The following is a 107,902-nucleotide window of genomic DNA, read 5'->3' on the forward strand; positions in this document are numbered from 1 at the left end:
TTCATGAATTGCAGGGCACTCAGGTAAAGATTGATATCTGAATCTGAAAGAAATTTCACGGTGCTTTGCCAGACATCGAGTTCCTCCTGAGATGTGTTACTTGCAGGATGCTTTGTTTCTTGATGGGGATGGAGGTGGATATTTCAATAATACTTGCAGGTGGATATTTCAGTTCTTCTCCGTGTGAAAGAAGACCATGATGGGGCAGAACCCTCTGGGAACTCGATGTCAGCTATAAATCTTTTTAAATATCAATTACCCGAACTGTTGGAAATTGAAAGCTTCTTCAAATGCCCGGTTTCAGGGACCCTGATCCAACTATAGCCTTGTACCTCAAGGGATTCAATTTTCAGAGAGATAAGAGAAAGTGAACAGTTTCCTAGACCATAAAAATCGTCCTCATGAAGCTGTTTGAGATTGAGTCATACAAGGCATGGGCAGCTGCAGAACTTGAGCAACAGAAAGAGGTTGAAGAGGCTGAGGTTTCCATGCAGGAAGCTCAGGACTACCTTGATTCTGTCACGGAAAGTGCCATGGACGAGTTCCGGCGCTTCGAAGAGGAGCTTGAGATGTCAAGCTGAATGAAGCTATTAACATGCTGATGCAAGAAATGGAATTGATGAGAAAGCTCCATGAAAATATGAGCTGACTCAATCAGCACTTCATGAAATCTGGAAAATCTTTAAGTACCTTAAAAAAAAAAAAAAAACCTATAAATGTATTAGTTAAATTTATAATATTCTTTTTTTTTTTTTATTTCTTTCTTATTTGTTATAGAATTGGATCAGAATTGATGTACCAAATTTGATAGGCTGAGAATTCATGATTCAGCCACCAGTGAGAATGCAAACAGATTTAATGTTCATGACACATTGAAAATCCAATACTTTCATGGATGAATCTGATATAACAGTTAGTAGTTAGGTTTATGAAGCTTAATATCCAAGATTTGTCAGTAATGTATTTATCCCTCGATTCTTCTTAAGAGATATATTATTACTTCTTTGGTTTAATTGAATTTAGTGTCATCGAGGGGCATATGCATATCAAAAGAAATAACCATTCAATTAAAAATAACAAACATAAGAATAACAAACATAATTATCTGCATATTTATTAAATTAAACATATAATATATTCATTATTCACATTGTTTAGTATTCTCATTGTCTATTTATACTTTTCTTATAAAAAAAAATTCATGAAGCGGCATCTCTGATCTGAGGAGACAAGAAAGCGATAATGAATTCCAACAGATATGTATTGTTGTGGATCTAGTATAGATTCAACAAAACGTAACTTGTCAAAATGAGTATGAATCCACTTGTCGAATGTAAGAGTAGAGTCACACAAAAGTTGCATACTCTTCAATTGCTACACATACACCAGCCTTCATATATAAATTGTAACAACTCTTTCGACTTGGAATTGTCTTCTTATTCAGAGCATTTGGTCTTATATCATCTCTTGCTAGTACATTAATTTAATATAAAGTTTTAATTCTCTGTTGATTTACTAGAATATACAACATAAAGAATATACAACATAAAAAATATATACTGCACTTCCGTTTGGACTATGAATTTTCTTCGGCTGCTTCATATCATATCAAATATCATACCTACAAAAAAAATAACGACTCTCAACTATCTATTTTACGAGGTTCAACTCTATATATATAGTAAGATATTTAATTTTCTTAGCAGCAAGGAAGTTGAATATATGCTACTTTTTCCGCAATTTGCATGTATTCCTTTGGCTGGAATTTGCAAAACAAAAAGGAGAAAGTTGAATATATTAGCAATTACTCAAAACTGAAAAAAAGAAGAGGATCTAATTGTCTCCAGGTGTTCCTTTAACAAGCTTCATCCACAATTCCCTTATAACTGCCAATGCCAACTAACTCATAAACTGCCAATTCCCATTTTGATCAACACAACAATATAAAATTTATCCATAATAGGATAATTTACAGATATCCATGATATAAAAGCAGTGTGTCTTCTATCTTTTTAAATGCCAAAAGTCATTCAGCAAAAGGGCAAAACTAAAATATCAAAGCCTCTCTAATTACATATATGGACACATCTTTATAAGGGGAAACTTACTTCAGTGCCAACAACAGGAAAATAGAATTTAGTACCCTCAGCTTCACCCAGGAGAATCTTGTAGGCCCTGGAAAAAGATGAGATAGCCAGTCCATTCCAAGATACAATAACCTAGAAGCATAGGATCTCTTGAGACTCATACTAAAAAGTTGAAACCAGTATCATAATAGAAGATTCTTAAATAAATTAGTAACCATATTTACGGGGATACTTTATCATCCAAATGTGGCCTTGCCCGCCTTGACCTTACTTCGAACAGCTTACGCCTACATTCTCCAAGAATATCTTTATATGTTTCGATTGACATGCTGTACTTTGATGTGATCTCTGAAGGATCTTTTGATTTTTTTCTCTCAATCAGGACATTCTTTCCCTTGAATTCATCGTGAGGATCGCTCATGCTAGATAGGTCACAGTTACCAGACTGCTTTATGTAATAGTGCTCAATAAAAATATCAGCATGCTCTCCAAGTATGTCTTCAACCTAAACCGAAAATTAAAATTAACAAAATGGTTGAAACCAAATATTCAAAGGGGGAAAAAAAGTTGAAAGCCAACTGCAAATATAGCAAAACAACAAATGATAAATTACAATACATCTATTACATGTGGAGAAAAGCGTCTTGCGCGGCGGGGGCAGCGTCGTGGGCGGCGGCGGCAGGTTGCGCGCGGAGGCGTGTTGCGGCAGCGAGGATAATGCTAATGAGACTTGCAGCAGAGGAAGAGGAAGAAGAAGCGAGAAATGCAGGAATTGAAATTGTATAAAACCCTAGCAGACCTTTTCTTCTCTTCTCTGAATGCTTGAATGCTTCTAATGTGAGAATGAAAGGAAAAAGAATAAAGTTAAAAAACTAATAATTAGAGGGATCAAAATGCAATTAGTAATTTTTACAAAAAAAAAAACGGGGTATATTTTATAATTATTTTGATGCAGGTTAATGATACTCCTACAAAAATGTAGGAGTAAGGAATCCATGGCCCAAAAGATATATTAGATTTAACAAAAAAAAAAAAAGAGACTAAACTTCATTTGCACTTTTCAAATGTTCTTCCCGGTGTGTCAAGCTGTTCACTTGTATGTTGGCTCCTAATTCTCTTTGTTTGAATCCTTCGTGATGCTAACCTTTAACAACATTCATGGTGAACTTGATGGACTGCAAAATCATATAAACAAAAAAAGCTCAACAGATAAAACTCAAAGCTTTGGACATGAAAAAGATCTAAACTTTGAAACTTACCACAAGACCGGACTATAGGAAGTAAGACATTGATTAATGATTCCCTCGGCATTGATAAATTCGAATTCACCATCCATAGACAAAAGTGACATTTGATTGGAACTTGATGCATAATGCATATTACTCATTACTTTTTCATTAATTACAATGCAATGAAAACTAACATGAATGGCTGTGTGCTAGTGCGCACTGATTGGCTTCTCTTTCAATATATATAAAAACAATTTTCCAAGGTTTTCGAAAGATTTCGTAAATCTCTCTCTGAGCACTTTGTTGTGGCATAATTTTCATTAATTACAATGCAATGAAAACTAACATGAATGGCTGTGTGCTAGTCAGTGTGCACACTGATTGGCTTCTCTTTCAATATATATAAAAACAATTTCCCAAGGTTTTCGAAGGATTTTGTAAATCTCTCTCTGAGCACTTTGTTGTTGCATAATTTTTCTGTCGGAAAAGTCTAGGAGGCTAGCAACTTTGTTAAATTCTGGCTAGCATGTGACTAGCAAAGAAAAGTAAGCAATTAGATGAAATCTCACACCAATCTCACATTATTAAAATCATCATTGATGGCTATTTGATGGCTACAAATCACAAAATTGCTGACCCGCTAGCATTACTTTTTTCCTGTCTTGTACTTTTCAAAATCTCATAGACCTCCTTTGCATTTACTTTCACTTCCACTCTTCTCATTTCCAGGTCTGCTGCCATGTGAAGTCCATAAAGGACGCCCCACAACTCAGCTTATACTGGTCGGCATCTTTCCAGATTCATCTATGGGTTCCAAGAAGACCTCCGCACCCGGCCTTCATTGTTTCTCACGTACCAAATTTTTTAAGCCTTAGAGTTTCTATTTTTAAGCCTTAGAGTTTCTCACGTATCAAATTTTTTGAACTCCCATTTGAACCTAAAATTTAGTCTCTCAAAATATTGAAATATAATATTTAATAAGAACAGTTTTAATAGATCCTTAAAAAAAAGGATTATTTTAGTTTGAATTTTAAGTTAATTTTTAACATTCTAAATTCATGATGTGTAATAAATTCATGTGTTTTTGGCGCTATTGAAACCCCATCTTCCTCATAACTGGAATACTTTTGAATTGGAAATATTGTTCAATATGATTAGAAAGATAGAAACTCAGGACAGTGAATATGCACTATCTTCTTCCTCCTCTGTTTATTTTCTAAGTATTTTTTTCTTCTAAACCTAAATAATGAATTTAAAAAGCGTTAAATTTTTTTGTGAAAAATCAAAATGAGGAATTTTGTAAACAAGTGATATTTATAAAATAAAAATTGAAACTTTCATCAATTTTAATAATTAATAACAGTATAATGTTGTTTGGATTGGATTATATGAATTTAAAAATCAAATTCAAAATTAATTTAATTCAATTAATACCTTTTTTTTGGTTAAAAATTAGGTTTGAATCCACTTTAAAATTATGCGAATCCAGTCACTTGAATTGGATTAGAGGATTTCGTTTAAGATTGAATTTAATTTAAACATTCGTCATATTTCATGTATATGAAACAGTATCTTCATCAAACGATGAATGATTATTCCAATAACAATAACAACACACAAAATTCAAACTTTAAAGCAAAATAGAATAAAACTAAAGTTTCTTGAAGCTTTCAACTCAATTGCCAACCCTACGATCTATCTAAAATAGAACAACATGCATGCATGCTTAAGTTGGATTGCTCCCTTATTCACGTTCCTTGTTTGAGCTCTTTGTGATTCCAACCATCCTTGATGTCTTCTGAGAATAATTATTCATAAATAATATTCAAAACTCACGTACATTAATTATTAAGCAATTAAATTAACATGAATATATAATAAGGTGCAAATAAAGCTCATTAATGATTACATACCATTTTTCCGTTTCTTCTTGTCACAGCTGGGGAGTGTGGCGAGACTCGGTGTATACACAGTACTAGTGTACTCTAAAGGTAAGAAACCATAGTCCAAGTATTTAAAACACTGAAGCCTCTCTCCTTCAAGATTATACTTGGCAAAATTGTTATTGGCACGATCTAACACAATAAAATCACTGTAATTAGATAAGAATAAAGAATGAACGCAGTGGTGAGGAATCTCGTAGAGAAGAGTCCAAGATGATGGCACTTTATATTCCTTCAACACCCATATCTGAGTTCTTTTATCATCACCGTAGTTGAAGACATTCAAAGCTAAGAACCCTCCTAATATCACGAGTTCGGAGGACCACCACCTTAGTCTTTGTTCAGGTAAAGGTATCTTTGAGAATCTCCTTTTCGTCACATCAAAAATTAGAATATCTTGATTGTTACGTCGATAAGACAACCAATGTATAGCTCCGTTAAAGAACAACCCCTCATGTTTAAACTCCTGGGTTATCAAAGGTGTGCGGGGTGCAACATCAATCTTGGTCCATGAATTAGTCCTCAATGAAAAACAATGAGGCTGGTTTCTCTTGAAGGCTATAACTATTAAGTAATCATCATTTGATGCATCATAACCAATGCCTTGAAGAAAAGAATTATTGGTATAACCCATAATGTGTGCATTTAGATTATACCAATAATTCTTTTCTCCAATAACATTATAGTAAGATATATTTTTGTGGGATTGGGTCACTGGATTCCATAGAATAATATAATATGGTTCATAGTGGTGTAACAATACAAATCCTCTGCATGATCCAAGAACAAGTAAATTAGAAAGTGTGTTTTTCTTCCGTCGGAAAGGGAGAGAGAATTTTTCTATTGAGGTGCCAAGGGTGGCACCACCAAGAAAGAGTGCGTGTAGGTCAACGGAGCCAACCGGTTGATCCTTCTGGGTGAAGAAGTATGAAGGGGCAGTGAATGCTGAAGTGTGGTGAATATGAAATTCCACAAAGGTTGGATCGGAAATGAGAGAGAGCCATAGCTTAGAAACGAACCTGAGAGGCAAGAGATGCTTGGCTGGTACCCTTAGTAAGATTGCTTGGAGCAACTCCGGAGGGAGAAGCTCGTTGATGCTCTTCTGGTTGTTATCCATAGAAGCAAGCTCTGTTTTGTTCTGCTTGGTTCTGATGTAATTGATGAAGGCTTGGTTTGGTAAAGCTTGTTCAAGAGGTGTTTGTGTTTTTTAAAAGCTCAAACTCCTTATTTTGTGTTTGGTAAATAAGAAAGATTATGTGTTTGTACTTGCAGTTTTTAAAAGATTAGGATACATTTAAGATAAAATTTTTCAAAGTTGACTTGTGCTTTTTAAAATTTAAAAGTTTATGTTAACTAATTTTCAAATTTAATACTTGTATTTATGTCTATTATAATATTTTTAAATTTTAAAAATTATTTTTTTAAAAATAATTGTTGCTTGTATTTATTGAAAACAATTTTTAATTTAATTTTACTAAATATAAATGTTACAATTTTTAATAAGTAAAAATTTTATTAAACTAAGTCGAAGAGTGTCTTGGGAATTAAGGGCGGTTGGTTAAAGATTCTATCCTTTTTGAATTCTTGTTAGTTAGTTCGTTCTATCTTTGAGCCCAGGATTCCTCTTGCCTTTTTAAAAACTGTTGTGAAATCGAACAATTCACTGACATCCTTGGTTGCTAGTTTGCTACAGTAAGATATTAGGTTAAAGCTTATGACTCTAATTTAATTGGATGTACCGCACGTAGAGAAAATAAAAAATTTAACGGGAAATCAAAAAAGTTAATTAAGTATGTAATGCGTAAAATTTTAATAAAATTGAAATCGTAAAATTGTCATACTTAATAAAAATTTTGTAAAATTAATTAACTCATTTAAAATTGTAATATTTGGTAGGGGTGAGTTCGGATTGCGGGTCCTCGATTACCCGTTTGAATTCGAGTGAAACCAATTAACTTGGTTCTGAAATTAATGGATAATCGGATCCAACTCGAATCAAATAATGATATGTTTTTCTAATAATTAGTTCGGATAACAGTTTTGAGGATACGAACCCAAACCAACTCGTAGATCCGACCATATATTAATTAAATAAAAAAATAAAAATTTAAAATATATATACCTTTTAATATATTTGGATTTTAATGTATTTAGTATTTAACATGTTTAGATTATTTCTATTAATATTACATGTTTATTGTACTTTCAAAATTTTTAAGATAAAAATTTCATTTTTTATGAATTTTTATTATATCGGGTACCCAATTATCCGAATACAACTAATTCGTTTTTAATCGGTTTAGTTTGGTTCAGATACACAAAAAAAAAGCAAATGTGAACCAAATCGAACAAATTGAATTGCAATTGGTTCGATTCTAATTTCACCTTAAACCCAAACCAACTCGACCCGTGCTCACTCCTAAATATCGAAAGATTTTAAGAGTTAAATCAAGATTCTAGCTACTATACATATACCTAATCTTATATGGATGTACCTAATCTTATAAGGATAGACCATCCACTAGAAATTATTTATAAAATGTATATTTATCCATAGTAATTCGCAGTTCAGCACAATAAAGTAGATACAAGATTACTGGTACTAATTCTCCGTCTCTTTAAAAGCTATTCACTATGTATTTTACTCCCAATAATTTAAAACTAAATTAGATACAAGATTAATAAAATAAGCAACACATTGCTCGATAACACAGACAAACAAGATCATTGTGTCCGCTTTGATTATTAACAATGATCATAATGCTAGAACTAAGAAGTTTGAAATGTCACGAGGGTTATGCAGTCTATATAGTACTATGGTGTGTGTTGTTTCAAGGCTTGGCACAAGTAACTCGATTATGTCGTTTGGGTGGGTAAAGGTGGCTTCTCATGAGTTCAACAACAATGTGACCTTTCTTTGTAGTTCAAACCAAAACAATAAGTTTTGCTTCACAGCATGCAGGACTGATTTGTGTTCTTACTACATAATGAAAAGGACACGATAGAAATCACGAGGCTTCTGTCCAGATTAATACCCCTTTACGTACCAAAAGAAAAAAAATAAAGAAATCACGAGGCTGTGAAAGCAGCGTTCGTTATGTAACTCTATTGTCAAGTACAATGAACTGGGATCGTTGAATTTTGTTTAAACTGTGAAACCGCATAACATTAAGTTAAAGCTGATGTCTCTAATTTCATTGGGATGTACCTAATATTATAAGGATACACATTTTACCTTAAGGTAAAAACTATTTAGGGGGCACTTGTGCATGCTGCTAAACCTAATCATTAACTGAAAGTAGTCATCAATGAGAAAAGTATATTTATATAAAAGTAATCTAAGTGCATGTTGTTCTCCCCAAACGCTATTCTCTATGTATTAAAATTAGATACAAGATTAATAAAATAAGCACACATTGCTCAATAAAACAAAGACAAATTCATTGGACTTCACAAACCTTCCTTTTTAAGTCTGCAGAATAAAAGTAATATCCCAAAAAGAATCTACATTTAAAATTTTTTGGATTGAGTTAACAAAATTTTGACATGATAAAAATTGAAGTTTAATTAACATAAGACATCAAAAAGAATAAATAAAGAAAAAAGTACTTAATCTTTATAGCAAAAGAGAGAGAGAGTGTAAGCGAAACTATTATAGGAGCGTTCAAGTAAGCCCCTCTGCCACCAATGCCGTTGATTACTGGTTTGACATACAAGTTGCATCAAGTTTGTATACTCTAAATAAAACAATTCTCATATACTTTATTTCTGGGTTTGCCGTCATTTGCTAGTGGACTTCTAAAAACAACCAGGCTAAAGGTAAGATTAACAGAAAAGTATATTATGTAATCAGCAAAATAAAAATTTGAAGTTTTGCATAACCAACTAAGAAATATTACTACTAGATTTCATGCAAAAGATATATTGGATTTTAAAAGGAGACTAAACTTCATTCACACTTTTCAAATGTTCTTCTCTCCATGTGTCGAGCTATTCACTTGTATGTTAGCTCCTAATTCTCTTTCTTTGTTTGAATCCTTTGTGATGCTAACTTTTAGCGACATCAAGTTGTTCAAAACATTCTTGGTAAACTTGATGGCCTGCAAAAAAGCTCAACTGGTAAGAGTCAAAGCTTTAGACATGAAAACGATCTAAACTTGGAAACCTATCCACAAGACCGGTCTATAGGAAGCAAGACAGTGATTAATGATTTCCTAAGCATTGATAAATTCAAATTTCATCATCCATAGACAAAAGTCACAGTTGATTGGAACTTGATGCATAACGCATATTACTCATTACTTGTTCATTCATCAGAATGCAATAACTAACAGGAATAGCTTGGGACAAAGCATAGGAGAATAGTTACATACCGTTTTCCTTCCTCTTCTACTTCTTGTTATCCTTATCCTTAATGTCACTAGGGAGTGGCAAGAGACTCTCTGTATACATAGCATCGGTTGCACTGATGTTATGCACAGAACAACGATATTTAACACGTGGGAGCAGCTCTCCCACATTATATATGAGATACTTTCTCTTTTGTACTTTATCCGAAAAAAATTGTTCTCCAATAATATCACCATTATTGGATAAGCACAGAGGCCGAAAGTAAAGGCAAGGAATCTGATATAGTCCAAGATGAGTGCACTTTATATTCTTTCATCACCCATATGTGAGTGTTATAGCTAACATCATTGGGATAATACAAGGCTAGGCAGCCTCCCAGTAGGGCGAGACTTGGATGAGAGAATGGCAGTTGTTCCGGCGCATATATGGTTGAAAAAGCCCTTTCCTTCATATCAAATATAAAGATAGCATCACTGTAAGCTTTAACAGGGAAAACCAGCCAATGAATAGCACCATTCAAGAACAACCCACAAGGCGGGTGAGCAGAAACACGCAAGGGTTTGGGGAGTGCAGCATCAAGATAAATCCAGGAATTGGTTCTCAAGGACAAGCAATCGAAGTGATCTTGCCTTTTCCACCCTCTCCAAGCTACAACAACTAAGTAATCATCCCGGGATGCATCATAACCAAATCCATACAGATGGGGATTGTAGGGAATCCTATTGTACTTACTACGAGAATCAATATCAGAGTAAGATATTCTTCTGCTGGATCCAGTCAGTGGGTTCCATACCACTAAAACTTTAGGGTATCGATGTAAGAGAACAAAGCCTCTGCAGGATCCCAGGACCTCAAAATGAGAAGGTGGTTTCGTCTTGTAAGGGAGACACACCTCTTTTACGTGTGATGATGCATCATTGTCGTCACTAAATAGTGCGTCTAAGTAAACGAAGCATGCCACACTGCCTTTTGGTATGAAGATGAGTGCGTTGGAGGAAGCCGGAGAGTGGTGAAAATGCAGTTCCGCAAACTGTGGATCGGAAATGAGAGAGTACCAGAGCTTCCAAACGCACCTGAGGGGAGCGAGATGTTTGGCCGGCACTCTCAGTAAGATTCTGTGAATCAACTCAACAGGGAGGATGTCGTGAATGCTCTTCTGCTTCTGCTGCTGCTTCATCTTCTCCCCTATAATCGATTGCCCTTTTGCTTTGTTCCCTGTGTACTTCAGCCTCTTCTTCTTATTTGGATTGAACGTTGTGCTTTTCTTAGGGTCAGTTTTGGATTGGCTATTCCAAAAGAAAATACTTATTTGTTTAGAAAAAGTTATCGGACTTTGTGCATGTTTGGGCGCCATTATTTTGTTAAAAAAAGATCTTTTTTCAATGAAAAAAGATCTTTTTTTATTTTTTAACGTGTTTGGCAAATTTCTAGTAGTAAAAGTAAAAGCACTAGTAAAATAAAAAAAGGATCTTTTTTGAGAAGCTGTAATTTACATCTTTTTTTAAAAGATCTTTTTTCCTAAAAAAAAAGATGTTTTTCATGTAATAAATAAACAAAAAAGTACTTTTATATTGTTATACCCAAACATAATTGATTGATAAAAAGACCTTTTTACATGAGATATCCAAACATAAAATTACTTTTACTTCTCTATAAGATCTTTTAAAAAAGATAACTCGAAAAAAGATCTTTTCTTAGAAGCTCACCCAAACAAGCCCTTTGATAGTTAGACCATCGCTTTTGCGAAAGCAGTGAATAATGGGTTCTAAAATTGGTCCAATAAAATAAAAATACATTACATTTTTATTAGAATAATTATCTAATATATCTATTATTTATATTATTTAGTATTTTTATTGTCTACCTGTACTTTTTTTTATTTATTTCATCAAGTTAAAGAGTCTATAACTATATATCCAAATAGGTATGTAAATAATTTTGCATTGAATATTTTTATCTTTAAACTTTTTTTATTATATCAAAATCTTTAAATTTGATAAAAATAAAATATATAAATTTTTTGTTATATTTTTAAGAATTTATTTATTCAAATAAAAATAATAAATTTAACTAAAGTAAAAATTTATATTTTATTTTTGTAAAATTAAAAAATTTTAATGTAATAAAAAAATTTTAAGACATAAAATTTTAATTTTGACCCGATGATTAAAATAAAACAAAATAAAACGTTGGAATAAAAATAAGACATTTTAAATTTTAAAGATGAAATTAAAACTTAGTGTAACTGTTAAAAATTTAAATAATATTTTAGTCTAATAAAAAATAAATTTTAGAATTAAAATCGAATAAAAAAATCCATAAAAGATGTACTACTAAAAAAAATTTAGCCTTAGAATTTTATTTTCTAAAATTAAAATAACGATGAGTGTAAATAATTTTGATTGAATAAAAAAATAAAATGTGGATAGAAATTAAAATTTGGAAGAATTTTTTTCTAAAATACCCATTAAAAATAAGTATAATTTATATATTTATACATATAAAAATATTATTTGTACATTAAAATTAATAATCAAAATCAATCACCAAATATTCATTCGTGTCCCCTTTTAATCAAAATATATCAAAAAAACAAAAAATCAATCGTTCTTCATCTTCTCTAAAGGCAGTGAAAATTCCAAACCAAAACCCTAGCCAGAAGTTTGCATTGTCTTGGGGGTATTTTGGCTTATGATCAGGTCATCTTTTATGTATCTAGTCAATGGCCCTCGATGTTTTACATCTTATTGCTTTTAATTGAACACCAAATCCTTGTTCTAATAGGGCCTTGGCAAGACAGTTTCAATGATTGCCCTCATCCTAATGCAGGAGGTTACTGCTCTCAAAATCTAAAACAGACGATGCATCCAATCATAAAACTGAAGCTTTGAATTTGGATGATGAAGATGATCGTGTTACTGTTGATGTGGAAAAGCTTGAAAATAAAGAAGAGTCTGATGATGTAAAACCTATTGCAGAACCTAGGAACGGCCAGCTGCTGGTACACTTGTTGTTTGCCCGGCAAGTGTTCTTCGACAATGGGCGGCGGCAAAGAAATTAGGATTTTGGTTTCGGATTTTTACTGCTTTGATTTAGAAGGGTAATTGGTGAAGATGAAGAACGATCGATTTTTTGTTTTTTTGATATGTTTTACTTAGAGGGTGTGCACGAATTATTAGGGAAATTGGAGAAGATGAAGACATTTTAATTTTTTGTTTTTTAATATGTTTTTGTTTTGTTGTTTAAATTATTTGAAACTATAAAATTAGGATTAATTGAATTCTAACATTTCATTAATTTAAAAGGATATTTTTGTCTAATCAAATAAAAGAAGGATATTTAAGACTTTTTATAAAATTAAATAAAAAATATTTTTTTATTTTTATTTAATTAAATAGGTGTATTAATAAAAGTGGTGATATAATATATATTTAAAAAAACAAAAATTAAATGTTGATGTGAAAAATAAATTCCACGTGACTTATTATTATTTGTCCATATTTTAAACGTATCGGTACGTATGAATTTATCATCGTAGCAAACACCTCCATATTTTTATTGTATTATCTTTTTGTATGCCAAATCTCCAAACCCTCCAAATGGTAGCTATTAATGAAACGAAAACGTTCCCATTTGAGAATGGAAGATTCTCCGAGCTGCGAACATTGGTTTTGTGGACCGATCAAAAATTCGATTCGTATTCATTGCAAAGTTGGCACGGTCTAAACAATCTGGAAAGCATAGAATTTCTAGACTTCTCTTCTTTTTACATTTCATCCAGCCAACTCTAACGTGTGGTCAATGAATAATTCATAGAATCTAGTTGTATTCAATCCTAGTAGATTTTTAACATAATTGATTCCTATACCATTTTGTCATCATCAACATCAAGTCATAAGCATAAGCAGTGTTTGTTATGTAACTTCATCGCCATGTACAAAACTGGGAAATCGCATAATTTACTGATACTCTTGGTTATTACTTATTACTAGTATGACATTAAGTTAAAGCTTATGACTCTAATTTCATTGGGATGTACCTAATCTTATAAGGCTATATATTATTTATAAAATGTATATTTATCTATAGCAATAGATAAATTAGATACAAAATTAATAAATTTAGCATACATTGCTCGTAAAGACTCAAACTGGAATTTTACAAGAGATTCATTTGACAAATTCACTGGACTCCACCACCTTGAGTACTTATCCTTTTAAAACATGTTCAATTAAGCCCCTCTGCCACCAATACCGTTGATTACTGGTTTGATATATACACAAAATAGAACAATTCTCATCTACTGTAAATGTTTTTTTCTCTGGGTTTACCATCACTTGCTAGTTAACTTCTAAAAACAACCATGCTAAAGGTAACATTAAAGAAAAAGTATATTATGTAACCAGCAAAATAAAACATCTAAAGTTCTGCATAACCAACTAAGAAATATTACTATCAGATTTTATTCAAAAGATATATTGGATTTAAAAAGAGACTAAACTTAATCTGCACTTTTCAAATGGTTTTCACAACGTGTCAAGCTGTTCACTTGTATTCTTTCTTTGTTTGAATCCTCCTTGATGCTAACCTTTAGCAACATCAAGTTGTTCAAAAAAATCGTGGAGAAATTGATGGCCTGAAAAAAAGTTCAACTGGTATCAGTAAAAAAATGATCTAAACTTTGGAAATCTCACCACAAGACCTGTCTATAAGAAGCAACACAGTGATTAATGATTCCATAAGCAATTGACAAAGTCAAATTTCATCATCCATATACAAAAGTCACGATTGATTACAGCTTGATGCATAATGCATATCACACATTACATTCTCATTAATCACAATGCAATGCAATGAAAACTAACGGGAATAAGTTAGTACAAAGCATAGGATAATAGTTACATACCCTTTTCCCCCTCCTCATCTTTATCCTTAATGTCACTAGGGAGCGGCAAGAGACTCTCTGTATACACAGCATCTGCTTCAAAGGCGGCACCCGGAAAACTTGGATATTTAAAATGTTGGAGCCTCTCTTCTCTGAGATTGTATATGTAGAACTCCGATTTATCGGGGGTATAACGTTTTCCAATAAGATCCATAGCACTGGATAAGTACAGAGGCCGAAAGTCAAAGGTAGGAATCTGATAGAGAGTCCAAGATGAGTGCACTTTATATTCTTTCATCACCCATATCTCAGTTTTAACTCTACCAATATTGCGATTATACAAGGCTAGGCAGCCTCCTAATAGGGCAAGACCTGAATAGATCCATGACCTCGTTTCCAGTTGCTCTGGGACAGATATCATTGAGAAAGTCCTTTCCTTTAGATCAAAGATAAGAATAGCATCCCTGTAATCGTTAAGAATGGAAGGCACCCAATGAATAGCACCATTAAAGAACAACCCAGGAGAATGCCAGTGAAGAAAACCCAAGGGTTTGGGGAGTGCAGCATTAAAATCAATCCATGAATTGGTTCTCAAGGAAAAGCAATCAAAGTGATCTTGGCCATGCTTATCGTGCCAAGGTACAACAACTAAGTAGTCATCCTGTGAAGCATCATAACCAAATCCATACGGATGGTCCTCCCAGGGAAGCCAGCCCTTGTGCTTAAAACGAGAAGCAATATGAGAGTGGGATATCAATTTGCTGGATCCAGTCAGTGGGTTCCATACCACAAGAAAACTTTCGTGTTGATGTAAGAGAACAAAGCCTCTGCAGGATCCCAGGACCTCAAAATGAGGTGGTGATTCCATCTTGAACCGGGGAGACACCTTTCTTACTTGTAATGCATCATTGTTGTCACTAAATAGTGCGTCTAAGTCAACGAAGTAAGCCACGGTGCCTTTTTCTATGACGAAGCATGCGTTGGTGGAAGCGGGAGAGTGGTGAAAATGCAATTCAGCAAAGTGTGGATCGGAGATGAGAGAGTACCAGAGCTTCGAAACGTACCTGAGGCCAGCGAGATGTTTGGCCGGCACTCTCAGGAAGATTCTGTGAATCAACTCAACAGGGAGGATGTTCATGCTCGGATGTTCATGCTCAATTGCTCTTTTGGTTTGTTCAGGGTGTGCTTCTGCAACTTCTTCTTCTTATAATTTTATTATCCCTGCTTCCAATGTTGTGCTTTTGGCTTTCCCAATTCATATAGCGATTCACGAAACCATGACTTGAAAATTTTCGTTTGGTATTTGTAGGGGTGGATATGCGCCGGGTCACATTGGGTTTGACTTAACTTAGACCCAATTTGAAATATAGATTGGACTTAATTTTTAGACTCTAACTCAATTGATGAAACCTACGTACCTTCGAGTTGGATAAAAATTGGGTCTTTAGTATATAAAAATCATCTAATTTTCAATCATTATTTTACAATTCACATAATAAAATTTACTTAAAAAAGTATAACAAGAATCAACCCTTTTTTAAATTAAAGTATAACTATAATCAATACTAATATTGTCTAATAACACCAAATATTTAAATCAATACAAATAACACAATACTATACATTAGTATAAAGTCTTATGCATTTTAAACATAAAATATTAACTTATAATCTTATAATGACTAATAACACGAAATATTAAAGTTTACAATATTTAAATTTCACATAAGAATAGCTATCATCCATCATTAATAATACAAAATATTAATTGTGTATAATGACCGGACCATCGGGCCGAATTCAGGTGACCCGAGCTATGGCCTGGACCAAACCAGAAATAATAACCGAATCTATTTTTGAAACCCTTACCCAACCCTAAACCCAATAAAATCATACTAAATTAGTCCATAAAGTGTTCAGGACCAGATCGAATCTTCGAACTGGGTCGGGCCATGTACACCCCTAGGTATTTGGATTGACTATTCGAGGAAAAAAAGAAAATACTTATTTGTTTTATCTTTTTTAAAACAAAACAAATAAAAAAAAGTTATTTCATGAATAAACTTATATAACAAAAATTTTTAAATATTAACAATATTTAATTTTATTTAGTTAGAGAAAAGAAAGTACTTTATAAATTAAATTATAAAAAACGACAAGTTGAAAAATACAGTTTATATCATTTTAATTTTTTGAAAAGCTTTTAAATTATATCCATAATTTTACAAAAATACGATATTCTTTTCACTACTATACATGACTAAAAAAATCTTGTTACAATTGTAAAGTAAACAAAGAAAAAGAAGTTTTAGAATTAGAGTAAAGCTCATAATTCATCATAAATAATAAAAAAATAAAATTTTAGAAATTTAATAAAAAGGTTCCTAAAAAAAGTGTGTTATTAGTGGAATTTTTTTTCCTAAATCAAAATAATGACAAACGTAAAAATCTTTGAGAAGATATAAAAATATAAATACAGAGAAAAATTAGAATTTAGAGTAAAAAATAAATTTTGAAGGAAAAATTAGAATTAAACATATATAAATTATAATATAATTATGTTATGTGTGAAAAAAATCAATTATCAAATTAATTATTCATAAATAGTATATATTAAAATATAAAATATACATTAAAAATAAATTAAATAATTTATATATATAAATATAATAATTTTAGTATGTACGTAATATTTTTATTATAATTATTGATTATAATTATAACTTCTCCAAATGCACGTACAAAAGACAAGATGAAATGTAAGATAAACTTTTAAGACATTATTATTATTTGCACTACTTTTATAAGAATGATTAGTTATATAGGTCTTTTTTAAGTTATTTTTTATTTGATTTTTTTGAAAAAAAATAATTGAGTGTTTTTTAATGGCTAGTTTTTTTTTAATATAAGGTTGACATATGAGTTACGTTGAGTTATAAAGTATTAGGGGGATATATACTGTTGTGACGGTGTTTAATTTTTTGTTTTAGTAGGAAAAAATTGGACCGTCCAATTTTATTGCAGAGAGAAAAATACAAATCGGACGGTCTGATTTGTATGAAGCAGAATTTTGTGGGTACTGAAATCGGACCCAAAGAATTTTCTAGACAGCTGGTGATGGTTGTGGGGTTGGAGAGCAAACATATAGAGATTTGTGTGAGGGTGAAAATGATGCTGCTGGGGTAACATTCCAAAGGTTTTTGGAAGCATCGAAGCCAACTAGAATTCAGCTGCATGCGTGCCACAGGATTTTCTGTACCGTCCAATCGGACGGTCCAATTTGTCTTGCGCAGTCTTCATACCCTACCCTGGTGAAACATCATATACCTCCATAATCTTACTATACACCAATCCTCTCTCCATATTAAAATTAAAATGTACTTTTTTAATATGTGAATGTGAATGTAAATTTAAATAGTTATTCACATATTTAAATTATTCACATAATTTTGAGGAGATTTTTTTGTAAATTGAGTGAGCATAGCTGAATCAGAATATACAACTGAATTACTTCTCTTCCTCTTTTCTGATTTTGATATGAATCAGAGAATATACAGCTGAATTACTTCTCTTTCTCTTTTCTGATTTTGATATTATACTCTAGAAGACAAAACAAAATAATCTCCTACTTATTCTATCCAGCTTAACTTCACACAGCTTTATTTTTGCATACATTTCTGTTTGGTTAAAAGACAAAATTAAAGTATCTTTATACACGAAGTCACTTAGCAGATTCTATAAGATCCACCTAATTTTAATAATTAAAAAAGCAAGTAGAATTAAAATAGTCCTAAATTCAGTCTGCTTTTCTAAGCTACTGATATATCACAATGAAGCTAGTTTTCCTTGAAGACTATTAACTATCAAGTAATCATCATTTGATGCATCATAACCAATGCCTTGAAGAACCGCATTTTGATTATACCAATAATTCTTTTCTTTAACAACATTATAGTAAGATATTTTTTTGCGGGATTGATCAATGGATTCCATAGAATAATATAATATGGTTCATCGTGGTGTAACAATACAAACCCTCTGCATGATCCAAGAACAAGTGAACGGGAATGCTCATTCTTCTTCTTCCTTGGGTAAGGGAGAGAGAATTCTTCTATTGAGGCGCCAAGGGTGGCACCACCATGAAAGAGTGCGTGTAGCCGTGTAGCCAACCAGTTCAAATTTCTTGGTGAAGAAGTATGAAGGGGTGGTGAATGCTGAAGAGTGGTGAATATGAAATTCCACAAAGGTTGGATCGGAGATGAGAGAGCGCCATAGCTTAGAAACTAACCTGAGAGGAAAGAGATACTTGGCACCCCGAACAACTCCAGAGGGAGAAGGTCATTGATGCTCTTCTGGTTGTTATCCATGCATGAAGCAAGCTCTGTTTTGTTCTGCTCGGTTCTTATGTAATTCATGAAGAGTGTCTGGTAATTAAGGGTTGTGAAACCCCATAATTTCTCTTTACTGATATCCTTGGTTACTACTAATTACTAGTATGACATTAAGTTAAAGCCTATCACTCTAATTTCATTGGATGTACCTAATCTTGTAAGGATAGGCCATCCACTAAAAATTATTTATAAAATGATTATTTATCTATGGTAATTGACTACACTTTTTATTTTTAATATTGGTTTAACAATAGTAAATACACAATATTGAATCCCTGGTTGCGCACTCTTAGCACCATGTAATTCAATAATAAAAACTGAAGTGAATATCAATGAAAGAATACTGTAGCGTGTCGAGAATACATACAAATTGAAAAATTTTCAAAGTGTTCACATGTCAAATCTACTTTGAAATGTGATATTCTGATTTAGACAATACACCAAGTATTACATTATTTCTACCAACCACAGCATAGAACAAAAGACAATTAATTATGCTTCTCTTTATAATCATCTAAACAGAGGGGTTAGTGCTGAGAAAACAAAAACCAACAACTTACGATAGATCAACAAAAGATAATGCAGCAAAAGGAAAAAAAGTGTACATAGCATATAAAAAGCAAAAAGAAAATTTTCAAAATATAAAGAAATATGATATGAAGAATAAAACAGATCATCTAAAGATTGTTACTATCAGACAAAACCAAAAGATATATTGGAATAACATGTTAAGCCCCATTTTCAGTTTTCGGACGTACGAGTTTTTTCCCGTTCATATTCAGAAAGAAAATTCTAATCCAAAGAAAATAAAACTGAAGTGTCTTCAAGCTTCTTCCCGCTCAACTTTGAGAACCCAGCCCACATGCAGAAGTTGTTCACTTGTATGTTGGCTCCCGATTCCCTTTCTCTGTTTGACCCCTTTGTGATTCTAATCTTTAGCAACATTTTGTTCAAAACAATCACGGAGAGATTCATGGCCTGCAAAAAAGCTCAACTGGTAAAAGCCAAAGCTTTAGACATGAAAAGATCTAAACTTCTAAACATCTCCACAAGACCAGACTATAGGAAGCAAGACAGTGATTAGGGATACCCTAAACAGTGATAAATTCAAATCTCACCATCCATAAACAAAAGTCACAGTTGATTAGAACCTGGTGCATACTGTATATTACTCGTTAGTTTTTCATTAATCACAATGCAATCAAAACTAACATTAATAGTTTAGTGCAAAGCATAGGAGAATATACATACCGTTTCCCTTCCTCTTCCTGTTCTTATTATCCTTATCCTTAATGTCTCTAGGGAGTGGCAAGAGACTCTCTGTATACATAGTATCGGTTCCACTGATGTTATGCGCAGAACAAAGATATTTAACACGTGGGAGCAGCTCTCCTCCCACATTATACATGAGAAACTTTTTCTTTTCTATTTTATCCGAAAGAATTATTTCTCCAATAATATCACCATTATTGGACAAGTGCAGAGGCTGAAAGAAAAGGCAAGGAATCTGATAAAGAGTCCAAGATGAGTGCACTTTATATTCTTTCATCAACCATATGTCAGTGCTACAGCTATCACGACTGTGATAATACAAGGCTAGGCATCCCCCTAGTAGGGCAAGACCTGGATAGGACTCATAGGAGCATGCCAGTTCAGGCTCAGACATGGTTGAAAAAGTCCTTTCCTTCAAATAAAAGATAAGAATAGCATCCCTGGGATCTTTAATAGGCAAAGGTACCCAATGAATAGCACCATTCAAGAACAACCCAGCAGACGTGTCGTTAAAAACATGCAAGGGTTTGGGGAGTGCAGCATCAAGATGAATCCAGGAATTGGTTTTCAAGGACAAGCAATCCAAGTGATCTTGTCCTTGCCGCTGGCTCAAAGCTACAACAACTAAGTAATCATCCCGGGATGCATCATATCCAAATCCATACAGACGGGCACTCTCGGGAAGCCTAAAGTCATTGTAGATAGGAGAATCAATACCAGAGTAAGATATTCTTCTGCTGGATCCAGTCAGTGGGTTCCATACCACTAAACATTGAGGGTGACGATACAAGAGAACAAAGCCTCTGCAGGATCCCAGGACCTCAAAATGAGAAGGTGGTTTCGTCGTGTAAGGGGTACACACCTCTTTCACGTGTGATGCATCATTGTCGTCACTAAATACCAGTGCTCTAATTAAACGAAGTAGGCCACAGTGCCGCTTTTTATGCAGAACAATGCATTGGTGGAAGCGGGAGAGTGGTGAAAATGCAATTCAGCAAAGTGTGGATCGGAAATCAGAGAGTGCCACAGCTTCAAAACGGATCTGAGGCGAAAGAGATGGCTGGCCGGCACTCTCAGTAAGATACTGCGAATCAAATTAAGAGGGAGGATGTCATGAATGCTCTTCTTCTCCATGCTCGATTGCTCTTTTGGTTTGTGCAGTGTGTGCTTCTGCCACTTCTTCTTCTTATAAAGTTATAATCTTATCCGTGCTTGAAATGTTGTGCTTTGGCCAATTCATATGGTAATTCACGAAACCCCGGGACTTGAAAATTTCCTTGAAACCAGAATACTTTGGAAGGGAAGGGTCAGTTTTGGATTGGCTATTCGGAAAAAAAAAAAGGAAAATAGTTCATTGTTTTATTTTTTTTTAAACAAATAAATAAAAAAAGTTATTTCATGAATAAACTTTTCAAGAAAAAAATTTTAAATTTTCAAAATATCTATTTTTATTTAGTTAGAGAAAAGAAAATACTTTATAAATTAAATCACAGTTTATATCATTTTAATTTTTGAAAAGCTTTTAAATTATATTCATAATTTTACAAAAATACCATATTCTTTTTACATTATACATGACTGAAAAAATCTTGTTACAATTAGTCAATTACAAAGTAAACAAAAGAATAAGAAGTTTTGGAATTAGAGTAAAGCTCATAATTACTCACAAATAATAAGAAAATAAAATTTTAGAATTAAATTTAAAAAAAAAAGGGTTCCTAGAAAGATGTGCTACTAGTAGAATTCAGCTTTTGAATTTTTATTTTTCTAAATCAAAATAATGACAAGCGTAAAAGACTTCCATTTTAGAAATAAAATTAGGATTAAGAATATATAAATTGTAATATAAGTGTGTTATGCATACATAAAAATTAGTTATTTATACAAAATATATATAAAAATATAAAATATACATTAAAAATAAATTAAACAACTTATATATTATACAAAAATATATAGTGATAATTAAATTTAATAATTGATATTTAATATCCACATAATATTTTTATTTAATTATTAATTATAATAAATTATATTTTTGGTAAAAAAAATTATAAATTTCTTTTACTTCTACTTTCTTTTACTCATACTCGGGATTTGAAATTGCTTTGGAAACAAAAGACTATAAGAGAAGGGAAGGGTCAGTTTATTTTGCATTAACAATTCAAAAATAAAATAAAATAAAAATTATTTTATATTTTGGATAATTTTAAAAAATAAATATAGAAAGTATTTTTAGATTTATTCAAATAAAAAAAATTATTTTTTAGTTAAGTTGTCTAAAATAATAAAGTTAAATTTGACAACTACGAATGATAAAATAATATTTAGGAATGTTAACTTTACTCAACAATTTTACTTGTTAGATTTGATATACAGTTATGGGAATTTAACTAAAGATCTCAATAAAATTAATTCAATAAGCCTGTTACATATCAATCTAAATAAACTTTTTTATTCAATATATTTTTCACTCTCACATTCTAATTATTTATTCAATATTTTCTACTTTTATCTTCCACAAAAATTTGTGCAATTAACATCAAAATATTTATGCTATAATAAATTTGTCAAATAAAATAATTCAATAAATAATTTTATAAATTGTAAGCAATTCCTGAATCCTAAACAACGTTAGTTTTATTTTCCATTTTATTAAATTGTCTTCTGTTCCACTATATTTTGTGTGCAAAAAATCTGCTTTTGAAGCTTTAGACCATCTCCAGTAGGAAACTCATCTCAGTCTCTATTTATGGCCCACCTGTCATAAAAAGTAACTCCACATCAGCTTTTGCGTTATAAACGGTAAATAAGAACTCAAAGCATCTCTCTCTTCTCCATTAGGAGGAACTAACTTTAGTTCCTGTTGTGGTCCCACTTAATTAATTAATTAAAATACTTAAAATTAATGTAATTAATTTTTTAATAATATTATTTAAATTTATAAATTTAAAAATAATTCACTATTAAAATATATTAATATTAAATAAATTCATATATAATAATAATACACAATATATAATTTGGGATTACACTAATTTATAGTTTTGTGTTTACAATTGCTAATTTTAATAATATCGTTAGCATTTTAAATTTTAAAAATAAAAATAACTAACTCAACTAAGAATTATTTTGTAAGGTGTAAAAATTAAATTTATTTTTTAATGTAAGTAAATTTAATTAATTATAATTTAATATAATAATATAAATAATATTCAATATTAATTATGATATAAATAATTAATATAAATCATTAATTAAATAAAAATTTAATTATTTAATCTAATTAATTATTTTTTAAATAATTAATATAAATTATTAATTAAATAAAAATATAATTATTTAATATAATTTTTATTATAATTATTACTAATTTAATTATTATTTCATTATTTAATATAATTATTTAATTATTTCAGATTTTATATTATTATTTTTTAAAAATAACTTGTCAAATGACAAGTTATTATTTGTTAACTTGAGTCCCTGTTTAGAGGGACTTTTTCACCTTGAGACCCGTGCGGGAACTCATTTCTTCTCTCCTCCAATGGTTAGAGTTCCTATGTGTCAGAAAAAAGTGAAAGAGAAACTCACCATTGTAGGTGCTCTTATTACATTCTTCATAATAAATGTTTGTAGTTTAGCATACAAGGTAATTAAGCATTATTTTTGTGTGATATAGCGTCTGGAATCTTTTTTTTTTCTTTTTGGATTTGCCATAATTCGCTTGTAAATACTTAAAATCAATCGTGTTAACAATGAGCAAGATTAAAAAGAAAGTGTATATTTTGTCTATATAATTGATAAAATAAAACATCTTAAATTTTGTATAACTTAATGCTTAAGCTATTATAAATCCCAAAAAATAATGCCCATTACATCGAACAATATAAAATTGACTTAAATCTTTCTTATAACAGTTAACAGCATAGGAGTAGTTTTTATGATATAAAATTAAAATAATTCTATAAAAAGGATACGAGGTAGATATGATTATTCTAACATTACAATATTCTTTACCTAATATTTAGCTATTAAACAACTAATTTTTTTTGGTGTCTATTAAACAATCAAATAAAAGAAAAATAGAGACAAGTTAAGTAGTTTTTTTTGTTATGATTCTTGGATAGAGCCGCCTAGAGAAACAGGGGAAAAAAATAGTGATACAAGATTGTTATAGTGTCCACAACATAGTTTAGAATTAAAAATTGCAAAAGCTTATACACCAGGATATGAGTATGTGCATCCATTTAAGATACTTGAGACTCAATCGGGGTGTAGACTGTCCAAAAGAGGATCATCCTGGTCCAATCTGCACCCTTCCGAATCTAGAGACTTTAATTGTTGAGCTTGCTTCCCATTATAACCTCCAGCATGGAATATGGAGGCTCAAGAAATTGAGACATCTTGAAAGGATGTTATGCGTGGCTAGTAAAAAACCATTCCACCTGACACATCAGGAAAAGATTATTTGCCGAGTCTCCAAACCCTCCAACTTGTCACTCTTGAAGAAGGAGTGACAATGTCCTCCATTGTTAATGGAAGAGAAAATTGGGATTAGAGTGGAATGCCAAAAGTAAGTGTACCGAGCATGAACTATTACAAAGGTTGCATCGCCTTAAAAATCAAGAAAAACTAAAACTAATGGACTTTAAGGAATTGACATTAAAGGCACGTGAATTTCCTTCAAAGATTCCCCAGATAAATATAACGATGCAGTATGATTCTGATGAGCTTAACTTTAGCTACAGTTTCTTGAACACTCTAGGAGAACTTACCAGCCTCTGTGTTCTCAAAGTAACCTCTCGAGGGAATGAGGGATGTTCAGTGAAAGATAATGCAGCAAAAGGAAAAGAAATGTACACAGATAAAGAATAGGAGATGAAGAACAAAACACATCATCTAAGAATGTTACTATCAGAGTAAACCAAAAGATATATTGGATTAACAAGATGTTAAGCTCCCTTTTCACTCTTCAGACGTAAGAGTTTTATCCCGTTCAAATTTAGAAAGAAAATTCTAATCCAGAGAAAATAAAACTGAAGTTTCTTGAAGCTTCTTCTCGCTCAACTTGAGAACCCTGCTCTTTATTTACAACAAAATCACATGTCTAAGTTGTTCACTTGTATGTTGGCTCCCGATTCCCTTTCTCTGTTTGACCCCTTTGTGATTCTAATCTTTAGCAACATCAAGTTGTTCAAAACATTCATGGTGAACTTCATGGCCTGCAAAAAAGCTCAATTGGTAAAAGTCAAAGCTTTAGACATGAATCTAAACTTCGAAACATCTCTACAAGACCGGACAATAGGAAGCAAGACAGTGATTAGTGATTCCCTAAACATTGATAAATTCAAATCTCACCATCCATAGACAAAAGTCACAGTTGATTAGAATCTGATGCATAATGCATATTACTTGTTAGTTTTTCATTAATCACAATGCAATCAAAACTAACAGGAATAGCTTCGTGCAAAGCATAGGAGAATAGTTACATACCGTTTTCCTTCCTCTTCCTGTTTTTCATCATGTTCTTATCATCCTTATCCTTAATGTCTCTAGGGAGTGGCAAGAGATTCTCTGTATACATAGTATTGGTTGCACTGATGTTATGTGCAGAACAAAGATATTTAACACGTGGGAGCAGCTCTCCTCCCACATTATATATGTGAAACTTTATCTTTTCTACTTTATCCGAAAGAAATTGTTCTCCAATAATATCACCATTATTGGATAACCACAGAGGCCGAAAGAAAAGGCAAGGAATCTGATAGAGAGTCCAAGATGAGTGCACTTTATGGCTATACATTATGTGATATTCTGTTTAGACAATACACCAAGTCACCAATTATTACATTGTTCTACAACCACAAGAAGTCAACAAAGAACAAAGGGCAATTAATTATGTAAGCGCTTTTGTATTATAAAAAGAGGGGTTAGTACTAAAAAACAAAAACCAGTAATTTAAAAATAGATCACTCAAAGATAATGCAGCAAAAGGGAGAAAAAGAATGTACACAGATAAAAAATAAATATAAAAAGCAAATGAAAATTTTGAAAAGATATATTGGATTCAACAAGATGCTAAACTCCATTTTGCACTTTTCGAATGTTCTTTCCCATACATATTTGGATAGAAAATCATAATTCAAAGCAAAATAAAACTTAAATTTCTTGAAGTTTCTTCCCACTCAACTTGTGAATCCTGTGCTTTATTTGCAACGAAATTAGTCACTCATATATACATTGGAACACAAAATATAAAGTTAGTTTTTACACGGATTATTTTCTCAAAGCTAACCAACCATGACTTTGGCTATTATCTCAGACTTTTGATTTCTATTCTCTCTTTTACAAGCAAGAGCTGGAGAAAAGGAAGAAACTTCCTCAGGATGTAGATGTAGCTCTAAACTGTAGTATAAGTAGAATAAGTATTTTGTCAATCACAATAATGCAACCTTTGCATAAATAATACATAAAACTATGTACACACATGAATCAGGATGTGCAACTTTAGGATAAAGCAAGGTAATGGAGAATGACTAAAATATTTAATAAGACTAACGGCTTGTGAATGACTTACAGCTCAAATCTCCATTTATGTGACTTTAGAATTTTAACATTGGCAAAAGCTTTTCTATCAAGCATCGTTTTTTGGTTCACTGTTTGAATAAAACTGCCATCACAATTGTAAGATCCACTAAAAATTGGTCTCACGGCAGATCATGATGCAGAATCTTCCTCCTCACATTTCATATATGATGTTTTTCTGAGCTTTAGAGGCTTCACCAGGTACGGATTCACGGATCGTCTCTATCATTCTTTGTGTGAGAGAGGAATCACCACCTTCAGAGATGATGAGAACCTCAGAGTTGGTGATAGAATTAGAGATACTCTTCTTGAGGCCATTGAGAGATCCAGGATGTCCATTGTTGTGCTGTGCCAGAATTATGCTTCCTCCTCATGGTGCTTAGATGAACTTGTCCAGATTATGAAGTGCTCTGACAAAGGAACAAAACGACCAGTTTTGCCAGTTTTTTATCAAGTGGAACCATCAGATGTGCGGCATCAAAGGAATCAATATGAAAAAGACATGATGAGCCATGAAAACAGATACTGCAATGATTTAAACAAAGTAAAAGAATGGAGGTTAGCTTTGTATGAAGTATGCGGTCTAAGTGGAAAACATTGTGCAGAAAATAGGTGAATTACCTTTACTTAATAATGGAGTTTACATAAATCTTCCATTGATAACTCCTCTTTTCATAGATTGATAAATGATAACAAGATTCTGAACTTTTTTTAACCGTTTCTTCTATTTACCATTATTGCATTTTTTTAAAATAAAAATAAAAATGAGCTTTTAAAGAGACATGTGTTCTTGCAGCTATGAAAGTGATGTTATCATGAATATTGTTGAAGAAGTCTCAGCAAAAGTTCCTCCTGAACCACTTTACATTAAGCATCCAATTGATTTTGGTTCTCAATTTGAAGTGGTGGAATCACTTTTGGACACTAAATCTCATGATACTCTCTGCATGCTGATTCTTTATGGAGATGTTGAAACAAAAAAAAGCACATTTGCAGGGGAGCTGTACAACAAGATAAAGCATCAATTTCAAGCTGCAAGTTTTCTTGATAAAGTACGTATAAAATCAAGGGGGATCCCCAATAGCCTAGAAAATCTCCAAGAGACACTTTTATCAGGTATGTGTGTGCATAAGAAACCAAGAATAGGCAGCACATTAAAAGGATCTTCTGACATAAAACAAAGTCTGCACAATAAAAGAGTTCTGCTGGTTCTAGATGACGTTGATAGTATAGAACAATTGGACTCACTTGCAGGAGGAAGTGATTGGTTTGGTCTTGGTAGTAGAATCATTATAACAACAAGAGATGTGAATGTGCTAGATAAGTATGAGTTGAATGGTGTTAAGGTTATGAAATATTGCATTGATGAAGGTGAATTTAAAAGCATGGAAGGTGCAAAATCAAATCACGAACAAGATAAGGACCTCCAGGAAGATATAGTGGGCTTTGTAGAGATCTTCAATGAAATAGTTGAGAAATTGAAGGAAAATGAGTCATGCACTGAAGTTGTCTCCATAATCGGCATGGGTGGGTTGGGTAAGACTACCCTTGCTCGAAAAATTTATAACAATAATAAGGTGAAAAAGTTATTCTCTTGTTGTGGATGGGTTACTATTTCTAAAGACTACAAAGCTAAGGACGTTCTCACAAGCCTTGTCAATGGTTGGGGATTGTCCAAGTCTACTACTGAATACAAAGTCTTAAGTGAGAAGGAACAAAAGAGCAAGGTCCAAGAACACTTGGACAGGAACAAGTATCTGATAGTGCTTGATGACTTATGGGAACCTGAAGTCTGGGATGAGGTAGAAAGTTTATTTCCAAATAACAAAAGTGGCAATACAATACTGATAACTAGTCGTAATGACGAGGTGGCAAATTATACAAGGTCAAAGTCCTACTACCCTCCATTCCTAGACAAAAATGAAAGCTGGAAACTTTTCTGCAAGGTGTTTGGGACACAACAGTGTCCTCCTGTTCTCGAACCCATCGGAAGAGAAATGGTGGAAAAATGTGGGTTTTTACCTTTAGCAATTGTGACCTTAGCTGGGATTGTCGTCAAGAAGAAGAGACTAACAGTTGAGTGGATGAGAATCATGCGCAATGTCATTTGGTATCTTGCTAAGGATAATAATGGAGTCATGAATGTGCTAAAGCTAAGCTATGATAACTTGCTTCAAAGATTGAAACCTTGTTTTCTATATTTTGCAGTGTTTCCAGAAGATTATAGAATTCCTGTGAAACAGTTGATTCAACTATGGATAGCCAAAGGATTAATCCAACCACCAAAATCTGGAACATCATCTGCAGGAAAACTAGAAGATATGGCTAAAGAATACCTGAATGAGCTGGTGGATCGTAGCTTCGTGTTGGTAGCGAGAAAAAGGAGTAATGGAAGTCTGTCAGTTTGCCGGATCCACGACCTTCTCCGTGATCTCTGCATATCGGAGAGTAAAGCTGATAACGAGTTTGAGATTTGCACAGAGAAAGACATACATTCCATGGACATGAAGAAATTTTGTAGATTGTCCCTTCGAAGCCCTGAGTTTGATGATTGGCGTTCTTTCACAAACCAATAATGGAGATATCAAACAAATTTTGTTGAGTTTCCAGCAAGATATCAAACAAAGATATCTCTCGGATAGCAAACAAAGATATCAAACAAAGCTAGATAGCAAGACAAATCAAACAAAGATATCAAACATCTACTACAAATTCAAACCACACTATCCAAAAGACGAGTTTATATCTCTCGGATTTTCAGCAAAATTTCAAATAAAATCAACAGTCTAACTGACCTCCATAGCTGGCACAAAACAAAACAAACTATTTAACTAAGCAAATCAAACTCGTACAACTTCATCACCCTGCTGCTGCGCAGCATTTTCATCTACTGCCTCCTCCAACACTTCACCATCTACCAATTCACCGTTCAAGGCAACCTTCGTCACATCCATTGCACTCACATCGGCCTCTGGCAACAAAGTCTTAATCTGCAGAACTGCACGGTCAAAACCTTGTATAAACACTTCACACACATCTGCCTCCTTGGCAGATAACAAAGACTCCAACTCCTTCACCTGAGCCACCAACTTTTCCTTCTCCAGGTTAGTTTTCTCAACATCCTTCTCCAGCGCTGCAACCTTTTCTGCTAAAACCTTTCCTTCTTTATCTGCGTTTGTTGAAGAGCCTTGGTTCTCGGCTCTCTTCCTCTTGTTAAAATAACCCTTCAAACCGGCGGTAGTCAAGCTCGGCGCCCTATCACCTACGCAAAACACAAGTTCATCTTAGTATCTATAACAAGGATCACACCAGCATTATCTACCAAAAAGTTATTACCTATATAGTCCAACACGGCATCTCTATCTATTTCATATTTTAACCATTCAGACACCAATAACAGCTCTCCATCCTCAAACACACAAATTAAAAGCTCCAGAAACAAATTATCTCTCTTACTCATTTCCTCTACATCTAATATTTCTCTGTTTGCACTTGTTCAGTCATTCTCTCCTAATTCTCCTGATGGTCTACAGAAAAGATCACCATTGCATTACTCATGAAAAAAGCAATAACTTAAAAAGTTAAAACCCCTCACTGCAAGACTAGGCTTTAGGAAGCGAGACAGTGATCAATGATTCCATAAGTATTGATAAATTCAAATTTCACCATCCATACACAAAAGAGGCATTTGATTGGAACTTGATGTCTAATGCATATTACTCATTACTTATTCATTAGTCACAATGCAATGAAAACAAACAGGAATAGCTTGGTGCAAAGCATAGGAGAATAGTTTAATACCGCTTTTTTTCATATTCTTCTTCTTATCCTTTTCCTTAATGTCATCAGGGAGTGGCAAGAGACTCTCTGTATACACAGGATCTATTGTTCGGAGTGGAAGCCAACAATAACGATCATTAAAATGCTTGAGCAGGTCTTCTCTGACATTATATATGAAGTACCCTACTGTACCACACAAAGTATAACCTCTTCCAATAATATCCATATTACTAGATAAGCACAGAGGCCGGAAGTCCTTGCAAGGAATCTGATAGAGCGTCCAAGACGACAGCACTTTATATTCTTTCATCACCCATATGTGAGTGTTACAGCTATCATTATTGCAATAATACAAGGCTAGGCAGCCTCCTAGTAAGGCAAGAGTTGGAAAGGTGCATGCACTCATTACAGGTTGTTCCGGCCCAGATATCCTTGAGAAAGTCCTCTCCTTCATATCAAAGATAATAATAGCATCCCTGTAAGTTGTAAGAGAGTAAGGCACCCAATGAATAGCACCATTCAAGAACAACCCACAAGAATTGCGGTGACAAACATCCAAGGGCTTGGAGAGTGCAGCATCAAGATTAATCCATGAATTGGTTCTCAAGGAAAAGCAATCAAAGTGATAATGGTCATCCTTATCCTGCCAAGCTACAAAAACTAAGTAGTCATCCTGGGAAGCATCATAACCAAATCCATAGAGATGGAACTTGCAAGGAAGCCTAAAGCCCTTGTGCTTAAAACGAGAAACAATATGAGAGTAGGATATTCTTTTGCCGGATCCAGTCAGTGGGTTCCATACTACAAGAAAATGTGGGTCTCGATGTAAGAGAACAAAGCCTCTGCAGGATCCCAGGAACTCAAAATCAGAAGGTAGTTTTTTCATCTTGAAAGGGAGAGACACCTTTTTTACTTGTAATGCATCATTGTTGTCAGTAAATAGCGAGTCTAAGTAAACGAAGTAAGCCAGACTGCCTCCTCCCATGAAGACGGATGCTTTGGTGGCAGCGGGAGAGTGGTGAAAATGCAATTCAGCAAAGAGTGGATCGGAAATTAGAGAGTACCACCGCTTCGAAACGCACTTGAGGCTAGCGAGATGTCTGACCGGCACCCGCAGTAGGATTCTGTGAATCAGGTCAAGAGGAAGTATGTCTTGAATACTCTTGCTCTTATGATTCATCTTCTTCTCCATGGTGGATTCCTCTTTTGCTTTGATCCCTGTGTGCTTCAGCTTCTTCTTCTTATCTATGCTTGGATTGAAATCGTTGTGTTTTTCGCAATTCACTCAATCCCTGGCCCCGGACTTGAATTTGCTTTGGAAACAGAAAACTAAGGGAAAGGAAGGGTCAGGTCAAAGAAAACGGAATTTCTATGGTGCTGATACCAAAAATCAACATGTCATAATGTCTTTGTGTGTTATTGTGGGAGCGCAACAAGTAGCCTCTGCTATCAGGATAAGTTTTATTATTGACGGTTAGGAATAACTTCAGCAAATTTAATTAGCTACAATTATTTTGTTAACTAAATAAAATCATTGAGCTGGTTACACGGTTTTAGGCGCTGGGTAATGGGCTGTAGACGTAGTAGTTGGATCATTTCATTTTTCTTTTTGTGTCTAGTTGGTCATGATTATTATTTATTAATTTAGTTATTAGTAATTAGATTAAGTGTTAATTTTTATTATATTTTTATTATAAATATTTTATTTCGTCCTCAAGTTAATATAATATTTTTTTCAAAAATATTTTTTTATTATTTTATTATTTTTCTCTCAAATCACTATAACATCCACTATAATTATTACAATTATAATTTTTGCTTTTATGCATAAGAAAATCATGATAGAAAAAATTTAATTTTTCAAAAAAAAAATTAATTTTGATCACATGACTAAAATAAAACGAAATAAAATATTTAGAATAAAAATAAGATATTTTAAATTTTAAAGATGAAATTAAGACTTAGTCCAAACGATAAAGACTAATAAAAAATTAAAATTTTAAAACTAACTCCGAATAAAAAAAAGTCCATGAAAGATATATTACTAAAAAAAATTAACCTTGGAATTTTTTTTAAGATTAAAATAATGTTGAGTGTAAATAATTTTGACTGAATAAAAAAATATAATGTGAATAGAAATTAAAATTTGGAAGAATTTTTTTTTAAAATACGCATTAAAATAAATTAAATAATTTATATATTTATATATATATAAATATTATTTATATACTAAAATTAACAATCAAAATTAGTTATTATATATTTGTGTATAAATATATGTTATTTAACTTATTTTTAATATATATTTTATATTCATAATTAATTTTAATAACTAATTTTAGTGTATAATATAATCATTGATCTTTTGTGTGTATATAATATTTTTATTGTAATATTTTTTGTATGAGGAATCTCCAAACCCTTCAAATGGTAGCTGTTAAAACGAAAACGTTTCTACTTGAGAATGGAAGATTCGTGTTCATTGCAAGATGCAAACATATTTAGACATATTTAAAATACATACATATATAAATATAATGTAGATAAATAGTTTAGTACACTTTGGGTTATAGTTTTTTAGGCACAAATATAGCTATCTATATAATGAGAATATAAGAGATATTTAGTGTAAAAAATATTATTTGAAAGACTTTAATCATATATTATTATTATTATTATTATTATTATTATTATTATTATTATTATTATTATTATTATTATTATTATTATTACACATATTTAATATGAGTAGGGGTAGGGCTCCCTATATAGCACTAGAAGTCTAGAAGAACGATTGTCAATGAGTTAGTTGTACCTAGATAATTCCATACCTTATTTTGTACTATACTTAGATAATTTTTAAAATTAACATATTTTGTCATCAATCTTATCGTCAATTTTTAATATTATCTACTGTTGATTTGGCCATCAATTTTAACAATATTTTTTATAATATATTTATACTAATTAATTATAAGTCATTAGGATAGAATTATGCTTCCAAATTAAAATTATTTATTTCAAGTGTATATATAAATTCAACAACCATGCTTATGATGACATGTTTCCTTCTTTAATTTATTTTCCCCTAAAGATGTATAACTGCGCTCATTGCTCAATAGTCAATAGAAACACGTTGTTTAATGCATGGAATTGAATGGAATTGGTTTCGGTATCAAATGAATGTTAAGACGGAGTTTTTAAGGCTATTAATGAATAATCCTATTGCAAAGTGGTATTTTACAACTAAGGTAGTTGGATTGTTAACTGACTTCCGCGCCTATTTGATTTGATTAATCTTTTGATAGTCATCACTTATAAATGAAAAATCAAATATTTTTAATATAAGTTTTGTTTCATTCTCTCTTTATTTTAGCTCTTCACAGCAAAAATTACACCGTGCTCGTACAACCATCTAAGGCTCACCTATAACAAATTCAAAAGAATTACATTGGTTAACTAAGTTCTTTAATAAAATAATTAATGGAGCGTTATATGTAGAATTGATTCATAGCTTCGATTTTTTATTCTACCTGAGCAATAGTTTTTCCATGAGCTTGTGCCACCTCTTTGAGCACTTCACTATCCATAACATCGTTACTGTCCCAAGAGGTTCCTTTGGCTCCCAAAAGAGAATATGCAGTTACAATTATACTCTTGGCTTTGCAATATTCTGTTTAGATTCTTTTGTTGCCAAGAAGCATTCATCTCAACCTGTTGTGTATGTGTTTGTAGTATTTCCATTTATTAGTAGTGATCCAACACATGTTAATCTAAATACATGTAAATTAAAAATTTTATGGAGAATATATATAATTGGTTAATCGCAGGAGGAATTGTAGCGAAAGAAAGGAGATGTTTAAGTTTGTTGATAGAAAAATTGCTGACTTCAATTGATTTTGGAAGGCCCAATTTGTGACATTGTTCGAGTGAACTCCAAACCCCTTTTAAGTCAATTGGCAGCAAGTCATTTTCATCGTGATAAGAGGCTTTAAATAATTCGGACTTGGCACTCATTGGCCAATGAATCAAGTAGAGATCTAAGTATTGTAATCCAAGATTCCTGCCTATGCATTATCACAAGTCCATAAGTTATTCATTCGCATTTAGACATATTTTTTATTTGAGAATGGAAGATTCGTGTTCATTGCAAGGTTGCAAGGTCACCAATATGTCAAGTATTGAGTTGCAAATATTGGTTTTATGGACCGATCAAAATTCGATTCGTATTCATTGCAAGGTTGGCACAATCTAAACAATCTGAAAAGCATCATAGAATTACTAAACTTTCCTTCTTTTTGCATTTCATCCAGCCAACTCTATCGCGTGGTCAATGAATAATTCATAGAATCTAGTTGTATTTAATCCTGGTAGAATTTTAACATAATTGATTCTTATACGATTTTGTCATCATCAACATCAAGTCATAAGCATAAGCAGTGTTTGTTATGTAACTTCATCGCCATGTATAAAACCCATGTACAGGCTATATATTATTTATAAAATGTATATTTATCTATAGCAATAGATAAATTAGATACAAGATTGATAAAATAAACATACATTGCTCATAAAGCATTGCCAAACGGAATTTTACAAGAGATTCATTTGATAAATTCATTGGACTACTCCACACTTTGCATCCCTATTCATAAGAGTACTTATCCTTTTAAAACATGTTCAAGTAAGCCCTTCTGCAACCAATACCGTTGATTACTGGTTTGATATAAATGGTGCAGAGAATTTTATACACTCAAAATAGAACAATTCTCATCTTCTGTAATTTTTTTTTTTGGGGGTTTACCATCACTTGCTAGTGAACTAAAAACAACCATGCTAAAAGTAAGATTAAGAGAAAAAGTATATTATGTAACCAGCAAAATAAAATATCTAAAGTTTTGCATAACCAACTAAGAAATATTACTATTAGATTTTATTCAAAAGATATATTGGATTTAAAAAGAGACTAAACTTCATCTGCACTTTTCAAATGGCTTTCTCAATGTGTCAAGCTGTTCACTTGTATTCTTTCTTTGTTTGAATCCTCCGTGATGCTAACCTTTAGCAACATCAAGCTATAGACATGAAAAAGATCTAAACTTTGGAAACCTCACCACAAGACCGGTCTATAGGAAGCAACACAGTGATTAATGATTCCATAAGCATTGGCAAATTCAAATTTCATCATCCATATTCAAAAGTCAATGCAATGAAAACTAACGGGAATGATTTGGTGTAGAGCATAGGAGAATCGTTACATACCCTTTTCCTCCTTCTTCTCATCCTTATCCAATGTCACTAGGGAGTGGCAAGAGACTCTCTGTATACACAGCATCGGCTTCAAAGACGGGACCCAGAAAACATGGATATTTAAAATGTTGGAACCTCTCTTCTCTGAGATTATATATATAGACCTCCAATTTATGACAAGTATAACGTTGTCCAACAAGATTCATATCACTGGATAAGCACAGAGGCCGAAAGCCTGGGCAAGGAATCTGAAAGAGAGTCCAAGATGAGTGCACTTTATATGCTTTCATCACCCATATCTCAGTTTTATGGCTTCCCATAATTGTGACAATACAAAGATAGGCAGTCTCCTAGTAGGGCGAGACCTGGAAAGGGGCAAGCACTGATTCGCAGTTGTTCCCGCCCAGATATCCTTGAAAAAGTCCTCTCCTTGAGATCAAAGATAAAAATAGCATTCGTGTAATCTTCAAGATAGGAAGGAATAAGGGCCATTCAAGAACAACCCATGAGAACGCCAGGCATAAGAACGCAAGGGTTTTTTTTTTTTTGTTGGGGGGGGGGGGGGGAGGTGCAGCATCGGAATAAATAAATGAATTAAAGGACAAGCAATTAAAGTGAGCTTTGCCATGCATATCATGGCAAGCTACAACAAGTAAGTAGTCATCCTTTGATGCATAATAACCAAATCCATACACATGGAATCCTATAGCCCTTGTCCTTACAACGAGAAACAATACGGGGCTAGGATATTTCTTTGCTGGATCCAGTCAGTGGATTCCATAGCATAAGAAAATTTTCCCATCGACGTAAGAGAACAAAGCCTCTGCACGATCTCAGGACCTCAAAATGAGGTGGTGATTTCATCTTGAAAGGGGGAAGACACCTTTCTTACTTGTAATGCATCATTGTTGTCACGAAATAGTGCGTCTAAGTCAACGAAGTAAACCACAGTGACTTTTTCTATGAAGACGTATGCGTTGGTGGAAGCGGGAGAGTGGTGAAAATGCATTTCAGCAAACTGTGGATCGGAAATGAAAGAGTACCAGAGCTTCGAAACGCACCTAAGGCGAGCGAGTTGTTTGGCCGGCACTCTCAGTAAGACTCTGTGAATCAACTCAACAGGGAGGATGTCGTATTGTCGTCCATGATCTCGTGCCGCTTCTCCATGCTAGATCCCTCTTTGGCTTTGTTCTTTTAGGGTTAAAACAAAACTTAAAACACAAGGAATTATGGCATTGGATTCCATGCTTCCAGAACGTCATTAAATGGTCTATAACAAAATATGTTTTAAGTTTTTTTAATAATTGTTAAATAATTCTTATTTAATTTTAATTACAAATTAATTTTTTATATATTATTTAATTATAAAATCTATTTTTTATTTTATAAATTATTTTTTTATCATTCATCTATTATATTTATTGAGAATCAAAAACTAAAACAATAATAAATTAGATCTTCCATTAATCGTAATAAATATTTTACAATCTTAATCGATCATAATGTTATTATTGATCCAATTACATACGTATTGGGTTGGAAAAATCATGTTTGTTAGAAATACAATCGATTGGATGCACAAACTAATCGATTGAAATTCAGACTTTCCAAAATTCAATTGATTGGAATTGATACACAATCGATTGAATTTTGCAAGGCATATTGGTTTTTCTTATTCAATCGATTATCAAAGCAACCTGGTTTAGTTAATTCAAACAATTGGTTATGTTACCCTCAGTAAATTATTATTTTCGAAAACTCCATTTTTCAACTTTTAATTCTCTACATACGAGTTTTTTTATGCAAAACAAGTTCGCCGCACTATGATTTTTGGCGTGACATATTTTTGAGAATGTTTTTTATTTATCTCTTTTAATTTGTTAAATCCAATCAATTTTAATAAAATAATTATATTAACTAATTAATTTAATTAAATATTTAAATATTATAGAATTTAAAATTATGTATATCAATTAATTAATTTAATTTTTATGATATGAATATCTATCTATTATGTTATAATAAATCGAATTTAGGAAAAAAATCATCAATTTTATGTAATGAGTCAAAATCAAATCTTATAAATTTAATGACTAAATTAAAACAAGATAATTTATTAAAATTAAATATAATAAATACAATTTAATTTAATTAGTTAAAAATTAATTATTTTTCTGTCTTTAAATATAATAAAGATAAAAAAATAAACTTGTAAAATCATCCTTTATCAGTTTTGTTATTTTAACTCTTTTTTTTCTCCTCTTTATATGTAATTTTATTTTACTTTAATTCTGTTTATTTTAGTCTTTTTTAAATATATTTTTATTTATATAGTTATTATCGATATGTCTGTTTTTATTTTTTGAATTAATTTTTAATTTTTTTATGCTTTAACAATTAGGAAAAAAAGAAAGCAATGAAGGAAAAAAAAAAGAGTAAACACTATAATAGGAGGTAGAGGCTAAAAGGCTAAACTAGCAACGTTATTTATCATCATTATTATTATTAAGATGAATTTTATAATTTTTTTTCTAGTATTTTTTAATATAAACTTTTATTATTATTTTTTTTTCAATTATAATTTTTTATAATAATTTTTTAATAGAATATTTTTTAATTTGTCTGATAAGTTTTTATTTTTCCATTATTTTGCCAAAAAATATATATTAAAAGAAAAAAAAGATACAAATTAAATTTTAAAATTCAAATTCAAACAAGATGCATAAAAGGTAACTATTGAAGATTTGAAGTCACCAAAATAAAATGCAATTATTGAATTGAGATTTAGAATTTATTTTAATAGATTTAAATTCTTTGTATTATTATTATTAAAAATTTTAAATACTATTATAAAATTTTAGATATTTTTTAACTTATAATTCTTAAATTAAACATTATACATTATATAGTATATTTAAAGGGTCCTATTTTCTTTAAAATAGATATAATATTATATACTTTTTTTAATATAAAGAATCTATAAAATTAACGCTTAAGTTACTATTAGTTACTAACAGTACATTAAGTTAACGCTTATAACTCTAATTTCGTTGGGATATATCTAATCTTATAAGAATAAGCATCACCTAAAAATTATTTATAAAATGTATATTTATCTATAGCAATTGGCAGTTCAGCACAATAAAACTTTTTTTTTTTTCCAGTAGTTTAAAACAAACTAGATACAAGATTAATAAAATAAGCACACATTACACGATTAAACAGAGGCAAAAAGAAATTTTTAAAGACTCCACACTTTGCATCTTAAGTTTGCAGGAGAAACGTATTATCTAAAAAAGGACCTACAATTAAAAATTTTTGGATTGGGTTCATAAGATTATGACATAATAAAATTTGATGTTAAATTAACATAAGACAACAAAATGAATAAATGGGGAAAAAACATTTCATTCTTATAGCAAAAAGAGAGAGAGAGACAGAGTGCAAGCGAAACAATTTATAGGAGTAAATATCCTTTTAAAACATGTTCAAGTAAGCCCCTCTGCCACCAATACGGTTGATTACTGGTTTGATATAAAGGGTGCAGAAAATTTAAATACTCAACATATCTCATCTACTGTAAATTCTTTTTTTCTAGGTTTACCATAACTTCTAAAAACAACCATGCTAAAGGGTAAGATTAAAAGAAAAAGTTATGTAATCAACAAAATAAAACAACTAAAGTTCTGCATAACCAACTAAGAAATATTACTATTAGATTTGATTCAAAAGATATATTGGATTTTAAAGTTCATCTGCACTTTTCATGTTCTTCTCCACATGTCAAGCTGTTCAATTGTATTCTTTCTTCATTTGAATCCTTCTTGATGCTAGCCTTTAGCAACATCAAGCTGTTCAAACCATTCCTGAAGGCCTGCAAAAAAGCTCAACTGGTAAGAGTCAAAGCTTTAGACATGAAAACGATCTAAACTTGGAAACCTCATCACCACAAGACCGGTCTATAGGAAGCAAGACAGTTATTGTTAATGATTCCACCAGAATTGACAAATTCAAATTTCATCATCCATATACAAAAGTCATGTTTCATTGCAACTTGATGCATAATGCATATCACACATTATTTTCTCATTAATCACAATGCAATTAAAACTAACGGGAATAAATTGGTGCAAAGCATAGGAGAATAGTTACATACCGATTATCCTTATCCTTAATGTCACTAGGGAGCGGTAAGAGACTCTCTGTATAGACAGTGGCGGCTTCAAAACTAAGATTTTTAAAATGCTTGAGCAGGTCTCCTCTGACATTGTATATGAAAAACCCTATATTATCAATATCATAATCTTTTCCAATAATATCACCATTACTGGATAAGCACAATGGCTGAGAGTCTTGGCAAGGAATCTGATAGAGAGTCCAAGATGAGTGCACTTTATATTCTTTCATTACCCATATGTCAGTGTTACAGTAATCATCATTCCGATAATAAAAGGCTAGGCAACCTCCTAGTAAGGCGAGACCTGGATCGGAGTATGAAATCGATACCAGTTGTTCCGGGACAGACAACATTGAGAAAGTCCTTTCCTTGAGATCAAAGATAATAATAGCATACCTGTAATCTTTAAGATTGAAAGACACCCAATGAATAGCGCCATTCAAAAACAACCGACAAGAAAGCCGGGAATCAAAACGCAAGTGTTTGAGGGATCCAGCATCATGATAAATAAATGAATTGGTTCTCAAGGACAAGCAATTAAAGTGAATTTCGTCGTGCTTATCATGGCAAGCTACAACAATCAAGTAGTCATCCTGCATCATAACCAAATCCATGCACACACAACTTGTAGGGAAGCCAGTTCTTGTTCTTGTGCATACAAGAATCAATATGAGAGTAAGTTATCAATTTGCTGGATCCGGTCAGTGGGTTCCATACCACAAGAAATCTTGGGTGTTGATGTAAGAGAACAAAGCCTCTGCAGGATCCCAGGACCTCAAAATGAGGTGGTGATTTCATCTTCAAAGGGGGAGACACCTTTCTTACTTGTAATGCATCATTGTTGTCACTAAATAGTGCCTCTAAGTCAACCAAGTAAGTCACAATGCCTTTTTCTATGAAGAAGTATGCGTTGGTGGAAGCCGGAGAGTGGTGAAAATGCATTTCAGCAAAGTGTGGATCGGAAATGAGAGAGTACCATAGTTTCGAAACGCACCTGAGGCGGGTGAGATGTTTAGCCGGTACCCTCAGGAAAATTCTGTGAATGAACTCAACAGGGAGGATGTCATGAATGCTCTTCTTCTCCATGCCCTATTGCTCTTTTCGTTTGTGCAGTGTGTGCCACTTCTTATAATCTTATTATCCATGCTTTTGGCAATTTATATAGCAATTCACGAAACCCCGGGACTTGAAATTTTTACCTCGAAAACAAGAGACTTTGGAAGGGAAGGGTCAGTTTTGGACTTTTGATTTTTGAATTGACTATTCGAGGAAAAAAAGAAAATAGTTATTTGTTTTATCTTTTTTAAAACAAACAAGTGAAAAAAAAAAGTTATTTCATGAATAAACTTATAAACAAAAATTTTTAAATATTTAATTTTATTTAGTTAGGGAAAAGAAATTACTTTATACATTAAATTATAAAAAACGACAAGTTGAAAATACAGTTTCTATCATTTCAATTTTTTTAAAAACTTTTAAACTATATTCGTAATTTTACAAAATTACGATATTCTTTTTACAATTATACATGACTAAAAAAAATCTTGTTATTGCAAAGTAAACAAAGAAAAAGAAGTTTTAGAATTAGAGTAATAAAAAGATTCCTAGAAAGGTGTGTTATTAGTGGAATTTTTTTCCCTAAATCAAAATAATGACAAGCGTAAACAGCTTTGAGAGAATATAAAAATATAAATGAGGAGGAAAATTAGAATTTAGAGTAAAAGTTAAATTTTGGAAGAAAAATTAGGATTAAGCATATATAAATTATAATTATAATTATGTTATATGTAGAAAAACTGAAAAACATCACTTATCAAATTAATTAACCGTAAAAAATATACGTTAGAATGTAAAATAAATATTAAAAATAAATTAAATAATTTATGTATTTATATATAAATATATAATAATTAATTTAGTAGTTAATTTTATGGGTAACACCTAAATAAATCAGAGAGCCGCTGGTATTAAATCGAATCAATTTGAGTCGAATTAGTAGAGTTATTGATAAATCGAAGTTATTTTATTCGAATTACCAATGATTGATATTTGAAATATAGCCTATAAGTAGTAAATCGAATCAATTAGATTCGATTTACTGCTAATACAACATTTATATGTAAATTCGATTTACTATTGAACAACCTATATATAGTAAATCGAATCATCTTAATTTGATTTAGTACTGATAGAGATTATTGACATTTACTATTGTTGTTTATTATTTATTCTATATTAATTTTAAAACATAAATGTTAATAAAAAAATACTTCCATTTAAATTCAAATAAAATATCAAAAAATTAAAACGAATAAGAATAGAAATTCAATTTTTGTTTTTTAGTTTAAATTCCATAAAATCTATATTTTTATTAATTTATGAATTTAAAATGGAACAATAAACGATTTCTAAAAATTTACTAAAAGTCATTCTTTGACTTATTAGCTTCTAAAGAATCATTACCGAAACTTTTGATACTGAAAAAGTTAATATAAAGTATAACCCTCTAAAGTGACATGGGTTAAAATTTGAATTTTTTTAAGAATCAAAAGTAACAGATAATTATATAAATTAGCGAATTAGTTTTTTTATTAGTGCCAATTTATTTATTCAGTCTATAACAAAAAAAAATAATAATAATAAATAAATTTAATTTATCTGATCACTTTTAATAGTAAGTTAACTTTTAAAAAGTATTACACTTCCTACTTTACTTTAAATGCACCAGCTTTTTGACTTATTTGTGATCAACGATGAGTTATTCTAATTCTAAAACTTCTCTTTCTTTGTTTCGTTCCCGATTGTCATAAGATTTTTTTAGCTAGGTATAATTGCAATAAAAATATCATATCTCTATAAAATTATGAATATAACTTAAAATTAAAGCTCTAAAAGAATTGAAATGATACAAGTTTTCTTTTTACACATGTAGTTTTATATAATTTAATTTAAAAAGTTCTTTTTTCTCAATCTAAATAAAACTAAATATTTTTAATATTTAAAAAGGTTTCTTGAAAAGTTCATCGATGAAATAACTTTTACTATTTAATTTAAAAAAAAATAAAATAAATAAGATAAGATATGTTTTCGAATAGCCAATCCAAAAACCCTTCCCTTCCCTTTCCTTCACTAGTTTTATATTTTCAAAGCAATTTGAAGTTCGGGTTGAGTGAATTGATATATGAATTCAGCAATCCAAGCATAGATAAGAGGAAGAGGCTGAAGCACACAGTGAACAAAACAAAAGAGGAATCTACCATAGAGAAAAAGATGAATCACAAGAGCAAGAGCATTCACGACATCCTCCCTCTTGACCTGATTCACATAATCCTACTGCGGGTGCCGATCAGACATCTCGCTTGCTTCAGGTGCGTTTCCAAGCTCTGGTGCTCTTTAATTTCTGATCCAAACTTTGCGGAATTGCATCTTCACCTCTCTCTGGCACCCACCCATGGATGCCTGGTTCGGCTAAATGACTCCGTAGAAGCTTACCTTATTCACCTAGAAGAAGTATTTAATGGCGACAATTACCAACTGATGAAAGAGGTATCTTTCCCTTTCAAGAAGCAGCCACCTTCTGGGTTCTGTGTAATGGGATCCTGCAGAGGGTTTGTTCTCTTAAGCCGAGAGCCATATTTTTTTGTAGTATGGAACCCAGTCACCGGATTCAGAAAAAGAATATCTTACTCTTGCATGTTTCATCGTAGTAAGCTCAGGTGCTTAAAGTTTCCCCGTGATGCGCATCTGTATGGATTTGGTTATGATGCGTCACGCGATGACTATTTATTTGTTGTCGCTTCGGAGGATGGTGGCTGCCAACACTTAGATTGTTTGTGCTTGAGAACCAATTCATGGATTAGTCTTGATGCTGCACTCCCCAAACCATTGGATTTTATGAAGCGGCGACCTCCTGGGTTGTTCTTGAATGACTCTATTCATTGGTTGTGTTACTCCCATAAAGAACAATACAGTGAAAGTATTCTTACATTTGATTTGAAGGAAAGAAGTTTCTCAAATATATCTTTGCCCGAGCAACTCAGAATGCATGGTCGTACCACTGCCACAATTGTCACACTAGGAGGGTACCTAGCCTTGAATTATCAGGACTATGTTGAACGTAAAACACACATATGGGTGATGAAAGAATACAAAGTGCACTCATCTTGGACTTTGTATGAGATTCCTTGTTTAGAGTTTGAGCCTCTATGCTTATCCAATGGTAGTGCCATTATCGCACTAGATCCTACTACTCCGGTATGTGAACCATTAAAGTTTGCCAAATATAATATTAGAGAAGAGCTGCTCCAATATTTTACATGTCCTCCTCATCTTGGACAAGAAAGATACTTCTTTCCAAGTTATACTGTATATACAGAGAGTCTCTTGCTATTCCCTAATGATAATAATAAGCATAAGAATGAGAACAAGACCAATAATTTTATTTAACTCTTCTACTATGCTTTGCAACACATTATTCCTGCTAGTTTTTATTACTATTTTGTAATTAATGTAAAGTACTGAGCAAGATGCATTATGCTTCTTGTTGCATTTAGATGTGACTTTTGACTATCCATGTTGAAACTTGATTTATCAAATACTCCGGGGATTATTAGTCGCTATCTTGCTTTCTAAAGATATTTTTGGTAAAAAAAGTTAATAATTTCTTTTGCTTCTACTTTCTTTTACTTAAGCTTGGAATTTGAAATTGCTTTGAAAACAAAAAGACTAAAAGAAGGGAAGGATCCGTTTGGGATTGGCAATTCCTAAGAGAGACAGATTTTATTCTATATATTTAGATTTTTTTTAAAAAAAATATTGAAAGTATTTTTAGACTTGTTCAAATAAAAAAGAAAATTATTTTTTTAAATTTGGATCCTTTAAATTTTAAATTTTTATTTTATAGGGTAAAGTGTAATCTTTCAATTTTGAATAGTTTTTTTTATATATTTTTTTAATCCTATCTATGAAATAAATGGTGAGAGGTTACATTTACTTTTTAAAATAAAATTCAAAATTAAAAAAATCCAAATCCAATACAATAATACTAAAAAAATTAGGTATGAAAAATGTTGTTACTTGTTATCATGTGATTGTGAAAAAAAATACACTTACAAATTCAAACATTTACTAAAACAAATACTTCAATTTTTATAAAATATAGATTGCTAAATTAGTTTTTATTATAATTATTGTCATAGAATTTAATATGATATAATTCTTTGTTATAAGAGTTAATTATAAAATAAAAACATATTTATTATTTTTAATTATATTAAAAATTATAAACAAAAAAATTATAATATTATTTTTCACACACTACGCAAGTCTAAATCTAGTCAGTGATATCGAGTCTAAAAGTTTTTTTTTTCTTGATTTGCCATGATTTGCTTGTAAATGCCTAAAATTAATCGTGTTTAACAATGAATAAGATTAAAAAGAAAAATGTATATAATTGGCAAAATGAAACATTTTAAATTTTACATAACTTGATGCTCATTCTACTATATATCCCAAAAAGTAATGCCTATTACACCAAATAGCTAGTATAAAATTAACTTAGATCCTTTTTATAACAATTTAGGAGTAGTTCTTATGATACAGAATTAAAAATAGTTCTATAAAAACCCTTAGATACAAGGGATAGTAACAATGCTGAAACAGATATGATTGTTCTGTAACTTTATAATATTCATTACCTAATTTTAAGCTATTAAACAACCACATGAAGGAAAAATAGGAATAAGCAAGTTAAGTAGTCTTTTTTCTTGTGATACTTAGATAGAGACATCTAGAAAAACAGAGGAAAAAAAAAGATACAAAACTGTTATTAGTGTCCACAACATAGTTTACAATGCACACAATCCTAAAAATTATAAAAGCCTATACACAATTTTTGAATTTACCTGATATTCTGTTTAGACGATATACCAATTATTAAATTGATTCTACCAACCACAGCAAAGAACAAAATGCAATTAATTATGTAAGCCCTTTTATATTATAAGAAGAGGGGTTAGTACTTAGTACTAAAAAAACACAAACCAGTAACTTAATGATAGATCACTCAAAGATAATGCAACACAAGGGAGAAAAAGAATGTAAATACATAGATAATATAAAAAAAACAAATGAAATTTTTCAAAAGATATATTGGGTTTTTCCTATTCATATTTAGATAGAAAATCTTAATTCAAAGCAAAATAAACTTAAATTTCTTGAAGCTTCATCCCACTCTACTTGCGAATAATGTGCTGAATTTACAACAAAATCAATCACCCTTGTATAATATATATTAGAAAACAAAATATACATTGAAAATATGTGAAATTACACGGGTATTTAATAAATGCAGAATTAGTATGCAGAAAATTTAGTTATGCAGAATTAGTCTAAAAAATTCAATGTCACTTTTGTTTCATTATGTTGTTTCATAAATTGCTAGCCATTTAGCTATCTCCCTTTTGAATAATTTTTGCAGTGTGAATATTTGGTTTCTTCTCAAATTGCAGAATACTCATAAGCTGTTGGGAAAGAATGCTTATGTTCTTAGTCTTTAGATCTTGTATCATGTGTGCGTGACCGTTTAGTCAATGCTTATGCTCTTTCAATTTGTTTTGACTCATCTCTTCTGTCATGATATAGGGGAAATGCTCTACTGGGTTTGTCTGAAACTGGACTAACTATGATTCTTGGGTATGTTGTATGCTACATGACTTTTCTTATTAGTTAACTCAGCTTTTAAAGTCAGGACTATGGATTTCATTCTATAGGGAAACAGTTTTGTAACATTCTCTCCAAACAAGAAATCTGTTAGGTGCTATGCTTAAACCTTGTCCTATTTGCTCTTGCTGACAATTACATTAGCTAATAGATTAAGTCATTGCTTGCTAATTCAATTTCTATTTTTAATTTGTTACCTATGTGTAAAATTCAGTTCACGTTCTTGGTTGGTTTTTGCTATTTTTAAATTAATGAATTATAGAGTATCCTATTAACTATAGTGTATTGTTGTATTGCATTGTCGCTTGTTAGACTTTTTTTGTTTGTTTGATACAGCTGAAGTTTAAATCTGGGACATGGGGATGGAGGAAAACTAGCTTAAATATATCGAGTGTTGTTACTTATTAAATTTGTTGTCTTCTTATAGTTTGATATTTGTCTAATTAAATTAGAAAAAAAAAAGAGTTGACACTGGAAAAAAGAAACAAGTTGGCTTTATTAATAATTTTTTTTTTTTTTGTGTTTATATTTATCAAGGTTAACAATGTACCCACATGAATCATGATGTGCAACTTTAAGATAAGCAAGGTAACGGAGATTGGAGAATGACTAAATTATTTAATAGGACTAACGACTTGTGAATGATTTTGAGCTCAAAGCTCCATTTATGTGACTTTAGAATTTTAACTATCAAGCATCGTGTTTTATTATCTATCCTTTAGAATTTTATTATCTATCATTTATGTGATCGTCTCTATCATGCTTTGCCGTGAGGAAAAAGTCTAGGGGCCAGCAACTTTTGTATTTTCTGGCCAGCACTTAACCATCAAAACAAAAGTGAGTGATTTCCCACCATTAGATGTAATTTTACACCATTAAAAATACTAATGATGGCCAATTGATGGTTATAAAACACCAAAATTGCTGGCCCCTAGCATTTCTCTCGTGTGAGAGAGGAATAACCAACTTCAGAGATGATGAGAACCTCAGAGTTGGTGATAGAATTAGAGATAGTCTTCTTGAAGCCATTGAAAGATCCAGGATGTCCATTGCTGTGCTGTGTCAGAACTATGCTTCCTCCTCATGGTGCTTAGATGAACTTGTGCAGATCATGAAATGCTCTGACAAAGGAACAACACGACCAGTTTTGCCAACTTTTTATCAAGTGCATCCATCAGATGTGCGGCATCAAAGGAATCAATATGAAAAAGACATGATAAGCCATGAAAACAGATACATCAATGATTTAAACAAAGTAAAAGAATGGAGGTTAGCTTTGTATGAAGTATGCAGTCTAAGTGGAAAACATTGTGGCATGAATAGGTGAGTTACCATTACTTAACGATGTTTTAGATAAACTAGGTGTATCCCTCATACAGAATACATTATTAGGTACCAACACTCAAAATTAAACAACAGATACCAAAATACAAGGGTGCCTAATAGTACAAGTCATGACTTGATTAAACAACCTTCCAAGAAGAAAGTGGTGGGGTATCAGAGATCTTCCATGTACCGATATCATTACCATATCTATCACCTTTGACAGCATCCGCAGCAGCGAAGGACTCGAGCTCTGCCATTTCTTGTGGTGTAAGTTTCACAGACAAAGCACCAATGTTTTGATTAAAGTTCTCAACTTTAGTGGTTCCAGGAATGGGGCATACATCATTTCCTTGGTGGTGAACCCATGCCAATGCCAGCTGCGACGGGGTGCATCCCTTCTTTGCAGCCATTTCATTGACCCTCTCGAATATAGCCTTGTTTGCCTCCAAGTTCTCAGGTTGGAATCTAGGCATATTCTGCAACACAAGGCACAAGACATAAGAATATATTATTGTATCATTGATGAACATTGAAATAATATATATACAAGGAAGGTTGAATATGAAAATGCATTAGTGATTGCCATGAATTTCTGAAATAATTAAGCCGTCAGACAAACCTTCCGGTAGTCACCCTCAGACAAATTCTCAATCAATTTTGTTCCTGATGAAAGGAATCCTCTCCCAAGAGGACTATATGCAACAATTCCAATACCAAGTTCCCTGCCAGCAACAAATTTAGAAGCCATGAGTATAGACATTGTATCATGTTGTCTAATCAGAAGTACTAAACAGAAAATAAGGTAACATGACATGTTTCGTATTTCGTGGACAGAGCTATAATGCACTGAGGAAAAAATTGGTGCAATGATCTTAGCATAATTTTGCACAAATAACTTCTATTGATTCTATATTACTGGATCATCTTAGTCTATCAAACACCAAGTCATTCCCTTAAAACGCACCTGCAAGTTGGAATTATGTCTTCCTCGACATCTCTTGACCACAGCGACCACTCCAACTGCACGGCTGTTATGGGATGAACAGCATGTGCTCTTCTGATTGTTGAAGCTGAGGCCTCAGATAGACCAATGTACTTTATTTTTCCCTCCTCAACAAGCTTCTTAAGCTCACCAATCTTAATTAAAATTAAAAAGGAAACGGGGTTAGGCCACCATAAACAATTAGTATATTTTCATGATCTAATGTTGAAACTTGGAAATAGAAGCATTATAGATTTATAGGATTCTAAAAGCCAATTGGGCTTTCATATAGTTAAGAAAATAAGATAAAGATGATGTTCATTGAATTGGTCAAATTCAAATTCTAGCACACTCCATGCTCTGGTAATGAGGTGATGAGTTCAAAGTATGTATACAAAAACTAATTCACACAAACATTTCTCAATCTAGAGCAAGAGAAAGGATCAAACCGTGACTTCAACCGGAACACTTGTATCGATTCGGTGTTGGTAATAGAGATCAATGCAATCAATATCAAGTCTCTTCAAGCTTCCTTCACAAGCAGTTCTCACATATGCCGGATCTCCACGAACCACAAATTTCCCCTCACTATGGGTGGCTCCGAACTTGGTTGCCAATTCAACCTTCTCTCTTACCCCTCCCTTCAAAGCCTGCCTCAAAATTTCATGATGCAGATAAACCATCACTTAGTCATGATCAAATAAAAAAGCCAAAGCAAACATTTAACATAAAAAGACATGATATCTCAACATATAAGATCAATTTCAACAACATAGTATAGAAAGTAGAAACAGAAACAGACACTTGTAGCCTATGAATATCCTATGGTTACAACTCAACCATTGCTACAAGACTTCCTATATATATCTTATCCCTAAATCATCTTATTGGATTCTATCATCTATGCCTTAATCTATGTGTGTGAGATATCTATTATCTAATTAGCTACTTCTACATGCAAACCAACGAGTTTGTTATATGAAAAAGCTAAGAGAAAGAAGCATCAAAAGAAAACAAAAAAGGGTATCTGAATCAAGGTTCAAGTAGGAACCTTTCCAAGTAGAATTTCATTGGTGTGAGGGCCATAAACATCAGAAGTGTCAAGGAAAGTGACCCCACTTTGAACAGCATGATGAATAAGAGCAATCATGTCAGGTTCAGGCTTTGGAGGTCCATAGAAAGCAGACATTCCCATGCATCCAAGTCCTTGTTGAGACACTTCCAAGCCTTGTGACCCCAGCTTCATTCTTCCAACTTTAGCCATTGCTATGTTTGTGATGATGGTGTGTGCTTGCAATTATGATCAGTGTCCAATAGTGAATGAAGTATTTTGAATCCTAAGCTGTGTTGCTTAAATAGGCTGAAATTATGGCTAATTAATTATCATTATTAATCATTACGGAAATGGATCCTCTCCAGTTTTTTCAACACTTGAGGAAATATAATGTGATCTCTCACTATTAATTTTATAAGTAGGACTAAAATTAAATATAAGAGAGAGAATAATAAAGGGTAAGAGATCACAATTGACACTATCCAATTTTTTCTTCGCTGGAGAGGATCCACTCTCAATCATTACTTAGATATTTTAATCTTGTCTATAAATAAATGAACACGTGTATTATTGATATAATTGCAAATTTCAGTTATTTTACTCATATATTTGTTTAAAAAAATGGTTTTATATATTTTTTATTATTAAGTTATTAATTATAAAATCCTTAAATTCTTTGAGTACAAATAATATCTAAAGTTTTATTGAAAAATTTAATAGAACATTGTTGCACCGCTTGTATGAAAGTTTTTACTCTTGACGTATGTTATTGCGTCAACTGTGCTTGAAATTTATTCACTTGACGTATGTACATACTTAAAATGTTGTCGTATTTGATATTGTTACAACACTTTCAGCTTTAGATGTTATGATTATTCTTGACTTTTTACTTTTCTTATGTTTTTTAGTATTTAATATTTATATTGGTTGATATTTCCATTGGGATTTGCCCCCGCAGAAATTCAGTTTTGAAAACCAAGTTCTATTTGGCTTCTCCTTAAAAAATTAGACAAGGTTTTTGCCTTTTTGGTAGCTTATTATTATTATGTTGAGGTCTTGTAGTAGGGTTATACACTTATACTAAACTAGATCACCATAATACAGAGGAATTCAAGTAATGTCTGGTTTATTGTTATTTCCTGGTCCTGCAAGTTTATTCATTTATTCAAGCACTAAACAATCGTAAATTGGAACTTTAATTTTTTTTTTTGTCCACGGTATTCATCGGCATGACAGGTTAAGAACAAATTTGTTGTAGATTTGAGTTCTATTTAAGGGATATACAATACCAAATTTAAACCCCAACACTTGTTTAAGCGGACGAGTTAACCACTCGACCAACTTAAACGGGTTAAATTAGAATGAGACCCGCGTGATACGTCGGGTAAATTAATAATAGTATATAATAAATATTAAATTAAATATATGTAAAATTAAAGTAAAATTTAAAAGGTGTTTTGTTTAAAATAATTTATGTATAAAAGATTTGGATGTTAGAATTTTACAAAGTGACATTTTTATTTAGTGGTTTTATTTTTATATTTGTTTTAGTTGATGAACTTAGTCTTCTTATATGACGCTCGTCCTCCTTTTTCTTTATTGGTTATTGTTAGAGTTGTTGCTTTCTTCTTTCTGTCATAGATTCTTGTGAAGGCATTTTTTATAAATTGTTGAGTTGTATGCAGTATGCACTTTCTATTGTGTTGTTTATTTCATCTTTGCATGTATGTTCTTCTAAAGATGTGTATTGAATTTGTATAATTTTCTTTCTCCTTAATCTCTTGATGTGCATGGAGTTTTCCAATGAAATTTACAATAAAAAGAACAAAAATGTGTAGAATTTTTTTTAAAATAAGCTATTTTTAATAAGAATAATTGAAATAGTATAAAATGAAATTACTTGTTAATATTTTTTTTGATCCACCTTATCAGACAATGTCTCAAGTGTTGCAAATTTATCTATCTATTCTTAATATATAAAAGTAGGTACATAAGTTTACCCACATTGCTTCTAAGTTATTTCTCTTCTTCTACTAACGCCATGTTAGCACCAACGCTTACTTGGCAAAATTTTAGAATCCACCACTCAAATCTTGCCAAATCAACTTTTATTTTCACATAAAAAAAACTCAAAAAAAACTAAAAAACACAATAAAAACCAACAAATTAACTTTCTCCAAATCAATCCTTATTTCTAAAACAACAAAAACACAAATTAACATTTACCCCAACAAAAAGCTCTCAAAACCAAAGAGTTTATTACATTTCTCAAACCCTCACCCTCTTAGCACCTCTCCGTACTAAGATTCTATTTCCTCCGTCCTCTTCCGGTCCCTCCTATTTCCTCTATCCTCTTCCGGTCCCATGAGCCATTGTTTTTTCCTCAAAACAAATTGTACATCGCGATGTCCATCTCCGACAGAGCCGCTATGTAGGGCAAACTCCATTCCTCCTCTTGCGGTTTTCCTGCCAGAGCTCAATTCTAGGTCTCAGACCAACGTCACCATTCGACGCCGCCAACGTAAAAAATTTGTCTCAGGTATCTTCCTAAAGATTTTCAACTTTGTCGTTTACTCTTCTCATTGTTCAATATCATTTTCATTAGCCCTATTTATTTGTTATAAATAATAACATTTTAATTGTGAACTCATTGCAAGTAGCACAAGTTTATGTATTCCTCTTTTGTAAACGGTTCTGTCCAACACTCGCAACCAAAATTAATGTGCATTTAAAATTATTGCTCCTTATATATTATCGATTGCAATATTTCATCATCAAATTATAAATTGTTATTTTACATGTGGAGTACTTCTTCTACAATTTATATTTACGTGTTCTTCTTTTTCAAATTGTTATTCTACATGTGCAGTATTGCTTCCACAATTTACTTAGAATGGATTATCATTCTTTGACCATGTCTTATTCTCTTTGTTGTAGAAGGATTTGTAGTGGTAATGACAGACCGAAAGAATTAATACCCAAAATTGCTAGATGAAAATCAACAAATCACTATTTAGTAAAATATTTTAAAAAATTAAAACAAAAAATTCTTATCTATTATTATTCAATTGAAACATCAAGTACTAATTAAATACAATAAATATACATTAAAAGTGTCATAATAATAATAATTATTATTATAAAAAAATTTCAGTTACAAATATTCAAATTCTACAACTTATACATATTAGAGAAAAGGACAAATAGGTCCCTGACCTTTTGTTCCGCGGACATTTTCGTCCCTGACCATTGAAAAATACTTTTAAATCCCTGACCTTCACAAAACTTGGACAGATCAGTCCCTGACGGAAGCATTTGGACAGATTAGTCCCTGACGGAGGCATTTGGACGGAGGGACTGATCTGTCCAAGTTTTGTGAAGGTCAGGGACTTAAAAGTATTTTTCAATGGTCAGGGACAAAAATGTCTGCAGGACAAAAGGTCAGGGACCTATTTGTCCTTTTCTCTACATATTAAGACTCTTACTACTCTTCATTTCTTAATCTCTTATACTAATTGTCAAAAATTTCTTAAATTTAATATAACATTTTTATATATTTTTCATTCTCATTCATTTATTTTTTTCATTATTTACAAAAAAAAAAAAAATCGCAAGAAAAGACAAAGTGTAGCCATTAATGCAAATCGAAAAAAAAAAAGAAAATGCAGTTTTGTATAACTCTAATATAAATAACCTATGTCTTTTTTAAAAATAAATAAATTTAAAATCTATTTATAATATGTTCTCTAAAATATTTTTAATATAATATTTATTAAAATATACTATATAGTATAAATGATCTACCTCTCCACGCATTGCGCGGGTCTCACTCTAGTTCAAAATAGTATTGAGAAATGTTCAATTTAAAAATACAATTTAAAAATATAATAAATATGTTTGTTTTGTACATTTTCATCTAATATATTCATTTCTAAGTAAAGAAACTCTTCTTCATTTGTGGGTGTTAATATTTTTCATAGACGAATCATGCGAATTTTGATAAACCAATTGTCTATTTGTTTGGTAATATTAAAGAATGATGCTCCATTGAGTAAGTTTGAGATGTTGTGTAGTGCGAAAATAAATTTCTTATGCTAAATTTGATGTTATTTGAAGAAATAGTGATAAGAGACTTATATAAGTAGTTCAAATAGTATGGAATTTGAATATTTATAACATAAAATTTAGGATTAACTACCAAAAATGCCCTCAAATTATTCAAACGTTGACAAAAATGCACCCGAATTTTACTATCGACAAAAATACCTTTAAATAATTTAAAAATGCAACAAAAATACCCAACAGTAAGTATGTATTTTCAAAAATTACCTTAGAGATTGAATTTTGATACAATTTTTTGTAAGCATGATTAAAAAAATGAGATATTATTATTCTTAAAATTTCGTAATTTTTTGCTGAATATGTATTTTTTTGTGATTTTTTAAAAGTATTATTGGTTGTTAATAAAAAAATTACAAAAAAATTATATACTTAACAAAAAATCACCAAATTTTAAGGATAATAATATCTCATTTTTCTAATCATGCTTGACAAAAATCGCATCAAAATTCAATCTCTGATATATTTTTGGAGAAATACATATTTAATGTTAATTTTTTTGCAAGATTATCTAACATTAAATATGTATTTCTCAAAAAATACATTAGAGATTAAATTTTGATGCGATTTTTTGCAAAAATGATTAAACAAATGAGATATTATTGTTCTTAAAATTTGGTGATTTTTTGTTAAGTATATATGTTTTTTTATAATTTTTAAAAGTATTATTGGTTGTTAACAAAAAAATTATAAGAAAAATATATACTTAACGAAAAATCATCAAATTTTAAGGATAATAATATCTCAATTTTATAATCATTCTTGCAAAAAATTGCATCAAAATTCAATTTCTAAGGCATTTTTTGAAAATATATATTTACTGTTGGGTATTTTTGTTGTGTTTTTAAATTATTTGAAGGCATTTTTGTCGATAGTAAAATTTGGATGCATTTTTGTCGGTGTTTGAATAATTTGGAGACTTTTTGGTGGTTAACCCTAAAATTTATTATGATTAATAGATTATTATGACATTTGTAATATGGGTGTTTATTACATTTAATGAGTTGTTTATAGAAATTAATAAATTGATTATTGGAATTATAAATTTATTGTATTGTTTATAAATTTATAATGGTAAAATATAATAAGTATAGGGATATAGATTCTTATAGGTTACAAATTTAGTTAGACATTATTAATTTCTAATTATTGTCATTGGTAATTTTGAGGCATAATTTGTATATATTTCTATTACTTGTATATTTTTTTTGTATATTTTATTTTTTATTGATTTAAAAATAATAGTTGAATTCGCAAAAATTAAATGATTGATTTTAAAATTTTACCAAATAAGCAATGTTGCTGACATGACATTAGTAGAAGGAGAAAGATGTCTTAAAAGTAATGTAAATAAATTTATCCATCTACTTTTATATATTAAGAATATATATTTTATTGATAATTTTTTTGTTCTAGTTTCATAACAAGATTTTAAACATTTGAAACAATTTTCTTCCGTTTATTATTAGTGCATTTAAAATAGAATATCAGTGCAATGGAGTGGTGTGTTCTTGCAACTATGAAAGTGAGATTATCAAGAATATTGTTCAAGAGGTCTCGCAAAAGCTTCCTCCTGAACCACTATACATTAAGCATCCAATTGGTTTTGATTCTCACTTTGAAGCAGTAGAATCACTTTGGAATATGGAATTTGACAATACCATTTGCATGCTGGTCATTTATGGAGATGGTAACAAGACCACATTTGTTTGGGAGTTGTTTAACAAGTTTCAGCATCAATTTGAAGCTGCGAGTTTTCTTGATAAAGTCTCTGAAAAATCAAGAAGTGCTGATGGCCTAGAAAACCTCCAGAACATACTTTTGTATGAGATGGGTGTGCACAAAAAATCTAAGCTGGGAAGCACATTAAAAGGATATTCTTATATAAAACAAACTATCTGCAATAAAAGAATCCTTCTAGTTCTTGATGATGTTGATAGTACAGAACAATTTGATTCATTGGCAGGAGGAGGCGATTGGTTTTGTCCTGGTAGTAGAATTGTTATAACAACAAGAGACGACAATTTCCTAAATAATCAAGTGTTACATGGATTTAAGATTAAGAAATATTGCATTAATGAAGGTGAATTTGAAGGAATGGAAGGTGCTAAATCCAAGATCAAAGTCCTACTACCCTAAATATTGTTAACAAAAATGGGAGTGCAATATTGATAACTAGTCGTAATGATAGTGTGACAAACTATACAAGATCAAAGTCCTACTACCCTCCATTGCTAGATAAAGATGAAAGTTGGATATTATTCTGCAGGAAGGTGTTTAAGGGAAGGGAGTGTCCTTCTGGTTTAGAACCAATTGGTAGATTAATGGTCAACAAGTGCCAAGGTTTACCACTTGCTATATAAGTATCATGCTATATGATCAACAGTTCCTTGAATACTCTAGGAGACCTTAGCAATCTTCGTGTTCTATAAGTAAATTCACCTGGGGTAGATAGTGGTGACTCTCTTTGCCTTGCTACTTCATTTTCACCAACCTTATTTGATTTTTTAAAAAAAAATCAATTGAGTGTTCTTTAATATGTGAAAGTAGATTTAAATAGTTATATTAATAGTATTGTAAATTTTAAAATTTTTAGCTTTAATAATTAAAAAACTCCTAAATCTTTTAGTTTATAGCAGTTAAGAAGAGGCGTCTATTACATTTGACACAAAAACTTTAAAATATCGTATTTTTATTGTTGATCTGTTAAGTGAATTTTTTTATGGATATCAGTAGTTTAGAAAAGGAGGGTTGACTTTAGGTCTTTTAACTTAATTTTCTTCAAACTGAATGGATTTGTAGTATTTAACTATCTGTTGAGTCATCTCGAATTGAAAAGTTAGAGATACTTTTAATTTGTCTCTTGTTGATGAAGTAGCTAAAACATAATTTTAAAAAGAGATAGATGCTGTAAAGTATTTTTTATTATAAAAAGTGGGAGACAATTTTATTTTATCTTTTAGAAAAGAAAATCAGAATCAGAATAGAGAGAGAAGTAACACAGCGATATATCTTGGTTCGACTACTTTGTACAATGTAGTTTACATTATGTCTCCATCATAACAATAATAAAATTTTAGTATCTTTAACTAAAATTACATTCATCAATTTTTCTAGGATTCAATCTAATTCTATCTAAAATAAACCCAGCTTCTACCCAAATTAGATTTGATTAAGACATCGTAATAGATTTACAACCATTAGGTGCTCACTCAACTTAACAAAAAAATTCTCTCAAGATCATCATAACAAAAAAAATATATATACAAGGTGTAGGAACCGCTCTTTCAAAAAAAAATTTAAAAATAATAATTAATTAGATGATTTTTATGTCATAGATAATTTTATCTATTACTCTCTCTGTAATATATCCTAGTAATATTTTAGAAGAGGAAATGTAATTAATACCAGTCAAAAAGTCAAATTGGATTAATTATGATGTTTGTAAAAAATGATAGAAGCTAGTTAGTGAATTTTTATAATTCTCTTTCTTCTTTTCCAAGAAAGAATTTAAGCCTCATGTTTATACACTATTTTCTAAGATAATTCTCTACCACTCATACTTTTACCATGTGGTAAACATGCTCCTAATCCTAGTAAAAAAACACCTAAACTTGTCAATCCTTATCCTTTTTCTCTCTTTCAACCGAGTTCTCTCTCTACGCTTATTCATTAATTAATTTTCACCTTAGATAATTATATATAACAATTAGGATAAGATCGATTACTAATCATGACTAGGACAATTTATTACTATCTTGTCTATTTTACTTCAAAAAATTATTCATAGCCATTAGGATAAGATCTACAACTAAGTGTGTTTTTGGATTACGGTTTGCAAACTGAGGTTTGTATAAAATTGATTTTGTAGAATTGATTTTGATCAAAAGTGAGTTAGTATTCCGTGGTTTATGTTTGGTAATTCTTATTCAAAATGGATTATAGTAAACTAAATATTGTTTGAATTACATCATTCAAAATTACTTTTAGATAAAAAATTACAAAAAAAGACATGAATTTAAATAATTATTTTATGTTATCTTATAATTTTATTTTAAATATTTAAATAAATTTTAATATTTTTTTTAGTATTCTCAATATTTTTTAGTACTCTAATAGGATTAATAGAATTATAATACAAAGTTAAAAAAATATTCCATACAAAAAGAAATAACAATAACAGTAAAGAACTCATATAAAAAAACAGAAATTTTATAAAAAAATAATAATATACATAAGAGAGTATTAGAAAAAAGTATTATAAAAAAAATAAACATATGAATAATGAAGGACATAATTGGTACATAGAACCTAAAGTTCAATCCAACGTGAAAAGGTGAACGGAAAAGCTAGAATTTTTAGCTTTTGGTAAACTTGGGTTGAAGGCAGAAATCACTTCTGCGTTTACAGCATAAAAATATTGCCAAACATAAAAATGAAGCTTTCAAGAAACTCAAAGGAGCTTCTCTTTTTTCCAACGCAAATCCAAACACACCCTAAGTCATGACAAGATGTGATAAGGATCATTAATTATCTTTTTATCCATATTTACCTTAGGTGATTATTTCTAGACTTTAGGATAAGATCAACTAATAGGATATGATTGGATAGTGACTAAGCACAATTAATACCATTTTATCCACTCTTATTTTCTTTAATGAAGTACTTCTTTGTTCTTTCGCACTAAATTATTATTGACTATGTAGAGTGTTTTTTTAATGTCCTAAGTCATTAGGATATTACAAATATTTATAGTACTCTTAAATTATAAGGTGATTCAAATTATACTCTACATAAAATTTGTTAGTGATCATTAATTAACTTTTTGTTATTTTTAACTTAAAAATAATATTTAGTGATCATTAATTAACTTTTTGTTATTTTTTTTAAACTCAATACCTTTTAAAGTAAATGAAGTTGTAGCTACAATGAACAAAATGTCTAATTATATCTAGATGGAAGATTAATCTATAATTTATTATTTTATTTTTTATGAGAAAATGAAAAAAGACAGAAAAGAATTAAGAAAACATATAGTATTTGATTTTGAAATGAAATACTTTGTTGTATAAAAATTCATAGCTTGCAAATGGAAATTTAATCACAATGTTGGTAGACAAGTTCAATGCCTTTTGTTATGAAAAATAACACTTGCTCATAAATACGCATCAAACACTTATCATATAATTTGCTAAAGTATAAAAGTTGAATGAGTATGAATGGGGCCAACTTTTGTCTGCATAGCCATCATATTGTCAACAAGCATCAATTTCATGATAGACTCTCAATTTTAAATCTTTGCTTTCTATATCTAAAACACAATCAAATAAGATGACTTACATATTTTTATCAGAATATATATAGACTTCTTCTAAGTATTACTTATATCAGAAAATAGAATCTTCACAAATACCTCTATTTGAATAGTAAGATCTGTTCAATTTATTATTGGATGGCAAATTATTATGATTTATTTTTTGTGTTTTCTTTATTTAAATTGAACTTTGCAGAGTTTTGTAAGAAATACATGGAATAATAAAATAGATTAGGACTATCAAAGTTGAATGCATTTTTAAAATTGTATTAATTAAAACACTTTTTTTCTTTTTAAATCTTTAAGCGATTAATAATTGACACCTTTACATAATAGTTTATTAATATATAATAGAAACAATTTCAATAGTCAACTTCACTTCTACATAATAGCAAATTTATCTTTTTTTTATAAAAAAATTTTGTTAAGCTGTGTTCTGAAAATTATCGATTGAAAAAAAATGTATATATCCTTAATTCTAATTTTTCATCTAAAGATTTAATTATTCCTCTAAATTTTCATTTACTTCCAAATTTTAATTTCTCTCCACATTTATATTTTCACAATTTCTCAAAGTTTTTTAGTCTCATCATTATTTAAATTTAGAAAAAAAAAACACTTTCCAATACTAAATTCCACTAATATATAACACATTTTTTACATATATATTTTTATTTTTTTCAAATTTAATTTTGAAACTTTATTTTCTTATTATTTGTGATCAATGATGAGTTTTATTTTTATTCTAATTCTAAAACTTCTCTTTCTTTGTTTCGTTCACATTGACAATTGTAATAAGATTTTTTTTAGCCATGTATAATTGCAACAAAAATATCATATCCCGGTAAAATTATGAATATAAGTTAAAAGCTTTAAAAGAATTGAAATGATGCAAGTTTTCTTTTTACACATGTCGTTTTATATAATTTAATTTAAAAGGTTCTTTTTTCTCAATCTAAATAAAACTAAATATTTTTAATATTTAAAAAGGTTTCTTAAAAAGTTCATCGCTGAAATAATTTTTTCTATTTAATTAAAAAAAAGATAAAATAAATAAGATCATTTTTTGGAATAGTCAATCCAAAAACCCTTCCCTTCCCTTCCCTTACCTTCCATTAGCTAGTTTTATGTTTTCAAAGCAATTTGAAGTCCAGGGTTGAGTGAATTGGTATATGAATTGCGAATAGCTCAGCAATCCAAACATGGACAAAAAGAGGCTGAAGCACACAGTGAACAAAGCAAAAGAGGAATCCACCATGGAGAAGAAGAAAAATGACAAGAGTAAGAGCATTCACGACATCCTCCCTCTTGACCTAATTCACAGAATCCTACTGCGGGTGCCGATTAGGCATCTCGCTCGCCTCAGGTGCGTTTCTAAACTCTGGTGCTCTCTAATTTCCGATCCAGACTTTGCGGAATCGCATCTTCACCTCTCTCTCGCACCCACCCACCCATGCCTCCTTATTCACCTAAGAGACTCCACGGAAGCTTTCCTTGTTCACCTAGAAGAAGTATTTAATGGCGATAATTACCAAGTGAAAGAGGTATCTTTCCCTTTCAAGAAGAAGCCACCTTCTAAGTTTTGTGTCATGGGATCTTGCAGAGGGTTTGTTCTCTTAAACCGACAGCCATATTTTTTTGTAGTATGGAATCCACTCACCGGATTCAGAAAAAGAATATCTTACTCTTGTCTGGTTCATCGTAGTAAGCTCAGGCGCTTAAATTTTTCCCGTGATGCGCGTCTGTATGGATTTGGTTATGATGCGTCACGGGATGACTACTTAGTTGTTGTAGCTTCGCAGGATGGTGACTGCCAACACTTAGATTGCTTGTCCTTGAGAACCAATTCATGGATTAATCTTGATGCTGCACTCCCCGAATCATTGGGTTATATGAAGCGGCAATCTCCTGGGTTGTTCTTGAATGGCTCTATTCATTGGTTATCTTACTCTCTTCAAGAACATTACAATGAAAGTCTTCTTATATTTGATTTGAAGGAAAGAAGTTTCTCAGAGATATCTTTGCCCGAGCAACTCATAATGCATGGTCCTGCCACAATTGTCATACTAGGAGGGTGCCTAGCCTTGTATTATCAGGACTATGCTGTTGAATTTAAAACACGCATATGGGTGATGAAAGAATACAAAGTGAACTCATCTTGGACTTTGTATGAGATTCCTTGTTTAAAGTTTCATCCTCTATACTTATCCAATGGTAGTGATATTATGGCACTAGATCCTACTCCGATATCTGGACCATTAAAGTTTGCCAAATATAATATCAGAGAAGAGCTGCTCCAACATTTTACATGTCCTCATCTTCAACAAGATGCATACTTCTTTGCAAGTTGCACTGTTTATACAGAGAGTCTCTTGCTACTCCCTAGTGATATATAGTAAGCATAAGGATAAGAAGAACAATAATGTTATTTAGCTCTTCTGCTATGCTTCACACCACATTATTCCGAATTTGAATTTTTTAAATTTTAGTTTTTTATTTTAGAAAATAGAATGAAATCTCTTACTATTAAATATTTTTTCTGTTATGTTTTTTTTTGTATTTACCTATAAAATAAATGGTAATGAACTAATTTCACAAGTTCAATTTGGAGAGGAGTGGTACCTCTGCAAATTAAGTTTTTTGGATGGTTTGTGCTAGTTGGTAGAGTTAATACAAAAAAAAAAGTTTAGTAGATTAGATGTTATTATTCAGGTGATAATATATGTGTATTTTGCAAGAAGGAAATAGAATCTATTCATCATTTATTTCTTTTATGTGAACTAATATGGCAGATGTGGTGCACTTGGTTGAGGTCTTTTGGTAGAGTTTGGTCTATTCTTGGAATTATGAGAGAATTGAGAGTTGGACGGACATGCACATTCGAAAACAAGAATAGAAGATGTAGTTGACTGAATTCTTTGCAATGATTTGAAACATCTGATTGGAACGTAATGACAGGATTTTCAATAATAAGAAAGTAGGTGTTGAGATCATGTTTCTCAGCTACAAAAAATAGATTGGCAGTGATCCTTTTGGTTATTGATGATAATGCTAGAAATGACAGGAGATTTATGAATTTTGTATGCAGTACTGGATGTTGTCTAGTTTATTCTTTAAAATAAAATTCAAAATTTAAAAAATCTAAATTTCATTATTTCTGCTAGTTTTTATTACTATTTTGTAATTGATGTAACCGAGCAAGATACATTATACATCTTGTTGCATTCAGATGTGACTTCTGACTATCCATGTTCAAACTTGATTTATCAAATACTTTGGGGATTATTAATCGCTATCTTACTTTCTAAAGATATTTTTTATGAAATAAAAAAGGTTAAAAATTTTTTTAAGCTTGGAATTTCAAATTACTTTGAAAACAAAAGACTAAAAGAAGGAAGGGTCAGATTTGGATTAGCAATTCCAAAATAACAGCAGAAGTTTTTTTTTTGAATTATCAAAAGTTACAGAATGTGTGTTTGGTATTATTTGAAAAAAGCTTTTAATTTTTTGAAAAGTTAATTCACAGCTTTTAAAAAAAGTAGAAATATATTATTTCTCCTTTTCGATAAGTCATTCTATTTTCTTAAAAAAATTGACTTTAAAATGAAAAAATATACTTTTATTTTTCACTCTGTGAAAATGTTTTCTGTTTCTGCTGGAAATCGTGACCCTCTATCACCATTTGTATGCAAGATTTCATCTGTTAGAAACACTGACATTCCACCATCATTTTCACGCAATGTTCTATCTGTTGGAAGTATTGGCTCTCCACCACTATTTTCACGTAATGATTTATCTGCTAAAAATATTGACCTTCCAACACCATTTTAAAATAATGTTCCATCTGAATCACTTACTTCATATATTTCTTTCAGTTATTTTTTTATCATTTTATCACTCTATTTTTATTATTAAATTTGTATTTAACATTATTGTGTGTGATATGAAATCGTAGTTTTAATTTTATTTTTTTCACTTATAATTTTATTTTTATATAGCTTGCTATTATTTTTATAGTTAGTTATAACAAGTTATTGAATTATTTATCAAAATGTTACAACTTTAAAATAAGTAATTGTATAACTAAAAATCCAAACACAAAATAACTTATTTATAAGATGCGATTAATAAAAATCCTTATACGTTAAGCTCTTCTTTCAAAAGAATTTATTCAAGTTGTTTTCCTGCTAAGATTTTATTCTATATATTTAGATTTTTTTTAAAAAAAATTCAGAAAAATCTTTTATTGATAACTTTTCTATTCATAGCTTCATAACAAGATTTAAACATTTGCAACAATTTTCTTCCATTTATTATTATTGCATTTAAAATAGAATGGTCATTGCAATGGAGTGGTGTGTTCTTGCAGCTATGAAAGTGAGATTATCAAGAATATTATTCAAGAGGTCTCGCAAAAGCTTCCTCCTGAACCACTATATATTAAGCATCCAATTGGTTTTGATTCTCACCTTGAAGCGGTGGAATCACTTTGGAATATGGAATTTGACAATACCATTTGCATGCTGGTCATTTATGGAGATGGTAACAAGACCACATTTGTTTGGGAGTTGTTTAACAAGTTTCAGCATCAATTTGAAGCTGCGAGTTTTCTTGATAAAGTCTCTGAAAAATCAAGAAGTGCTGATGGCCTAGAAAATCTACAAAACATACTTTTGTATGAGATGGGTGTGCACAAAAAATATAAGTTGCGAAGCACCTTAAAAGGATCTTCTTAATTATAAAAAACAAAGTCTCCACAATAAAAGAATCCTTCTAGTTCTTGACGATGTTGATAGTACAGAACAATTGGATTCATTGGCAGGAGGAGGTGATTGGTTTTGTCCTGGTAGTAGAATTCTTATAACAACAAGAGATGACAATTTCCTAAAGAAGAATGCTAGGGGCTAGCAACTTTGTGATTTATAGCCATCAAGTAACCATCAATGATGGTTTTAATGGTGTGAGATGGATGTGAAATTTCATCCAATGACTCACTTTTCTTTGTTGGTTACATGCTGGCCGGAATTTAACAAAGTTGTTGTCCCCCTAGACTTTTCCTTTCCTAAATAATCAAGTGTTACGTGGATTTAAGATTAAGAAATATTGCATTAATGAAGGTGAATTTGAAGGAATGGAAGGTGCTAGATCCAATCAGAAGCAAGATAAAGTCGTTGAGGAAGATATGGTGGGCTTTGAGAATATCTTCAACGATGTAAGTAATGACAAGTAAGTCGGTTCCACCAGACACGTCAGGAGAAGACTGTTTGCCGAATCTTCAAACTCTCCAACTTGTCACTCTTGAAGAAGGATTGACGATGTCCTGCGTTGTTAATGGAAGATTCCCCATGCTAAGAAAATTGGGTTTGATATAAAAGTAAGTAGACAGAGCATGAACTATACAAGGCTTGCATCACCTAAAAAATCTAGAAAAAACTCGAATTAGTGGAGTTTAAGGAATTGCCATTAAAAGCACGCGAATTTCCTTCCAATATTACCAAGATACAGGAATATCAAATCCGGTGTTGGAGTTAATGGGTTACTTTGCTATTGATTTTCGCTGAACAAAGGCAAGAAAAGCATCCCTATATTGCTGGTTCTAAAATAAGTAAATTCATACAAGTTATGATTATTGTCGTGTCCTATATCCTCTTTTCTTTTTTAATCTACTATTGAATTTGACCATTCTTTTTTATGTAGTAAACATAATTTGCTTTTTAATATGGTAAAACGTGTCGCATTTTACTACAATCACCATTAAAGTGACTGTTAGATTCAATTTGCTTTTATAGCAGTTTAATGTTAATCTACTTTATTCACTTCTATTTTGAGTTTGCATTAAATAGATGAAATATTTATTGTTGCTCTAGTTTGATCTATTTGTTTTTGATTGAACGTTTCTTTTACTTATTAGTTTAAGTAATAGGTTGATGTAAGAATATAAGATAAAATTCTAGTAACTGTTAAATAGCAATCTGATCAAGAACAATTTTTTGGTTTCAAAGGAAGAATGAGAATAAGAACAACAAAAAACTAGACAGCAAGCTTGTCAAGAACAAATCTGTGGTTTCAAAGAAGCACATAGGCCAAGAAGTGTACATTAAGTACTTAATAGTGGATTGACCACCAAACTAGTGTTGTCACAAGTCACAACTCACAAGCCCAGGATGTTACAGGTTTGAAGGATTGAAGGGTGATATTTTTAGGTGGGACATGCGAGAGAGTTAACTGGAGAGCTGTTCTATTTTGGTTATTGTGAGGTTTGGACTTGGATATAATGGTAGTGTTTGGTTTTAGGCTTTTAGCCTTTTAGTTTTAGGTATGATGCACTTTTATATCTCTGGAATACTCTTGTTTCTATTTTTTTTCTATAAGAATTTTTTTAATGAGATTTCTCTTACATACATGCCTTGGCGAGTGCCCTGCATGATGGTGTTGTGAGGTTCCTTTATGTTTTAGGAAACGCTAGGGAGACAAAAAAAAACCAGCTAGAACTTGTCTTATTTAGCATTTATTAATTGTCGTAACTCGTAACAATTAATGAATGCTAAATAAGGCAATTTGTGGTTGTTTTTGACTGATTTTCTTTGGTTACCAAATATTTCCATTATGTTTTGAAGTGTCGCTATGTTTATGTATTTAAGCCTACGTATCTTTACAACTTCTCTGTTTGAGGAGAGTCGATTTACTAAATTAGGTTATATATTTGTCCTTTGGTAAACACCTAGTTCAGGTAAGCACCTCTTCCTCTACATCAATTCTTTGGTTAATTACCAAAACATTTTGACTAACGTTTTTATCAGTCACGTGTTGATTACTTGTATGACATTAGGATAAATCTTATGAGTTAAATTTCATTTTGATGTACCTAATATTACAAGGATATGCATAAGCTAAAAATTATTTATGGTGTTGCATGCCAAACCTGATGTCTATCTATAGCAATCAGACATTAACGAAGCATGCTGAAAGAGCTAAACACTAAAACCTCACCACAAGACTAGACTTTAGAAAGTAAGCCAGTGATTAATAATCCCCCAAGCATTTGATAAATCAAATTTCACCATGGATAGTCAAAACTCAGATCTGAATGCAACTTGATGCACAATGCATCTTGCTCAGTACTTTTACATTAATCATAAAGTAATAAAAACTAGTAGGAATAATGTTGTGCAAAGCATTGCAGAATAGTTACATAACATTATTGTTCTTCTTATCTTTATGCTTACTATCACTAGGGAGCATCAAGAGAGACTCTGTATATACACAACTTACATAGCTGTAAGCATAGTGTCGAAGATAAGGAGGACAACTAAAATATTGGAGCAGCTCTTCTCTGATACTATATTTGGCTAGCCTTAATGATGTAAATACCGAAGTAGAATCTAGTGCAATAACGTCACTCCCATTGGATAAGCATAGAGGCTGAGAGCGTAAACAAGGAAACGCATACAAAGTCCAAGAGGAGTGCACTTTGTACTCTTTCATCACCCATATGTTGGAGTTTAGGTTTGGTGAGAATAACTTCGTGTTCTAAAAGTAACTTCACCAGGGGTGGATAGCGCTGGCTCTCTTTGCCTTGCTGCTGGAAGCTTTCCAAATCTTGAAGTGCTTCATCTGACACAGACGAATTTCAAGGTTACTTTGCTATATTGATTTTCACTGAACAAAGGCAAGAAAAGCATCCCTATATTGCTGGTTCTAAAATAAGTAAATTCATACAAGTTATGATTATTGTCGTGTCCTATACCACCAAATTAAAAACTACCGATAACTTGTTCCCACTGGCATACAGCATAGTTATAGCTTCCTTATCCTTTTTTCTTTTTTAATCTACTATTGAATTTGACCATTCTTTTTTATGTAGTAAACATAATTTGCTTTTTAATATGGTAAAACGCGTCACATTTTACTACAATCACCATTAAAGTGACTGTTAGATTCAATTTGCTTTTGTAGCAGTTTAATGTTAATCTATTTTATTCAATTCTATATTGAGTTTGCATTAAACAGATTTTGAAATAATTTTTGTTGCTCTACTTTGATCTCTGTGTTTTCGATTGAACTTTTTCTTTTACATATTAGTTTAAGTACCAGGTTGATGTAAGAATATAAGATAAAATTCTAGTAACTGTTAGATAGCAGTCTGATCAAGAACAACTTTTTGGAAGAATGAGAATAAGAACAACAAAAAACTAGACAGCAAGCTCATCAAGAACAATTCTGTTGTTTCAAAGAAGCAGACAGGCCAAGAAGTGTACATTAAGAACTTAATAGTGGATTGACCACCAAAATAGTTTTTGCCACTTAATAAATACTCGTCCTTTCGGACCACCTACTTCAGGTAAGCACCACTGCCTCTACATCAATATCAATACTTTTTTGATTAACAGTTTTATCAGTCACATATTGATTACTTAAATGGCATTAAGATAAATCTTATGAGTTAATTTCATTCTAATGTGCCTAACATTATAAGGATACACATCAGCTAAAATTATTTATGGCGTTGCCAAAGCTAAGTAGAAAGTAAGGGTAAAGGTCACAGCCTTAGAAATAACGAAGCATGTATAAGATTTTCATGGTCCTTAGAAATGAAAAGGAGCTAAACCCTAAAACCTCACCACAAGACTAGACTTTAGAAAGTAAGGCAATGATTAATAATCCCCCAAGCATTTGATATGTCAAGTTTCACCATGGGTAGTCCAAACTCATATCTGAATGCAACTTGATGCACAATGCATCTTGCTCAGTACTTGTACATTAATCACAAAGTAATAAAAACTAGCAGGAATAATGTAGTGCAAAGCATAACAAAATAGTTAAATAACATGATTGTTCTTCTTATTCTTATGCTTACTATCACTAGGGAGCAGTAAGAGACTCTCTGTATATACAGTGTAACAATAGTTGTAAGAATAGTGCCGAATATGAGAGGGACATGTAAAATGTTGGAGCAGCTCTTCTCTGATATTATATTTGGCAAACTTTAATGATCTAGCCGGAATAGATAGAATAGGATATACTGCAATAATGTCACTACCATTGGATAAGCATAGAGGCTCAAACTCTAAACAAGGAATCACATACAAAGTCCAAGATGATTGCACTTTGTATTCTTTCATCACCCATATGTGTGTTTTACGTTCAACATAGTCATGAAAATACAAGGCTAGGCACCCACCGAGTATGACAAATGTGGTAGGACCACGCATTATGGGTTGTTCAGGCAAAGATATCTTTAAGAAACTTCTTTCCTTCAAATCAAATACAAGAAGAGCTTCATAGTAATGTTTCACATGAGAGGAAGCAAACCAATGAATAGAGCCATTCAAGAACAACCCACGAGATCGCCACTCCGTAAGACCCAATGGTTTGGGGAGTGCAGCATCGAGACTAATCCATGAATTGGCTCTCAAGGACAAGCAATCTAAGCGTTGGCAGCCACCATGCTGCCAAGCTACAACAACTAAGTAGTCATCCCGTGACGCATCGTAACCAAATCCATACAGAATCGCATGATCGAGAAAATGAAAGTACCTTCCCATATTACGAGGAACCATACAAGAGTAAGATATTCTTTTGCTGAATCCGGTGAGTGGGTTCCATACTACAAAAAAATGTGGCTCTCGGCTTAAGAGAACAAACCCTCTGCAGGACCCCCTGATACGAAACTCAGAAGGTGGCTGCTTCTTGAAAGGGAAAGATACCTCTTTTACTTCGTAATTGTCGCCATTAAATACTTCTTCTAGGTGAACAAGGAATGCTTCCGTGGAGTCTTTTTTGAAGAGGTACCCATGGGTGGGTGCGAGAGAGAGGTGAAGATGCGATTCCGCAAAGTCTGGATCGGAAATGAGAGAGTACCAAAGCTTCGAAACGCACTTGAGGCGGCCGAGATGTTTGACCGGAATCCTCAGTAAGATTCTCTGAATCAGCTCTACAGGGAGGATTTCGTTGATGCTCTTCTGCTTCTTCTCCTCCATGATCGATCTCTCTTCAGCTTTGTTCTTTTGTTTAGGGTTTCTGCGTTGGTACAACAGGGGATTTTTTTTGTGGTGACTGGTACAACAGGGGATTTGAATCTGCTTCTGAACACAAGGGATTATTTGATAAACTTAGAAAGTATTAAACCCCAAATTGTTATTTTGTAAACTTATGGTTATGGGTAATAATTAAAAAGATTTGTTTTTAAGAATATAAAAGGATAAATTATTTTCTAGTTATTTAAACTCTTATGTTAGATATATGAATAAAGTGATAATTAGGAAGATTTTGACTTTAAACTAATTAATCTTAAAAGATATATATTAATTTAATTTTTTGAATAATAAATAATAAATACATGATGTTCTTTTATCATTTTATTAATTAAAATTTAATATTGATATTTATATGTATTGTTAATTATTTAAATGTGTCTATCTATAAAAAATAATTATGTAGATTATAATTTTTGGAAAAACTTTACATAGGATTTATTATAAATATAGAATAGTTGATAAATGGTATATGAAAATTTAAGAGATAATAAATGTTTTACCGTTCAAAATTATATCGTTTTTCTACTTATGTAACAGTAACGAGACATGCACCACTATAAATAATAAAATATATTGACAATATTTTATATTATTCATTAACAGAAAAATATACATGTCTATTATTTATTATTTTAAAGTATCTAATTAATATTTTGTTTAAGGTCTAATTAGTCTAAAATTAATATTATTAAAAATGTAATTGTCACTTTATTTTAGATATATTATTTTTTTAAAATATAATATAATAATAATTATGTTAAATGTATATTGAAAATTAATTATTAAATTATTTATCTACATAAAATACATATCAACATATAAAATACATATTAAAAATGAGGTAAAAGAATATATATTTATATACACAGTGAGAAGCTTAAATTGTCTTCTATTCCACTATATTTTGTGCGCAACAAATCTGCCTTAAGAAGCTTTAAATACTTAAAATTAATCGTATTAACAATGAGCAAGATTAAAAAGAAAAGTGTATATTTTATCTATATAATTAGTAAAATAAAACATCTTAAATTTTGTATAACTTGATACTTAAGCTATTATAAATCTCAAAAAGTAATGTCCATTACACTGAATAATATAAAATTAACTTTCTTTCTTATAATAGCGTAAGAGTAATTTTTATGATATAAAATTAAAAATAATTCTATAAAAAAGATATGTGGCAGATATGGTTATTCTAACATTACAACATTTTTTACCTAATCTTTAGCTGTTAAACAACCAAATGAAAGAAATAGAGATACAAGACTGTTATAGTGTTCACATCCCACAACATAGTTTAGAATGCAAAATTTGTAACACAATCTTAAAAATTGCAAAAGCTTATACACAAGGATATGAGTATGTGCATTCATTTAAGATACTTGAGACTCAATCGGGGTGTAGACTGTCCAAAAGAGGATCATCCTGGTCCAATCTGCAACTTTCCGAATCTAGAGACTTTAATTGTTGAGCTTGCTTCCCATTATAACCTCCCTCATGGAATATGGAGGCTCAAGAAATTGAGACATCTTGAAAGGATGTTATGCGTGGCTAGTAAAACCATTCCACCTGACACATCAGGAAAAGATTATTTGCCGAGTCTCCAAACCCTCCAACTTGTCACTCTTGAAGGAGTGACAATGTCCTCCATTATTAATGGAAGATTCTCCAAACTAAGAAAAATGGGATTAGAGTGAAATGCCAAAAGTAAGTGTACCGAGAATGAACTATTACAAGGCTTGCATCACCTTAAGAATCTAGATAAGCTAAAACTAGTAGACTTTAAGGAATTGACATTAAAGGCACATGAATTTCCTTCAAAGATTCCCCAGATAAATATAATGATGTAGTATGATCCTGATGAACTTAACTTTAGCTTGAACAGTCTAGGAGAACTTACCAACCTCCGTATTCTCAAAGTAACCTCACAAGGGATGTTCAGTGAAGACTCTCTTAGCCTTGCGGCTAAAAGCTTCCCTAATCTTGAAGTGTTTCATTTGAAAGGGATGGGTGTCAAAGAATAAATACTAGAGAAAGGTGCAATGCCATCTCTCCAACATCTGATCATCAAAGACTGTAACTGGGATGAGCTTCCAGAACAATTATGGTCCTCGACTATATCAACAATAATCTTGATATTGATTTTGACTGAACAAAAGCATCCATATATTGCCTTTTTTTTTTTTTTTTGAAACAAGTAAATTCATCCAAGTTATGATCACTATCATGTCCTATACCACCAAATAAGAAACTAGCATTAACTTGTTCCCATTAACATACAGCATACTTTAGCTTCTTTATCCACTTTTTTTTTTTAACTATTGAATTTGACCCATCTTCTCTAATATACGGTACTCTGATGTAATGTAATGTAGTAAACATATATAATTTGCTTTTTAATATGATAAATTGTGTTACATTTTACTACAATCACTATTATAGTAGATAAGATCAAATGGATTTCTTGATTAGCTGTTATATATCATTCTTTTGTAGCATTTTAATGTTGTTTTATTTCTATTCAATACTATTTTGTCTTATGCATTAAGCAAATTCTGAAATATTGCTAGTTACTCTATTCTGATTTATATGTCTTGGATTGGTAGTTTCTTTTAAGGATATAAAATAAAAATCCTTAGTAATTGATTAGATAGCAATCTGATCAAAAATAATTTTTTCGTTTTAACGAAGAAGAACAATTTCTTGGTTTCAGAAAAGAAGACAACAAAGAAGAAGACAGGTCAAGAAATGTAAACGCACTGTCACTATATGCGTATGTGTTGTTTCAAGTGTCAGCTCCTTGGAAGCCTTACACTAAATTTGTTGCCACTTGGTGGGTTGAGGGTCAATAATCAATAATAATGTGTTTGATGTATTTGAGTCTTTGAGAGTTGCTTTACTAAACAGGGGAATTTGAGAAAAATTCACTGTATTTGTTATGAAACTCTACCAGCATGTCCAATTTCATCGCCAGTTTTCTTCTTTATTTCTTGAGTTATAAATTAGGTTATGTACTTGCCCTTTGTAACACCTAATTCAAGTAAGCACCTCAGCCTCTACATCAATTCTTGATTAATTACCAATGCTTTTTTGACTAGGTTTTATCATTTACATATTGATTACTTGTATGACATTAAGAATTTAAGATAAATCTGATGAGTTTAATTTCATTGTAATGTGCCTAACATTATAAGAATACACATCAGCTAAAAACATTTGTGGCGTTGCCAAAGATAACATGGTAACTAAAAATATACAAGTATCCAACCAATGAGAAAAGTATATTTATCTATAGCAATCAACACAATAACAAAGCATGTATAAGATTTTCATGGTAAAGTTCACAGCTTTAGAAATGAAAAGGAACTAAACCCTAAAACCTCACCACAAGACTAGACTTTAGAAAGTAAGGAAATGATTAATAATCCCCCAAGCATTTGATATGTCAAGTTTCACCATGGGTAGTCCAAACTCATATCTGAATGCAACTTGATGCACAATGCATCTTGCTCAATACTTTCACATTAACCACAAAGTAATAAAAACTAACAGGAATAATGTGGTGCAAAGCATAGCAGAATAGTTAAATAACATTATTGTTCTTCTTATTCTCATGCTTACTATCACTAGGGAACAGCAAGAGACTCTCTGTATATACAGTGTAACTTGCATAGTGGTAAGAATAGTGCCCAAAATAAGAAGTAGTAGGACGTGTAAAATGTTGAAGCAGCTCTTCTCTGATATTATATTTGGCAAACTTTAATAATCTAGCCGGAACAGATAGAATAGGATCTACTTCAATAATGTCACTACCATTGGATAAGCATAGAGACTCAAACTCTAAACAAGGAATGACATACAAAGTCCAAGATGAGTGCACTTGGTATTCTTTCATGACCCATATGTGTGTTTTACGTTCAACATAGTCATGAGAATACAAGGCTAGGCACCCTCCTAGTATGACAAATTTGGTAGGACCACGCATTATGAGTTGTTCAGGCAAAGATATCTTTGAGAAACTTCTTTCCTTCAAATCAAATACAAGAAGAGCTTCATTCATACCAGAGGAAGACGACCAATGAATAGAGCCATTCAAGAACAACCCACAAGATCGCCGCTCCGTAAGACCCAACGGTTTGAGGAGTGCAGCATCAAGACTAATACATGAATTGGTTTTGAAGGAAAAGCAATCTAAGAGTTGGCAGTTACTGGCCTGCCAAACTACAACAACTAAGTAGTCATCCCGTGACGCATCATAACCAAATCCATATAGAATCGCATTATCGAGAAAATAAGAGCACCTACCCATACTACGATGAACAATATTGCTGAATCCGGTGAGTGGGTTCCATACTACAAAATAGCATGGCTCTTGGTGTAAGAGAACAAACCCTCTGCAGGATCCCATCACACGAAACTCAGAAGTTGGCTTCTTCTTGAAAGGGAAAGATACCTCTTTTACTTGGTAATTGTCGCCATTAAATGCTTCATCTAGGTGAACAAGGTAAGCTTCCGTGGAGTTTTTTATGTAGATGCACGCATGGGTGGGTGCAAAAGAGAGGTGAAGATGCGATTCCGCAAAGTCTGGATCGGAAATAAGAGAGTGCCAAAGCTTCGAAACGCACTTGAGGCGGCCGAGATGTTTGACCGGAATCCTCAGTAAGATTCTCTGAATCAGGTCAAGAGGAAGAATGTCGTTAATGCTCTTCTGCTTCTTCTTCTCCATGATCGATCACTGCACTTATTCAACTTTTTGAGATAACTAAGAAAATCTAATCCTCAATATTTAGGGAGAAGACTAAGAAACCCTAGAGATAAAAAAGCTTTAGTGAAAATAATATTTTATTAATGAAATGTTTGTTACAGATAATTCACACACAAATTTTATAGTCATTCACTTTCTTAATAAATGATTAAAATTACTACTTAGTTTGATAAAACTTTTACTTTTCAAGAATAGCTTATAAAAGTTAATTTTTAAAATATGATTTTTTAAAAGTTGTAACATTTATGTTTGGTAAATTAAATTAAAAATTATTTTTAATAATCACAAGTAACAACAATTGCATTTGTTAAAATAACTTTTAAAATTTAAAAATATTATAATAGACATAAATGCAAGCATTAAATTTGAAAATTAGTTAACATATGAGGTTATATTAGACTTTTAAATTTTGAAAAGCATAAGCCAACTTTAAAAAGCTCTATCTTAAGGCTTGGTTTGGTAAAGCTTTTACTTTTTGAAAGTAGCTTATAAAAGCTTTTAAAAGATGGTTTTTTAAAAACTACAGCACTTGCGTTTGGTAAAATCAAATTAAAAATGACTTTTAATAAGTATAAGCACCACAATTGTGCTTGGTGAAACAACTTTTAAAACTTAAAAAATTATAATAAACATGTTTATAATTATAACGAAAAATAATTTCTTTTTTCAAATTCTTTAAAATTTTATATAATATTTTAAAATAAAAAAATTTTAAAATAAAAAATTATTTATATATTAGCTCACCTTTATAGATCACAAAAAATGGGACACATATCTCAAATAAACTACTCTTATGATTATATATCTATATTTACATATGTATATACATGTTATTATAATTTTGACTAATATTCATGCAAGGAAAATTTTATGATTGGTTTCAATAAATCAAGTCAACCTCTTCACATTTCAAAGAATAGATAAAAAACAAACAAACATCATAGATCTTACTGAAAAAATACAAAACAATGCACAACAAAATAATATAAATAGATAGAGTTCATACCTAATATGTGATAGAGATGTATTTATGTTGAAATTTGTGAATATTAGGTTGAAAAATAAAAAATATATGAAGACTGTGTTAGAATTTGTGAAGATTAGGATGAGAAGTTATAAATATATGAGGATTTCAATGGCAATATAATAGCGGGAAATATGTACAGAAAAATAAATAAAATTTGATAAGCACAAGCCAGCTTTGAAAAGCTCCCGCTTAGATACTTTCAAAAGCACCCCTAATTTTTAAAAGCCGCAAGCACAAGCACTTCGACTCTTTAATTTACCAAACGCAAAATGAGATGCTTGTGCTTTTTAAAAGTACAACACCTCTTGAAAAAGTTTTACCAAACCAAGCCTAAGTGCTTTTAAAAGTACCCGACCTTTTAAAAGCTGTCAGTACAAGCACATGATCTTTTTTATTTACCAAACACAAAATGAAGAGCTCAAGCTTTTAAAAAGCACAAGCACCTCTTCGAAAAGCTTTACCAAACCAAGCCTAAGTTTAATCAATAGTCCAAATTAAGTGTCTAGAATCTTTATTACAAATATCTCACCTACTATATTTTTCTAAATATTTTTAGATTATTCCAGTTTCACACTATTTTTCATATTGTTATATATAGCTACACTCTTTTAAAATTATGTATCTTTTTTAAAATTTTCTAAGATTTTTTAGAATCTTTCGATACTTTCTAAAATATTCTAGAACATTTTAAAATCATCTAAAATATTCTCAAACATTCTAAAATACTATAAAATTACAGTTAAATGTAATATTTTAAAATTTACCATGACATAAAACTAAAATATACACGAAAATAATGTGTAAAATATGAAAATAATATGTATAAAAATATACATTATATAATAAATGATTTGGTAGTTAACTAGGGATAAAGACCCAACTCAATTTTTGTCCATTTTTATGAATAACAAAGTGCCTCTTATTCAAAATAAAAGAAAGAGACACTTTAGCCCTTAATCTTTTTATTTTAGACCATACGATTCCTCTGTTAAAAAAGTTTATTAACTAGTAAAAAAGATTAGTTTTGTGAAGGGTTTTAATTATATTTTGTGGAGTCTTAAACTCGCACAAACTATTAATAAGTTTATTTTTGAAAAATTCTTTCACCGGTGGAAGACCATTTCTTTAAACAATTCCGCTACGTTACCAACAGTATTTCTGCCAACTTCTGACAATTCTTGTTTATGACCGTGTTTAATGAAAGTGTTTTTGTGGATGTGTCTAATAAAAATGTCTTTTTTATGACTGCGTCTAATGAAAGTGTCTTTATATATGTATTTTTTGGATGTGTCTCTTTATACATGTGTTTAAAATATAATAATTAATTATTGTTGGCAATAAGTTGGCAGATAGTATATTGGTACCCTATACTTTTCCTTCTTGAAATGATGTCACATAAAAAAATCATTACAGTACAAAGACCTTTTAAAAAAAAATAGCAATAAGAAATAAAATTAGATAACATTAATATTGATAATATTTGTATTGGTGATGGTAACTGTAGAGGAGATAAGGATGGTAATAAAGTTAGTTACACAATAGAAATAGTAGAGATAGAAGTGATAATGATAAGGATGAAAAAGATAGTAATAGTAATGATCATAGTTGGAAATATTGTTGAAAGAATTTTGTAGGATTTAAAACTCCTCACAAATTACAAATAAAACTCCTAAAAAACTAATTTTATTATTATTTAACCGATATTTTAATAGGAGGATCACATTGTCCTAAAATAAAAAAGTTGAGTAATTGTAGACAAAAGCCTAATTAAATCTTTACTCTTAATTATAGTATTGAGTTATTGACATAGCATACAATACCATACAATTACTACTGACTAGTGTTACACTTATACAACCAAATAAAAAATTACCGAAGTAGCCAAAAATAAGATACTCCTATGTCTAGGTTCCTGAGAGATGCAGGCAAAATTTCCAGCCAAAATAAGTGCATTTGAGAATAACTACAGTTGTTGATATTGGAATTTCTGGTTTTGTTGTAGTTAAGTAATTTTGTGATGGTGGTAGATATGGCTGTTTTCTTATTTTGCTACAAGTTTTTTTCTGTCTTTTGCTGCACCTAATAAAGTATTAGGTCATCAAAATCGTTTACTCTTCATTAATCTAAACTCTCAAACATATAAAATAGACCTGTTTCAAAGGATTCCTCCATGTTGCACTCTGGACAAAGTATTAAATAGTGTGGATTAAAGCATGATCTTTTTTTTATATGGGTAGCTTTTTCTGGACACTGCCATAACAGTTTCAAAGTGAAATGAAGGAATATCCATAATAAATAAACAAAACAAGCAAAAACGTATTCATTGAGCACTTATACATGGATGGGACTGTGCTCTAGGTTCACCACAAAATTCTGTTAGTAGCTTTCTCTGGAAGAAAGGTGAAGATAAAACACATGTTAAATTAAACAAGCCAATAAAGTGTAAATTAAGCACTTAACGGCATAGTCCGAGATATTATTTTCTGGAACATTTCAGCATTCATCACCTCATCTCTAACTCTTCAACACCAGAATAACATGCTTGAATTCATATTTAACATTTTGGTCTTAAAGATTTATTTGTATCTAATTCTGCTCATGAATCTCAGCCATCCCTTTTTTTTCCCTATTAATTTCAGAGTACAATAACTTCATCTTCTGTTACACATCAGAAGGGGTTACAAGAAAAGGAAGCTAGCAAGTTAAGTCTTCATTTGCTATAATATTTTATAGAAGTCTAAAAAAAAAACAGGGCAAAGAAGAGTAAAGAACACAGGACTGTTCTTAGTCTCCACAGCTCAGTTTAAAAATATATCTAAAAGCTAATCCTAAAACTAGGAAGTACCTGAATAAAATCAAATTGAAATACATAAAAATATAAAAGTTACATCAATATAGCAATTGTATCAACATGCTACAGGGTTTCATTACCAGATACAACAAAAAATAAGGTGAAAATAGAAAACTTAACGTGATTCAATTAATTAACCTACCATAAAAAAAGTATTAGGTCATCAAAATCGTTTACTCTTCATTAATCTAAACTCTCAAACATATAAAATAGACCTGTTTCAAAGGATTCCTCCATGTTGCACTTTGGACAAAGTATTAAATAGTGTGGATTAAAGCATGATCTTTTTTTATATGGGTAGCTTTTTCTGGACACTGCCATAACAGTTTCAAAGTGAAATGAAGGAATATCCATAATAAATAAACAAAACAAGCAAAAACGTATTCATTGAGCACTTATACATGGATGGAACTGTGCTCTAGGTTCACCACAAAATTCTGTTAGTCGCTTTCTGTGGAAGAAAGGTGAAGATAAAACACATGTTAAATTAAACAAGCCAATAAAGTGTAAATTAAGCACTTAACGGCATAGGCCGAGATATTATTTTTCTGGAACATTTCAGCATTCATCACCTCATCTCTAACTCTTCAACACCAGAATAACATGCTTGACTTTTTCATCATAATATGAAGCCCTTAAACTAGATATAACAAATTAACAATGATAGCTCCATGCTCTTGATCCATATAATCTTAAACGGCCAACAAGAAAATTGAAGAATCATCAAATATAAAATTATCCTTGCTATTAAGAAAGGCATATTTAACATTTTGGTCTTAAACATTTATTTGTATCTATCTCTGCTCATGAATCTCAGCCATCCCTTTTTTTTCCCTATTAATTTCAGAGTACAATAACTTCCATCTTCTGTTACACATTCAGAAGGGGGTTACAAGAAAAAGGAAGCTAGCAAGTTAAGTCTTCATTTGCTATGATATTTTTATAGAAGTCTAAAAAAAACAGGGCAAAGAAGAGTAAAGAACACAGGACTGTTCTTAGTCTCCACACCTCAGTTTAAAAATATATCTAAAAGCTAATCCTAAAACTAGGAAGTACCTGAATAAAATCAAATTGAAAGACATACATAAAAATATAAAAGTTACATCAATATAGCAATTGTATCAACATGCTACAGGGTTTCATTACCAGATACAACAAAAAATAAGGAGAAAATAGAAAACTTAACGTGATTCAATTAATTAACCTACCACAAAAAAAAGACTTACGAGCACATGCCATATGAACAATGAAGAATTTAAGTGGCAAATACAAATATCCCAACTGTAATCCCAACAAAGAAAATAATGAAATACTTACTACTAAAGACCAAACTGAACTGAAAAATTAACAATTGGTTTATATGTTAAATCTCATACTGATATGAATAAAGATAAAGCAGATAATCTAAGAGATTTTAGTATAATATTTAATAAAAAACATTGAATTTAACTAGAAGAAACTCTATTTGCACTTTCAAATGTTTCAGTTTTTGACATTCATAGTTGGAAAGGAAATCATACTCTAAAGTAAAAGCAAAATAAAATAAAATTCTCTACATGCTTCTTCCAACTCACTTGTCAATTCTACACTTTATTTACAATAACTTAAAAGAAATAACTTAAAAGTTAAAACCCCTCACCACAAGACCAGACTTTAGGAACCAAGACAGTGATCAGTGATTCCCCTAAGCATTGATAAATTCAAATTTCACCATCCATATACAAAAGTCACATTTGATTGGAACTTGATGCAAAATGCATATTGCTCATTACATTTTTATTAATCACAATGCAATGAAAACTAACAGGAATAGATTGGTGCAAAGCATAGGAGAATAGTTTACATACAGTTTTCCTCCTTCTTCTTGTTATCCTTATCCTTAATGTCACTCAGGAGTGGCAAGAGACTCTCTGTATACATAGTATCGGCTTGATGGATGGGAAGTGGACAACGAAGATTTTTAAAATGCTTGAGCAGGTCTTCTCTGACATTATAAATGAAGTACCCTACTTTATAATCCGAAGTATAACCTCTTCCAATAATATCACCATTACTAGATAAGCACAATGGCCGAAAGAATTTGTAAGGAATTTGATAGAGAGTCCAAGATGAGTGCACTTTATATTCTTTCATCACCCATATGTTAGTGTTACAGTTATCTTTATTGCTATAATACAAGGCTAGGCAGCCTCCTAGTAGGGCGAGTCTTGGATAGGAGCATGCACTCATTACAGGTTGTTTCGGCCCAGATATCCTTGAGAAAGTCCTCTCCTTCACATCAAATATAAGAATAGCATCCCTGTCAGCTGTAAGAGAGAAAGGCAGCCAATGAATAGCACCGTTCAAGAACAACCCACAAGAAAAACTGTCAAAAACACCCAAGGGTTTGGGAAGTGCAACATCAAGATTAATCCATGAATTGGTTCTCAAGGAAAAGCAATCCAAATGATATCGTCCTCCGCAATCGCTCCAAGCTACAAGAAGTAAGTAATCATCCTGTGATGCATCATAACCAAATCCATGCAGACGCGCACTGTAGGTAAGCCTAAAGTAGTCACGGTACTTACGGCAAGGAACAATATGAGAATAGGATATTCTTTTGCTGAATCCAGTAAGTGGGTTCCATACCATAAGAAAATGTGGGTGTCGATCCAAGAGAATAAAGCCTCTGCAGGATCCCAAGACCGCAAAATCATAAGGTGGTTTCTTCTTGAAAGGGGGACGCACCTCTTTTTGTGATGCATAATTGTCGTCTAAGTAAACCAAGTAAGCCATAGTGGGGTTTTCTATGAAGAAGCATGCGTTGGTGGCAGCGGGAGAGTGGTGAAAATGAAATTCCGCAAAGTCACGATCAGAAATTAGAGAGCACCACATCTTCGAAACGCACCTGAGGCGAGCGAGATGTCTGATCGGCACCCGCAGTAGAATTCTGTGAATCAGCTCAAGAGGGAGGATGTCGTGAATGCTCTTGCTCTTGTCATTCTTCTTCTTTTCCATGGCCGATTGCTCTTTTGGTTTGTTCCCTGTGTGCTTCAGCTGCTGCTTCTTATCCATGCTTGGATTGCCGAGATTTTCACAATTCATATAGGGACTTGAAATTGCTTTGAATACATAAAACTAAGGGAAGGGAAGGGTCAATTTTGGATTGGTTATTGAAAAACAAAAAGTAATTTTTTTAAATTAATAAAAAAAGTTTAATTTATTTTTTTTAAAAATTATATATAGTATTTTTGGATTTAGTTTGTAGTTGTATAAAATGGTAAAGCATTTTTTTTTTGAAAGTGTATAAAATAATAAAGTTAGATTTGATAACCACTGAAGATAAAATAGTACTTAGAAAAGAAAAGTAAAGTAAAAAAGAAAAAAAAATACCAAACTGATTTAGGAAGATTTGAGTACTTTGAAGTGAAAAATCATAAGCAAAAACGACAGTTTCTTCATGCAAGACAAGACAAAATTAAAGGGGACAACTCTTGAACATGCATTTTCTCAACAGTGAGTGGCATGTATAAGCAAGGTGAGATATATATGCATCAGGTTCTTTGAAGTTTTCTGTCAAAGGCAGGGGCAATTTTACCTCTTCAATGTTCAATCCTCATATACTGAAATGTTGTTTTTCTATAACATTTATGAATTCACTATCTCATATATAGCTCTTAAACCCACAAATAAAATGCCCTACTCTTGCATCAAAATATGCAACTCTTTTCATGTTATGATTGGTTTGAATCCTATATCTTAAGCTAGCCAACAAGATAATTGAGTAAATGAATCAATATAAAATTCTCCTAACAAGAGGGTCATATACCAAGATGTATAAGAGAAAGAAATGTCTGCGCCACTCAAGGAGGAGAAAATAGAAAGTTTAGTTTTTCTAAGAATTTTAAAGGATAAATAACATAAATAAATTAAATGGCCTCTAATATTATACCAATGTCCTACAACAAAATAGTTTGTATCATATCTTGAATGATTGTATATAAATTAAATCAATTAAATTTGATTTACAATTTTTAAGTTAATTCAATTTACTACTGACCAACACATATATAGTCAATCGAATCCAATTAATTCAATTTATTACTAAAAAATTATAATCAGATAGTTCAGGACATGCATGTAAACTATTTTGCTTTAGGACATTATTGTAATATTGGAGGTTATTTAGTTTGTTTATGTTATTTATCCTATTTAAACTTTAAAAATACTTCAACTGAAGATTCAACAAAATTAATTCAAAATTCCTTTTAGTTCATTAATATATCACTCTTTTAAACCTTTTTATTCAAAATATTTTCCACTTTCACATTCTAATTATTTATTCAATATTTTCTACTTTTATCTTCTACAAAATGTCTTGCAATTCACATCAAAATGTTTATACTATAATAAATCTATCAAATAAAAAAATTTGAATAAACAATTTTGTAATTAATTTCTGAACAACGATACATTTATTTTCTCATTTTTTAAGTTGTCTTGTGTGTTCCTGCATTTTGTATGCAAAAAATTACCTTAAGAAGCTATATTACATTACAAATATTTGTGGTGTGGCATACAAGGTGATTAAGCATTAATTTGTGTGTGATATACCAATATATAACAGTTCTCATCGTCTATAATTTTTTTCTGTCTGGGTTTGGCATAATTTACTAGACAACTACCTAAAACCAACCGTGCTAACAGCAAGTAAGATTACCAAGAAAAATGTATATTCTGTACATGTAATTGACAAAATAAATCATCTTAAGTTTTGCATAGCCAAGTTTACTTGATGCTTAATCTACTATAAATCCCAAAAGGAAATGCCTCTGAGGCAGTAGACTGAATATGTTTGTTCCCCGTAACATTAAAGTATTCATTACCTCATCTTTAGCTATTAAACAATCAAATGAAGAGAAAACAGGAGCTAGCAAGTTAATTAGTATTTTTTGTTATGATACTTAGATAGAGGGCTAGAAAAAAAGAGGAAAGAAACAGAGACACAACTAGTATTAGTGTCCACAACATAGTTTACAATGTAAAATTTGTAACACAATTCTAAAATATGTAAAAGCCTATATAATAAAGACAGTCAATTTTTTATACTTTATGTACAGATAATTAAGTCCTAAATACACAATACTCAATCCCTCATTGCACACTCTTAAGTCTTAACGCATAATAAAGTTATTACATTTAAAAACCAATATTGTAGAGGATACATAAAAATTGACGATGTTAAAGTGGAGCTCACAATAACTGAAAGTATACAATCAAATTAATGAGAAAAGTAGATTTATCTATAGCAGTCATCACAATAACAAAGCATGTATAAGCTTTTCATGTTAAAGGTCACAACTTTAGAAATAAAAAAGAGCTAAACCCTAAAACCTCGCCACAAGACTAGACTCTAGAAAGCAAGACAGTGATTAATGATTCCCGAAGCACTTGATAAATCAGGTTTCACCATGGATAGTCAAAACTGAGATCTGAATGCAACTTGATGCACAATGCATCTGCTCATTACTTCTACATTAATCGCAAAGTTTAAAAACTAGCAGGGATAATCTAGTGCAAAGCATAGTAGAATAGTTAAATAACATTCTTCTTCTTATCCTTATGCTTACTATTACTAGGGAGCACCAAGAGACTCTTTGTATAAGTGCAACTTCCATAGTAGTAAGCATAGTGTTGAAGACGAGGAGGACATGTAAAATGCTGGAGCAGCTCTTCTCTGATATTATATTTGACAAGCTTTAATGATCCAACCGGAATAGATGCCGGCAAAGGATCTACTCCAATAATGTCACTACCATTGGATAAGCATAGAGGATCAAAATTTAAACCAGGAATCGCATACAAAGTCCAAGATGACTGCACTTTGTATTCTTTCATCACCCATATGTCTGTTTTATGTTCAAAATAGTCATGAGAATAGAAGGCTAGGCACCCTCCTAGTATGACAAATCTGTGATTACGACGCCTTATGAGTTGTTCAGGCAAAGATATTTTTGAAAAGCTTCTTTCCTTCAAATCAAATATAAGAAGACCTTCACCTTCAAGAGAGGAAAACAACCAATGAATAGAGCCATTCAAGAACAACCCACGAGATCGGCACCATATACTACCCAATGGTTTGAGGAGTGCAACATCAATATTAATCCATGAATTGGTTGTCAAGGAGAAGCAATATAAGTGTTGGCAGTTGCCACCATCTAGCCAACCTACAACAACTAAGTAATCATCCCGTGACGCGTCATGACCAAATCCATACAGATTCGAATCACCAGGAAACTTAACGGACCTCCCCTTACTATCATGAACGATACAAGAGCAAGATATTCTTTGGCTGAATCCAGTGACTGGGTTCCATACTACAAAAAGATTTGGCCGTCGGCAAAAGAGAACAAACCCTCTGCAGGACCCCACGACACCAAACCCAGAAGGTGGCTTCTTCTCGAAAGGGAAAGATACCTCTTTTACTTCGTAATTGTCGCCATTAAATACTTCTTCTAGGTGAATAACGTAAGCTTCCGTGGAGTATTTTAGGCACGCATGAGTGGGTGCGAGAGAGAGGTGAAGATGCGATTCCGCAAAGTCTGGATCGGAAATGAGAGAGTACCAAAGTTTCGAAACGCACTTGAGGCGGCCAAGATGTTTGACCGGAATCCTCAGTAGGATTCTCTGAATCAGCTCTACAGGGAGGATTTCATTGATGCTCTTCTGCTTCTTCTCCTCCATGATCGATCACTCTTCAGCTTTGTCGCAAATTCTTTTTTCGTGTGAGAGAGAGACGTGTATCACAGGATGGTGCGAGAAGAGAAGTGTTTTACCTTGGTATCGGTTACATAAATTGGTGCCTCCGATTTTTTTGTATTGTTTTATTTTTTTAAACAAGCAATCACAAATTGAACGGTTAGAAAATAAACAAATTTTTAATCTTAAAATTAGATTCTCTAATTTTTATTTTTAAAAATAAAAAAATTTAAAAATACAAATTGGACTCTCCGATTTAATCATCACTTTTTCATACAAAGAATTTATATAATCCGAATTCTTCACACTAAAACTGAGTAAAAACTGTCCCACACATTAATATAACAGTCTAAAAACCTATAATCATACACAACAAAAATGAGATTTTCGTAACAAAAAAAATGAGCCCAACTTTATTCTCTTGTTTAGGCTTTCTTCCTTTGTACAAAAGGAGATTTCAATCTGCTTCTGAACACAAAGGATTATTTGATAAACTTAGAAACTAAAAAGTATTAAACCCCAAATTATTATTTTATAAATTTATGGGCAATAATAAAAAGATTGGTTTATAAGAATATAAAAGTGACAAATTAGCCTCTAATTTTAAATTATTTATTTGTATAAAATAAATATTAAAATATAAAATATATATTAAAGATAAATTAAAAAATATATTTATATTTTGTATACAAATATAAAGTGAGTAGCTTAAATTGTCTTCACTATATTTTGTGTGTAAAAAATCTGCCTTAAGCTTTATTACATTCTTCATAATAAATTTTTGTAGTTTGCCGTACAAAGTAATTAACCATTAATTTTGTGCGATATAACGTTTAGAGTTTTTATTTTTCTTTTTGAGTTTGCAAAAATTTGCTTGTAAATACTTAGAATCAATCGAGTTAATAATGAGTAAGATTAAAAAAAAATGTATATTTTGTTTATATAATTGATAAAATAAAACATCTTAAAATTTGTATAATTTGATGCTTAATCCATTATAAAGCACAAAAAATAATGCTCATTATACCGAATAGTATAAAATTAATTTTTTTTCTTATAATTGGGTAGGAGTAGTTTTTATTATATAAAATTAAAAATAATTCTATAAAAAAAATATGAGGCAGATATGATTATTCTAACATTACAACATTCTTTACCTAATCTTTAGCTATTAAACAACCATATTTTTTGGTGTCTATTCTATTAAAAATGTAGTTTTTTTTGTTATAGAGCCGCCTAGAGAAACAGGGGAAAGAAACAGAGATACAAGACTGTTATAGTGTCCACAACATAGTTTAGAATACAAAAATTTGTAACACAACCATGAAAATTGCAAAAGCTTATACACAAGGATATGAGTATGTGCATCCATTTAAGATACTTGAGACTCAATCCGGGTGTGGACTGTCCAAAAGAGGATCATCCTGATCCAATCTAACGATGTAGTATGATCTTGATGAGCTTAACTTTAGCTACAGTTTCTTGAACAATCTTGGAGAACTTACCAGCCTCCGTGTTCTCAAAGTAACCTCACGAGGGATGTTAAGTGAAAACTCTCTTAGCCTTGCCGCTAAAAGCTTCCCAAATCTTGAAGTGTTTCATTTGAAAGGGATGGGTGTCAAAGAATGGATACTAGAGAAAGGTGCAATGTCATCTCTCCAACATCTGATCATCAAAGACTGCAACTGGTTTGAACTTTCAGAACAGTTGTGGTCCTTGACTATATCAACGATAATGTTGAATTGTTGATATTGATTTTGACTGAACAAGAAAAGCATCCATATATTGCTTCTTTTTTTAATACAAATAAATTCATCCAAATTAGCATACAACATACTTTAGCTTCTTTATCCACTTCTTTTTTTAACTGTTCAATTTGACCCATTTTCTAATATACGGTACTCTGATGTGATGTAATATAGTAAACATAATTTGCTTTTTAATAGGATAAATTGTGTTAACAATTTACTACAATCACTATTATAGTAAATAATATCCAGTGGATTTCTTAATTAGCTGTTGTATATAATTCTTTTGTAGCATTTTAATGTTGCTTTATTTCTATTCAATACTGTTTTGACTTTATGCATTAAGTAAATTCTGAAATATTGCTAGCTTCTTTAGTCTGATCTATCTGTCCTAGATTGGTAGTTTCTTTTACATATTAGTTTAAATGTATTAAGTTAAAGTAAGGATATAAAATAAAAATCCTTAGTAACTGACTATGTAGCAATCTGATCAAGAACAATTTTTTTGTTTCAACGAAGAAAAACAATTTCTTGGTTTCGAAGAAGAAGACAGGTCAAGAAGTGTAAACGCCATGTCACTATATGCTTATGTGTTGTTTCAAGTGTCAGCTCCTTTGAAGCCTTACACTGAAATTTGTTGCTACTTGGTGGGTGAGGGTCAATAATCAATAATAATAATAATGTGTTTGATGTATTTGAGTCTTTGAGAGTTGCTTTACTAAACAGGGGAGTTTGAGAAAAATTCAATGTATTTGTAATACGCATACACATTTCGCTTTCACCAAGTGTTTGTTATGAAACTCTGCTGGCATGTCCAGTTTCATTGCCAGTTTTTCTTCTTTATTTCTTCAGTTATAAATTAGGATATGTAGTTGCCCTTTCGTAACACCAAGTTCAAGTAAGCAACTCAGTCTCTACATCAATTCTTGGTTAATTACCAATGCTTTTTTGACTAACGATTTCATCAGTCACATATTGATTACTTGTATGACATTAGGATAGATCTTATGTGTTTTTTTTTTTTGGTGACTTAAAAGAAAATAAAGATCTTATGTGTTTGATTTCATTCTGATGTGCCTAACATTATAAGGATACACATCAGCTAAAAAATATTTGTGGCGTTGCCAAAGCTAACACGGTAGCTGAAAGTATACAATCAAATTAATGAGAAAAGTATATTTATCTATAGCAATCAGCAAAAACAACGAAGCATGTATAAGATTTTCATAGTAAAATGTCACAGCTTTAGAAATGAAAAAGAGCTAAAACCTAAAACCTCACCACAAGACTAGACTCTAGAAAGCAAGGCAGTGATTAATGATTCCCCAAGCACTTGATAAATCAAGTTTCACCATGGATAGTCAAAACTCAGATCTGAATGCAACTTGATGCACAATGCATCTTGCTCAGTACTTCTACATTAATCACAAAGTTTAAAAACTAGCAGGAATAATGTGGCGCAAAGCATAGCAGAATAGTTAAATAGCATTCTTCTTCTTCTTCTTATCCTTATGCTTACTATTACTAGGGAACGGCAAGAGACTCTCTGTATATACAGTGCACCATGTCCAGTTGTAAGCCTGCAGTCGAAAATGAGGACATCTAAAACGTTGGAGCAGCTCTTCTCTGATATTATATTTGGCAAACTTTAATGCTCTGTATATTACTGCAACAACGTCACTATCATTGGATAAGCATATAGGCTCAAACTCTAAACAAGGAATCACATACAAAGTCCAAGATGAGTGCACTTTGTATTCTTTCATCACCCATATGTGTGTTTTACATCCAACATAGTCCTGAGAACACAAGGCTAGGCACCCTCCTAGTATGACAAATGTGGCAGCATCACGCATTTTGAGTTGTTCAGGCAAAGATATCTTTGAGAAACTTCTTTCCTTCAGATCAAATACAAGAAGACCATCACTGTGATGGTTTTCAAGATAGTAAGACAACCAATGAATAGAGCCATTCAAGAACAACCCACGAGATCGCCACTCCATAAGACCCAATGGTTTGGGGACTACAGCATCAAGATTAATCCATGAATTGGTTTTCAAGGAGAAGCAATCTAAGAGTTGGCAGTTACTATCCTTCCAAGCTATAACAACTAAGTAGTCATCCAGTGTCGCATCGTAACCAAATCCATACAGCATCGCATTACCGGAAAATCTAAAGTACCTGCCCTTAGTACGATGAACAATATCTAACCAAGAGTAAGATACTCTTTTGCTGAATCCGGTGAGTGGGTTCCATACTACAAAAAAGTGTGGCTCTTGGTGTAAGAGAACAAACCCTCTGCAGGATCCCATCAAACGAAATTCAGAAGGTGGCGGCTTCTTGAAAGGGAAAGATACCTCTCTTACTTTATAATTTTTGTCGTTGAATGCTTCTTCAAGATGAACAAGGTAAGCTTCCGTGGAGTTTTTTTTGTAGATGCACGCATGGGTGGATGCAAGAGAGAGGTGAAGATGCGATTCGGCAAAGTCTGGATCGGAAATGAGAGAGTGCCAAAGCTTCGAAACGCACTTGAGGCGGCCGAGATGTTTGACCGGAATCCTCAGTAAGATTCTTTGAATCAGGTCAAGAGGAAGGATGTCGTTAATGCTCTTCTGCTTCTTCTCCTCCATGATCGATCACTCTTCAGCTTTGTTCTTTTGTTAGGGTTTCTGCGTTGGTACAACACGGGATTTGAATCCGCTTCTGAACACAAGGGATTATTAGATAAACTTATAAAGCATTAACCCCAAATTGTTATGTGGAAACTCAGGTGCATGCACCTAGTTTTCATCTTTGTAAATTTATGGGTATATAAAGAGTTTTTTAATTTTGATATGGAGTAATTGTTGGTGTATAATATGATTATGGAGGTATATGATGTTTTATTGGATTGTGATGTTTATGCAGAACCAATTAGACGGGCCGATTGAAAGGACTGTAATTGGACGGTCCGATTTTAGTAATCGGACAGTACACAAGTATTGCTTGACTGCTTCCACGTGGTGCGCATGCAGCTGTTTCTATGGTTGGCTTCATTGCATTTATATCTCATTCGAGTGTCATCTTCGTACTGCTTCCACGTGGTGCGCTGGATCTATATCTCATTCGAGTGTCACCTTCGTACTGCTTTCACGTGGTGCGCTGGATCTATATTTCTACGTGGTGCGCTGGATTTATATCTCATTCGAGTGTGGTGCGCTGGATCTATATTTTCACGTGGTGCGCTGGATCTATATCTCATTCGAGTGTCACCTTGGTACTGCTTCCACGTGGTGCGCTGGATCTATATCTCATTCGAGTGTCACTTTCGTACTGCTTCCACGTGGTGCGCTGGATCTATATTTTATTCGAGTGTCACTTTCGTACTGCTTCCACGTGGTGCGCTGCGTGGTGCGCTGGATCTATATCTCATTCGAGTGTCACTTTCGTACTGCTTCCACGTGGTGCGCTGGATCTATATCTCATTCGAGTGTCACTTTCGTACTGCTTTCATGTGGTGAGCTGGATCTATATTTCCACGTGGTGCGCTGGATCTATATCTCATTCGAGTGTCACCTTGGTACTGCTTCCACGTGGTGCGCTGCATCTATATCTCATTTGCTTCTATGGTTGGCTTCGTTGTATCTATATCTCATTCGAGTGTCTCCTCCGTACTGCTTCCATGTGGTGCACTGCATCTATATCTCATTTGATCTCATTTGAGTGTCACTTTTGTGCTGCTTCCACGTGGTGCGCATGCAGCTGCTTCCGTGGTTAGATTCGTTGCATCTATGCTTTCGTGGTTAGATTCGTTGCATCTATATCCTATCTGCTTCCGTGGTTAGATTCATTGCATCTATATCCTATTCAAGTGTCATCCTCCCTCTCTGTGTAAAGAAATTGGACGATCCGATTTCTTTCTCCCTAAACAGGGTATACTTTATATCACCCTAAAACTCCATAACCCCAGCATAACTCACATGTGTGAATCATATAAAAAAAAAATAGCCTAGTAATAAAAGATTGATTTTTAAATATTTAATTACTCTATTTGTCTTTGCTTTTAATTTTGTAATTATGTATTTGTGAAGGAAAAAAATAGTAGAGTTAACGAAATATTTTTTTACAAATTAAAAATACTCACAAGGAAGAATCTAATGAGATCTTTGAACACATATTTTTTAGAAAGAATATTCTAATAATTTTAACGCTTTTGATACAGAAAAGACCTATATAAAGATCCAATTGAAAGGAAACAAATATAATAACCAAATTGCAAATTCGATAAACATAAAAATCAATAGAGTAATTAAACTTTTTTTTTAAAATATAAAATAACAATAATCATATTATGTGTATACTAAATAATCTGTCACAAATCTGAGTTTCATTTAAGAGTCTGACCAATGAGTTGCTGGCGAGTGAGCTGATCACTCGACCAACTCAATTTGGTTAAAAAAAATATATGTATTTATAGACAAATATATAACAATTAATTTAGTGACTATTTTTTATAAGACTAAATATATACATTATATGATAAATGATTTAGTAGTGAATTATAGTATTGAGTTATTAACATAGCACACAAATACCATACAATGAATTGAGTCAAGGCGTTAGACCTATACAACCAAATAAAGAACTACAGAAGTAGCCAAAAATAAGATACTGCTATGTGTTGGTCCCTGAGAGATGCAGGCAAAATTAGCTGCCAAAATAAGTGTATTTGAGAATAATTATAGACTGTAGTTGTTCATATTGCAATTTCTAGTTATGTTGCAATTAAGTGATTTTATGGTGGTGTTACATGTGGTTGTTTTCTTACGTTGCTGCTAGCTTTTTCTCTGCCTTTTGCTGCATCGAGTAAAGTATTAGATCATCAAAATTGTTAGATCAAAATAGGCCTATGTTTCAAAGGATTTCTCCATGTTGCATTTTGAACAAAGTATTAAATAGTGTAGATTTAAAGCATAATCTTCTTTCCTATATGGTTACTCTGAGTTTCTGGACACTGCCTTAACAGTTTGAAAGCGAAATGAAAGAACATGCACACAAAATTGAAGAGGGATCAAATATAAAATTATCCCTACTATTAAGAAAGGCATATTTAACATTTCGATCTAAAATATTTATTTGTATCTAGTTCTGCTCATGAATCTCAGCCATCACCTTTTTTTTAACCTATTAATTTTAGAGTGCAATAGCTTCCATCTTCTGTTACACATTCAGAAAGGGGTTTAAAGAAAATGGAAGCTAGCAAGTTAAGTCTTCATTTGCTATCCTATATTTAAGTCTTCATTTGCTATCATATTCCACACCTCAGCTTAAAAGTTCAGAATTGTATTTAATAAAAATATATCTAAAAGCTAATCCTAAGACTACAAAGTACCTAATAAAATAACGTTGAAAGGCATACATAAAATGTAAAATTTACACCACTATAACAATTATATCAACATGCTACAAGGTTTCATTACCAGATACAACAACAGATAAGGTTAAGATAGAAAACTTAACGGGGTTCAATTAACCTATCATGATAGGAAGCCCTACGAGCACATGCTCTATGAACAATGAATAATTCAAGTGGCAAACACAAATATCTCAAATGTCAACAAGCAGAATAATGAAATACATACTACTAAAGACCAAACTGAATTGATAAATTAACAATTTGTTTACATGTTAAATCTCATATTGATGTGTGATATTCTGTGTAGACATAATAATACAACCAAGGAAGTATTGAATAAAGATAAAGAATTTAATATCACAGATTGGATTCAACTAGAGGAAGCTATATTTGGACTTTCAAATGTCCAATTTTTCACATTCATAGTTGGAAGAAAGGAAATCACACTTTAAAGCAAAGCAAAGCCAAAATAAAATCAAATTCTCTAGAATTTGCCAATCCTACACTTTATTTACAACAGAATTAAGTGGCTCCGTTGTGCAATCATTCTCTTCTAATTCTCTTTCCTTGTTTGACATCTTTCTGATTCTGATGGCATACAGAAGAGATCACCATTGCATTACACATGAAAAAAAAGAAATGATTTAAAAGTTAAAATCCCTCACCACAAGACTAGGCTTTAGGAAGCAAGACAGTGATCAATGAGTCCCTAAGCATTGATAAATTCCAATTTCACCATCTAGACAAAAGTGGCATTTGATTGGAACTTGATGCATAAAGCATATTATTACTTATTCATTAATCATAATGCAATGAAAACTAACAGGAATAGCTTGGTGCAAAGCATAGGAGGATAGTTACATACCGATTATCCTTATCCTTAATGTCACTAGGGAGTGGCAAGAGACTCTCTTTTTTCCACAGGTTAATCACGTTTTTTCCCACATTTTATTGTCTAGGATAGACTTTGCTCTTTGTTCAAAAGGTTACTTTTTTGTGTCGAATTACTAGAGAACATATTACTGGTGCATATATCAACAATAATCTTGATATTGGTAACTGACTAAACAGGGAATTTAAGAAAAATTCAATATATTTGTAATACACATACACATTTCGCTTTGACCAAGTGTTTGTTATGAAACTCTACTGGCATGTCCAGTTTCATCGCTAGTTTTTCTTTATTTCTTCAGTTATAAATTAGGTTATGTAGTTGCCCTTTCGTAACACCTAGTTCAAGTAAGCAAGTCAGCCTCTATTTCAATTCTTGGTTAATTACCAATGCTTTTTCTACCAACGGTTTTATCAGTCACATATTGACATTAAGATAAATCTTATGAATTTAATTTCATTATGATGTGCCTAACATTATAAGGATACACATCAGCTAAAAATATTTATCTATAGCAATCAGCAGAAACAACGAAGCATGTATAAGATTTTCATGGTAAAATGTCACATCTTTAGAAATGAAAAAGAGCTAAACCCTAAAACCTCATCACAAGACTAGACTCTAGAAAGAAAGACAGTGATTAGTGATTCCCCAAGCACTTGATAAATCAAGTTTCACCATGGATAGTCAAAACTCAGATCTGAATGCAACTTGATGCACAATGCATCTTGCTCAGTACTTCTACATCAATCACAAAGTTTAAAACTAGCAGGAATAATGTGGCGCAAAGCATAGCAGAATAGTTAAATAACATTCTTCTTCTTCTTACCCTTATGCTTACCATTACTAGGGAACGGCAAGAGACTCTCTGTATATACAGTGCACCATGTCCAGTTGTAAGCTAGCTGTTGAAAATGAGGACATCTAAAACGTTGGAGCAGCTCTTCTCTGATATTATATTTGGCAAACTTTATTGATCCATATACTACTGCAATAATGTCACTACCATTGGATAATCATAGAGGCTCAAACTTTAAAGAAGGAATGACATACAAAGTCCAAGATGACTGCACTTTGTATTCTTTCATCACCCATACGTGTGTTTTGCGTTCAACCCAGTCCTGAGAATACAAGGCTAGGCACCCTCCTAGTATGACCAATGTGGCAGCATCAGGAATTATGAGTTGTTCAGGCAAAGATATCTTTGAGAAACTTCTTTCCTTCAAATCAAATGCAAGAAGAGAGGACGACAACCAATGAATAGAGCCATTAAAGAACAACCCACGAGATTGCCACTTCGTAAGATCCAATGGGTTGGGGAGTGCAGCATCAAGATTAATCCATGAATTGGTTCTCAAGGACAAGCAATCTAAGAGTTTGCAGTTACTATCCTTCCAAGCTACAACAACTAAGTAGTCATCCCGTGACGCATCTTAACCAAATCCATACAGAATCGCATTACGGGGAAACTTGAAGTACCTGTCAAAACCTAACCAAGAGTAAGATACTCTTTTGCTGAATCCGGTGAGTGGGTTCCATACTACAAAATAGTATGGCTCTTGGTGTAAGAGAACAAACCCTCTGCAGGATCCCATCACACGAAACTCAGAAAGTGACTTCTTCTTGAAAGGGAAAGATACCTCTTTGATTTTATAATTTTTGTCGTTAAATGCTTCTTCTAGGTGAAGAATGTAAGCTTCCGTGGAGTCCTTGTTTTTTATGCACGCATGGATGAGTGCGAGAGAGAAGTGAAGATGCGATTCCGCGAAGTCTGGATCGGAAATGAGAGAGTGCCAAAGTCTTCCAAACGCACTTGAGGCGGCCGAGATGTTTGACCGGAATCCTCAATAAGATTCTCTGAATCAGGTCAAGAGGGAGGATGTCGTGAATGCTCTTCTGCTTGTTCTCCTCCATGATTGATCACTCTTCAGCTTTGTTCTTTTGTTTAGAGTTTCTGCGTTGGTACAACAGGGGATTCGAATCTGCTTCTGAACACAAGGGATTATTATATAAACTTAGAAAGTATTAAACCCCAAATTATTAGTTTGTAAATTTATGAGTAATAATAAAAAGATTGGTTTTTATTTTTAAAGAATATAAAAGTGATAAATTTGTCTCTTAATTTTTTAAACTCTTAATATACAAATATATAATGGGTAATTTTGTAGTTGATTTTTTATGTATATCTAGTATTTTTGTTACACCAATTTAGTATCTAATCTTTTTAAAATTCTGGTGATTAATTTTACCTTTTTGTCCTGTCAATATTCTAAAATCATGTTCAAAATATTATGTTAGTACTTATCATTTCAAAACGTGTTTAAGTAGTTCCAATAAACACCTCTACTATATCCTTAGTTAAGTTGTACGTGTACTAGTTCAATTACATTAACATCTTCATTTTCCTCCTTGGCAAATGAAGAAGATGTGATCTGATTGAAAAACTCATGTGCAAAGCCTGGGGGTTGCAAATGAGTTTGATTCTCAGGGAAGCTAATGTTCTAACAGAATGCTAACCTAACATCGCCCTTGGTTTGGTTGGTGATTGGCCAATTCCAAGGTCTTTCTCAATAGAGCTCTACTAATGAAATAGGGGCGGCGAAACCAAGGCTTTCAGTCCCTCTCCATGGGGGATCCGTATATGTTGTTCAGGTCGATCTGAAGGCGCAAAAATAGCTAGAACTGAATGCGGAAAGTATGGAAAAACATCTCGTAATGTATTTAACCAGAAAATCGATTATGCTTCTTCCGCAATTGGATAAGCAAGGACTTTCATTTGATCTAATTTGATAGCTGGGAAATGGAAATCCTTATAGCTATTTTTTTTATATTGATTAAATATATGTGTAATATATTGTTATTGGAAGATTTGGAATTTTTTTTATATGGTATTTTATTCAAATCGAATGGTTCGATTTGTTTGAAGAAAAAAATAAACTACAAATCGGAGGATCCGATTTATTTGAAAAAAAAATAAATTACAAATCGGACCATTCGATTTATATTTTTTATTTTTTTTTATTTTTTAAAATAAAAATCGGACGATCCGATTTTAACATTAAAATTTTTTTTATTTTCGAAATCACAAATCGGACCGTCCGATTTGTGATTGTTGGTTTAAAGAATGAAACAAATCGGAGGCACTTAATTGTTTAAGTCATACCAGTGTAAAACTCATCTCTTCTCACATTATCGTGAGATACATTCCTCTCTCTCACACATGAAAAAGAAAAAGCGGCTAATGGTATTGCGGATTCTCTTGCTAGGAGAGGAGCTCTCAGCAGTGAACCTTACTCAAGTTGATTCAAACTTGGAGAGAGTTGCAGGAGTATATTCATCTTGAGAAGATACCCTAGTGTGGTTGTACGGATTCTTTTTCTTGTTTCTTTTGTTCTTTTCTTGGTTATTACTTATTAGTATCCACAACAATGCAGAATTTGTAACACAATCTTAGAAGTTGTAAAAGCTTATACCAAGATGGTTAAATTTTTGTATTTTATGTCCAGAAAATTGAACCTAAATATACAATCCTAAATCTCTCGTTGCACACTCTTAGCACGTAGGAAATCAATCAGAAAACTGAACTGAAAATATACGGCCTATACATTTAAAAATCAATAAAAGAATATTGTAGATAATACATAGAAATTGACAATTTCAAAATGGCAGTTCACATGTCAAATCTCATATTGAAATGTGATATTCTGTTTAGACATGCAGCAAATATTACATTGTTTCTACAAATCACAGCATAGAACAAAAGACAATTAATTATGTAAACCCTTTATAATCATATAAATAGAGGGGTTAGTGCTGAGAAAACAAAAACCAATAACTTAATGATAGGTCACTCGAGGATAATGCAGCAAAAGGATGAAAAAGAATATACATAGAAAAAAAATATAAAAAGCAAATGAAAATTTTCAAAAGATATATTCGATTTAACAGGATGCTAAACTCCATTTGCACGTTTCAAATGTTCTTGAGTTTTTTTCCATTAAATATTTGGATAGAAAATCATAATTCAAAGCAAAATAAAACTAAAATTTTTTGAAGCTTCCTCCCATTCAACTGGCGAATCATGTGCTGTATTTGCAACAAAATTAATCACTCCTATAAACTACATTGGAATACAAAATATAAGTTAGTTTGTATGGAATTGGTGGATATAGAGCTAAATGACTGTAATCAATCATGCAGTCAAATTGATAGAATGTTGATGAGTTTGGTTTTATTGTTATCATTTGGATCACTTGGGTGAAAATGAATGACAGAATCTTCAGGAATCAAGAAACAGGTCAGGTCGATTAGGAGTTATAAAGAGTGAAGTGATATTTGATCTTTTGAGTTGTTGATGACTTTTGTTGAAAATGTTTAGGAATTAGTTTTTTTTTTATCTGTTTAGTACTTTTCCATTGATGCTCACCTTGTTGTGTTGAGCTTTTTGTTTCAAAAAAAAAAGTTAATTTGTATGAATTAGTTTCTCAAAGTTAACCGTGATTTTGGCTATAACCTCAGATTTTTAATTTCTATTCTCTCTTTGTACACCCTACAAGCAAAAGGTGGAGAGAAAGAAGAAACTTCGTCAATATGTAGGGGTCCAGACTGTAGGGTAAATAAATATTTTTCCAATCACTAAAATGCAACTTTTGCATAAATAATACATAAAACTATGTACACACATGAATGATGATCTGCAACTTTAGAATAAAGGAAGGTAATGGAGAATGACCAAAATATTTATTCAGACCGGTTTGTGAATGATTTACAACTCAAACTCCATTTATGTGACTTTAGAATTTTAATATTGGCAAAAACTTTTCTATCAAGCATTGTGTTTTTTCACCTATGCTTTCTTGGTTCATTGAGTCAGAGCTCACCGGTTGAATAACTATGCTATCACAATTGTAAGATCCACTAAAAATTGGTCTCATGGCAGATCATGATGCAGAATCTTCCTCCTCACATTTCATATATGATGTTTTTCTGAGCTTTAGAGGCTTCGCCCGATACAGATTCACAGATTGCCTCTATCATGCTTTGTGTGAGAGAGGAATCACCACCTTCAGAGATGATGAGAACCTCAGAGTTGGTGATAGAATCAGATATACTCTTCTTGAAGCCCTTGAAAGATCCAGGTATCACCTCACTGAAAACTGAAAATAACTAACTGCTTACATCATCATCACCTAACTAACTTATAACTAGTTTAATTAACTAATTAATTTACATGTGGATCATAATAACAGGATGTCTATTGCTGTGCTGTGTAAGGACTATGCTTCTTCCACATGGTGTTTGGATGAACTAGCACAGATCATGAAGTCCTGGAATAATGGAAAATTTCGACCAGTTTTGCCAATATTTTATCAAGTGGAACCATCAGATGTGAGGCGCCAGAGGAACCAATATGAAAAAGACATGATGAAGCATGAAGACAGATATGGCAAAGACTCCCATGATATAAAAGCATGGAGGTCGGCTTTGCGTGAAGTGGCCAATCTAAGTGGAGTGACTTGTACAGTGAAGAGGTGAGTAACCTTTAATTCATGAAGTAACCTTACTGTTTTAGTGTTAGCTTCTGTTTTCACAGCTTCTTTACAAGATTTTGAGCATTTATAGTAACTTTGCTTCATTTTTTGATGGTGTATGTATATATTTCCTTATGTAAAATGAGTATGTATTGAAGAGATATTTCATGCAGCTATGAAAGTGAGATTATCAACAAAATTGTTCAAGAGGTCTCGGAGAAGCTTCCTCCTGAACCACTATACATTAAGCATCCAATTGGTTTTGATTCTCACTTTGAAGCAGTGGAATCACTTTGGAATATTGAATCTGACAATACCATTTGCATGCTGGTCATGTATGGAGATGGTAACAAGACCACATTTGTTGGAGAGTTGTTTAACAAGTTCAGGCATCAATTTGAAGCTGCGAGTTTTCTTCATAAAGTCTCTGAAAAATCAAGGAGGAGTGCTGATGACCTAGAAAATCTCCAAGAAACACTTTTGCATGAAATGGGTGTGCATAAAAAACCTAAGCTGGGAAGCATGTTAAAAGGATCTTCTATTATAAAACAAAGTTTGCATAATAAAAGAGTCTTTCTAGTTCTTGATGATGTTGATAGTATAGAACAGTTGGATTCATTGGCAGGAGGAGGTGATTGGTTTTGTCCTGGTAGTAGAATTGTTATAACAACAAGAGATGCCAAATTCCTAAATAATCAAGTGTTAGATGGATTCAAGATTGAGAAATATTGCATTAATGAAGGTGAATTCGAAGGAATGCAAGGTGCTAGATCAAATCAGAAGAAAGATAAGGTCTTCGAGGAAGATATGGTGGGCTTTGTGGATATCTTCAACAATGTAACCAAGCAGTTGAAGGAAAATGAGACCAATCTTAATGTTATCTCGGTAATAGGCATGGGTGGTTTGGGTAAGACTACCCTTATTAAAAAAATTTACAACAATAATGAGGTGAAGAAGTTGTTCTCTTATTGTGTGTGGATTACCGTTTCTAAGGACTACAAAGCCACTGAGCTTCTTCAAATCCTTCTGAAAGGTTGCGGGTTGTTTGAGTCTACTAAAGGCAAAGACATAAGCAAGGATGATCAAAAGAGCAAGGTCCAAAAGTTCTTAGAGAAGAAGAAGTATTTGATAGTGCTTGACGACATATGGGAGCCTGAAGTTTGGGCTGAGGTAGAATGCTTATTTCCGGATAACAATAATGGCAGTGCAATATTGATAACACATAAAAAAATCAAATAAAAAAACTAAATTGAAAATCTACAGCATAAAGAAATTTATTAAATTTAAAAACTAATATTGTAGAGAATATAGTAAATTTGACAATTTCATGCAAGTATTCTGTCATCATCAAGCAATAAGCATAAGCAAGGTTAAACGGATATGCACATGGTGTGTTGATTTGGTTTCTGATAACAGGAGAATTTTAAGAGAATTTAATGTATCTGTAACTCCTAATTCAGGTAAGCACCTCTGCCTCTACATCAATTCTTTAGTTAATTACCAAAACTTTTTTACTAACAATTTTATCAGTCACATATTAATTACTTGTATGACATTAAGATAAATCTTCTGAGTCTTATTTCATTGTGATGTACCTAATAAAATTACAAAGGATACACATCAGCTAAAAATTATTTATGGTATTGCCAAAGCTAACATCTTAACTGAAAGTATCTATTCCATATATGCAGTCAATATCTAAAACTAAAGAACTAAAGATAAATTTAAATAAGAGATATTATGTACATCTGCAATAATAAAAACATATAAAGTTTGATAACAATAAGAAATATTACTAATAGGATCTTCATCAAATTATTATTTACTAACTTATGCACTTTAAATGCTAAACTGGCAGTGTACTAATGAAATGCTATACCAATCAACTGAGTAAATCAAGAAGCAAGACTCAAAATAAAACAACTCTCGTATACGGTAATTTTTGTTTCTGGGTTTGCCATCATTTGCTAGTGAACTTCTAAAACCAAGAACGCTAAAGGTAAGATTAAAAGAAGGAGTATATTATGTAATCTGCAAAATAAAACCTATAAAGTTTTGCATAACCAACTAAGAAATATTACTATTAGATTTGATTCAAAAGATATATTGGATTTAAAAAGAGACTAAACTTCATTTGCACTTTTCAAATGTTCTTCCCCAAGTGGCAAGTTGTCCACTCATATGTTGGCTCCTCATTCTCTCTCTTTGTTTGAATCTTGGGTGATTCTAAAGAGCCTAAACTTGATGGTGAACTTGATGGCCTGCCAAAAAGCAGAACTGGTAAAAGTCAAAACTTTAGTCATGAAAAAGATCTAAACTTTGAAACTCCACCACAAGACCAGACTATAGGAAGCAAGACAATGATTAATGATTCCCTAAGCATTGATAAATTCAAATTTCAATATCCATGGAATAAAGTGACATTTGATTGAAACTTGATACATAATGCATATTCCACATTACTTATTCATTAATCAGGCATTGAAAACGAATGGGAATAGCATTCAAAGCATAGGAAAATAGTTACATACAGTTTTCCTTCTTCTTCTTATCCTTATCCTTAATGCCGCTAGGGAGTGGCAAGACGGCAAGAGACTCTCTGTATACACAGTATCCCATGGGAGGCGGACAAGGAAGATTTTTAAGACGCTTGAGCAGGTCTCCTCTGACATTGTATATGAAGTACCCTATTTTATCATAACCTCTTCCAATAATATCACCGTTACTGGATAAGCACAATGGCTGAAAGACTTTGCAAGGAATCTCATAGAGAGTCCAAGATGAGTGCACTTTATATTCTTTCATCACCCATATCTCAGTTGTACCGCTACCATAATTGTGACCATACAAAGATAGGCAGTCTCCTAGTAGGGCGAGACTTGGAACGGGGCATGCAATGATTAGCAGTTGTTCCGGTGCAGATATCTTTGAGAAAGTCCTTTCCTTCAGATCAAAGCAAAGAATAGCATCCCTGTAATCTTTAAGACAGGAAGGCACCCAATGAATAGCGCCATTCAAGAACAACCCACAAGAATTGTGGTCAAACCAATCCAATGGACTGGGGAGTACAGCATCAAGATTAATCCATGAATTGGTTCTCAAGGACAAGCATTCCAAGTGATCTTGTTGCCTTTCATAATCCCTACAAGCTGCAACAACTAAGTAATCATCCTATGATGCATCATAACCAAATCCATGCAGATGCGTACTGTAGGGAAGCCTAAAGCTATGGTATTTAGGACGACTAACAATATGAGAATAGGATATTCTTTTGCTGACTCCAGTGAGTGGGTTCCATACCACAAGAAAATGTGGGTATCGATGCAAGAGAATAAATCCTCTGCAGGATCCCAATACCTCAAAATCAGAAGGTGGTTTCTTCTTGAAAGGGGGACAAACCATTCTTTGTGATGCATCATTGTCGTCTAAGTAAACCAAGTAAGCCATAGTGTCGTTTTTCATGAAGAAGCATGCCTTGGTGGCGGGGAGAGAATGGCAAAAATGCAATTCCGCAAAGTCAGGATCGGAAATTAGAGAGTACCACAGCTTGGAAACGCATCTGAGGCGAGCGAGATGTCTGATCGGCACCCGCAGAAGAATTATGTGAATCAGATCAAGAGGGAGGATGTCGTGAATGGTCTTGCTCTTGTCATTCTGATTCCTCTTCTCCATGCTCGATTGCTCTTTTGCTTTGTTCACCGTGTGCTTCAGCTGCTTCTTCTTCTTAAAATTGCTTTGGAAACATAAGGGAAGGGTAGGGTCAGTTTTGGATGGGAAATTGAAAAAACAATTACTTCTTTTAAATCTAATAAAAAAGTGTAATTTATTTAAAAAAATAAATATAGTATTTTTAGATTTATTAAATAAAAAATGTATTTTTTATTTAAATATTTTAAAATGGTAAATTTTTTTTTAAAGTGTATAAAGAAGTCTCAAAATTATCCCTCAAAATGGAAGCTAAGTTAAGTCTTCATTTGCTATGATTTTTTTCAAAGGTCAGAAAAAAAAGGGCAAAGAAGAGTAAAGATACACAAGACTGTTCTTGTGTCCACACAAGTTAAAAGCATCCTATATTGCTGTTTCTAGAGCAAGTAAATTCATCCAAGTTATGATTACTGTCATGTCCTATACTATTAAATAAGAAACTGCTGTTAACTTGTTCCATTTGGCATATAGCTTTTTTATGGCACTCTGATGTGATGTAGGAAATATAATTTGCCTTTTAATATAGTTGCATTTTACTACAATCACCATTAAAGTTATTAAGACCAAGTGAATTTTTTAATTAGTTGATTTATTTCTATTTAATTCTATTTTGAGTTTTCATTAAGCATATTTTAAAATCTTGCTAATTATTCTAGTCTGATTTGTCTGTCTTGGATGGTAGTTTCTTTTACATATTAGTTTAAGTATAGCATATTGATGTAAGGATATAAAATAAAAATCCTTAGTAACTGAGTAGATAACAATCTGATCAAGAATAATTTTTAGGGGTCAAAGAGAGAGAGAAGAAGCAGAAAATGACGATGAACAAAATAGATAGCAAACTCATCTAGGACAATTTAAAAAAAAAAAAAAAACAGACATGCCAAGAAGTGTACATTAAGCACTCAAGAAGCGTCACCTCCTTGAAAGCTTTATTTACACTACTAAAATTTGTTGCTACTTGCTACTGGGAGAGTGAGGGTCAATATTCAATAATAATGTGTTTGATGTATTTGATATAAGAAAATATTGCTTATACATTTTATCCAACCACCTCCCCATCTAATGCCTTTTTACTTGTATTCATGACATCAAGTTGTATGCATCCTGATAGCTTTCTAGCATGAATGATTCCTTTAGCATTTTGTCATGCCCAAGTCATAAGCATAACTGCATAAGCATAAGCACGGTTAAACGAATATGTATGACGTCTGTTGATTTTGTTTGTGAAAACAGGGGAATTTGAGAAGAATTCAATGTATTTGTAATACTCCTACACATTTCGCTTTGACTAAGTGTTTTGTAATGAAACTCTACCGGCATGTCCAATGAACTGGGGCGTTGAATTTCGCTTAAACTGTGTTAAACCTGCATTTACGTTCCCCAAATAATTTACTGATATCCATGGTTACTAAGATAAATTTCATCGCCTGTTTTTCTTCTTCTTTTTTTCTTCACTTATAAATTAGGTTATATACTTGTCCTTTCGTAACACCTAGTTCAAGTAAGCCTAAAACCTCACCACAAGACTAGACTCTAGAAAGCAAGACTGATTAATGATTCCCCAGGTATTTGATTAATAAAGTTTCACCATGAATAGTCAAAACTCACATCTAAATGCAACACGATGCATAATGCATCTTGCTCAGTACTTTCACATTAATCTCAAAGTAATAGCAGATTGGATTCAACTAGCGGAAGCTATATTTGCACATTCAAATGTTCCAGTTTTTCACATTCATAGTTGGAAGGGAAATCATACATTAAAGCAAAGCCAAAATAAAATCAAATTCTCTAGAAGCTTCTTTCAGCTCAATTTGTCAATCCTACACTTTATTTGCAACAGAATTAAGTGTCTCTGCTGTGCAGTCATTCTGTCCTAATTCTCTTTCAGTGTTTGACATCATTCTGATTCTGATAGCCTACAGAAAAGATCACCATTGCATTACACATGAAAAAAGAAATAACTTAAAAATTAAAATCCCTCACCACAAGACTAGGCTTTAGGAAGTAAGACCATCAATGATTCCCTAAGCATTGATAAATTCCAATTTCAACATCCATAGACAAAAGTGGCATTTGATTGGAACTTGATGCATAATGCATAATGCATAATGCATATTACTCATTACTTATTCATTAATCACAATTCAACGAAAAACTAACAGAAATAACTTGGTGCAAAGCATAGGAGAATAGTTACATACCGATTATCCTTATCCTTATTGTCAGTAGGGAGTGGCAAGAGACTCTCTGTATACACAGTAACGGTACTGGTTGGAAGCGGACAAATAAAACTTTCAAAATGCTTGGGCAGGTATCTTCTGACATTGTATTTGAAGTACCCTCTTCCTCTGCCATTGCCTCTTTCATCATAATATCTTCCAATAATATCACCATTACTGGATAGGCACAATGGCTGACCGAATGTGCTTATCTTATAGAGAGTCCAAGATGAGTGCACTTTATATTCTTTCATCACCCATATGTGAGTGTTATAGCTATCATTATAATACAAGGCCAGGCAGCCTCCTAGTAGGGCAAGACTTGAATAGGAGCATGAACTCATTACAAGTTTTTCCGGCCCAGATATCCTTGAGAAAGTCCTCTCCTTCATATCAAAGATAATAATAGCATCCCTGTAAGCTGTAAGAGGGTAAGGCACCCAATGAATAGCACCATTCAAGAACACCCCACAAGAATTGCAGTCAAAAACACCCAAGAGTTTGAAGAGTGCAGCATCAAGATTAATCCATGAATTGGTTCTCAAGGAAAAGTAATCCAAGTGATAATGGTCATCCTTATCCTGCCAAGCTACAACAAGTAAGTAGTCATCCTGTGAAGCATCATAACCAAGTCCATAGAGATGGAACTTGCAGGGAAGCCTAATGTCCTTGTGCTTACAACGAGAAACAATACAAGAGTAGGATATTCTTTTGCTGGATCCAGTAAGTGGGTTCCATACTACAAAAAAATGTGGGTTTCGATGTAAGAGAACAAAGCTTTTGCACGAGCCCAGGACCTCAAAATCAGAAGCTGATTGTTCCTTCTTGAAAGGGGACCACACCTTTTTTACTTGTAACGATGCATCATTGTTGTCACTAAATAGTGGTTCTAAGAAAGCGACAGTGCGGCCTTTTATGAAGATGAATACGTCGGTGGCTGCGGGAGAGTACTGAAAATGCAATTCCGCAAATTGTGGATCGGAAATTAGAGAGTACCAGAGCTTCGAAACGCATCTGAGGGGAGCGAGATGTTTAGCCGGAACTCTGAGGAAGATTCTGTGAATCAGGTCATGAGGGAGGTTGTCAATGCTTTTCTGCTTCTTCTCCATGCTCGATGCCTCTGGCTTTTTGTTCTTCTATTTAGGGTTAAAAGTGAAAGTGTTAAACACAAGTGATTATAACAAATATATTAAGGGTCCATCTAGTGTACAGATGCACTTTGGTACAGATTTACAGATTTTTGTTTTTATTTGGTTTAAAAGTGTTACTTAAAGAGAAAGTGTTACCCTTAATCGTTAACTTGGCTCTGATACCAATTTTGCAATCCTTTTTACTAGTCCTTGTATATTGTAATTTTATTTTTATATTATAGTTTTCAATCTTATTTTAGTTTATAATATTCTTTTTTGCATGGATTATTGTATATAAAATTTTTTATCTGTTTGTCACTTTGTCTTTGTCTTTTTCTTTAATATAATTTCTTAAATCCTCAAAAACTTCTTTTATTTCTACACTTTCTGTTGTTTCTAAATACCTTCTTAATTTTTCAACTTCATTTTCCATTTTTTCTTTCAACAATTTTAATTCTTTTAAGTCATAATATGGTTTTCCAGGCATTTATAAATTTTTTAAGTTTAATTCCAACTTGTTTATATTTATTCTTATTTCTATCCTTTTTATTATAAGGTCATCAATTTCGATCTGAAGGTTATTTAATTCCCTTTTATACTCTTTTATTTTACTTTTTAATTTTTCTGCCCTTTTTCTTTTTATTTTATTTTCTGGTTTTTTAATCTTTTTATGCTTCATTATTTATTTTAAAATTTCTGCAAACTCTATCATTGATTCATCACTATTTTCTAGAGATTCTATTATTTTTTCTAGCTCTTCAACTTCTCTTTTTAACTTGTCATAGATTATTTTTAGAGCTTCAAATGCTCTTTGATTTATTTCAGAAAACTGTAAATAATTCAAACGATTTTCTCTTGCAAAGAGCTCTTGTTTCTTGTCTTGATAAGTTACATATATTTCTTCTTTATTTATTGTCATAATTTAGTGTTTAGGGTTTCATTTAATTTTTCGACCTTTTTTGTTAATTCTTTTATTTCAGAATTTTCTTCTTTAATCTTCAACTTAGATAGACTTAAAGGGCTATTAATTTTAGATTCTCTAATTTGAAAATTCGATGAAACTAATTTTCCTGACGGTTCTTTTAATAATAGAACTGGGTTTTCAATAGCTTTATATTTTGGTATTTCTGTTTTTACAATTTTCTGAAATAATTTATCGACATAAATTCTTTCTCTGTTTTTAAATATTATACTATGATGGCTATTTGTTAAAGCATAATTTATTGCATATGTAATTGAAAATGGTTCATCATCTTGTTCCATTAGATTCTTTCTGTGAAATTTATAAGCCAGACTTATAGATCTTCCAAGATTTTCAGTTGATAAAGGTATAGCATATCCCAGATGGGCATTAAATTTAACATTTACGTTTGCCAAGTTTCCATGAACAATTCCAATTATTTGATCTATTGGGTCATCAGTAATTCTTTTGTCACAGATTGCTAAGCTTATTGGTGAATTAATTCCTTTCATATATGTAGATTTGATTAAGACTTGTATAGTACTAATATGAATCCATCCAATTTTAGATCTTTTTTGTTGATCCTTAATTTTATCAATCTGTTTACTTAATTCTTCATCATTTATCCAAGCTATTTCAAGTTCTCCATTGGCGGATTTTATCTTTATAGGGGCTTCAAGTTGAATTTTTCCATAGTATATTATATTTTTTCTATTAAAAACTTCTTTTAAAAGGTTTTGTTTATTAAAATTTTCGTTTGATTTGAGATTTAATTCTGTTTTTAAAACAGCCTGTTTTTCATTATCTAATAAAGCACTTAATCTATAATAATCAGATTCTTCTGTTAATTCTAAACTTTCTAAATAATTCATAATTGAAAGACTAGGATGAATATGTACCTTTCTGGAGAAAAACTTCCTTTATTTAATATATTTTACATAAGGTGTTTTTATCTCCAGAGGGGAGATTGTAAATACTAACTCCAGAGGGGAGTTTAGAACTATTTTTCCCTAATGGGAATTCTTCTTCAGACCATAGAATCGCCTCGGCAGCTTCCTCCTTGCTCTCCTAGCATTTGAGTACTCTTTGCCTCCTGCTTTCTATTTTCTGATGCCTTCTATAATTGCCTAAGCAACCTATTTATAATGGTTGGGTCTGATGGACAATTCCCATCCTTACCCTTCTTATGACGTCATTGCTTACGTCATTGTTTATTATCTTGCACCAGCTACATTGTTGGTGCTCTATGACCTAAGCGCTTACGTCACTATGTAATAATGTTGAGAGATGCTTCAGATGTCTTTCATTATGTGTCCTTCAGATGCGTTGTCTTCTTCCTTTATCATGTGGGTTGATTCCGTTTTATTATTGCTTTCTTCAGATAACTCTGAGACGCATAGCTGGCACTTGTGGTCTTCTCTGTCTTTTAT

At 31.9% G+C, this 107,902-nt stretch overlaps 18 protein-coding genes and 2 long non-coding RNA genes across 46 annotated transcripts; 5 read left to right on the forward strand and 15 right to left on the reverse strand.

Annotated features, from left to right (window-relative positions):
* Nucleotides 1-1,395: 1,395 nt before the first annotated feature.
* On the reverse strand, nucleotides 1,396-2,953 carry LOC112798022 (uncharacterized). Of its 4 annotated transcripts, none has more exons than XR_011871534.1 (4): nucleotides 2,715-2,953; nucleotides 2,320-2,592; nucleotides 2,109-2,219; nucleotides 1,396-1,621 (listed from the first exon to the last, which is right to left on the reverse strand). It is a non-coding gene; the product is annotated as an uncharacterized lncRNA (long non-coding RNA). The 4 variants fall into 4 exon arrangements; XR_011871535.1 differs by having other exon boundaries at nucleotides 2,303-2,592; nucleotides 2,715-2,932; XR_003199908.2 differs by having other exon boundaries at nucleotides 2,312-2,592; nucleotides 2,715-2,926.
* A 1,936-nt stretch (nucleotides 2,954-4,889) lies between these two features.
* LOC112795435 (F-box/kelch-repeat protein At3g23880-like) lies at nucleotides 4,890-6,417 on the reverse strand. The gene is made up of 2 exons (XM_025837363.2): nucleotides 5,230-6,417; nucleotides 4,890-5,114 (listed from the first exon to the last, which is right to left on the reverse strand). The coding sequence occupies exons 1-2, from the start codon at nucleotides 6,374-6,376 to the stop codon at nucleotides 5,065-5,067; spliced, it is 1,197 nt and encodes a 398-aa protein (XP_025693148.2). The 5' UTR covers nucleotides 6,377-6,417; the 3' UTR covers nucleotides 4,890-5,064.
* A 2,584-nt stretch (nucleotides 6,418-9,001) lies between these two features.
* Nucleotides 9,002-10,963, reverse strand: LOC114927643 (F-box protein CPR1-like). The gene is made up of 2 exons (XM_029298049.2): nucleotides 9,633-10,963; nucleotides 9,002-9,359 (listed from the first exon to the last, which is right to left on the reverse strand). The coding sequence occupies exon 1, from the start codon at nucleotides 10,961-10,963 to the stop codon at nucleotides 9,845-9,847; it is 1,119 nt and encodes a 372-aa protein (XP_029153882.2). The 3' UTR covers nucleotides 9,002-9,359; nucleotides 9,633-9,844.
* Nucleotides 10,964-13,984: 3,021 nt separating this feature from the next.
* Nucleotides 13,985-15,771, reverse strand: LOC112798024 (F-box protein CPR1-like). The gene is made up of 2 exons (XM_025841175.3): nucleotides 14,516-15,771; nucleotides 13,985-14,245 (listed from the first exon to the last, which is right to left on the reverse strand). The coding sequence occupies exons 1-2, from the start codon at nucleotides 15,630-15,632 to the stop codon at nucleotides 14,193-14,195; spliced, it is 1,170 nt and encodes a 389-aa protein (XP_025696960.1). The 5' UTR covers nucleotides 15,633-15,771; the 3' UTR covers nucleotides 13,985-14,192.
* Nucleotides 15,772-19,813: 4,042 nt separating this feature from the next.
* LOC140178787 (F-box protein CPR1-like) lies at nucleotides 19,814-21,291 on the reverse strand. Its single transcript, XM_072216046.1, has 3 exons — nucleotides 21,110-21,291; nucleotides 20,137-20,843; nucleotides 19,814-19,863 (listed from the first exon to the last, which is right to left on the reverse strand). The coding sequence occupies exons 1-3, from the start codon at nucleotides 21,289-21,291 to the stop codon at nucleotides 19,814-19,816; spliced, it is 939 nt and encodes a 312-aa protein (XP_072072147.1).
* Nucleotides 21,292-25,039: 3,748 nt separating this feature from the next.
* On the reverse strand, nucleotides 25,040-32,017 carry LOC112798025 (F-box/kelch-repeat protein At3g23880). 22 transcript variants are annotated; one of them, XR_011871563.1, is made up of 7 exons: nucleotides 30,547-32,006; nucleotides 29,541-30,007; nucleotides 29,082-29,179; nucleotides 26,738-27,155; nucleotides 25,654-25,974; nucleotides 25,519-25,551; nucleotides 25,040-25,382 (listed from the first exon to the last, which is right to left on the reverse strand). XR_011871563.1 is itself a non-coding variant. In XM_025841176.3 (2 exons), the coding sequence occupies exons 1-2, from the start codon at nucleotides 31,715-31,717 to the stop codon at nucleotides 29,586-29,588; spliced, it is 1,593 nt and encodes a 530-aa protein (XP_025696961.1). In that variant the 5' UTR covers nucleotides 31,718-32,017; the 3' UTR covers nucleotides 29,400-29,585. The 22 variants fall into 22 exon arrangements, 1 of the variants encoding a protein (XP_025696961.1); XR_011871562.1 differs by having other exon boundaries at nucleotides 26,738-27,270; XR_011871561.1 differs by having other exon boundaries at nucleotides 26,738-28,977.
* LOC114927644 (putative disease resistance protein At1g50180) lies at nucleotides 27,077-30,008 on the forward strand. Its single transcript, XM_072215281.1, has 2 exons — nucleotides 27,077-27,357; nucleotides 27,542-30,008. The coding sequence occupies exons 1-2, from the start codon at nucleotides 27,077-27,079 to the stop codon at nucleotides 29,319-29,321; spliced, it is 2,061 nt and encodes a 686-aa protein (XP_072071382.1). The 3' UTR covers nucleotides 29,322-30,008.
* Nucleotides 32,018-39,630: 7,613 nt separating the features above from the next.
* LOC112798027 (F-box protein CPR1-like) lies at nucleotides 39,631-41,038 on the reverse strand. Its single transcript, XM_072216047.1, has 3 exons — nucleotides 40,778-41,038; nucleotides 39,932-40,545; nucleotides 39,631-39,649 (listed from the first exon to the last, which is right to left on the reverse strand). Exons 1-3 carry the CDS (start codon nucleotides 41,036-41,038, stop codon nucleotides 39,631-39,633), a joined length of 894 nt encoding a protein of 297 aa, XP_072072148.1.
* A 2,184-nt stretch (nucleotides 41,039-43,222) lies between these two features.
* LOC112795438 (F-box protein CPR1-like) lies at nucleotides 43,223-46,509 on the forward strand. Its single transcript, XM_025837366.1, has 2 exons — nucleotides 43,223-44,206; nucleotides 46,462-46,509. The coding sequence occupies exons 1-2, from the start codon at nucleotides 43,223-43,225 to the stop codon at nucleotides 46,507-46,509; spliced, it is 1,032 nt and encodes a 343-aa protein (XP_025693151.1).
* A 1,471-nt stretch (nucleotides 46,510-47,980) lies between these two features.
* Nucleotides 47,981-50,312, reverse strand: LOC112798026 (probable aldo-keto reductase 2). The gene is made up of 5 exons (XM_025841177.2): nucleotides 50,032-50,312; nucleotides 49,430-49,630; nucleotides 48,963-49,135; nucleotides 48,618-48,720; nucleotides 47,981-48,474 (listed from the first exon to the last, which is right to left on the reverse strand). The coding sequence occupies exons 1-5, from the start codon at nucleotides 50,242-50,244 to the stop codon at nucleotides 48,136-48,138; spliced, it is 1,029 nt and encodes a 342-aa protein (XP_025696962.1). The 5' UTR covers nucleotides 50,245-50,312; the 3' UTR covers nucleotides 47,981-48,135.
* Nucleotides 50,313-55,797: 5,485 nt separating this feature from the next.
* On the forward strand, nucleotides 55,798-56,292 carry LOC112795439 (disease resistance protein Roq1-like). Its single transcript, XM_025837367.1, has one exon. It carries the CDS (start codon nucleotides 55,798-55,800, stop codon nucleotides 56,290-56,292), a length of 495 nt encoding a protein of 164 aa, XP_025693152.1.
* A 4,250-nt stretch (nucleotides 56,293-60,542) lies between these two features.
* On the forward strand, nucleotides 60,543-62,599 carry LOC112795440 (F-box protein CPR1-like). Its single transcript, XM_025837368.3, has 2 exons — nucleotides 60,543-61,862; nucleotides 62,260-62,599. Coding segments are annotated over exons 1-2 (1,194 nt in total). The 5' UTR covers nucleotides 60,543-60,669; the 3' UTR covers nucleotides 62,261-62,599.
* A 3,917-nt stretch (nucleotides 62,600-66,516) lies between these two features.
* On the reverse strand, nucleotides 66,517-69,660 carry LOC112798029 (F-box protein CPR1-like). The gene is made up of 2 exons (XM_025841179.3): nucleotides 68,649-69,660; nucleotides 66,517-67,081 (listed from the first exon to the last, which is right to left on the reverse strand). The coding sequence occupies exons 1-2, from the start codon at nucleotides 69,445-69,447 to the stop codon at nucleotides 66,864-66,866; spliced, it is 1,017 nt and encodes a 338-aa protein (XP_025696964.1). The 5' UTR covers nucleotides 69,448-69,660; the 3' UTR covers nucleotides 66,517-66,863.
* A 3,427-nt stretch (nucleotides 69,661-73,087) lies between these two features.
* On the reverse strand, nucleotides 73,088-74,230 carry LOC112795441 (F-box protein CPR1-like). The gene has a single exon (XM_025837369.1). It carries the CDS (start codon nucleotides 74,228-74,230, stop codon nucleotides 73,088-73,090), a length of 1,143 nt encoding a protein of 380 aa, XP_025693154.1.
* Nucleotides 74,231-79,986: 5,756 nt separating this feature from the next.
* On the reverse strand, nucleotides 79,987-81,231 carry LOC112795442 (F-box/kelch-repeat protein At3g23880-like). The gene has a single exon (XM_025837371.1). It carries the CDS (start codon nucleotides 81,229-81,231, stop codon nucleotides 79,987-79,989), a length of 1,245 nt encoding a protein of 414 aa, XP_025693156.1.
* A 2,111-nt stretch (nucleotides 81,232-83,342) lies between these two features.
* Nucleotides 83,343-85,002, reverse strand: LOC140178389 (F-box/kelch-repeat protein At3g06240-like). The gene has a single exon (XM_072215284.1). It carries the CDS (start codon nucleotides 84,868-84,870, stop codon nucleotides 83,722-83,724), a length of 1,149 nt encoding a protein of 382 aa, XP_072071385.1. The 5' UTR covers nucleotides 84,871-85,002; the 3' UTR covers nucleotides 83,343-83,721.
* Nucleotides 85,003-88,111: 3,109 nt separating this feature from the next.
* Nucleotides 88,112-89,263, reverse strand: LOC112795444 (F-box protein CPR1-like). The gene has a single exon (XM_025837373.1). It carries the CDS (start codon nucleotides 89,261-89,263, stop codon nucleotides 88,112-88,114), a length of 1,152 nt encoding a protein of 383 aa, XP_025693158.1.
* A 2,990-nt stretch (nucleotides 89,264-92,253) lies between these two features.
* Nucleotides 92,254-94,903, reverse strand: LOC112798031 (uncharacterized). The gene is made up of 3 exons (XR_011871564.1): nucleotides 94,561-94,903; nucleotides 93,762-94,399; nucleotides 92,254-92,616 (listed from the first exon to the last, which is right to left on the reverse strand). It is a non-coding gene; the product is annotated as an uncharacterized lncRNA (long non-coding RNA).
* A 2,706-nt stretch (nucleotides 94,904-97,609) lies between these two features.
* On the forward strand, nucleotides 97,610-99,966 carry LOC112798032 (TMV resistance protein N-like). Its single transcript, XM_025841181.3, has 3 exons — nucleotides 97,610-98,058; nucleotides 98,170-98,451; nucleotides 98,625-99,966. Exons 1-3 carry the CDS (start codon nucleotides 97,853-97,855, stop codon nucleotides 99,688-99,690), a joined length of 1,554 nt encoding a protein of 517 aa, XP_025696966.1. The 5' UTR covers nucleotides 97,610-97,852; the 3' UTR covers nucleotides 99,691-99,966.
* Nucleotides 99,967-100,073: 107 nt separating this feature from the next.
* Nucleotides 100,074-105,544, reverse strand: LOC112798033 (F-box protein CPR1-like). 3 transcript variants are annotated; one of them, XM_029298057.2, is made up of 4 exons: nucleotides 104,364-105,527; nucleotides 100,983-102,184; nucleotides 100,315-100,712; nucleotides 100,074-100,163 (listed from the first exon to the last, which is right to left on the reverse strand). In XM_029298057.2, the coding sequence occupies exons 1-2, from the start codon at nucleotides 105,488-105,490 to the stop codon at nucleotides 101,623-101,625; spliced, it is 1,689 nt and encodes a 562-aa protein (XP_029153890.1). In that variant the 5' UTR covers nucleotides 105,491-105,527; the 3' UTR covers nucleotides 100,074-100,163; nucleotides 100,315-100,712; nucleotides 100,983-101,622. The 3 variants fall into 3 exon arrangements, with proteins under 3 accessions (XP_029153890.1, XP_072071386.1, XP_025696967.1); XM_072215285.1 differs by lacking the exons at nucleotides 100,074-100,163; nucleotides 100,315-100,712; nucleotides 100,983-102,184 and adding an exon at nucleotides 103,184-103,326; XM_025841182.3 differs by lacking the exons at nucleotides 100,074-100,163; nucleotides 100,315-100,712; nucleotides 100,983-102,184 and adding an exon at nucleotides 103,838-104,078 and having other exon boundaries at nucleotides 104,364-105,544.
* Between the last annotated feature and the right edge of the window lie 2,358 nt (nucleotides 105,545-107,902).

Source organism: Arachis hypogaea, chromosome 14 (assembly GCF_003086295.3).
Source record: "Arachis hypogaea cultivar Tifrunner chromosome 14, arahy.Tifrunner.gnm2.J5K5, whole genome shotgun sequence".
Taxonomy (NCBI): Eukaryota; Viridiplantae; Streptophyta; class Magnoliopsida; order Fabales; family Fabaceae; genus Arachis; species Arachis hypogaea.

Excerpts from the sequence above, each read along its gene's own strand:
- LOC112798033 (XM_029298057.2), bottom strand. The coding sequence starts at position 105,490 with ATGGAGAAGAAGCAGAAAAGCATTGACAACCTCCCTCATGACCTGATT. Across the intron at positions 102,185-104,363 it reads AATAAGGATAAGGATAATCG|CAATTTTAAGAAGAAGAAGC; the intron begins GTATGTAACTAT and ends ATGTTTCCAAAG.
- LOC112795441 (XM_025837369.1), bottom strand. The coding sequence starts at position 74,230 with ATGGAGAAGAAGAAGCAGAAGAGCATTAACGACATTCTTCCTCTTGAC.
- LOC140178787 (XM_072216046.1), bottom strand. The coding sequence starts at position 21,291 with ATGGAGAAGAAGAGCATTCATGACATCCTCCCTCTTAATTTGATTCGC. Across the intron at positions 20,844-21,109 it reads CCCGCTTCCACCAATGCATT|GCTTCCCGAGAGTGCCCGTC; the intron begins GTTCTGCATAAA and ends CAATGACTTTAG. Across the intron at positions 19,864-20,136 it reads CAGGAAGAGGAAGGGAAACG|GCCATGAATCTCTCCGTGAT; the intron begins GTATGTATATTC and ends GCTTTTTTGCAG.
- LOC114927643 (XM_029298049.2), bottom strand. The coding sequence starts at position 10,963 with ATGGCGCCCAAACATGCACAAAGTCCGATAACTTTTTCTAAACAAATA.
- LOC112795444 (XM_025837373.1), bottom strand. The coding sequence starts at position 89,263 with ATGGAGGAGAAGAAGCAGAAGAGCATTAACGACATCCTTCCTCTTGAC.
- LOC112798024 (XM_025841175.3), bottom strand. The coding sequence starts at position 15,632 with ATGAACATCCTCCCTGTTGAGTTGATTCACAGAATCTTCCTGAGAGTG. Across the intron at positions 14,246-14,515 it reads AGATGAGGAGGGGGAAAAGG|GCCATCAATTTCTCCACGAT; the intron begins GTATGTAACTAT and ends ACTTTTTTTCAG.
- LOC112795440 (XM_025837368.3), top strand. The coding sequence starts at position 60,670 with ATGGACAAAAAGAGGCTGAAGCACACAGTGAACAAAGCAAAAGAGGAA.
- LOC112795439 (XM_025837367.1), top strand. The coding sequence starts at position 55,798 with ATGGAATTTGACAATACCATTTGCATGCTGGTCATTTATGGAGATGGT.
- LOC112798025 (XM_025841176.3), bottom strand. The coding sequence starts at position 31,717 with ATGGAGAAGAAGATGAATCATAAGAGCAAGAGTATTCAAGACATACTT. Across the intron at positions 30,008-30,546 it reads GAAGAATATGAAAAAAAGCG|GTGATAGGGCGCCGAGCTTG; the intron begins GTATTAAACTAT and ends TGTTTTGCGTAG.
- LOC112798029 (XM_025841179.3), bottom strand. The coding sequence starts at position 69,447 with ATGGAGGAGAAGAAGCAGAAGAGCATCAACGAAATCCTCCCTGTAGAG. Across the intron at positions 67,082-68,648 it reads TACCACATTTGTCATACTCG|ATGAAGCACTTCAAGATTTG; the intron begins GTGGGTGCCTAG and ends CGTCTGTGTCAG.
- LOC112795438 (XM_025837366.1), top strand. The coding sequence starts at position 43,223 with ATGAATCACAAGAGCAAGAGCATTCACGACATCCTCCCTCTTGACCTG. Across the intron at positions 44,207-46,461 it reads CACTAGATCCTACTACTCCG|AATACTCATAAGCTGTTGGG; the intron begins GTATGTGAACCA and ends CTCAAATTGCAG.
- LOC112795435 (XM_025837363.2), bottom strand. The coding sequence starts at position 6,376 with ATGGATAACAACCAGAAGAGCATCAACGAGCTTCTCCCTCCGGAGTTG. Across the intron at positions 5,115-5,229 it reads CAAGAAGAAACGGAAAAATG|AAGACATCAAGGATGGTTGG; the intron begins GTATGTAATCAT and ends AATTATTCTCAG.
- LOC140178389 (XM_072215284.1), bottom strand. The coding sequence starts at position 84,870 with ATGGAGGAGAAGAAGCAGAAGAGCATCAATGAAATCCTCCCTGTAGAG.
- LOC112798032 (XM_025841181.3), top strand. The coding sequence starts at position 97,853 with ATGGCAGATCATGATGCAGAATCTTCCTCCTCACATTTCATATATGAT. Across the intron at positions 98,059-98,169 it reads GAAGCCCTTGAAAGATCCAG|GATGTCTATTGCTGTGCTGT; the intron begins GTATCACCTCAC and ends TCATAATAACAG. Across the intron at positions 98,452-98,624 it reads GTGACTTGTACAGTGAAGAG|CTATGAAAGTGAGATTATCA; the intron begins GTGAGTAACCTT and ends TATTTCATGCAG.
- LOC112798026 (XM_025841177.2), bottom strand. The coding sequence starts at position 50,244 with ATGGCTAAAGTTGGAAGAATGAAGCTGGGGTCACAAGGCTTGGAAGTG. Across the intron at positions 49,631-50,031 it reads ATGAAATTCTACTTGGAAAG|GCTTTGAAGGGAGGGGTAAG; the intron begins GTTCCTACTTGA and ends ATTTTGAGGCAG. Across the intron at positions 49,136-49,429 it reads GTGTTCCGGTTGAAGTCACG|ATTGGTGAGCTTAAGAAGCT; the intron begins GTTTGATCCTTT and ends ATTTTAATTAAG.
- LOC114927644 (XM_072215281.1), top strand. The coding sequence starts at position 27,077 with ATGTCCATTGTTGTGCTGTGCCAGAATTATGCTTCCTCCTCATGGTGC. Across the intron at positions 27,358-27,541 it reads AAACATTGTGCAGAAAATAG|CTATGAAAGTGATGTTATCA; the intron begins GTGAATTACCTT and ends GTGTTCTTGCAG.
- LOC112795442 (XM_025837371.1), bottom strand. The coding sequence starts at position 81,231 with ATGAATTGTGAAAATCTCGGCAATCCAAGCATGGATAAGAAGCAGCAG.
- LOC112798027 (XM_072216047.1), bottom strand. The coding sequence starts at position 41,038 with ATGGAGAAGAAGAGCATTCATGACATCCTCCCTGTTGAGTTCATTCAC. Across the intron at positions 40,546-40,777 it reads ACAACAATGATGCATTACAA|GATGACTACTTGATTGTTGT; the intron begins GTAAGAAAGGTG and ends GTTATGATGCAG.